Source organism: Rhineura floridana, chromosome 3 (genome assembly GCF_030035675.1).
Source record: "Rhineura floridana isolate rRhiFlo1 chromosome 3, rRhiFlo1.hap2, whole genome shotgun sequence".
In the NCBI taxonomy this organism is placed as follows: Eukaryota; Metazoa; Chordata; class Lepidosauria; order Squamata; family Rhineuridae; genus Rhineura; species Rhineura floridana.
In genome coordinates, this window is record NC_084482.1 from 194,262,762 (window position 1) to 194,404,099 (window position 141,338).

Below are 141,338 nucleotides of genomic sequence, written 5' to 3' on the forward strand. Positions count from 1 at the left end.
CCCCCATTTTCAAAAAAGAGAGGTGGAGATTCACTGAAACCAGCAGAACAGTAAGTGTGTTGCTACCCTTACTCTGTGCCTTGAATTGAAGAGTGCTGAAAGCCTTGTATAAGAGTGGGCTACAAGAACAGTTCTTTAATGTAATGAATAGGGACTGAAGAATCTCCCAATTTTGGTCCTCTCACTTTCTCATTTTTCCAATTTGCAATTCAGTTTACCCTATTTTATTTATTTACTTATTTATTTGCCTCAAATTTATTCAAGAGAAAGGGAGGGAAAGGGAAAAGGGAAAAATCAACACACATACAATACATCTGCTCATTTACAATAAAAGAAATATCAATACATCCCTCATAGTTTGCAAATATAGATTGATAGATGCCGTCGAAATGTCTGAATAGGTATCCAGGCAAAGTTGATATTTATGAAAAGTACGTTCAAATGTAGCAAGGGAGTTAAGATCTTCGGACCGTATTTTTCCTTCCAGGTTTGAAGTATAAGTGTCTCAGCAACCAGAAGGGCTCATAAAGTTCATTTTTGTTGCCCTGCCATTAATCCCCATAGCACAGGAATAATTTAAAAGTACATGAACATCCACAAATTTCAAGTTTACCCCATTCCTACATCAGTTTGCAAATTTGCAAAAAGAAATTATATGCTTTTTCATTTGCATTTCTCCTGTTGACCTGGACCAAAGTTGTTCAAGGCAACACAGGAACCTTGAACCTGGCCCGATGGCAAACAGGCAGCCAGTATAGATGTTTTAACAGGGGTGTCACATGCTGTCAGCTCTCTGCTCCCATTGGCAGTCTTGCCACAGCATTCTGCACTAGCTGGAGCTTTTGTAGCAGGCCCAATGGCAGCCCCACATACAGCACACTGCAGTAATCCAGTCTTGAGGTTACCAATGCATGGCCTACAGTGGCCAAGTGATCCCAGTCCAAGTAAGGTTGTAGGTGGTGTACTAGCTGATGCTGGTAAGAGACCCTTTTAGTTACAGAGGTCACTTGGGCCTCTAATGACAAAGTTATAGCCAGAAGCTACATAGCTGCTCCTTTAGAGGGAGTGCAATCCTGTCCAGAACAGACAACTAGCCTGTCTTCCAGATAAGGAAACTGCCTACTCATACAGTCTCCATCTTCCCAGGATTCAAACCTCATTTATTAGACCTCATCCAGTCCACCACTGCATTAAAGCAGCAGCACAGGGATTGCACTGCCTCTTCTGTTTCAAACGTTATGGAAAAACAGAGCTGTGTGTCATCAGTGTTCTGATGGCAACATGCTCCAAAGCTCTTAATGACCGCCCCCTCAGCAGCTTCACATAGATATTAAATGCTGTTGGGGACAAACTGGTGCCCTGAGGAACCCCACAGCACAAATTTCAGGGAGTCCAAGAGTACTCCCCCAAGGCTGCTAGCTGGACAAGACTTCACATGAAGGAATGGAAGCACTGTAATACAGTGCTTCCAGTATGCATCCCACTTAGTCGATCCAGGAGGGTACCATGGTCAATGGTACCAAAGGCTGCTGATAAACTAAGAGTAACAGGGCTGCATTCTCTCTGTCCTCTCCCAATACTGACCATCCATCAGGACAAACAGGACAGAGGGTCTGAGCCGCTAGTGCTTCAAAAGCAGCAAGAATGGTTTTCTGACTGCATTTTGAAGTGACACTGCCCTCTGCTGGCCAAAACTCCCTTCCCCACTGCTGCCTTCAGACCTTTCAGGACCACCCACAGAAAAGTGTTGGGCCAATCATTGTCTCTGCCTGAGCCTTCAGCAAAGCATTTCCATTGGCCACACCTTGAAGACACAGGGGTCGATCTACCAATCAGTTGCAAAACCTCCCTGAAACTGAATTTTAAAAAACTGCACTGAACCAATGAGGCTTTAAGAGTAAAAAGGGGCAGAGTTTGACTACTGTCATGTCCCCCCCCCCCGGTTTGAGAAAAGAGAGATAGAGACACACTGGAACAGCACAACGGTAAGTGTGTCTCTACCCTGATTCATTCCTAAAGCCAGGCCTAGTTCCACATTGAAGTACATGCAGATAATCAGTGTCATCCAGGAGCACTTGAAGGCATCTTATTCTGCTTTATCATTTCTTCCGTCATGCTTTCCCAATGCTACATTATTGCTGTCTGAAAGGACTATAGTGCAACAAAAGTGGGACAAAAAACCCCAGAATGTTTGTGATATGAAATATTACAAGATTTCAGCAGGTAGTATAGGACATGCACTGACTGGAAAGGAAGCAGTATGACTGCCCTGAAATTTTTGCAGGTGCAGTTAGTATTGAAAGCACCATCATGAAAGCACAATAAACAGGATGTTTGGAGAGGCCCATTTGATGGAGAAATTGTAATTATTCTCCTGTGGGATCTTTGCTTGGAGCAAAAAAGGTAGGCCTTTATTTAAAATAAATAAAACAAGCATATGCAAGGTCAGTCCCCCCAGAACACATCCAGGAAGTATCCAAGAGGGGCTGCAAAGAAATATAGTGTGCACAGATGTTTTATAGGATACCATTACAACATGTGAACATGATTTAACCAATCCTCCAAGTTGTTTGTAATAGTCAGAGCTTGGAAGTAACTAGTTACAAGTAACGAATTACTTGTAATTCATTACTTTTTTGAGTAACGAGTGGGTAATTCCTTTACATTTTGATTGTAATAGAACTAGGAGTAATTTTACTACTTTTGTGGAGTAATTGTAACGTTTCCAGAATTACTTTTGGGCATTACTTGGGGGGGGAGCAGGGGAAGTCTTCTACTCCTCTGATTTGTGGATGAAAATCATGTGCCTCAAACTGGGCTTCTGTGCAGCGTCGCTCTTTCCTCATGCTCTGTGGATGGGCAGGAGGTGACGAGGGAGGAGGCGGAGAGTGAGACGGGGTGGAGTGGAGAAAACAATTATTTTAAAAAATGGATGGTGGTGGTGAAGAATGGAGTGGAGGGAAAAAGGATCTCGAGGTCAAGAACATGGATAAAGGAGAAGAAGGCAGCAGCAGAATGGAGATAAAGAACTGTGGAGGTGAAAGATGACACGTGTGTGTGTGTGAGAGAGGGAGGGAGGGAATACTGTGTTTGCGCTTGGCACACAAAGTGGCCTCCACCACCCTTTCTGGCTACTGGGCTGCATTTGCAGTATTTTAATTTTTTTGCATCTCAGGGGAAAATGTTCGTTTGAGTGAGTGTCCCTTAGTTGGTGGCAGGGCAGGGTCTGGGAGGTGGTTAAGTGAGAGAAATTATGCTGGCTGGCTGAGTGGGGGGGTTGCACTTGGTTTGACGTGCAAAGATCTGAGTAATGGCCTCAGCCTCCCTCCCCACCACCCTTACCAGCGGAGAGACCACCATTGCTATCTTATGAATAAAAATAATTATTCTACTACCTCTGTATGTGTTTGTTTATTTTTAATGTTGTTTTAGGCTACTTAGATGTGCAGGAGCCAAGGCCAGCACCTTGTAGGCTTTTTTTAAAAAGTAACTGAAATGTAATTGTAGTGATTACTTTGGAGGAAAAGTAAAGTAATCAGTTACTTTCAGAGCAATTGTAATTGTAACGGTAATTACTACTTTTTTGGGCCATATAACTGTAACTTATTACTTTTTAAAAGTAATCTTCCAAGCTCTGGTAATAGTTCTTCCCTCTTGAAATATTTCCAACAAACCAGATAACTTTATTAAAATGAATACATGCATATTCATGCCTCCCATCTCCCATTGTGTTCATTGATGTCAACCTGTCCCTTTCACTGATTTACCACTATTCAACTGTTATACATTACTGATGATTCTGTACTGTTCTGAAACCTATGTGTACTATTACATTCCTTTCTATCATGGCTCCTGATCATTCAAGCTGGTCAAGGAACATTTCTTAGGACAAAACAGCATGTTCCTTGGGTGAAGTCATGACTACAAGCCAAATCTGGCTCTCCCTAGAGTGACTGGGAGTTCCATGTGAAAATTCCTCTTACTACCTTACTATAGAGAAAGATTAATGTTAACTCACCATAACCAAAAGCCACATAATATAAAGGATATAAGAAAAAGAATGATTAGGGAATACAGAAAAGGAAAAAGGGTAAATCTGAGCCAGCCACTTCTCCATAAAACACAGAGAAATGCAGAAAGGCAGCCCATCTCAAAATACCCCTTACCTCAAGAACACACTTAATGATTTTATGGAATACATCCTGCCATAATAAAATCAGTATCAAGCTAAAATGTCTATCTACTTAATTTCCCTTTATAAAGATTTCTTTTAACTGAAGTATTTTGCTTTTCAATAGGAGAGCTCAGAAACCTCCAAGATCAAATAGTAAAAATATATTAATCTTAACCAATACTAAATTAATGATGTTCCGTCACGCTTCTAGCCATTTCTTGGCTCGGAGTGATTGCTCAGGAATTTTGCAGAGAGGTGACGTTGACCTCTCTGCTTTTCCCTACCCACAGGCTTTGCTTTTAATACCTGCTGTAGGTGAATAAAGGGAAAGAAATCCATTTTTCCTTAATCAATTTTCAGGGGTCCTAATTGCTTGGGGGGCAGGACTTTAACCTGTTTTACCAAAGGCTCCACCAGCTCTTCGCTCTCCTGCAGAGGCTCCTCGTATAAGTATCAGGCTGGCTGCAGATCCAGTTTCTTTTTACCTGGCAGTCCGAGGACATGGCAAAACCAGTGTTCAGAAATGCACAGTCTCCACTTTTTCCCTTCACCTCCAACCTGCAACAAAAGAACCACAATAACAGCAGTATAAGGCCAGGCTGGCCATTCTGCCTTGCACAGAGAGGGAAAGGTATTCAAAACCCACAAACCTCAGAACAAGGGTGCATTGCATTTCCATCTGTGTTCGTAAGTGCCTTAAGATTGGCTATGGTGGCCCAATTCTTTGGTCTTGGTGGCAGGGCCTTCTTGGTGCTGGACAGTAGTTTAGGACATTTTTTCCCAGCCATCAATTATATACTGTCTGCCAGAATTTTAAAACAAGTTTCCAAAATCCATCTAAAAATGGGAAGGGCTAATCATTAGCAAGGCCCTTCCTCTTCCCACTGTAATGTTGATTTTTTATTTTTTTTTAATTAGCAGGCATTGCATGCTTGATATCTTCTGTTTAATAGGCAGGCTGTTTTGTTCTGTTAGTGCTTTTTAATGTTAGTATATTTTTATTTTGCGTATGTAAGCCAGTTTAATGAGTTGGTTTAAAAATGGGCTAAAATCATAAACAAATAAAGGCTCTTTCACCAGCTCTCTGAAAGATGGTGCCCTATGTTTGTTTCATATCTACAGAACAGGTTCTACATGATCGGTGCTAGTTTGATATTGCCAAGAAAGAAAACAGGAGCCTAACCTATAGCTCCATGCACAAGCCTGTTCCATCACTTGCTCCAGAAGAGTTCCCCTCCCATCCTTCCTTAATCCCATCTTCTTCCAGTACATTACTTTAAAAATTTGTTTCATCCTTACAGCAGATTGCACAAGCTCTCCCAGAGGGGTTTCCAAGCAGGATCACATACAAGAGTATCAGCCCTGTTCATGTCCCTACGAAATATTATACCCAGTGATATGTTTAGGTGTGGGAGAATGACAAAACTGTCTCTAAGGAACTGTCAAATGACTCCTACTTTGCGGTTTCCATCCCAGAGCCCAGAAACGTAAGCCAACGACTCACGTATTTTTGAATTCTTGCCCATCTGCCCATTTCCAGGTTTGGGTGGAGTCCTTTGAGAGGCCAATCCAGTGACCAGTTGTATCCATGATGTAACGCAGAATGAATGCCTTAAAAGTTACACAAAAGTCAGATTTAGAAGAGGTGTCTCCCGTCCTGGACTGGCTCGGGGTGGAGCTGTCCTCAGCACTGTCTCAAATGTAGCTCAGAATTGCTGGGTGAAGTCTGTTTCCTTAGGGCCCAGGTAGTCACCTTGTATCTGAGCAGCATTTACTCCATCCTAGACAGCAGCACCACCAGGTGTAACCTATACCTGATGTGTCTCATTTGGGCCAGTTTGTTCTCCTCACCAAAGATCTCAGTCTTCCTCTATCTAATTCATTTTACATCAAGATCACTTGCTGACCATAAGCAAATGGTTGTCTTTTTTACAGTTGAGTTGCTAGTAGCTAGCTACCTATATCTGGAATGGAAGCTGTCCTGACACCTTAAAGACCAACAAGCGTATTATGGCATAAGCCTTAATGAGCTAGAGTGTCATCAGTATATATATGACAGCCAGTGTGTAGTGGTTAGAGTATTGGACTAGGACCTGGGAGACTAGGGTTTCAACCACCAGTCAGCCATGAAGCTCACTGGATGAGCTTGGGCCAGCCACTGTCTCTCAGTCTAACCTACCTCTCAGGGTTGTTGTGGGGATTAAATGGGGGAGAACCATGTATGCCACCTTGAGCTTCACCTTGAGCTTAAGTTAGGAGATAAATAATTTATATATATATATATATATAAAAATTATTTATTTCTCTCAATAAATGAATAAAGTAAGTGTATGTTGAGGTAAATATGTGCCATGCCTATTATTTATACGTAGACAGCAACTGCAAGCTACACAGGAAGTGGATTGGACTGTGAAAGACCAACCCAAATTGGGTTTGCTTTTTGACAAATGTGTAGGGCAGTACAGTATCTCAGAGAGGAGGTCAGGTCTCCTGCTCCCCTGGTGCATTCACTATAGCTGCCCAACTTCCCTGCTTTTTAAAGTTTGATAGAAATATCTGTTGGCTATAGGGTACATTCTTAAACCGCAAGGTTTTTTGCCTATTAGTGAATAATTACATGGATCATGCCAGGATGTTTGTGTTAGCATCAACACTGCTTTGTAAACAGTCACTGTAATATTTTATATCCATTTATCTAGAAATGCATACATCAGAAGTGGCCAAAGGACATCCCAGCCTCTCAGCATCTCCAAAATCCTGTGTATCAAAATCCTCACTAAATTCTTTTGAAAACCTGACAGCCAAGATGAAGAATTTGTTCGCCTCAAGTTACAACAAGGCAAGAGCTATCAAGGATCATTTTTGTGCTTCTGTTAGGGCTGTACAGAACTTTCTTTACCATTGTGAGGAATAATTCTTTTACACACTTAAAAAGCTCCTCGGATGTTATCTGTTGGTCTCACCTTTTCCTGCTCACTCTCAATCACAGCCAGGGTGGAACCATAAAAAGCACAAAAACTCCGGCCAGAGGTCCAGTCTGTTTCTTCCTCAGAGAAAAAGTAGCATTTCCCCTCATAGTTGATCCAGAGACTTGGACATGCTTGGATAGGTGGCAGAGGGACATCCACAGCAGGGCATTGCTGAGTCACTGCAAATAAGTAAGAGAAGGAAAACTCTCCTCTGAACTTGCCTGTCACTTTCTTAAAGAGTAGCAATGTTCAAATATGAGCATACATATGGTAGATATATATGATAATGAATCTTTAAATATTTGATTTCACTTTTTTCTTACATTTATATCCCTCCATCTTCTGCCCCCCTCCCCATCAAGGAACCCAAGGTGGCATACATGTAGTCACCCATCCAGACACTGCCCAGACCCAGACCTGCTTAGCTTCAGCAAGGCGGTGGCCTCATGTGTCTTCAGACCATAATAGCGATGTGCTAGAATTCTGCCCAATTCAGATTTGGTACCAAATTTCCCATTAATTTGCTTATTCACTATCACTTCGGATCAGATTTTTATGTAGTGATTTTCCGCAGCTTTTGGAAATTGATTTTTTTTAAAAAAAATCAGTGTCTCAAGTATTGATATTATCAGTATTGATAATATCAATATTTGTATTGATTTTCCCTTTAATTTATCAATATTACTTTTAAAATATTGATATTTCTTTAAAAATATTAATATTAATATCAATATTTTTCTGAGGGGAAAAAATAGAACGGTAAAAGCAGCGACTTGCAGACAAAGAATGAACTCAAATTGATACCAGCCTGTTAGGTCGATGGAATGCTTTCAATCTAGCATCGGTCAACGGATCCCATCCCTAGACCCTACCCTGTATGGATCAGCACCCTGTTACTGTAAGGCAGGATCTCTCATATCCAAAGCACCCCCAAGAGATTGCCTGCCCAGTCACTTCAGGGAACAGGATTCTAAAGCATGTAAGACCACAAATATTACTGGCCTACAGAGATTACTACTAGGCCTAACTGCCCGTACTCAAAAATGATTAAACAGAAGAAGAAAATATCAGACCAGCTTTGCCTCCCTAGTTTTTGTGTTCTTGCTTTAAGGCCCTTGATTAGAATTGACCCTTTCCCCCTCTTGCCACTTTTCTGCTACAGCTCCTCACTTCTGCCTTGCCTTTGTAGGAATTGCAGCCAGGGTGTTGCAACATGCGTTGGCATGCACTGTGTGGCTTGGCCCAAAGATTAAGCAGAGAAAGAGAGCCTGTGACCTGACCAAAGTTAGAGAAGGAGTCGGTGGCAGGTACAATGAAGGGAACTGAGGAGCACCAATCCCTCAACTTGCCTTTATTAAGTACTTTATTTTTACATTTATATTCCACCTTTCCTCCAAAGAGCTGAAGGAGGTGTACATTTTATCCACACAACAACCATGTGAGGTAGATTAGGCTGAGACTATGACTGGTTCAAGTGTAGGGATTTGAACCCTGGTCCAACACCCTCAGACCTACTACACCACACTGGTTCTTTATGTTCATAGAATCATAGAATAGTAGAGTTGGAAGGGGCCTATAACACCATCGAATCCAACCCCCTGCTCAATGCAGGAATCCAAATCAAAGCATTCCCCACAGATGGCTGTCCAGCTGCCTCTTGAATGCCTCCAGTGTCGGAAAGCCCACTACCTCGCTAGGTAATTGGTTCCATTGTCGTATGGCTCTAACAGTTAGGAAGTTTTTCCTGATGTCCAGTCGAAATCTGGCTTCCTGCAACTTGAGCCCACTATTCCGTGTCCTGCACTCTGGGACGATCGAGAAGAGATCCCGGCCCTCCTCTATGTGACAACCTTTCGTATACTTGAAGAGTGCTATCATCTTCCCTCAGTCTTCTCTTCTCCAGGCTAAACATGCCCAGTTCTTTCAGTCTCTCCTCATAGGGCTTTGTTTCCAGTCCCCTGATCATCTTTGTTGCCCTCCTCTGAACCCGTTCCAGTTTGTTTGCATCCTTCTTGAAGTGTGGAGACCAGAACTGGATGCAGTATTCAAGATGAGGCCTAACCAGTGCTGAATAGAGGGGAACTAGTACTTCACGCGATTTGGAAACTATACTTCTGTTAATGCAGCCTAATATAGCATTTGCCTTTTTTGCAGCCATATCACACTGTTGGCTCATATTCCATTCACTCTAGAGGCTTGTCCATTAGGGTGAGCAGGCCACTGCCCCACCAACCTCAGTCTGGCCTCAGCCAACTTCACATGCCTTATCTTCTTACTCACAACCACTCCTCCTCCTTAGTTCCAGTGTTGCCCTTGGAGAACTCAGCAGGGAGGAGGAGGAAGATGCAACTAGAAAGTTTTGCCTTTGCCCGTCTTTGGCAACTGCATGGGTGAGAGAGATGCTGGCCATGTGGTTCCTTCCTTGCTTTCCATTCAATCGTTGCTCAAGAGGGATGGCAAAGAAACCAGGTGAAGCCCCGTCCGGTGTTGTTCATGGATCCAGATGGTTCTCAGTGAGAAGCTGCCACAGGGAAGCAGCTCTCACACAACCACCACTAAGTGCGAATTGAGCCTGAGAAGCCAAACTGCTGGAACCAGAGGGGCAAATAGGGGTCCCTCCAGACAACCAGCTCCTTGAGCAGTCATCCTGGTTTGCTTTCACAAAGCTTACATGAAGGTTATACGGTGTCCATTCTTTATGGAACTTTCTCCCCCACTTGGTTTGTGGGGAGACCGTAAGACAAGGAACATTCATTCCAATTTGTCTGCACAGCACTTACGCATTTCCCCATCAACTGATTGTTATCCCACACTTGTTAGTGCATTTCCCCGTCAGTTTCCTAGCTGTAAGAAGTTAGCTGTTGCTTTGTTAAGTGACTTTGTTGTGCCAGAGCACTTTAGTGGTGTTCAGTTTAATTATTGACTGTGGTTCTTACTAGTTTTATATTGTATTTTATTGTGTCAATGTACGTCGCCTAGAGTGGCCGTTAATTCGGCCAGATAGGCGACTCGTAAATAAAATATTATTATTATTATTATTATTATTATTATTATTATTATTTAATCCACTGTCACTGAACCTAAATCTCCAGTATGAATCTCAACTGAAAAATACTGGCAGTCTGGAGGCAACCTATGCGGCAACTGTATCACTGGGGCAGACGTACAACCAAGCACTCAAAATAATCAGAAAACTCACCTGCACACAAAACTAGAATGAGGATGAGGGTGAGGATGAAGATGAGGGTGACGGGATGATTCCCTGAAAGGAAATAGATTAATGATGCTGGTGGTGCCAATTCCTAGAATGAAGCAAGGAGTATATATTGTTATGGGTTAGGGGTTGAGATAGATAATTTCTATGAGTCCCCTTCCAGCCTCTGATTTGGAGACTTGTGTCTGGGGGTGAGAAACCCTCTCTGCTGGTCAGATGAGTTTCTTTAATGTAATAGAGTGGTCAGGTGGGTTAATGGGTCTATCAGGTGCCCATCATCTGGTGAATGGGCCAGGGAGATCCTTTTGTCATTGAAACTCTTCAGGAGGCTTGTGTTTTGAGTTGCGTCTGGGAAAGGCTGGGGACTGGAGGCAGGCAGAGAGACTGGCTCTCTGCACCATGGCTTTGGGATGCCTCCTGTAACCCCAATGGAAAAGCTGGATATTGGACTGCTGATGCCGTGAACCCCTCCATCCTAAGCTCAGGTTGGAATGTGTGTAAATAAATAAACCATATTTCATAAAGACACCACAGTCTCCCTTGACCTTCCGAAGGAAACCAAACCCTGGGTGAGTGCAGGGACCCCTGGAAATCTCACCGCTCAGAGATTGGGGGGTGCTCAACAATATTTATCTCAGCCGGAGCTAATCTTTCCCTGCTCTGGCCACATGAGCAAAATAGGAAAAGTTGTGCGGGGGAAACCAATTGCGGGAAAAGAAGAGGAGAAAGATGGATAGAAGTATGTTTGATTGAGCCCAACAGCATTGCTGGCCCCCCTGTTAGAGAGACTGATGCAGCTGATTTTGGATATCATGTAAAGGGGAGCAAGAAAAACAGCATCTTGCAGCACAGGTGCTGCTAGCAATTAGGGTGCACCTGATGCTGCTATGGCTATATAAGGGCTCCGTTTCAGTTTGTTCCTTGCTGGAACAGCTTCAGAGCTCTGCATTCCTAGACTCGAGCACAGCCTTAACTTACACTCAGTTTGGGACTTGCCTTGCTGTGCTGCAGTCAGAGCAGGACATTCTCACCTCCCTCACAAAAAACACCCTTACAAATCAAAGGGAGTGCAAGGGGGGCAGGCCCTTCCAACTCTAGCAACTGCTCTACACAGCCCTGCCATTTCCACAGCACATTCTACATGAGAATCGCCAACCTGATGCCAGATTTGCAATCCCCGTATTAAAGAATCAATATTGGATGCTAAAAAGTCAGGGATTTTTGAAAAATTGAAAAGTTCTGAGATATATTCTGGTTTCTTAGTTCTCTCCCCATCACGGGTAGAAAAATTGCATGTGATCAGGCATGTATGCATGGCATGCTTGTCCATCGAATTCATCATTATTTTAGCGCAATCCTAAGACTTGCTCCTCAGCCTCACCACATGCAGACTCCACAGGCAGGGGAACTGTGTACATTTCTCCTTAATTATGAAGTCTAGAACTTTGGGCAGCATGAGGGGAAGACACCGCCTTTGTAGATGTGAAAAGCATTTAGAATGAACATATGACAAATTCATGGAGGATAATGCTATAAATGGCTCAGGATGGCTATATCCAGACTATATAGAGTCATGATGGCTATGTATAACTTCCAGGATCAGGGGCAATGTGCCTCTGGATGCCAGTTCCTGGGGATCATGACAAGAAGGGTGTTCTAGTGCCAATGCCCAGGTTGTGATTTTGCATCTGACTGGTAACTGTGAGAATAGAATTCTGGACTAGATGGGCCTTTGGCCTCATTTATTTATTTTATTACTAGATTTTTATCCCGCCTTTCCTCACAGCAGGAGCCCAGGGTGGCAAACAAAACCACTAAAAACACTCTAAAACATCATAAAACAGACTTTAAAATATATTACCACAAAACATCCTTAAAAACATAATTAAAACAAAACTTCTTTAAAAACTTTTTTTAAAAAAAACATTTAAAACATTTTTAAAGAAAGCTTTAAAAACATTAAAAAGCAGGAATGTTCTTAACAGGTGTAAGTGAGAGGCAGAGACAGTCATCTCTACTTCCACTATATGCACCTTCACTTCAGGCACTGAAACAAATGCAAATGGTTCATCCCCCTTATAACATCTGAAAAAAGGCTACAATGACAAGAGGTTGACCGAAACTTGGATAAAAATTTAACTGTCCTTGGACCAGATTTTGTTTCCAAATGTCCCACAGCACTGAATGACAGCTCACCTCTGTTGGTGCCCTCATTTCCTTCATGTGCTGCTGCTACACAGGGATTGTTGCTCCTGAAATAGAAGAAAATAAGAGCCATGCCTGACCTAATCAAGGGCTCATATGATCTATTATTATATTATATATTAATTATTTTTCTGCCTTTCACTCCTTTGCTGCCTAGGGATCCCACTGAGTTGGCATTTCCTTTGAGTGAACCACTATGACTCCAACATTTGTTCCTGGATAGTCACAGTCAGACTATCACTGTAAATGTGAAGATGAGACTGTTCGTCCCAGCATGCATTTACTCATACTGAATGCCATCTGCCACTTTGTTAACCCGTCACTCAGATTAAAGAGTTCTTCACAGTCTACTGTGGTTCACCTTTGGAAGCTCTTCACAGTCTTTTGGGGTTTTTTTACCATAAAAAATGTTTTGGTGTCATCTTCAAATTTCTTCTGCTCCGACTCCATTCATTAACAAACAAATCAAACAGTCCCAATCCCCTGGGGCATCCCACTGTTTTTTCCTCTCAGTTGTGAGACATGTCAATTACCTGTTTGCTTTTTATTGTTTCCAAACAGTAACTAATCCAGAGGACACCCTCTGCTGTCCCATGAGTTCAAAGGAGGGTGGGTTTTTTTGTAAAAACAGACCAAAACTAAACTGTACTTTGTTAAAGCTTTCTGAAAGTCCAATAATAATAATAATAATAATAAAAAGCAATGCATAATGGATCAGCCTTATCTATATGTTTGATGACAAAGAATTCTAAAAAGGCAGGATTTTGGATTTTTTAAGAAGCTATATTCTTTCTCTTTCCAGTTGTTCTATTTGCTTAATAATTCTATTTAATAATGCCTCCCACAAATTTATGTGGGACAGACATTAAGCAAATGGGACTGATTTTCTGGTTCTGCCTGAGGACTGGAAAGTGGCAAATGTAACGCCAATATTCAAAAAGGGATCCAGAGGGGATCCCGGAAATTACAGGCCAGTTAGCTTAACTTCTGTCCCTGGAAAACTGGTAGAAAGTATTATTAAAGCTAGATTAACTAAGCAGATAGAAGAACAAGCTTTGCTGAAGAAGAGCCAGCATGGCTTCTGCAAGAGAAAGTCCTGTCTCAGTAACCTATTAGAATTCTTTGAGAGTGTCAACAAGCATATAGATAGAGGTGATCCAGTGGACATAGTGTACTTAGACTTTCAAAAAGCGTTTGACAAGGTACCTTACCAAAGACTTTTGAGGAAGCTTAGCAGTCATGGAATAAGAGGAGAGGTCCTCTTGTGGATAAGGAATTGGTTAAGAAGCAGAAAACAGAGAGTAGGAATAAACTGACAGTTCTCCCAATGGAGGGCTGTAGAAAGTGGAGTCTCTCAAGGATCGGTATTGGGACCTGTACTTTTCAACTTGTTCATTAATGACCTAGAATTAGGAGTGAGCAGTGAAGTGGCCAAGTTTGCTGATGACACTAAATTGTTCAGGGTTGTTAAAACAAAAAGGGATTGTGAAGAGCTCCAAAAAGACCTCTCCAAACTGAGTGAATGGGCGGGAAAATGGCAAATGCAATTCAATATAAACAAGTGTAAAATTATGCATATTGGAGCAAAAAAACTGAATTTCACATATACGCTCATGGGGTCTGAACTGGCGGTGACCAACCAGGAGAGAGACCTCAGGGTTGTAGTGGACAGCACGATGAAAATGTCGACCCAGTGTGCGGCAGCTGTGAAAAAGGCAAATTCCATGCTAGCGATAATTAGAAAAGGTATTGAAAATAAAACAGCCGATATCATAATGCAGTTGTATAAATCTATGGTGCGGCCGCATTTGGAATGCTGTGTACAGTTCTGGTCACCTCATCTCAAAAAGGATATTACAGAGTTGGAAAAGGTTCAGAAGAGGGCAACCAGAATGATCAAGGGGATGGAGCGACTCCCTTACGAGGAAAGGTTGCAGCATTTGGGGCTTTTTAGTTTAGAGAAAAGGCGGGTCAGAGGAGACATGATAGAAGTGTATAAAATTATGCATGGCATTGAGAAAGTGGATAGAGAAAAGTTCTTCTCCCTCTCTCATAATACTAGAACTCGTGGACATTCAAAGAAGCTGAATGTTGGAAGATTCAGGACAGACAAAAGGAAGTACTTCTTTACTCGGCGCATAGTTAAACTATGGAATTTGCTCCCACAAGATGCAGTAATGGCCACCAGCTTGGACGGCTTTAAAAGAAGATTAGACAACTTCATGGAGGACAGGGCTATCAATGGCTACTAGCCGTGATGGCTGTGCTCTGCCACCCTAGTCAGAGGCAGCATGCTTCTGAAAACCAGTTGCCGGAAGCCTCAGGAGGGGAGAGTGTTCTTGCACTCGGGTCCTGCTTGCGGGCTTCCCCCAGGCACCTGGTTGGCCACTGTGAGAACAGGATGCTGGACTAGATGGGCCAGTGGCCTGATCCAGCAGGCTCTTCTTATGTTCTTATCCCCGAATCTCTCTCATTGCCAATGTCTAGTCCTTTGATAAGCAGACTAATTTTAGAGACAACCTCCATATCTTGGATAGGAGACCGTCAACCTTTTGAGCTCCTTGAGATTTCTTAGCTATGTTATAGTTATTATTTATTAAATTTATATCCCGCCCCTCCTCCCAGTAGGATCCCAGGGCGGCTTGCAGATCAGATGCAGATGATTGCAGATCCCAGCCAATAATTTGTCAATTAGTTCTACAAAGTCATCTCATTCATTTATTTGACTTTTACCCCATATCTTGATCCCTTACATAAAATAATACATTGCAATAACGTTGGGATTGTTTTACCTCCTCAGCTCCATGTTGTTCTGAAGTAGCTGATTCTCCCTTTCCATCCTCAGGAGGGCTGCAGGTCTTTTCACTGTCCAAGGGCAGAGAAGGAGGAGCTGGGTGTGAATTGTGAACTGATGGCAGTTGGATCATGTGTTCTTATTTGATTCAGTCCTCTAGACTCCCTCCCTGAAAAGTGTGGTTCAGGCATGGGTTTCTGGTTGTGTGCCCTCATCCTTCCATGTTCTTTCTTCCCTTGTCCTCCCCCAGTCACCAAACGCCCCCTCCCATTTCTTTAAAATTTCTTCCTTCCATTTCTGAATTCGATTGCTCACTCTCTTTCCTAAGCAAGCCAAAAGGTATCGTAAACTTTGTTTCATTTCTGAGTGTTCTCTTCCTCCCATGGAAGTCCAGGGCAGCCTACAACATAAGTAAATACAATACTTATGTTTCGTGCAAATGGTTTCTACAATCAAGCAGTATATTTGTTGTTATATGCCTTCAAGTCAATTTTGACTTATGGCGACCCTATGAATCAGCAACTTCCAATAGCATCTGTTATAAACCACCCTGTTCAGATCTTGTAAATTCAGGTCTGTGGCTTCCTTTATGGAATCAATCCATCTCTTGTTTCGCCTTCCTCTTTTTCTACTCCCTTCTGTTGTCCCCAGCATTATTGTCTTTTCTAGTGAATCCTGTCTTCTCATGATGTGTCCAAAGTCTGATAACCTGTTTCATCATTTTAGCGTCTAGTGATAGTTCTGATCTAATCTGTTCTGACACCCAATTATTTGTCTTTTTCACAGTTCATGGTATGTGCAAAGCTCTCCTCAAACACCACATTTCAAATGAGTTGATTTTTCTCTTATCTGCTTTTTTCACTGTCCAGCTTTCACAATCTTACACAGAGATTGGGAATACTGTGGTCTGAATGATCCTGACTTTAGTGTTCAGTGATACATCTTTGCATCTGAGGACCTCTTCTAGTTCTCTCATAGCTGCCCTCCCCAGGCCTAGCCTTCTTCTGATTTCCTGACTATTGTCTCCATTTTGGTTAATGACTGTGCCGAGGTATTGACTTTGACAAGTTCAATGTCCTCATTGTCAACTTTAAAGTTACATAAATCTTCTGTTGTACTTTTTGTTAAATAAATGAATAAAAATTAAATACAGTTAACAATTACCAGAAATAAAAACAATAAAAACATCACATCAATAACAATCAGCTAAAGGCACTGTTTACATAATGTAGCTGATTAAAGTTCTAGACTATGCAATGACTGTCATCTTCCGCCAAAGAGTGAAAAAATATGTAATCTGTTGACATCAAAATGATAGGAAAGAAGGATCCTAGGGTTTATGGTCTGAAGGCACATGAGGCTACAGTAGGGCCCCGCTTCCCGGCGCTCTGCTTCCTGCCGTTCCGCTAATGCAGCGGCTTTCCTCCCCTCTTTAAAAGCCGCTTTTGCAGCATTTTGTGGCATTTTTGCGCGATGCACCCCATTAAAGTCAATGGAGTTCCGCCTTACGGCAATTTCCGCTTTACGGCGGGGGTCTGGAACGGAACCCGTCGTATAAGCGGAGTCCTACTGTACAACCTTGCTGAAGGTAAGCAGGTGTGGATCTGGTCAGTGCCTGAATGGGAGACCACCTGGAAACTATATGTATGCCACCTTGGGTTCCTTGATTGAAGAAATATGATATAAATGTAAGAATATAAATAAATAAGGGGACACACATACCTCCAAGGGGTGGGAGTTCCACATCTGGGGTGCTACCACAGAGAAGACCCTATCTTGTGATACCATGCAATGGGGCATGCAACACAATGGACCATGATTTTCCTCATCCACTTTTTATTTTTTAAAGATGCCCACCACATCTACTTGAATTTTTTCCCTACTTTTCCCAGCCAAATACACGCCTAACATAGTGGGGAAGTATCATCCAATGTTGCTCCACACAACCAATGTGCAGTCCAAAATAATATTCTCTTAAATGTCAAAAATTAACTGAACTTAGTGGGACCTGATTCTAAATGCATTATACAAACTATAAAGTTCCCAAGAGCTGAGCAAATACAAGGGTGAAAAAAGATTGCAAAAGAAGTAATCTGGGAGCCTATTCTAGTTAATAGCTTGCTGTGCATTGAACCCTCTTTGATATACTATTTATTTATTTATTATTTATTACATTTATAACCCGCCTTTCTTTTCATAATAGAAACCCAAGGGGCTTACATATGGTTCCCAGGCAGTCTCCTATCCAGACACTGACCACTCCTGACCCTGCTTAGGTTCAGAAGGGTGCTGGCCTCATGTGCCTTCAGACCATAGCCTGGGACCAGACTGCAGCAGCCTTTGCCAACCTGGTGTCCTCCAGATGTTTTGAGCCAGCCTGATGCCCTCTGTGCTGGCTAAGGCTGGTAAGAGTTATAGTCACAAACATCTGTTAGGGTACCAGATTGGGTAAGGCTAGACTACAAGGTTCAAGGCTGTTGATACAGCACATGGAGTGGTTCTTTAACCAATGCTGGACCATTCAGATTTGAGGACTCACCCACTGATCTCCCATCACCACTATTTCCCACATTCAGTGATCTCTTCTAGGAAGTAGTTTTTATGCACCACACTTTCATCTTTTTTGTACTGTATTGGGGTTTGGATCCTTTGGGGAACTTTTATCCCATGTCTGGGTTTCCCCATAAGGTTAGGTACCACCTGTACGTTTTGCCCTGCAGGACAAAAGCAGCCTGAGAGGTGGTAGTGGATTTTAATCAGAGAAATGGCACAGGGATGGGTTAAACCTTGTCCTCCCCCACTATAAACACTGCAGGAGTGCAGGTCCAACCTGAATCCAGCCCCCAGTGCTATTAATAACTTTCCCACTAACACCAGCACACACAGAGAAGCCAAGGGAGATCCTGATGATGAGCTGTTTCAATGACTTGACCCCTCTGAGAGTGCCAGAAAGTCCCCAGATGTAATCTTGCTTAAGCCAGGAATTCATTAAGGTGACTTAGGCAAATAATTATATCAACACCCTGACCCCCAATCTGCAATGTAAGGATTATAGAAGTGGCCTACTTTACAAGGTTGTTGCAAATATTACAATAATGTGTGTGAGGCACTTTGAACACGCAAAACTATATAAATGCTAACAATGATCATGAAGTCAACTGTGGCACAGAGGCTAGAGCCAAGTGGCATTATCCCAATGGAAAGCAGAAGTGGGTGGGGCCAGACCCGGAAGTAGATGATCATGTGGCCAGATCTACAGTCAAGTAGAGACACGTAATCACACACAGAAAGCTATTTTTCATGGGGGGGGGGGAAGGCTTATACTTAATTCTGAGCAACTCCAAGTTTCACTTTCCATTTTCTCCGTCAACATTTTTACAGTTTGCAAAATCAGGAAAAAGCAACACCCTTTAGTTGTCTTGACTATGCAAAAGGCACAAAAAACTCAGTAACCCCAGCTAGGGTTGCCAGGCTCAGTGCCTGAGACTGATCCTGTATCTTTAGGAGAAGAGAAAGTCAGCCAAGTGCAGGTGTTCTTGCAACTCTGTGATGAGAAAAACCACAAGGTGGAATTCTCCCTTCCCCCTGCACAACTTTTAAAGATACAGAAGACCTCTTGGTTGCCAGGCCCAGCCTCCAAGAGGTCTTCTGTATCTTTAAAAGTTGTGGAGGGCGAAGGGAGAATTCCACCTTGTGGTTTTTCCCATTACAGAGTTGCAAGAACACCTGCACTTGGCTGACCTTCTCTTCTAAAGATACAGGATCAGCCTCAGGCCAAGAACCTGGCAACCCTAATCCTAGCAGACAAACAATGTCAATAAACAGCTGAAGTACAAGCCCTACCTTAAAGCAATTCAAATTCTTAAACTTCAAAATGCAACTGCACCCCAAAAATGGAATGAATACAATTGCAAAATGCATGGATGGCTTCTTGCATTTCCCCTCAATGAATACAAGTCTACCTCTGTGGTGAGGTAAGAACATAAGAACATAAGAAGAGCCTGCTGGATCAGGCCAGTGGCCCATCTAGTCCAGCATCCTGTTCTCACAGTGGCCAACCAGGTGCCTGGGGGAAGCCTGCAAGCAGGACCCGAGTGCAAGAACACTCTCCCCTCCTGAGGCTTCCGGCAACTGGTTTTCAGAAGCATGCTGCCTCTGACTAGGGTGGCAGAGCACAGCCATCATGGCTAGTAGCCATTGATAGCCCTGTCCTCCATGAATTTGTCTAATCTTCTTTTAAAGCCATCCAAGCTGGTGGCCATTACTGCATCTTGTGGGAGCAAATTCCATAGTTTAACTATGCGCTGAGTAAAGAAGTACTTCCTTTTGTCTGTCCTGAATCTTCCAACATTCAGCTTCTTTGAATGTCCACGAGTTCTAGTATTATGAGAGAGGGAGAAGAACTTTTCTCTATCCACTTTCTCAATGCCATGCATAATTTTATACACTTCTATCATGTCTCCTCTGACCCGCCTTTTCTCTAAACTAAAAAGCCCCAAATGCTGCAACCTTTCCTCGTAAGGGAGTCGCTCCATCCCCTTGATCATTCTGGTTGCCCTCTTCTGAACCTTTTCCAACTCTAGAATATCCTTTTTGAGATGAGGCGACCAGAACTGTACACAGTATTCCAAATGCGGCCGCACCATAGATTTATACAACGGCATTATGATATCGGCTGTTTTATTTTCAATACCTTTCCTAATTATTGCTAGCATGGAATTTACCCTTCTGCTTTTTACCCTTCTGCTTTGATCTTGCAGAGAAAGGGACTGCAATTGCACACTTTGCACATCAAAGCCATTTTCCCTTTCAACTGCTGTCAGTTGAACATCCTGCTAAACCTCCCTCCTTCTAGTGGTCCTTATCCCACATGCCCATCATCGGGAGAAGCTGCAAAGCGCCGGGTGCTTTGCTCGCTTGCTCTCTGCTGCTTTATGTTAGGAGGATCTTTTGTTGCCACAGCTAAAGTTCTGCTTCTTCATGACAAAACCAGGGAAGGGTTTTATGCCACTTTGTAGTGACTTGTGGAAATCCACCCCAAAGAGAATAAGCCACTCATTTAAGGGGATGAAAGCAACGATTAATATAGCCAAGCCAGCAAGGAAGGCCCAGAGAGGCATTTAGAAGAGGCTATAGCATCAACCGGTATTACTCCCCATTGATACAAATCCACCCTTTCCCTGATAGTCTTTCTGCTTACCAGTTTAGAAGCTACACATTTGGCTCCAGCAGGCAAGTTCTCAGCTCTATGCAGAAGCTTCAGGAAGCAGCTGATGTCTGTTCTGTTCCTTGGTGACTTCTTTGGTGTCTGAGTCACAAACAAAGTTTTCTCAGCTGGTTGCTACAGGGAGGGGGGTGTTGAAGGAGGAAGCAACTATAGAGTTTTATACTGTAAGACAAGGTGTGCTTGCTGTTGCAAAGTGGCAATGCAGGGTGTGGTCTTCAAGTGATAACACCCATTCCCATATGAGCTTGCATTCCTTTATCATGCAGGCCTTTCTAGTCAAGCTGTCAAAGTCAGGTGACACAATTACTTTTACAGCTGCTCAAGACAAAGTCTACTGCTAGGATTTCCCACAGGAAACACACGGTTTATACGGGGAGGGGGAATCTGGGTGTCAGTCGAGTCAGGTTGAGACAGCCTGGATAGTCGCAGGTCAGGCTGGGCAGCCCAGAGCGATCTGGGGCTTTCAGGGGGAGATGTGTAGGAGGAGAAGGCAGGCATAGGTGAGGAGAAACCAGAAAAAGGAAGGACCTGCTGGGGGTCTGCATCTTCTTTGGAGAAGGTGGGTGGATCTCTTTTCTGCCCACTGTCTCCTTCTTCTCCTTTGTGCCTGGACTCTCCTTTTTCCTGCTGCCTCAAGGCGCAGCCTGCAGGACAGAATCATCCATTTACCAGCTAGGAAGTAGGAGGATTCTATCCTGTGCAATGCTGGTTGCTGCTCCTTACTTCCCTCCCTGTGTTATATCGATCAGGATGAGACTGAGGATAAAATAGAGCTTCTCACTAGGCCTCACCCAGCACACACAACACTGACTGACTAACTCTAGTAACTAAATCAGTCTAAACTTTATCGAGCGCTCACTGATTTGGAGCGATACTTCCCAAGTGTGGTTGGACCCAGAAAAAATTGTTCTTGACTTTTCTGCTGCTTCAGTTTCACTCACCATTCTAGTGCGGCACAGTAGCAAAATGACCTATCTTGGATGAGGGCCAATAAACAGTCTGAATCCTAGCAAGACAGAGGCACTGTGGGTTGGTGGATCCCGACTTCGGATAATTGGTCAGTTGCCTGCTTTGGATGGGGTCATACTCCCTCTGAAAGAGGAGGTCTGTGGTCTGGGGTGCTCCTGGATCCATCTTCGTCGCTAGAGGCCCAGGTGACCTCCGTGGCTTGGAGTGCCTTTTACCAGCTTTGGCTGGTAAGACAGCTGCAACTGTTTCTGGACCAGGATAGCCTGATCACTGTTGTCCACACACTGGTAACCTCCAGGCTGGATTACTGTAATGCGCTTTATGTAGGGCTGCCCTTGAGGTTGGTCTGGAAGTTGCAGCTGGTGCAAAATGCGGCGGCAAGACTGATCACTGGGGCAGGGTATCACCAACACGTCACCCTGCTGCTGAAAGAATTGCACTGGCTGCCCATTTGCTACCGGGCCAAGTTCAAGGTTCTAGTTTTGGTGTACAAAGGCCTATACAGCTTGGGACCAGGATACCTGAAAGACCGTCTTACCCCTTATATACCCAGTCAAACACTGCGCTCTGCAGGTGAGGACCTCCCTCAGATACCATCTTATCAGGAGATCCTTTCTGCACAACATAGGAAATTGACCTTTAGTGTGGCGGCACCTACCCTGTGGAATTCCCTCCCCTTAAATATTAGGCAGGCACCATCTCTGTTATCTTTTCGGTGCCTTTTGAAGACTTTCCCCTTTCAACAAGCTTTTTAAGTTGAGACCTATCCCAGTCTGTGTCTGTGTAGGAATTGCTTTTTAATATGTTTTTTTAAAACCTTTTTTAAAAAAATGTTTTTAACCCTTTTTAAAGATGACTTTAAAGCTTTTTTAAAAAAATGTTTTTAAAGTTGTTTTGTTTTAATGCATTTTAAGGTCTATTTTTATGATGTTTTAAAGTGGTTTTAGTGCTTTTGTTTGCCGCCCTGGGCTCCTGCTGGGAGGAACGGCAGGATATAAATCAAATAATAAAATCAAATAATAAATATCTTCTTACATTTGTAGCATTCTTCAGCCTTTGCAGGACAGACTGCTCTTGGTGTATGCCCTTTTCCACATCTTGTGCATCTAGGGGCTTTTATTTGAGCATTAGATGTTTAGCTGTATTTTTGTTTCTGGTATTTTGGAGCTTGGGGTTTCCATTTCTGCAGGGATGTCTTGGGTATTTCTTGCAGCCCTGTTAAATCACCCTGGTCTTGGACTGGCCTTTTATAAACTCTGACTTTCTTATCATCAGTTTTGTAGCAATGCAGTATCTGGAAAACCTCCGCATCCAATCTGGCCATGCTGCAGGCCTGGTGAAATCAAAGGTCTCTCTCTGGTGAGGAAAACTTTGCCATTGCTTTCCTTTTTGTCCCCCCCCCCCGCCCGTTATCCCAGGAGCTCTGCTACTCTGGAGACAGTATGAGGATTTCTTAACTTCTGACACCATATTATATTGATATGAGGATAAAATAGTTTCTTTATTTAATAATTTTTAAACAGTGAAACATCTGAGCTTGTTCTGTGCTAGGCCTCACCCAGCATACACAACACCGTATAACTCTAGTAACTAAATCAGTCTAGCTCCCCTCGAGTGTGTAATACCCTCTAGAGAAAGTTAACTCTTTTTTTGCTGTGCATCCAACCCAAAGACACATCTCACTACACCCTGTGTGCTGGGAAATTGCTTGCAAAGGAGCAGCACCATGTAGGATCAAACCTACCTACTCTTGGTTGGGGGTAAGTGGGGAGAGTTATATTTAAAATAGGGTTTAAAAAACCCTTAGGCCTGTTTCGCCAAACAGGGAAGAAAGATTCGGGATTTATGATTTCAGAAAGGCAATGGATCACACTTAATGGAAGAAGATTTATAGTTTTATTTTGGATAGAAATTCAACATTGAATTGCAGGCCCTAAAGCCATAAAACAGATAACAGCAGCTAATGAACATACCAACAGCCTCACCCCTTCCATTGCTGGGAGCTCCAGGGCAGCAACAAGTGAGATCTCTTTAATGCAGCTTTCCAGCTGATAATCCCACAGCATCTGCGTGCGCTGCAGATCAGTGCAGAGGCTCCCAGAGCAGGACTTGGGGACCTGAATTTATATCAAAAGGAAGCCCCCAGACCTGGGTGCAGTTTTGCACCTGGTGACTTTAGTTCTACTTGTGAGATGCTTATTTTCACTTGGATCTCACGCCTCTGCTTTTCTGTTCATTTCTTCTGTTGGGTCAGTGTTTCGAATCAGTCTAGCTGGGAGGCCGAGTTCCCATCCCTATGTCCTTGACACTCACTGTTTGTTTTGCTCATTAGAAGCCCTTCTTACCTCATCTGTGTTTTATTCTCAGTCTGTTGCCAGTGCTTTCTACTATGAGAAAGTCTGCAAAATAAGCCCACCTGGCTTAAATACAAGGGAGGGGTGTGAGACAGGAGCATGAGACATGCCGTCCTAAATCTCCTCGATACATCGAGGTGTCTTGCGGATTTGGCAATACAAGCACTGCCTCCTAAATTGCTTTGGGGACAGATTGGAGGTGGGTGGTCCCTGGGTCAGCACAGGGTGAGCTGGGCCAATCCATGGCTCACAGATCAGGGCTGTGGGGATGACAGGGGGAGCTGTGCACAGCCCTAATGTCTAGAACTGATTCTAGAGTCACATCTACACAGTGATTTAGTGTGTGTTCGGTGCTACTCACATCTCCTTTTAATTTGCATCATTCACACACAATTCCCCCCCCGTAAATCCATACTAACCCAATTCATTGATAATACAAAAAATGTATAACAATACCGCTCCACTCCACTCCACACATCTTTGAAGACAGTTTACTTCAATGCTTTCTAGTGGGTAGGTGAATTGTCACTTTCTGCTACTCCCCTTTCTCCGCCCACTAATTCTCCCATGAATTCCATTTTGTTTCCTGTATTTTATCCAGCAACTTCCAACTGCTCTGTCCTCCCCGCTTCACACTTTGCTGCAGCCAGTGGTGTGCTGGTAAATGTTTAACAACCGGCTCTCTGGGGGGGAAAAGTGTGCATATATATACGTACATATGTTTATTATAAATTTTACTGATATAAAGGATGTGTAGCACACAATTTAAAAATAATAATAATAAAATATACAATACTCTTTATTGTAAATTCCATATGGCCAATTGATTCTCACAGAATGCTTTCGTTGATTTTTGCTGGACTCTTGTATCCGTAGCCAACCTACGGTTGCAATTCAACCATGATTTGACAAATGGAGTTGCATCCCAATCCGCTAACTCTTTCCCCAATAAATTTATTGTCATTAAATCTGATATATGATCTACCATTAAACTATTTCTCACCCTCATACAAATTATATTCATTAAACTGAAACCTCTGTCAGCTTCAGCACTACTGATTGCAACAGTGTTATCTTTTTAGCTTTTTGTATAGTTGCAGGGATCCCCTCCCCCCCTTTGAGTGAGACAGAGATTGTGAATATTTGAGTGCAAGAAAGAGACTGCATGAGTGGAGAGTGTGTGTGGTGTATGCTGCGCAACTGCAGTGCGTGCACATGAGAGCAAATGCTCAGTGGAAACTTTGGCCATGACCACAACAGGCAGACAGCCTTCAGAAGGCTGGCCAACCTAGAACCTCAGACTCCGCTATTGCTTTAAATGAGCATAAGAAAAGCCCTGTTGGATGTCACCACAGGCAAATTTAGTCCAGCAATCTAGTCCAGTAGGGTAACCAGACGCCCTGGGAAGCCCATAAACAGAACATGAGCACACGTATCAGAATATACACATGCATACAACACCACACATAACTTCAGTTCCACCACATCTTTCGTTTGTATTTCAGATCCTATTACATAAGTGCTGCTCTTCAACTCAGTACATGCACACCCAATTTGACCTTATTGTTGACCATTGAACCGTACTGTCACTGAGTCTGTTTTCCATCAAGTCTGAAAACTGTAGTTAGGGGGAGTTATATCTTTGCCCAGCCTGGGAACGGACTGCCAAGGCCGTTGCTATGGTAACCATCGTGATAGACTGGGAAAAGTTCTAGCAGCTATCTGTGTTGAGCTGATTCTTCTGTGTTTTGCCTCTGAACTGTGAGGCTTGTCTTCTGTGTAATGTCTTTGAACTGAGAACTTCTCTCCTGAGGGGGGGATCCTAAAGCCTTAAGCCATAATGTCTTAATAAAAGACTCTTAACATGCTCTAATGCTCTGAAGTTTCTTGCTCAACTTAACTCCAACGTAATGTATGCTGTTTCACGCAACAATGCACACATGCCAACAGGGGTTATGGGCCCAGATCCACAGCGCATTACACCAGAGTAAGTTGCTGGTCTGAACGGCAGACGGAGTTCCAGAGAGGGCAGCTTGATTGTGCCAGACAGAGGTGAGCAGGATGGCTACCATAAACATGTCTGGAGGCTTGCCGATGGAACGACAATGAAAAGAATTATGGCAGCTGGAAGCCGAGGATGCGGGCTTTGCTGATAACAGAGGATTTATGGGACGTTGTTGATGGAAACCTCCCGGCGGTACCGACCGCGGCCTGGAAGCGTCGAGACCAGAGGGCGCAGGCGTTTATAATCTTGGCTCTATCGGATTCTCAACTGATGTGTGTGAGAGATGAGCCGTCGGCTAAACAGATGTGGGACGCGTTGCAGGATTTGTCCCAGGAATGGCAGCGGAGGCAGGAGGCGCAGAGAGCCCAGCCGGTGGAAGCTGTCAGAAGCAAGGAGGAGAAACGTGCCGAACCGGAGGAGGCAGCCGAAAGCAAACAGGATTACAAGCAGAAGCTGTTAAAGGCTTGTTTTGCCTGTGGGGCTCGTGGGCATCTCCGTAAAGACTGTGCAATCAAGCGAAACTCCAGGGACGGAGGCTTGAAGCAAGGAAGTGTGAACTTTGTAAACAGAAGTCTCAAGATTTAGGACCTATTAACTGGCTTCTTGACAGTGGGGCAAGCCATATATTAATTAAAGACAGAAGTTTGTTTTATGTTTCAGAAGAAGTGCAAGATTTTGTGCAACTTGCGGATGGGTCACAGAAATGGGTGGAAGCCCGAGGACTGGTGAGATTTAATAAACTTGGGATAATGTCAGAATGTTTGTTTGTTCCGGAATTGGCTCATAACATATTGTCAGTAAGAAAACTGGTGAGTTGTGATTTTTCAGTCTTGTTTCACAAAGACCAATGTTTTGTAATGAGGGGAGATCAAGTGTATTTGCAGGGAAGCCTTAATGATTCACAGTTTAAAATGTCCATGGGTGTGAAGTGTGCTGATGCCTTGAGTTTAATGGGGCGGAAAGGGAATGATGGTCAGGGCTGTAAACAGACAGCAGTAAAAGGCATGCCGTCGGTATTCACTGCCCAGATGGAGGAGGTTCACAGAGAACTAGAAGAGCCATCATCATTTCAAGCAATCAGGCTGATGCCTGAGGCAGAGCAACACAAATGGCAGCAGGCCATGCAGGAAGAATTACAAGCCATGCAAAAGAATGGCACGTGGACATTAGTAAAGTTACCTATGGGGAAAAAGGCCATAGGTTGCAGATGGGTGTTTAAGAAAAAGAAAGCAAGTTCCGGGGAAGTACAGAGGTACAGGGCACGTTTGGTTGCCAAGGGATTCACCCAGCAGCATGGGACAGATTATGATGCTGTTTTCGCCCCGGTTGTGAAACATGAGTCCATTCGTGTGCTGCTGAAGCTGGCAGCGATGCAGAACATGAGTGTAAATCACTACGATATAGGGACGTCATTTCTACATGGTGATTTAAGAGAGGAGATATATATGGAACTGCCTCCGGGTTCTGTGTCAAATGAAGGGTTCGTGTGTAAACTGCATAAATCAATATATGGACTGCGGCAAAGTGCACGCTGCTGGAATGAGAAATTGGACAGAGTGTTGCATGGAATGGGATTCCAAAGATGCAAGGCAGATCCATGTGTGTATATAAAGAGACAGGGGATGAAAACCACGTTCTGTGCAGTTTACGTTGATGACATCATGTATTTTTATCATGAGCAGCAAGAGGAATGAGAATTTAATGAGCAACTGGGCAGGCAGGTGGACACAAAGAATTTGGGGCCTGTCACACACTATTTAGGCACGGATATTGTGCGTGCAGAAGACGGAAGCATAACATTGAGTCAGGAAAGTAAAATAAATCAGATCATAGAAGAATGCAACATGACAGAATGCAATGTTGTGAAGACTCCAATGGTTGTGGCTTTCCAACAGAATGTGCAGGAGACGCCTTGTACAGAACCTGAGAAGTACAGGCGCATAATAGGGAAATTGCAATATTTGGTGAAGGTGTCTCGCCCAGAGATATGTAATGCAGTCAGCATTTTAAGCCGGAAAGTAGAGCATCCTTCAGAGGCTGACTGGCAGGGAATTAAAAGGGTAGTGCGTTATCTGAAAGGCACGAAGACAAAGAGTCTGGTTTTGTCAGGAGCAAAGACAGGAGGTCTTGAATGTTTTGTGGATGCAGATCATGCAGGGGAACTGAGCAGTCGTAAGTCAACCTCTGGCATAGTTGTGATGTGGCACTGGTCATGCATTGACTGGAGCAGCAAGAAACAAAATGTGGTTGCAACTTCAAGTGCAGAAGCAGAGTATGTGGCCCTATCACAGGCCTGTAATGAGCTACAATGGTTCGCAATGCTCATGCAGGAGATAGGCATTGATATGCAATTTCCGATTACTGTATATGAAGACAATCAGACCTGCATTAAGATAGCCACATCAGAAGCTCATACCAAAAGAACAAAACATATTAGTGTCAGATACTTTCACGTAAGGGATTGTGTGCAGCAGGGGTTCGTTAACCTGACATTTTGTGACACTAACAACATGGTGGCTGACATAATGACCAAGCCTTTGTGTGAGGAGAAATTTAGCAAACTGGTGACAAGGCTTGGAATGAGTTGAAAGTTTGATTGAATAAAGTTCTAGCTAAATGTACAGAGATGTTTTGAACTGTACTGAAATGTAAGCTGTATTGCAAGATGTATTGGAGAAATGTATTGTTGTTGTTATTGTTGTAATGAGTTACAGACATGATGGGAAAATGGGGGGATTGTTGACCATTGAACCGCACTGTCACTGAGTCTGTTTTCCATCAAGTCTGAAAACTGTAGTTAGGGGGAGTTATGTCTTTGCCCAGTCTGGGCACGGACTGCCAAGGCCGTTGCTATGGTAACCATCATGATAGACTGGGAAAAGTTCTAGCAGCTATCTGTGTTGAGCTGATTCTTCTGTGTTTTGCCTCTGAACTGTGAGGCTTGTCTTCTGTGTAATGTCTTTGAACTGAGAACTTCTCTCCTGAGGGGGGGATCCTAAAGCCTTAAGCCATAATGTCTTAATAAAAGACTCTTAACATGCTCTAATGCTCTGAAGAAGTTTCTTGCTCAACTTAACTCCAACGTAATGTATGCTGTTTCACGCAACAACGCACACACGCCAACACTTATGGCCTTTCTATCTATTTTAGTTTGCTTAAGTAAAAATAGCAAAGAGCCTTGTGGCACCTTGAAGATGGACAAATATGTCATTGCCTAAACTTTCATAAACTGCAGCCTATTTGATGACATGCATCAGAGGAAGTGGACTGTAGTCCACAAACACTTGTCTGGAATTGATTTACTTGATTTAAAAACTGGATGAACTATTTTGCTTGCTTTTAGTTATAGGATTATATTATGGCAACCCGTCCTGGGACCTTACAGAGGAGGCAGGTAAGCAACATGTTTCTTAGATACACCTGGTACTGTGGTGCACATAACCTGATACCATAACAAGTTAGTTCCATCTTTAAGGTGCTACAAACCTCTCAGTTTTGTTCGTCTTTAAGGTAGCACAACACAAAACCCTTTTATTTTATGGACTACTCATGGTTCCAGGAGCCCCCCCCGTTCTTTCACACAGATTCTTATCCCTGCCAGAAACTCAGCAGCAACAGAAAGCGACTGCTGGCTGCCGTGGCGGCACTCCCTATTGGCTAAGCGTGCCGCAGCTGCCACATAAAAAATCCCTTCCACTAGGACCAAGGATATATCTGTAAGCCTCTTATGGACAGGAACATATTTGACCTCTGGCACTGACTGTTAACTGTGGGCTCCTCTGCCTCTTTTCACAGTTAAACAGCTCTTATACAGTTTTGCTGTGCCAGTAAAGGCTGCAACCTTTCAGCTGATGGCCTTGTGGCAACTGGATCAATAAAGATTTGGTGCCTGAATGAGAGGGATGTGGATCTGTAGCATTGTAAAGATGGGATTCCCAAAGTGACTCTTGGGGATATTGAGCTAGGAATATGAAACAAAAGGGTATCACATGAAGAAGTGTGATCACAGCTTGAGACTGAAAGATCAAGTTTAGATTTTTGTTCAAAGATCTGAGGCACAAACCTGAGATCAAAATTCCGGGACATGGCTTAAAAAAAAAAGTAAAGGATTTGGGGATTGTAGCCCTAGAATTACTATTAGCAGAAACCAGTAATGATTTGAAACAAATGCTGATGAAAGTTGAAGAGGAAAGCACAAAAGCAGGGCTACAGCTGAAAGTAAAAAACACAAAAGTAATGACAACAGAAGATTTATGTAACTTTAAAGTTGACAATGAAGACATTGAACTTGTCAAGGATTATCAATACCTCGGCACAGTCATTAACCAACATGGAGACAATAGTCAAGAAATCAGAAGAAGGCTAGGCCTGGGGAAGGCAGCTATGAGAGAACTAGAAAAAGTCCTCAAATGCAAAGATGTATCAGTGAACACCAAAGTCAGGATCATTCAGACCATGGTATTCCCAATCTCTATGTATGGATGTGAAAGTTAAAGTAAAGGTGTCCCCGCACTTATAGTGTGAGTCGTTCCCGACTCTTAGGGTGACGTCTTGCGACGTTTACTAGGCAGACCACATATATATGGGGTGGGATTGCCAGTTCCTTCCCCGGCCTTTTCTTTACCCCCCAGCATATGCTGGGTACTCATTTTACCGACCACGGATGGATGGAAGGCTGAGTGAACCTCGACCCCTTTTACCGGAGATTCAACTTCCTCCTTCCGTTGGAATTGAACTCTGGCTGTGAGCAGAGCTTCGGCTGCGTTACTATTGCTTACCACTCTGCACCACGGAGGGCCTTTTGTGAAAGTTGGACAGTGAAAAAGGCGGATAAGAGAAAAATCACCTCCTTTGAAATGTAGTGTTGGAGGAGAGCTTTTCACATACCATGGACTGCGAAAAAGACAAATAATTGGATGTTAGAACAAATTAAACCAGAACTCTCACTAGAAGCTAAAATGATGAAACTGAGGTTATCCTACTTTGGACACATCATGAGAAGACATGATTCACTAGAAAAGACAATAATGCTGGGAAAAACAGAAGGGAGTAGAAAAAGAGGAAGGCCAAACAAGAGATGGATTGATTCCATAAAGGAAGCCACAGACCTGAACTTACAAGATCTGAACAGGGTGGTTCATGACAGATGCTCTTGGAGGTCACTGATTCATAGGGTCGCCATAACAAGTTGCTCCAATCTGTTGTAAAATTCCTACATTCAAGGCAAAATCCTATATTTTAGCTATATTTTACAATAAGCCAGAAACTGAAATCAATAGCTGTAAGAAGTTCAATAGAGAAAACTATGGGTGCCGGAAGAGTGAAAGGAAATCCATCAGACTGGGTGAGAAAGCAAGACTCTAATAAGGAAGAAGAAGCTGTGGAATTGCAGATGTGCATGGAGAATTGCTTATCAGCCCAATCAAGGATCTGCAATGATCTTTCAAGTCCCAGCTACATGACAAATGGCCTTTAAAGTTCCAGCTGCTCTCTCAGAGACACTGCTTGTGAGTTAAGTCCCACAATGAGAGGGAGGGGAGAAGCAGGGGCAGCATTCAAAGTCAATGGCACCCTTAAACAGTAATCCTGAAGGCACTTCATGTTAAGCCTCCCAGTTATGAGCTGTAAGAAACAGCTATCTTTACAAAATACCTTTCAAAGACAGAACCTTGGAATCAAGCAGTCTCAGCACAACATAGCAATGCTTGAAGCAAACTTTCCTGTGCTTTGTCAATATTAAAACTTATCAGTATTAGATAAATACGCATTTTTTTAAGGATGAAAGAAAAACATAGGGAGGGGGAAAGGAGGAAGAGGAGGCCAGAGTTGCAAAACTCATGACTACAACCCTGAAATTGCAGCCGTTAATCCCACACGTGGAGGAGCATCTGGGTTTCAGAGATGCAGGGAAGGCACGCTGCATTGTTAGGGCTGGATTCCGCTTGACAGCAGCGTCGACAGCAGAACCAGGGTTCCAGAGCTCTCCAGTCCCAAGCTTACGAGCTCAGAGACGCAAATAAATGGAGGTGGAAGTGCTGGGAGGGGAGAGGCAGTTACAAAGCAACACAATACAGGAGGGAAATTTGAACGAAGTCTTGGATTCTCTGACCTTTGCAGTTGCCTGGAGCCTGCGGGGCTCTTGTCTTGACAAGGATTCTCAAAGGTGCCGGCTGCACTCTGAACGGGGAAAAGATCCGTGTTCGCGTGGTGCGGGTTCAAGTGGTGACATGCCTGCTGGAACGGCAGTGCCTGCCGCCGGCCCTGAGTACCACCCACCTTGCCCTCCCCGTGCCTCTGTTCTTTTTTCCTCGGGTGGGGGGGAGGTGGCAGGAGCGAGGGGGGAAGTCACGATGGGGGGCACACACACACACCATCATCACTCTCCTCAGCTCTTCACCTCCATTCTGCTGCTGCCTTCCCCTCCAGCGCGGTCTGCCTCTCTACTTCCTCCCTTGTGCCTCCTAACACAGAGCACAAGGGAAGAGCTAAGCTGTGTAGAAGCCCAGTACAAGGCACATGTCTTTTGATCGGCTCTCGGCACAAGCCGGCTCCAGCACACCACTGGCTGCAGCCCTCCCTTCTTTCCTCCCACAAGGCAGACTATGCAGCAGCACTCCTTGGTGGAAGAAAGGTGCCTTTGTTTGTTTCCTTACCAGAAAGTGGAGTGGGAGAGAACATCCTTCACTTCTTGTAACTTACTAGTGATGGGCTTCATTTCCACAGTAATCTAATTGGAATTGCCTTCAGATTTTATCATTTGTTTCTCTTATTCTCTGTCATTGAAGAAATAATTTTGAAGTAACATCTCTTCATGCCTGGTTTGCGATTTCCCCCCCAATTCCTTTTTAAAAAGAAATTCTCTTTGAAATCATTGATAACGTGATCAATACTTTAATCAATGTATTTTCTATCATTACAGAGTTGAGAGTTAACATCAATACCAGTGGAGACATGAATAAATATCAATTATATCGATAATTCTCTGCAAAGCAAAAAATAATAATAATGGAGCAGATCAGAAAAATGATAAGATAGAGAAGGTGAAAAGAATCGGATCATTAATAACAACCGGGGGCCCACTTAAAAACTAAATTAAAAAAGAAGAGAATTACATCCCTATAACAGACCAGGAAGAAAAGATGGTGACTGGTGACCCCACTCCTCATCAACTCCCAAAATACATTTGCTCCTCCTAACAGACTAGTGTAAAGAGGGGAGGAAGGGCTACTTGTCCAACTGAAAGACCTGTGATGGTGAGCCGGGAAAAGGAAGAAGAGGAGGGGGCAGATGACCCCACTTCTTTTCAACCGCCAAACTTCAGGAAGCGGTAGGGGCAGGGGAGGGAGTGGAAATACTGCGCAGGTCAAAAATACTTGCACATGCCCAGTAACAGAGCAACTGGAGGAAGTAAAACTGTAAAATTAGAGGGCAGGTCCACAAGGAAACAGTGACACTAATCCTTCCCAGAGGAACGCCTACTTGTGTGAGTAGAAAACAACAGATTTGCAGGTACAGTACCATTGAGCATGAAATGTGGACAGTGCAAACCTATTATGACAGTAAAAGCAGTGTATTTGCTACAAAGAAATGCTCCCATGTGGATAAGCCCTAGAACTCTGGACTGCTTCTTACTGCAAATCCAATTCGGGGGGGATTTGGAGGCAATATGTTTTTAGCTCTGAATGTTGATAAAGTGGATCAAAATTATAAAGGTTTTGGGGGGATTTCACCCTTTGAATGTATATAACCCAAACCCACCTTTTTTTGGACTATTATATATCCATACCATCCCTCCATGGAAATTAAGGAGCAACCTTTTTTGGCAATACACTTAACCTGCAGTATTGCTTACTTTGGCTGCTTCCAGACTGTTGCTATTCTCAGGAGGGATTACATCCTATACCAGCAAATTCAATTTGTACAATTGGCCACCCTGGGCTCCTGCTGGGATATAAATAAAATAATAAATAAATAAATAAAAAGTCGGGGCTCTTGTACAACAAACCCGCTTCCTCAAAAGATCAGACTTTTTGCAATACAGAAAGTGTGGGATAGCATTTGCATGACAAAACCCCATCTAACCTCCTTGCAAACAAAGCCGAATGAATGCTCAATGAATAGAGGTTATGATTGTTGTGGTTCCAGGGGCCTTGATACACATGTTGTATACTTTCATTCCCCTCTCATGTAATCTAACAAGACAGAAAGGACCCTGCTAGATCAGACCAAAGGCCCGGGCTCTGAGATCCTCAGGAGAGGCCCTTCTTTCAATACCTTCATCCGCACAAGTACAACTAGTGAGGATACGAGATAGGGCCTTCTCGGTGGCTGCCCCTAGGCTTTGGAATTCCCTCCCTAAGGAGATAAGAATGGCCTCTTCCCTGCAGTCTTTTGTCGACAGGTAAAAACTTTCTTATTTCAGCAAGCCTTTGATTCCGAAGGCGGCTAAGGATAGGCCCAAAAGGAGGTTATATTGTTCTTGCTTGTTTATTTTTTAATTATTCTGATTTTATGAGTATAGTTTTTAATTATCAGAAACAGTTTAATGCTATTTTAAATTAGAGTTCATATTTTAATTATATCTGTCTATATTTATTTATCTATGTATTATATGCTTTTAACTTTGGTAGGTTTTAATTGTATTTGTTTTTTATCTGGAAGCCGCCGTGAGTTCCAATTTGGAAAAACGGCGGGGTATAAATAAAGTTAATAATAAAAATAATATCTAGTCCAGCATTCTGTTCTCACAGTGGTCAACCAGATGCCTATGCGAAGCCCATGAGCAAGACATGAGAACAATAGCCCTCTCCTACTTATGTTCCATAGCAACCATTAGACATTTCAAACAGCCTGAAAGAGAGCAGCAGAAGAGGGAAGTAATGACTGGATTTCCCAGAAGGCAAAGTCACCATGTGACAAAACTGACTGCTGTGAATAAAGCATTCTGCATTTGCTTTTCTAGAATATACGTTAATGAAATTCCTTTGGATCCTGCATGGAGAACCTTCAAAGGCACCACTTTCCTCTCTCTTTGCTTTGTGTTGCCTTCTGTAGTGCCAAATATTTCCGGAAGAATCTAGATGTAACAAGGAGGCTTAGCATGGCATGTCACATGGCCCCTGTCCCATAATTCATGTTTCATACCCCTGATTTATTGGGGTGCTTATTGCTTTTGCAAACTGCTTGCCTAGTACTGGAGTTTTGCTTTGAACAGATAGCTCTGGTGAAGGATCTAAGAAAACTTTCTGTAACGTTCTGTGTAGAACAGGGAGTTCAAAATTTGCAGGCTGCCTGAAGTTTCTCATTCTGCTTAGGACAGGAGAGTGATGGAGTTAGTCAAAGCAATTATCTCATCCAGGATCTGGGCATGAGCTTCACAGCTGTGTTCCCAACCAGCCTATTGTTACTTCAAGGACATTGTAGAATAAACAAAAGTCACATGAGTGGGAACCCAGCAACCTAGGTGCTGGGAAGATAATGATCTCACAGGTATAAGGTACCCCCTCCCAGAGGGTTCTTTGGGTATAATTAGAGGACCCCTACATTGGAGAGATTAAGCCTCAAGGGGTCTTGAAAGCCTTAAGGGGTCTCAAGAGCCCCAACATAGCACCAGAAAAGCAGAGAAGCAAGAATCCTTGCTGTTGCTGATTTGTGAGGCTTCCAGCCAGCAAGGCAAACTTAAGGGCAAAAGCAGGAAGGAAGGGACCCATTAGCCATTAGTTTTGTTTTAGTGTTTTATTGCCTGCAAACACCAGCAGCTGTACAACAGCTCAATGTAAGCAGCTTTGCTTCAATAACCCATTTAACTCTTTCACCACCAGTGTATTCATTGTCTTCTGAAATTTTGAACTAATTTGCTTGCTGCCTGCCCAGGCTAGGCATTTGGCAATACACTTTCCTGGTAAATATTTCTGCAGGTCAGCTGGGCTGCTCAGGCCGGGGTTGATGAAACATAAACAGTAATGACACACCTGTGGCACAGAGCTGATGGTGATGGTGAAGACAACACCAAGGAACATGAAATTCATGGTTCAAATTGCAGCACAATGCCTCTCAAGGCTCAGACTGAACTGTCCTTCATGCCCCACCTATAGCCATAACTAGCAATTGTGTTTCCAGCAAAAGGAGCCAAGGCTGCTCAGTTGATCTGCACAAGAAGGTATAATTCAAAAACCTTTGCTGTGTGTTTATACTCATTAGTATGAACTTGGGATGGGATCTGCTGGTTACTCCCGATTTGATTGCACTTTGTGAAACTGGCAGGCAGTTCCTTTTTTGGTTCAATGGCTTTCCGCTATTTCCAACTGTTACCATTTTGGGTTTTTTCCTTCCCCCCCAATAATATTTTTATCATTACTTCTAACAAAGGGGAGTGGCTTTCCCTTTGCTCAGTGTCCACCCACCAAATCTCCCCATGCCGCCGCCTCCTCCTTCCAAATCATATTAGATCCTATACACACACACCTGGAAGGTGATAGAAAGTGAGAGATCACCTGTCACTCAGTTTCACGTTAGCAGAGAAAAGATGCAGGCTGTTTTTCTGATTTTACAACCACCTTCCCTTCCGTCTCCTCTTCAGCCAAGAGCCAAGACTCCAGTCATCGTCAATGCTTTTTCTTTTGACTCTTAGGCATGTTTACCTTAGAAGGAGATTCACTAATAGGCAAAAGAAAACCTTGTGGTTTAAGAATGTACCTACAGCCACAGATATTTCTATAAAACTTTTAAAAGCAAACACTTACCACATGCTTAGAGACACACATTACCAAATTCTTCCAAGCTACACAGGAAGTGGATTGGATTATGAAAGGCCGACCCAAATTGTGTTTGCATTTTAACAAATTTGTAGGGCAGTACAATATCTCAGAGAGGAGGTCAGGTCTCCTGCTCCCCGAATGTAGTTTGTGAAGGGTGCTGAGAGTTGTTTAGGAGGCTGTTATTCCCTTCACAAGAGTTCCAATTGGAGCTCTGTCAGAAAAACAGGAGTTTCCTGATTAACAAGCCACACATAGTTCTTACTGAGCATGCCTGTGCCATTGACTCCAATGTTAATTTTCTTAATTAAAAATCTGTGAACAGTATGAGGCAAGGTCAGTAGGATTACAGGTACTCTGTGAACATGACCAATTTTAATTAATTTCTACAAATTATGAGACCATTGACAGAAAAAAGTCCAAAGGGGTCTGGATTTTTTCACCCTTGTTTTGGATTTTAAACCGATGATTCTCTGTGTGTTTTGTTTATCACCATGAAAACTTAGAGGGTGGTTAAGCAGGCATTTCTGAGTTCAGGACCACAAGTTTTGTAAGATTTTGTTTTGAATTGTGCTTATGGGAAGCAGCAGAATGGCATGGGGTATTTTCAATTTAATATGGTGGAATACAAAAAATCCATGCTGGCTATAGTATACAGCGACTCTTGTGGCTGTATAATTTGCTTGTTGTTGCTGCTTTAAGGGAGTGAGAGAAGCAGATCTCCCCTCCCTACAGATTCCTGGTTTTACAGGCGGGCCCCGCTTATACGGCAGGTTCTGTTCCAGACTGCTGCCGTAAAGTGGAAATCGCCTTAAAGCGGAACCCATTGACGATAATGGGGTGAGTCGCACGAAAATGACATCAAAATGGCGCGCGACAGAAAAAAACCGCCGTAAAAGCGGAACAAGCGCCTTAATGCAGGGACTTTCCCTAATTGAAAGCCACCGCATTAGCAAATTGCTGTAAAGCAAAGCGCTGTAAAGCAGGGCCCTACTGTACAACTCCCTACCCTTCTGTCTGCTCTTCAGTCAAGTTACTCTAGCTGTCAGCAGGTTTTATTTATTTTTTTATTTTTTTATTAGATTTGTTAGACGCCCATCTGGCAGAGATTAATCTGCCACTCTGGGCGACTTACAACCAAACACAGTACATTCCACATAAAACAATCAGAATCCTAAAAATTTTAAAAATTAAAATTAGAAATTTAAACCCCCCAAGAACTGCACTCTGCCAGCCTAGACCCCTTCCCACGCCTGGTTAAAAAGCCCGGTCTTCAAGGTCTGCCGAAAGCATAGCAGGGAGAGGGCCTCGCGAAGGTTGGTTGGCAAGGAGTTCCAAAGCGTGCGAGCCACGATAGAAAAGGCTCTAGACCTTGTCCTCACCAATCTCACTTCTTTTGTTGGGGGAATGAGAAGTGAGCCATTCAAGGAAAATCTCGTAAGCCGGCGCCCTTGGGGAGAGTGGAGGTAATCCTTTAAGTAAAGTGGGCCGGCCTCATGAAGAGCCTTATAAGTCAAAGCCAAGATCTTAAATTTGGCCCATGCCACCACCGGTAGCCAGTGCAATTCCTTAAGGACTGGGGTGATGTAAGCTGCAGCTTACGAACGGTATTCCAGGGAAGACCAACATATAAGGCATTACAATAATCCAGCCGGGATAAGACCAGTGCATGTACTACTTTAGGGAGCAAGTGACTTGGGAGGTAAGGGCGTATTCTGCGGACGAGGTGTAGTTGATAAAGTGCCGCCCAACTAATGGCCGCTACCTGTGCCTCCATAGATAGCTGGGAGTCAAGGATGACCCCCGAACTCCAGACTTGATCTCTTAGGGGCAGTTGTACCCCGTTGAGCATCAGATCAGTAACCCTCAATTTCTCTTTATCACCCACCAACGAAACCTCAGTTTTATCAGGATTCAGTCTGAACTTACTCCTGCTCATCCAATCCCTCACCGACTCCAGACACTTAGACAGCATTTCTATCACCGCCGGTGGAGAGGATTTAAATGAGAGGAAAATCTGGGTATCGTCTGCATATTGATGAAATTGCAGCCCAAATCTCCTAATGATATCTCCCAGTGGCCTGATATAGACATTGAATAACATCGGGGAGAGGATAGAGCCCTGTGGTACCCCACACGTGAGAGGCCAGGGCTCTGAAACCTCATCCCTCAATACCACTCTCTGGTATCTCCCAGAGAGGAAGGAGAGAAACCACCATAAAACGGTGCTTCCAATACCTAACCTCTCTAGGCGATCCAACAAGATACCGTGGTCAACGATGTCAAAGGCTGTGTCAGCTCTACACTGCATCAGCAGTGTCAGGGGGGGCTGGAAATTCCTGGCTCTTTGGCAGGGAAGGAAAGTCCTTAGCCAGCAGTCGGGTTGTAAATCTGCCAGGCCTATCCAAAGCGTACTTGCCGAGTCAGAAGTCCAGAAGCGAGGTCAGTGGAGGTCCGGGATCAATTGCCAAGGAGGTCAGTCAAAGAGATGCTGCAGGGAAACTAGGTCTGCACAAAGCCACGCCTGACGTTACAGTCAGCAACAAGCTGCAGCCAAGGTGTGCCTTATAAAGAGCAGGATGGACAGCAGGTGTGAGCCCTCAGCGTTTGGGCCTTAAGGAGACAGGCCTGCCTCTCTTCTGCCTGACCTTCTGCTGTCTACGTTCTGCAAGTGAGGGGGGAGTATTCTGTTCACTGTCTGTGTCTGGCTGCAGGGCCTCTGCTGTCCCTGGGGTGCTCTGCAGCTGAGGGGCAGAAGGAGCTGGATTCTCAGGAGGCTCCTCCGTGTCTCCTGCTGCTCCTGGGTCTGCTGCTGTTACTCCCGAGTCATCCTCATCTGAGGAGTCCTCTGACGGGGCCATGACAGGCTGCCGAGAGATCCAGGAGAACAAGGAGGGTATATTCCCCTCTGTCCAGTGCCCTCCTCATACCATCCAGCAGGGCTACCAGCGCTGTTTCCATCCCATGTCTGGGTCTGAACCCTGATTGAAATGGGTCAAAGTAGTTCATTTCCTCTAAGTATGCTTGTAGTTGGTTTGCCACTACCCGCTCGACCAATTTACCCAGGAATGGCAGATTTGAAACTGGGCGGAAGTTGTTTAAATCGAAGGGGTCTAAGGAGGCCTTTTTCAAGGTTGGAATTATTACTGCCTCCTTAAAGGCAGATGGCAGATGAACTTCATCAAGGAACGCATTAACCACTGCCTTGATCCCCTCGCCCAGTTTGTCTCTGCAGCTCATAATGAGCCACGCTGGACACGGGTCGAGTATGCAAGAAGTTGGTCTCAGCGCAGACAGAGTCTTGGCTACTTCCTCAGAGGAAGGGAGCTGGAAACTGTCCCAAGACCCTGAGGGTCCAATGATCAGCTCTGGTTCCCTTATTAAGGCTGTGGCAAGCGGAATAGAACTCTTGATGTAATCAATTTTGTCCGCAAAATGTTTTGCGAAGTCGTTGTGGCTCCTTGGCAAGTTTACCTCAGGAGATTTGTTGTTGCTCTTTTAAAGGAAAGTAGCGTTAGATAAGGGGAAGGGGGGAAGACATGTCCACATAACCAGACGTGACAGATCCTGTTATCACCTTTAAAGAAGCAAGGCTGGTGGGTGGAAGAAACTGAGGTAAAGGTAAAGGAAAGAGATACACAGCTTTTCCTGCCATTACTTTCATTCCCGCAGTTGCTGCTCCTCCTTTATTTATGCTCTCCTCCCTGTTGAGGCTTCTGTCTTTTTTTTTTAAGGACATCCCTTCCGAAGTTATACACCCTTCTCTACACACTCCCCTTATTCTTTCTTTCACACAGTACAAAAATATAACACACACACACGTGAGAGGTACGAAGGGGGGGAAGGGGGAAAAGTGCACCATGTTACCCAACTTTCTGGATGCTTTCTTGTTTTGTGCTTCTGGAAGAAGCTGTTGCAAGTTTTGGCAGAAGTTAATGGGAATACAGTGCTGTTTTCCCCCCAATGCTGTGGGAAACCGAAACAACTCGCAGTGGGCAGGATCAGTCTGCAAAGTTAGCAAATATGCAAATTAGCAAAAAGTCCAGTGCCAAGTTCAATTTTTGCAGAATTCTCGCCATCTCTAGTATGTTCAAACCCTTCTGAATTCAGAATCCAAGGTTTCCCTGTTCCCAAGAAGCAGTCAAGTTCAATCTAGCCATGTTCATTCATTTTCACAAAGCTAGTAGAAAATAATAGAACCCTCATTTGAAGAAGTCGATGATTGTGCCTTAATTCCAGGGGCAGCTGGAACTGAGTTAAGATCCAGCGCAAGTCCCCCTCTGCCCAGTCCTGCCCCCAGAACACCCTGTTTGGGGGACTTACACTGGCCTTCTGAGCCAACTTCAGCTCAGCTGGCGGAGCCCCAGATGAGCCAGGATGAGGGATTTACAATGATGTGCCTCTGGCTTGAGCTAGGATTGGGGATTTACACTAGCGAAGCCCCAGCTGTCCCAGAGACCCATCAGATCCTAATTTGCTCATCCTGGTGGATCTTGGGCTTGGATTGCTTTCTCAGTTACTAAACTGTATCAATCTCTTATTTTAATGGGTTTCCCCCAGCTTTTTCTTTCATGAGGTAACTTTGAAAATGAATCTATAACACCTTTTAAAAAAAATTGTAACGGAAAAGAAGAAAAACTAATCCACTATTAACCCCCTTCTCCATTTCCAGATACGATCACTTGAACAGTTTTCACACTTTGTTCCTTTAGGACAATGGGGGTGTATCTTGAAAGAGTACTCAAGCCTTTTCTTTTCACGACTTCTAAGGATTAGGATTATTTTAAATGGTGGCATGTAGATATTTTGGCTGTTTCTCAGATCTGTTCTAAATATGGTCAGTCACTTTGACAAGGGGATGTAAAGGCTTCAGGGTAGGAATGGGGGAGAAATGGGGGAGAAATTTGATACAGTTAGCATTATAGGTGAACCTAACTAATTCTAACTTTCCAAAACAATACACAAAGTGAAACACAGCCATTTGCAGGGCAGTTCTCCATGACGGAACAAAAAATGCCTTTGTGCATAAAAATGAAAATAGTGTACAAAAATTCATTATATAAGGGGAAATTGATTGCAAAAATGTGTGTATTAGGCAAAATTGCATACAAAGATGTGCACTCAAATGTTGATGAATTTTCATGAGGACTTTAAGAAAAAAAATTAAAATGAAAATTAAAAAAAATTGGCAATGGATGTGGAAATGTGAAGAACTAAACTGAAGAGTTGAAAAATGAGAAATGGAGAGAAACTGAAATTGTCATATTCACCCATCCCTAGGATGGGGTCCCTAAAAAAAATATGGTCGATGGATGTATCAACTTTCACAATTTAAGCCAGAATATTTAGCAGTGATTTCCCATATTGGTGCCAACTCTGATCTTGTGTCACTGTTCTGTCCAGTTTCACCTTCAATGCCATTTTCTAAACAATGTTCTTGCCTAGTAGATAGTCTAAGAATTAAGTTTGCTATATCAAACCATAGCATCCTACAACATTTGGTTTCTTTAGAAATTGGTTTAGCCTTTGTTGATTAGCTTGCAAAGATCCAAGTTAAAAGGTATAGTTATTCACTAATATGCAAAAAACCTTGCTGTTTAAGAATATACCTATAACCAACAGATATTTCTTTCAAACTTTAAAAAGCAGGGAAATGGGGCAGCTATAGTGAATGCACCAGGGGAGCAGGAGACCTGGCCTCCTCTCTGAGATATAGTACTGCCCTACAAATATGTCAAAATGCAAACCCAGTTTGGGTTGGTCTTTCACAGTCCAATCCACTTCCTGTGTAGCTTGGAAGAATTTGGTAACATGTGCCTCTGAGCATATGGTGAGTGGTGGCAACACCTGCCATCTCCAAAGATGGAGAATTAAATTTTTGTAGGTTTGTTGGTGTTCTTCCTACTTTACTTTTCTGTGCTACTACTGTTTCTACAGAGAATCTAACCTAGAAAATTATATTTCTCTCATTATTCATCCTAGAAATCTGTGTCAAATTTATTTTATTATTTCAAAGCCTTTTTATTGGTCGATGTCATATGATGGTGAAGATAGCTTTTTGCTTTTCAAACTGGAGGCTATGGTCTATTTCTATTTTGGGTGCATTAACAGTTGAATATGAAACTACAGTTTAATGTAAAATCAGATGGATTACAATATGTTGCTACTTCAGTAATGACTCTAGCTGTTGGAAAAAACAAACTGGGCCTGCCCAAGATGCATGTTTTCAGTCTGCTATGCTTAAACTACTCCACTTAAGAAAAGGTGGGCATGGTCAATTAAAAACATAGAGCACACCTAGAATTTGGTAGAATATATTTCACCTTCCACTGTTTTATCTTGTGCAAACCGAGACACTCCTCATGTCCATTGGAAACTATTCTGCAGAACAGTCAGTGCCATTCACAGAAACAGAAGCAAAAGAGAATGATTTACTATAGGAAACTTCACTAAAATTGCAAAGTAAATCAAACATATTTAAAGTGACTATCTGAACAATATCAACTGTTTTAATATAGTTGCTTCCTCCCTGCTAAAACAAGATCACCACAGCACATGTCTTGTTTCTGTTATTTGGGCTGATTGCAGGTGTTGCCACCACTCACCATATGCTCATAGGCACATTACCAAATTCTTCCAAGCTACACAGGAAGTGGATTGGGCTGTGAAAGACCAACCCAAAGTGGGTTTGCATTTTGACAAATTTGTAGATAAGTACAATATCTCAGAGAGGCAGTCAGATCTCCTGCTCCCCTGGTGCATTCACTATAGCTGCCCAATTTCCCTGCTTTTTAAAGTTTGATAAAAATTTCTGTTGGCTATAGATACGTTCTTAAACCACAAGGTTTTTTTGCCTATTAGTGAATTTCCCTGCATTTTAGTCCGGAGGTAAGAAATGGGATCCTGTGCAAGCTTTCTGAGAATGGATTGATGGGGTGAATGGAGGTGATGGGAAGGGGCAAAAGGGAGGTGATGGGAGGGAGGAGGAGGGGAGGGCAGGTTTGATCATTTGCATACTTATTGAATTCAATGGGATTTCAATGGGATTTACTCCAGTGCAATGCTTGAAAATGAAATGGACTGCCTTCAAGTCAATTCTGACTTATGGTGACCCTATGAATAGGGTTTTCATGGTAAACAATATTCAGAGGTGGTTTTACCATTGCCTTCTTCTGAGGCTGAGAGGCAGTGACTGGCCCAAGGTCACCCAGTGAACTTCATGGCTGTGTGGGGATTCGAACCCTCGTCTCCCAGGTCATAGTCCAACACCTTAACTACTATGGGAGAGGTTGTCCGGGGGTTTGGGGTTCGGTGCCATCAATATGCTGATGACACCCAACTCTATTTCTCCTTTCCACCTAATTCCAAGGAAGCTGTCTCGGTTTTAAACCAGTGTCTGGTGTCAGTGGTGGACTGGATGAGGGCGAACAAATTGAAGCTTAATCCACACAAGACAGAGGTGCTCCTGGTCAGTCATGAGGAGAATCAGGGAACAGAGATACAGCTGGTGCTGGATGGGGTTACACTCCCCCTGAAGACACAGGTTCGCAGTTTGGGTGTGCTCCTGGACTCAGTGTTAAATTTGGAACCCCAGGTTTCTGCGGTGGCCAGGTGTGCTTTTGCACAGTTAAGATTAGAGTGCCAACTGCGCCCGTTCCTTGAGCCATCTGATCTGGCCACAGTGACACATGCCTTAGTTACATCCCGTTTAGATTGCTGTAACGTGCTCTACGTGGGGCTGCCTCTGAAGACTGTTCGGAAACTTCAGTTGGTACAATGTGCTGCAGCCAGAATGTTAACTGGGGCAGGCTATAGGGACCAGACGACCCCCCTGTAAAAAGAGCTCCACTGGTTGCCAGTCCGTTTCCGAACACAATTCAAAGTGCTGGTGATGATCTATAAAGCCCTATACGGCTTAGGCCCAAACTATTTATCAGACCATATCTCCCTCTATGAACCTACCCCGGCCTTGAGATCCTCAGGAGAGGCCCTTTCAATACCCTCGTCCTCTCAAGTATGACTAGTGGGGACGCGTGATAGGGCCTTCTCGGTGGTCGCCCCTAGGCTTTGGAATTCCCTTCCTAGGGAGGTAAGAATGACCCCCACCTTGCAGTCCTTCCGTCATCAAGCAAAGGCCTTTTTATTCCAACAAGCCTTTGGAATTGAAGAATGCTAAGGATAAGGCTTGAAGGGTGCTGCATTGGTAATGCTTGTGTTATTTTTAAACTAGTTTTTGAACTTTTTAGCTATGTGTATATGGTTTTAATATTGGACATAGTTTAACTTTATTTTAATCTAGACTCTGTATGTTTTAACTATATGTGTTTTATCTGGAAGCCGCTGTGAGGTCCAGTTTTGGAAGGACAGTGGGGTATAAATACAACAACAACAACAACAACAACAACAATAATAATAATAATAAAAAGCTACTTTATTTATAGAAATATTTCTTTAATAGGAAAGGCAGTCTAGTTCTAACTAAGTATGAGTTGCAAACACCAGATTTGGTCATTGTGCTCATACTACAGGAGAAAGAGACAAGGGCAAGATGTCTCCTCTCCCTTTGGTGGTCAGAGAAGAAGCAGGAAGGAGAGGTGGGAGGAGCGGTCAGTTTCCATAACAGTATCAGTTTACACAGAAGGGAGACAGGTAGATGAGTATAGGTTAGATACAGCCTAGACAACTTGGAGGACTCTCTATCTCACCTCAGGATTCAAACCACCCAAACTGGAGTTGCAATTTTCCACACTTGCACCATTTTTGCAGTCATTAACTTTCATCATGTAATGAGCATGTGGCTTCTCTACGTTGAAGTGATACCCATGTACAAAATCATTGTATGTAACACTGGCCCTATCAGCGCTGTGAACCACACTGATTTATTAGTAACTAAACATACAGACATTTGAATGTGCAAAGTGTGAGACAGTCTATTTTTTACTGATCTCTTGTATGAATTATCGCTATTACTCCTATTTTAGTTGACTGTGCAGCCTCACACCAATAGGTGGCTGATTGTGCTGCCTGCTTCCTGACTACTGATGCTGGCTTAGGTAAGAAGAGGGCCTTTTATAGTCCCCATTCCTGTTTCTTAGTCAAAATCTCACACAATAACAATTCGCATACATTTCAGCTCCTACTTCAGGTAAAATAGGCCTAAAGTGTTATTTTTGCAAGGCAGACAATTTTTCCTCTCTTCCCACCCTTACTTGCAGCAACTTCCACCTCTGCAGTCATTAATCTAGTATGCAGTGGGAGGCTTTTTGTGAAAGCTGATAAATGAGAGGCTCCTATTTTCAGGTGTACATTTTTTAAACAAAAGGATCCCATAAGGAAGGGAAAGGAAAAGGCGGAAGGAATGAAAACGTTTTTATGTATTTAAGCCACATATTTATTTGAAGGCACTCAAGGCAGTGGTTTCCCCCTCCTCCCGCATTTTATCATCACAACAATCCTGTATTGCAGGCCCAAAATCATCACTTCACGGGTGAGTAGAGATTTGACACTGGCTTTCCCTACCTAGTCTGGCACTTTGAATACTACCACACTGGCTCTCATCCACAAGGGGAAACCCTATACCACAGGGATAACCAAGAAGATGCCCTCTGGGTGTTGCTGGATAGCAACTATCATCAATCCCACCCGGCATGGCCAGAGATGATAGAAGTTGTAGTCCAGCAATATATGGAGGGCATTCTCTTGGCTATTCATGCTATGTCTTCATATTTCATTGGGAGTTTTAAATGTGTCAAATTTACAGTTCTGGTTACCTCACCGCAAAAAGGATATTGTACAGTTGACAAAGGGTTCAGAAAAGGACAATCAAAATGATCAAGGGGGTGGAGCAACTCTATTTATTTTATTATAATTATTAGATTTATATCCCATCCTTTCTCCCAAAAGTAGCCCAGGGCAGCAAACAAGTAACACTGAAATAACACTAACATCTTATAATATCTTAAAAACAATATCTTTAAAAAATATTTTTTTAAAATCTTTGAAAACATCTTAAAACAATTCCAACACAGATGCAGACTATGAGGAAAGGCTGCAGCATTTGGGGCTTTTTAGTATAGGAAAAAGGTGAACAAGAGGAGACTTGATATATCAACCAATCAATAGTTTATTTCAGTCATAGACCAGATAAAAACATATAGAAACAATATGCCAACAAGAGGTAGATATTAAAATAAACGTCCACAGAGCCTTGACCTGAACTTTCCTGGAAGAAATAGAAGCCGCGACATATTTTGCAACTTTAAACGTAATCTGGGGGGAGTAATCTCCGAGCAGATAGTCAATATAGAAAAATTCTAGTCTGCCTGGAAAAGGGGCTAAAATAGGGGAAATTAACTGTTTCCTTAGTTCGTAATAAAAGGGACATCTCAATAAAACATGTACATTAGATTCGATTTCTCCATCGCCACAGGGGCATTTTCTCTCATTATAGGAAATTTTATTAAATTTGCCCTCCAAAAGGGCAGAAGGGAGAGAGTTCATCCTCACCAATGTAAAAGTCCTTCTATGTTTGGGAAGTGTTAAATCGGCTAAGTAAGGCATAGGAGAAAAATATCTAGGGTTGTATATATGTTTTCTTACTAGCATCAAATGATGTTGAACATCGTTATCCTTGATGCGTTGGAAGATGGCTGTTCAAGCTGAATTTAGTCCCATTTCAAAAATTATTGGTACAGAGAAGCCCAAGTTGGAAATTTTTTCTAAAATTTGCATTTCCCATATTGATTTAAAATCATCAACTAAAATGAGCGGGGAAAGACCATTTGGGTTAAAAATCAATTTTAACCATGTATTTATTTTGAGAGCCCAGATACGTGATTCTATAGATTGAAGTCCTGTTTCTAACCTCAAAATAAAACTGGGTATGTAGGTTGAAACGGCCAGAGTGGCTCTCATAAAAATGTTTTGGATAGTTTCTAAAATCGTAAATTTCTCCGAAACAGTAATTTGGGATCCATATGTAAGTTGAGGGATAATTTTCGCCAGAAATATTTTAAGAGCTGAGGGAAAAGATTGGCCACCTCGCTGATAAAAAAAAGTTAATAGAGCCTTCATTGATCTTTTTGCATTTAAGGCCGCTGCGTTAGTCTGTAATTTAAAAGATCCCAAAGTTTGAAAGGTTAGGCCCAAATATTTAAAATTCTTTACCTGCTCAATTATTTGGCCGTTAATACGTCAAATATGTTTTGGTCTCTTTTTTGAAAAAACAACAACCTTGGTTTTTGAATAATTTATAGTTAAAAATTCTGATGTACAAAAAGAGGCTAAGGCAGCTAATAGATGCTTTAAACCGATGGGTGTCCTTGACATTAGTGCTATAGACTTGATATAAGTGTATAAGATTATCCAGAGAATGGAGAAAGTGGATAGAGAAATGCTATTCACCCTCTCTTAACACTAGGATTCAGGACAGACAAAAGAAAATACTTCCTTTACACAGCACATAACTATTTTACGGATTTTGCTCCCACAAGAGGCAGTAATAGCCACCAACCCCTGAATACCAGTTGCTGGGAACTGCAGAAGGGGAGTACTCTTGTGCCCAGCTCCTGGTTATGAGCTTCCCACAGGCGTCTGGCTGGCCACTGAGAGAACAGGATGCTGGACTGGATGGGCCACCAGCGTGATCCAGCAGGCTTTTCTTAGGTTGTTGTGCATATGCAGAGAATCAGTGTTCTGAGCTCTGTGTGCCTGTGTGTGTATTTACCTGAAAAATCAGGCTTTTTATCCTATGTTTAAATCAGTGAGAAGCCTTTTTAAAAAATAAGAAAAGCTACTCTATTTACAGAAATACATAGAAGATAGGAAAGTGCTCTAGTTCTAACTAACTAAGTTGGAGGTGCAATGCCCATGTTGGGACACTGTTCTCTCTCTTAAAGCATAAGGGCAGAGACAAAGCTTCTTCTCTCTCCTCACAGTTAGAGATGAGGTAGACAGGAAGGAAGGTCAGAAGTGAGGTCAGCTTCCCTGAGAGTATCAGTTTACAGGGAAGGAAGACAGAGAAGAGCACAGGTAAAGACAGGCAAGCCTAACCAGCTGGAGGATTCTCTCTATCTCCCCTCAAGTATGCAAAGAGAACAAACAGGAGTTGCTGTTGCTACTCTTGCAACAGTTATTTTTGAAATTTGCTGCAGAACCATTGATGTGGTGAGCTGCACCTTGAGGCTCTCGGTTGGCTTTCCAATGCATCCCAAAAAGCACAGTTTCCTCCTTCTCCGAGGACTTTGAACCTGCAACACACACTAGAGTCAAGCAAGGGTCAAATGTTTCCCCAGTAACAAGAAATGGGTTTTGACATGCTGGGAGAATGCAGCTCTTTTTGTTCACAAACTGAAGCACATGTGAATAGTAAATTAGTCTGGTCTTTTATTATTTCTGAGCGGATTGAATCCTTGCACAGAACCCCAGATTCCCACCACGTCCTGCTCACTAATGCATCTTAAAAATATTTAAGGGATGAGTAAATGCCTACTTACATCAATTAAAATAGGAACTCACAACATACTTCAGCAGTTATATGTTGTGGAGTTTTCCCTAAACCTGTTGCTTATTGGCAAAACAGATGCTCTGCATGTAGAAAGTCCCTGATCCAATCCCCGGATTCTTAAGTTAAGAGGATCAAAATGAAGCAGGTAAAGTGAAAGATGACTGCTTGAAACCACAGAGCTACTGCCCATCACACTAAACAACATTGAGGTAGATGGGCAAATAGATGGCCATGCTGGCTGGAGATAATGGTAGTCCAAAATATGTGGAGGACATCATTTTGACAAAGATCCTAGATTAATCCATTTCCCCCCATATATTTGCTAATAATAATAATAATAAATTTTATTTCTAAGTCGCCTATCTGGCCGTATGAACAGCCACTCTAGGCGACGTACAAAGAATAAAATAACATATAAATACAAATGAACAACAACTCTACTAAGAAGTGGTGACCAAATCAGAAATGACCAGGCTGGACCAAAAATCTCACAGAACTGGTGTAGTAGAGCCAAAAGCAGAGATAAAAACCCCACCACACAAAATCCACCTATACTAACTGCAGGTATCCTATATATAATCATAAATTGTGATTTATGTAAACTCATTTACAGTGATCTGGTGCACTTCATATTCAGTATTTCAAATAAACTGCATCTTAGCTTCCAATGTCAGGTATGATTTTCTTCAAAATTATACTCCATAAGAGAAAAGCCCTCTTATAAATAATGATATACAGAGCAATGTATGGGATTTCATTTCTGAATATCGTTATTGATGGGAAGGATTAGGACTCACGTTGACTTATCTCCATTTAGCCATTTCCAGTCATGATCTCCTTGGAGGCCAATCCAATAGATACCCTTGCTAGCAACAGGTTTCAGAAAATCCTTTAAAGACCAGAAGATATTAGAGCCTTGAACAGTCATAATCATAGGCCATCAATACAAATGAAAATATGCACACACATATTTAAAATATTTATCAGATTTTTTTTAAAGAAAGAAGCAATTTGTTGAATAGAGTTCTCACAGTTCAGCCACTAACACAGAATATGAATGTGGTTTGTGAATTTTTAACAATTAATATTTATAACAAAAAAAATATTTTTGTGCCAAATGTTCACTGTGATGATCCTAAGATCATTTTTTGTATTTAAATCAGAAACACCTTCAGCTTCTTTATGCTATGTAATAGTTGAACTTGACCAATAAAACAACTGGATCTGGTTTGCACATAATGGTAAGCTATGGTTTATTGAACTATTGTGGATTAAACCATGGCTTAGCATTCTGTGGTATGTTTAATGCCAGCAAACCATGATCTGAAGCTATGTTTTGTTTTTTGCTTACAAATCTTTGATTGTTTTCACAATGGCTTAACATTACATGCGGAAATAGCATCCCTCCTTAACCACAGTTTGTTTGACCACCCCAGGCACTCCCCCAGCTACAAAAGCATGAGGCAAGAGCAGATGGAAAACAAACCAAAGCCATGGTCTGTTTGATTATCTGTAACTCATGGTTTGTTAAACAACCCATGGCTTAGGGTTATGTGTCAACCAGGCCAATCACTCAAGACAAATTTTTCCACCTCACCTCTTCATCAGCTTCAATTCGAGCAAGAGAAGCATTGTGGGATAAACAGAAGTTCTGGCTAGATGTCCAATTCCCTTCTTCCACCGAGAAGAAGTAACACTTGTTACGATACCCAATCCAGTTACGTGGGCACAATTCAGAAGAAACAGAGTCAGAGCCTGATTGATTTGCTCTATTTCTTTGTTGAATAAGAATAGAATAAGCTGCAGACAATTAGATAATGTCAGGTTATTCACCCAATTGCCCCTGAGAAGCATGGAGAGAAACTGGGATCATCAGGGTGAATCAGAGTAAGGCCTGTCCGTCCATGCGTCCGTGCGTCCATCCGTCCATCCATCCATCCATCCATCCATCCATCCATCTATCCATCCATCTATCTATCTATCAGGGCCCCTTCAAACATAACTGTTTTGCATTCTATTGAGGTTCCTAAGGACAAAACCATGTGTCATATGTATCAGTTTGAACTGCATAACTATCATTCATCTCTTTACAATACAAGTGTCTGGGATCACACTATTATTGCTCATGTGGAGCCGACCCAGATGCTTTTTCCCCAGTCATCTTGTAAGATTAGGTGAAAGAAACAAAACACCCATAGAAAGGCAGGACTACACATGTGGTCCCTTTAAAGAACCACAAACTCCTTCAGAGCCACAGATGAATGACAGGGCCAGCTGCAGTCCCATTGCCAAGGCAGCATGGCAGAGATGCAGCCCTGCCTATACGAAGCCTCACAAGAAGCCAGGAAACCCAGATCAGCCCAAGTGTAGAGCCTAGCCCTGACTTGCTGCCAGAGACTGAGTCCTCAGAGGACGAACCAGGCACCCCAGAGGTTGAGGACCTTGAGGAGCAGGCATGGTCTCCTGGAACCAGTGCTGAGGATCCCCTTGAGGAGCCCTCTGGGTTGAGGCCTGCTGGAGAACCCATGGAACTGCCAGAGGAGGAGGTGGAGCCACCCCCCTGTCCTCAAGAATGCTGGCACCAAAAGGTTTGGGTCCAAAGTGAAGGACGACATCATAGTGTTATATGCATGCACAGACCCATGGCCATCATGTTACTCATAGGCTATCCCTGAAACTCCTTTATCAGCAGCTGTGGTCCAGGAAGCCAGAATAATATAAGATCTCCCTCTTGATCCTGGAAACAACGCAGGTCTCTGGCTCTTGTTCTTGCTGTATTGCACTTTGATGGACTCCCTGTACTGTTGACCTTAGACTGTTTCCTGGAGTTGCTTCTGGATTATGTTTGGACCTTGGCTGAGTCCCTGTTGATCCTGGTTTGTTTGGACTGTGCTGCACCCAAAACCCTGCCTGTGTTGGTGAGTACTTTGATGAGGCTTATACCTCCTGGGACTGGGCCTTCCAGCCCCTGACAGCACCCACTGGAGTGTGGCACCAAATCTTTTGCTGTCTAAAGTGTAGGGCAAGATGGCATTCCCTCCCATTTCCATGTTCAAAATCCAGCCGGGCTGACAGTTGAATCTTACTTGAACAGTGGCTACAGGACAATGTTCCCCTGCATCTGAGGGCAGGAGGCTACCTTAGGGGGCACAGGGCAGGCCATGTGTGGCATGGAGTGCTCTGCCACCGCCACTTTCTTCCCCCAGCATCTACTAGCAGATTTGGGGAGGTCCTGTTATGCACAAACATAAATTATTGTGCTAATGAAATGAGCGTGTTGGATTCTGCTGTAGGTACTTGGGGGCTATGTATGAGCACAAACAAGTCACACTTGAATTGGCCATCAGCAAACAGAGAGAAACCACAGAATGGATAAGACAGACAGTGCTTTAGCTGGCTGATGGCTAGACTAGATGTGGTGGCAGCAGTTCATGTCTTGAAAGGTAGATTTGCCCCAGTCACACAGAAAGAAAGGGGCAGGAGAATTATTTTAAAAGATGATGGGGTCATAATTCTTCCCCTGTCCATCATGGTTTATCTTCTTGCAGCCCCATTAGCCTACCTGATCACACTTGCAGCATCTGAGCTCATCTGAGGGAAGAAAAATCCCCCTCTAACTAGATAGAAGCTGTAAGGAGCTCTGCACTTCTCACTTGCACACCCCTTTTACTATTAAAATTGGACAACCCTGTGATGTTCCTGCTTATATTGTAAATATGGTAAGTGCTGTTTAAATAGAAGACATATGGTAAATGAAGTGAAAGAGGAGGGGGGAGTACATGAGCAGTAGAATGCTGGATGATTGGCTGAGCGTTTGAATGGCTGGGAGTATAAATGGAAGAATGACAGTTGAATCTGGGAGGTGGTGAATTGAGAGGTTGAGGTGGTGTTTAGAAGGTGTTTGGAGGTGTTGTTGTTGAGAGTGAGTTGGAGTTCTGAGGCAATTGGTAAGAAGTCAAGTACCTAACAGAATATAGATGAAACCATACGCTTGTGAAACATTCCTTCAGTAATCTTGTTATTTCTAATATTAAATAAATACTTACTTGGTTTACCAAAGGCCTGATCCTTGGCTGGGGAATATACAGACCAGAAGGGAGGACAAGGTAATTACCAAGGCTGAACAGAAACTGTATCTAATGGTGGCAGTGGTGAAGGGAGAGATTGTAACAAGTCAAGTATCCAGAGCAACCCACAGTTGTATGCTTTAAAGATACAAGGGGGTTGGGAACAGCATAGGCACACAGTCACAAAGTAACAAGCTATAGAGAGACTTAAGCAAAGTCTCTGGGAGTTTGGGTTACAGGAAGTGACTGTTGGTGCTGCCTAGCAGTGGGATTTGTTGAAATCTGTGCTAGAGCTGTAAAGGGTAAGAAGAAAACCTGACGTTCCTGTCTGCTGGTAGCCACAAGTGAGAGCTTCACAGGTGGTGCCGGGGAAGGACGTCACAAACCCCCCTCCCACACACCCATTTTCTACACAACTTAAACAACTCTGGGTATATAAATGCAAGGAACTTCCACCACCTAACTAGGCTCTTAATAGTTAGGTTCATAATAACTTGCCTTCCAGTCCATTGGTTAATACAAAACAGGTGCCTTAAAGGAGTTATTTATTTGATTGATATTCCGCCCTTCCTCCCAGTAAGAGCCCAGGTGGCAAGTAGGGTTATGAGGAAGCTGTGGTCCTCTGCTGGTCTACAACTCCCATCATCCATTACTATTGGCCATGCTGGCTAGGGCATGATGGGAATGGAAGTCCAGCAACATCGGGGGGCATATATCTGCCCTAAAGGAAGGCAAATTTCTATCCATTCGATTATTTTAGATTGGCACATATTGTGGTGGAAAATCATCTCTTTGTGACATGAAGATACATATTTCCTGCCAGGCCAACAACCTTCTCAAGTCTCTTCCACCACTTCATTGCATGCACATGACCTTTTCCCCCTCTTGTATTACGAGAATTTGCTCCATTGGCTACAACCTTCACCAGGGCTCTCATAATCTCATGTCTTCTGAACCACCCCTGACTACATTCTCGATGATGTTCTCAATGAACTCCACAAGGTAGTGAGACAAGACTTCTCTTTGCAGAAGTTATGCTGATTCACTCTTCAAGTACTTGAAAGGTTGCCACACAGAGGAGGCCCAGGATCTCTTCTCGATCATCCCAGAGTGCAGGAGACGGAATAATGGGCTCAAGTTGCAGGAAGCCAGATTTCGGCTGAACAGCAGGGAAAGCTTCCTAACTGTTAGAGCAGTACAATAATGAGACCTGGGCTCTCCAGCACTGGAGGCATTCAAGAGGCAGCTGGATAGCAACCTGTAAATCGGATTCCTGCATTGAGCAGGGGGTTGGACTCAGTGACCTTATAGGCCCCTTCCAACTTCCCTCAGCTCCATTTGTTCTTCTACACTGGGGAATGGGGAGCCGTTTTCAGCCTGAGGGCTCCATTCCCACATGGGCAACCCTTCCAGGGGCTGCATGCAGTGGTGGACATGGCCACATTCCTGCCACACAAAAGTCAGAAGTTTCTAGATGTATATGTCTGGGCCAGCAAGAGGCATGATCACAATTCAAGGATACATTCTAGTCAGGTAAAAGCACTCATGGAGAGTGAGGAGCAGAGCAGTGAGGGGTGCACCCAGCATAGAGGAGGTGGGATATAGAGAGAGCCCCAAGGGCCATACCAAGAGGACTGGAGTGTTGCATTTGGCTCCTGGGCCAGAGTTTCCCCACCCTTGTTCTATATAATTGATCATGTTATCTTAAAATGAACACACAAGTAGGGATGGGGGAGAAATTCAATTCAGTTCGCATTTAAAGGTGAATCTACCAAATCTGCACTTTCTGAAACACATGACACCTTAGCAGAAAAAAAGACACCTTCGCAGAAATATTTGATCAGACATAGTATGAAGAATATGAACCCTATTTAGAAGATGACAGTCTTCCAGAATGTAACAACAGGGAGTCTTCTCAAGAGGAAGAGGAAGAAAATAAGGAAATGTCAACAGTAAAGAAAAACCTACGGAGACATGGAGACAAACAAGATAAAATCAAACAGAAGGCTTTTGTGGAACCATATTTTAAAAGTGATGAAAAAGATACATAACAATATGTTTGTAAAATTATATTTCATGCAATCAGGCTCCTGTGGTATGAAAAAAATTACTCACTTTTTCCTATTCGAGTGATGACATGGCATAATTGGGAGGTGAAAGTTTGGGGGGGGAAATCAACTTTGGAAAGATTTATAACGAATGTAAATTGAGTGTAAAAATCCAGAGCACATGGATGGAATATTTTAAAGATGTTTTTAAATTTGTTTTTGAAAGAAGTTTTGTTTTAATATGTTTTTAAAGATGTTTTGTTTTAATACATTTTAAACTCTTTTGTTTTTAAAATATTTTAGAATGCTTTTAGTGTTTTTGTTTGCTGCCCTGGGCTCCTTCTGGGAGGATATAAATTAAATAAATAAATAAATAAGAGAACCGAAACACAGCCAGCCTTCAAAAATTGCACTTATCCGAATTTTGCAATGCTGTTCTCCAACCAAACATTGCTTTGGCAAGATTCTCTGATATGAAAGGATCTAAAATCTAGGCAACAACCAAACCTTTGGTTTTTGACCTGGCTGAGGGTTTCATATAGCTATATTAGCTCCAATGCGGAAGAGAAGCTTTAAGGAAAGCAGCGTCAAAGTTTGGGCAACTTACCTACTAGAAGGGCAATGATGGCGATGATGAGGACAGCTATGAGACACCATAGAAATTCTTTTCTGTGGATGATCGGCCATGCTAGATCACAAGGAAAAACAATAAATCCATAAGAACTCATAAGACTGATCCAATGAAGCTTTGGAGAACTCCATGTTTTTAACATCTTCATGGGTTGCTACAACTCCAATAAAAGGCAGTTCTGTATGACAGCTTCAAATGGTCTAATATTACACAGGTCAGACCTGCAACTAAAGGTTGCAGTATAATATCCTCATCACATAGTGGGAGTACACTTCCAGAATACTATAAGGTGTAAGGAACTCAAAGAGGCCAATTCACTACCACACTATGGGTTTTTCCCCTATCCCTGAATTCTGTGGCTCCTAGAGGCCACTAAGGATGCTCACTTAGTCCTTACTGGGTGTTTTAAAGGTTTTTGTTGTTGTTGCCTCTCTTAGTTTTCTTTTCCTTAAATGTTTTGTACTTCTACATATCATGGGCTCCCCCAAGCTTATTCATTACCATATATGGAGACAAAGATATTAATAAGGAGGGGTTTCCAGTGCATGTCACGTCCGAATGTCATGTACACATTTTCATGACTCAAGTTAACTCCAGTTTTAAAATGTACCTTTCAGATTTAAAACCTTTCTCTTAACCACAACTTCTGCTTTCTCCTAGCTAGGTGGCACAGTGTACTATTTCCCAATTTCCTCTGTTCTTTCAGTGTACTATTTACCTATATGCTCTGTTCTTTTGCTACTGCAGCTTTAATATGTGAATATAAAGAAAGCCATTTAGCTTCATAAACATACTGATGATTGATTAAGGTATTCCCATGTGATCCCTGAGGGAAGGCCAAATTTTTCCTTCCTCATGCTCAGTCCTCATTAGGGTGTTTTTAAAAGATACATATACACACACACTTCTGCAAATCTCAGAGTTATCCTGAGCATGTTGAGACTTCCTGCTTGTTTCTCAGTGGCCTTGTTTGGGCTACAGGCCTGCCAGCACTCACTGTCTGAGCTTCTTATTACAGAGAGTGATTATGGCTTGGAGCCAGAGGTTGGGAACCTCAGGCCCAACCCAGATATGGCCCTCCAGGGTCTAGCCCTTGGGTCTCTGCTCAGGTAACACCTTTCACTGGCCCTACTCCTTGCCCTCCCCAAGTGCTTTTGCCTGGCTGGAATGTGTTCTTGAGCTGTGATAATGCCTTTTGCATGCCTGGAAGTAGCCTACTAGACAAAAGTGAGAATCGTACCCATTGCTCTGCCCATTTTTGTCTCTGGCCACATCCACCGATGGCATGTGACCTCTGGAACCTTGTCAACAGTGCTGAAAAAAGGGTCCCACCCTGGTTTAGAGTCTAGACTCACCTGCAGGGGAGCACAAATTTTTGAAGCACTGGTCTCGGCGGCGGCGGCAGCACCTATTGGTCACTGTCATTGTTTTCACATCTCCAGGTTGGTCTTCAAATACATGAAAAGAAAAGCAGTAATTTCAATATAATCAACAGATTTCTAATCTATAATGTCTGTGGAATGCCTTGCTGTCAGATTGTCTTTCACTGGCTGGCAAATACATTTTTATTCCAGCAGGCTTTTGCCTGCTAAGATTTTTTTTAACTTGTGGTCACTACCATCATTGCTTTTAAGTGGATTTTTAATTGCAAGCCATACTGATGGTGTGCATGGGGCAAGAAAGTTGGGGTAGATTATTTTCTTTAAATATATAGAAAAAGGTTACTGTCGTGGTAATAATTTCTTTGGGATTTTATTTTTATTGAACGATTCACAAATCTCTCACAACAGGCTACTGAGTGGTCCGTTGTTGATGATACCACACTGGTCTGAACCAGCCAGCTTAACACTCTAACAAGCTCTGGTGGGTAACTCCCTGAGGATGCAATAGAGGCCGAGATATATTCTCTCTTCACCGCCACCACTGCCATGTGGTAGGAATGGTTATGTATTTGTATGTCTCTTCAATCAGATTCACACGGGGACTTGAACCACCTCTGCTCTAGCCGACATCGAGCCTGCCTCATCACCTGAAGCTCCTCAGTAAATCAAGGAGCCTCTCAGACTCCCTGTGTGCCTGTCGATGGCCCTTTCCATCTCACTGTTCCACAGTGAAACTAGGGCCTCAACAGGAGCACCAGCCATGCTACCTGGAAAATCTCTCAGATTTCATTGTCTCCTGGTCCTGGGGTGGTTAGTCACAGTCAATCCATACCTCACCAGGGTGTGATCCATCCATGACAATGGGGTAATAGTCACCCCCCCAATAACTGGATCCTTCCATATATCCCCTAGCAAAAACCTGATCTAGGGTATGACCTGCAGTATGGGTTGGGTCGATGTATTGCGAGTGCCCCATGGATGTCATGGCAGCCATGAAGTCCTGAATGGGCCCAGACAAGACACCATTGATATGGATACTGAAGGGCCCCAGGACTAGTGTTCTGGGATTCTCCACACCACACCTGAGACTGCCTCTGCCAGTTTAGTTAGAGAGGCTGCTTTACATGCAGAAGCTTTTATTTATTTAACAAATTTATATACCCTTTTAAAGAAAAAAAATCTTTCCAAAGCAATTCACAAGTTATACAATAAAATAAAATCATTTAAAACCATAAAAAATCCAAATCATGTCAAACATTAATATATCTAAACATTACTTAAACCCAGTTTAAAAAAAGCATAACAATCAGCAAAAGAGCCAGCAACAAACACAATGGCACAGTAACAAACAATGAAAACCAGACCACAATGCCAATTCTGCAGCTCAGATCAAAATTAGCCTCTAAAGGCCACAGTAAAAAAGATGAGTCTTAAGGGCCTATTTAAATAGATCTACAGATTGGGCTTGATGTCATGTAGGATTGAATTCCACAGTTGTTGGGGCATTGCCAAAAAAAGCCTTGGCCTATGTGCCTGTCAGCCTAACTTAGCACAGCAGGACTTCAGAAGCAGATCTTAAAGAGGCAGATAAAGAGTCCCAATAAGCACCTTCCTTAAATAAACTTCCTTAAATAATCACCTTGTGTAAAAAGGTTAGATTTATGGAAAAGTCTATCCGACCATATGACAGTCATGCATTCTAGAAAATTAATTTAGTTCAATGCCTTGAAATAAATAACTGGTATATTTTCATAGGAGTATTATTAGCATCTACCAAGCTGGTGGGCACGATAATATCATGGTTGCAGCCTGAGCTCCTTGGCCTGAGAAGACTTAGCCCCTAGACCAGTGATTGCCAACCCTGCGGACCGTGACCCCCAGGGGGGCCGCAAAGTAATCCAGAGGGGCCATGAATAGTAAAGAAATGAATTGTTGTTGTTGTTATTTAAAAAGTCTTCACTCCCTGGATGCTGTCTGATGACACCTCCCCCTTGCTCCAAACAAGAGGGGGGGACTTTTGCTGAAGCACCAGAGCATCTTTCAGGTCCACCGAGGACAGGCATCTGCCTATACAACACGTGGCAGACGCTGAAGGAGGCTGAGGGTGGAGCTACCAGGAAGAAGAGTGGATTACTATTGCCAACTCCCATCTCCTCGCAGAACGAGAGGGGAGGGCTTTTCGTGAAGCAAAAAGAAGCACGGCTGCAAGGAAAGGCTGCTTTCCCCCTTCCTTCCTGGCAGCCAGCCTGCCTGCCTTTCTTGGCTCCTGCTTCAATGCTACCTCCTTTAAAAATTATTCTTATTTGCAAGGCCTTCCAGATGGAGCCAAGGAGAAGTGAGGAAGCTCAGGACTTGCGCGCCCCCCATCTCTGAGGGGAAGTGTATGTGCCAGCGTCCCCCCTTTCTTCCACCTACCCTCTGCCCCCCATCTCTCTTTCCAAGATGCTGCAGCAGTTGAGGGCTTCCCTTCTCCCACATGCCCAAATGCATACACTCCTGCAGATGCTTGCAGGAGTTGTGGGTGTGTTTGTGTGCGTGCATGAGCTGATCTGTCTTCTGCTCCACTCTCATTCCCCAAGTGCATGCTAATCAAGTTATCAGTTCTGATGATCATCCTAAAAGCACTAACCCACCTCCTCAACCTATCCACCCTTTTGTCTTCACAATCTAGCATCCCCACCATTACCATACTGCTGCTTCTTGATGATGATTTTTAAAAAGCTCAGCAGGTTGACTGAGGCTGGGGTATACATACTGCAGCTGAAATGTATTTATTTATTTAATTATTACTGCATTTATATCCCACCTTTCCTCCAAGTTGCTCAAGGTGGTGCACATGGCTTCCCCTCCCCTTTCCATTTTATCCTTACACCAACTCTGTGAGATAGGTCAGGCTGAGAGACTGTCTGGTCCAAGGTCACCCAGTGGACTTCATGGCTGGGTGGGGATTTGAACCTGGATCTTAGTCCAACACTGTAACCTAGAGGTGTTGGGAGACAGGACTGTACATGTTCAGACTATGCGTGTGTGTGTGGGGGGGAGGGGATACCAATTTGATTGGACTTTCACATTAAGAAAAGAAAGCAACACCTCCCTGTCTGCAGGGAGCTTTACATAGAAAGGGATATTTGGAGATGTGATTTTGCCATGCAACATTTTTTCAGTTAACAGAGACTAAAATTACAATTAGAGTGGTGGGGGTGTCACAAAATTTTTGAGCTTACAAAGGGGGTCCCCTACTCATAATGGTTGGGAATCACTGCCCTAGACTGCACAAGGCCAAAGAGACCATGACATCTGCCAGTTACCTCATTTAAGTTCCTTGTCTTGCTTCCTAATAGGGAAAGGCTGTAGCTAAATTGTAGAACATCTGCTTTGCATGCAGAAAGGCCCAGATTCAATCCTCAGCTTTTCCAGATAGGGGTGGTAATGCCTCCCCCATCTAAAGGCCAGTCAAAGTAGGCAAGACTAAACTAGATGGACTGATGGTCTGACGCAGGATAAGAAGCTTCCTATATTCCTATAGGAGCTAAAGGGATGTGTTTTTTCCCCCATGACCACTTAAGCATAATATATATGGGCATTGGCACTGATGGGAGCTGTAATCCAAAACAGCTGGAGAGCACCAGGTTGGTGAAGGCTGAAAGATTAATATGAAGATAGATGTTGCCCAGGTTCCTGTCCTTGGCATCAGCATTGCAACAATTCCACATTATTTGCTCATGGAACCAGTAGGGGAGAAAGGACTGGAGCATATCCATTATTCACTCTGGTTAGTTGGTATCATTTGGAGACTTCACCAGATTAAATTTGGGTTTGTGGACCAAAGATCACTGAAAACTAAACCTAAGACTGATATAGGGCTGCCTCCAAAAATGATCCTGAATACCAATTGCTGCAGAACATGAAGTGGGAGAATGCTATCCCCCTCATTTCCTGCTTATGGGCTTTCCAGAGGCATCTGGTGGCCAGTATGGATGCTGGACCAGATAGCTTTTTGATATAATCCAGCTGGGATTCCCTTATGATCTTATAGTGATGAATTTTGTTAATTTCAGTTTGTTGCTACCTGCAATCAATTTGTGCCTCTCACCCTACTTATACACTTCTGGCATCTGCTAGAAACCACTGTGCAATCCTTTCCCCATCTTGGATGGTTTTCCAGATCAGGGATCCACTTTCAGATGCTCAGTTCTACTTTGGTGTTCTCTGCAAATGGCAGACACCATATGTGGAACATTGCCCTTGGTAAGCTTGCTTGAAGAGGGCAGGCAAAGCATGCTTGGTTATTTTTTTTTAATCCACTCAAAAATGCTTGGGATTGCCATTTGAAATGGAAAACTAACGGCTAGGCTGTGTACACACTAGGGATGGAATCCTCTCCTTTTTTACATTTCATTTTTAAGTGTGGCCCTCTGGTGGTTGTTAACAATCTGATTCCTTTTTCCCCTGATATCTTTTCATTTTTCCTATCTCCTCCGATTTATTTGTTTATTTATTTGCTTTGCAGAGAATTATAGATATTATAACAGCTATTTATTCACAAGTCTCCACTGGTATCAATCTTTATTTTGAATTCTGTAATGATTGCCTACTTTCATTCCTTTTCAAGTGCACTGCAGACAGATTAAGTCAGATAGACAAGTCAGTGTCTTCCCCCCTGCTGCTTACAATCAACACCTCATTCTCCCCTGCTGATTTCTGTCTGTCAATTACAATCAACATTTCATTGACATCAGTGAAAGGGAATACATGTTTGAAGAGCTCACATAGTAAGTAGATCGATAAAAGTATCACTCACGTTATCTATGATTTCAAAGCGAATTTTTAAAAAATGAACCAGAAAACAATGAATGGGAAACCAGGTACAGAGAGTTGCTACTTCAAAATTCTCTCCGGAAAGATAGAGAATATCAGAAATAATAATTAATCCAATGGCAAATCCGATTATTGCAGAAACGGAGCCCATCGCTAGTGCACACTATAGCTATCGCACTATAGCTAGCACTATAGCACCCTCCAAAGTATCCTGGGAACTGTAGTTTGCTAAGAGTGCTAGGAATTCTAGCTCTATGAGGGCATAAAAACAATTTATTTATTTATTTGACCCACCCTTCACCCTGAGGCCCCAGGCAGGTTACAACGATGTAAAGTAATCCTTAAAAACAATTTAACTATAGTTCCGGGGATGTGGTTTGAATGTGCTTTAAAGATGTGTATGCAGACTATGTCTGGTCAATTTCATGCAAAGCTTTGAAACCAAGGTGCTTCCTTCTTAGTAAATGCAGCAGGGACTGGCTGCAAATGGATAGTTTTGCTCTAGTGGGCGATCCATCAACATACCCTCTGGCTCACATGTCTGCAGACAAGGTTCCTCCGCCTCAGGGTCTCCATCAGGGTGTGAATTCTGGCTCATTTGATATTCCTCAGCAGTTCTTTTGCCTCCCATTTCAATGTGGGGCTATCAGAACGGGCTCTTTCACAGTTGCTTTATCTTGCTTCAGAGCTGGCTCTGGTCACATGCTGAGCTCCCATCCTTAGCTCATCTGGTATAGAAATAAAACAATCAGGTAACCACAAAAGGGTCAGATGAAGTACAGTGGCTCAGAGCGTTGGGTGCTCAAGTCAAGTCAGAAAAGCTTTCTGGGAAACTATTACTAGAGGTTGGCATCAATTGCCTATTAATACCTATGCACAAAACACCATGCACCATCAATGCCTCCAGACTGTCATTTTTTTTGCCAGAGGGATTCAAGTGCATACCTGGAATTTAGATTTGCAAAAAAAACCTGGATTAAAACCAGGGCTGATTTGATTTAAATCGCTTCTCTGAGGGAATCAATTTTAATGATTTAAAACACAATTTAAGGATGCAATCCAATTAATATTTCTGCCAGGCTGAGGGGAGTTAGATGCAATGGACGCTGGCTTAGCTGGCAGGCTCCCAGCACCGCCAGGAGCTGCCAGGCTCTGCCAGCAGAAGGCTCCCATTGTGGTTGAGCTATGATGCCATCAGGGATCCGCTAGGGACAGCCGACCCGGCAGACGGAGAACCAGCTGAAGCCCAGAAAATGGGGTGTTCTGGGGGCATGGTGGGGGAAGAGCTGCCAGGGAGGACTTACGCAGCATCCAAGTCCCCCTCAGAGCACTCCCTCAGGTCCTGATCTCCTGCTGGCAAATAGGCTGGCTCAGTAGAAAAAATATAATGGTGGCCTATGGGGATCACTTCATCCCCGGTAGGCCTGATCGCGGGAGCCGGCTGTTCTCATCTGACTCCTGATGGAGCTGACAAACAGGGAGTGGATGCGATGGAGCTTTCAGCTGGCTCCTCTCTGCCAGCCCCCCCCCCCGCCAGTTCCCCGGGTTTTGGATTGCACTGCCCATCACTAGCGAGGAAGATACTATTAATTATCATTGTTTAGTAGAAGTACCTTATTGTTTAATATAACCTTAATACATATTTAGAGATACAGGTTTCATTAGAAGGTAGGTACACACTAAGCAATTATTCTGAATTGTTTTCAGATTAATTTCCATCAAAAAATGATAATTTGGTCATTTTAGTACTAAAGCAGAATGAACTTGTGAACTCATCCAGGAGATGAACCAGCTCCAATCTTTCAATTAATCATGGTATTTTTGGCATGACGTGCAAGAATCACCACCACCACCAAACAGGCTTTTCAATTGTACTAAAAAGATTGTTTATTCTTCTGCTTAGTTTTCTTCTTCAACAAACAACAAGATAAACAAAACACACACATGGATTTTTCAATGGTTTATTGTTTCAGTTTTTAGATAAATGTAAAGTTCTTTAAAAAATAAAATTTAGGCAATTTCAACCGAGTTAACATGAGAAGATATTGGGTGGTACAGTTAACTCAGTCTTCTTCTTCACCTTTGTCATCCTTGTTCATTATCTGGAAAGCAGAAACACTTTTTCAGTTCCCAACTTATTTCTCAATTTAGAATGAATTAGTTTTAAGCAAGAAGAGGCTACTGCTGTTAAGAGCTAGATTACCACTTCAGTGGTCTCCTCCTTGTTCAGATCTACTCCATCTCCCCAAATTCTCTATTCATTGACCTTCTCTATCTTTGCACTTAGAGGCAAGGCCTTGAGAAAGAGAGAGAAAGAGAGAGAGAGAGCACTTCATGTATACCACCTGCAGAATAGGACTAATCCCATCTCCATAAACCGCTGTTAACACCTTCATGGAATATATTTAGAAGTTGTGTAATTAGTATTCATGATGGTATTTTTGACCTAGGCTCTATTTTTACTAATTGTTTTAAGAAAAATTTTAAATCAGATTTAAAATTTTAAAATCTGAATCGTTTATTTATTTAAAAAATCATTGATTTTTTATCAAACCTGATTAAAACACTCTGTCATCTTGGCACTTAAAAATAGATTTTTTCATGGTTAGGAAAGGAACAGGAAATGCAGTGAAAATCTGGGATAAATGAATGATTAATGGGAAGATGTATAACCACCACACAAGCAAATCAGGATGAATGTGATTGTTGTATAACCTTCCAGGAAACAAATCAAAATGAATGATCAGTAAAAACCAGTTATAATCTAACCTCCACGTAAGTTTTGCATAAGCAAATTAGGATGAATGCTCAATAAACGGGGCATCGGGAGCTGCAATGTGGGACAATTGCCTCTCCCCTGTACAATCTGAATCCCCATCCTCACACTTTCCTCTCTCCCTCCTAATCACCATTTCCCAGGAAATTATGCTCATTGATCTGACAATGGCCCCGATCTCTTCACGTACTTCCAGACTGTTGCTATTTTCAAGTGGGATTCAATCACATTCTGGCAAATTCAGGTTGCGTAGTTAGAGTTGTTCGGAAAGTATTATACAACAAGCCCGCTTCCCCAAAAGATGGGTTTTTTGCAATAAGGAGAGTGACAAGATAATGCACTCAAAAGTGTGGTATAACACTTGTTTTGATTCAGCGTCATCTAACCTCCTCGCAAACAAATCAGAATTAAAGCTCATTAAATAGCCAACGTCATCTAATCTCCCTGAAAACAAATCAGGATTGAATGCTCAATAAATGAGCCATCTGGAAGCACCAGATTTGACAAGAATAAATCCTGCCAGACTAATCTTAACTCATGTTTTGATCAGGTAACATCTCTGGTATACTGTGGGAATGCTGTGGACATAATATATCTTGACTTCGCAAAGCTTTTGACAAAGTGCCCCATGATATTCTGATTAGTAAGCTAGCTAAATGTGGGCTGGATGAAACAGCTATCAGGTGGATCCACAGTTGGCTACAGGCTGAGGGGAATTGTATTCAAAAAGTGCTGTTCAAAGGTTCCCTCTCAAACTGGAGGGAGGTAACAAGTGGGGTATTGCGATCCTGGGCCCAGTGCTCTTCAACATTTTATTAAATACTTGGATGAGGAAGTGTAGGAGATGGTTATCAGATTTGCAGATGGTACAAAATTTGGAGGAATAGCTAATACCCTGGAGGACAGAAACAAAATTCAAAGTGATCTTGAGAGGTTGGAGCATTGGGCTAAAACCACCAAAATGAAATATAACAGGAGTAAGTGCAAAGTTTTACACTTAGGAAAAAGTAACCAAATGCAGAGTTATAAGATAGGGTAGACTTGGCTCAGCAATACTGCATTCAAGAAGGATCTTGGAATTGTTGATCACAAGCTAAATATGAGCCAACAGTGTGATGTAGCTGCAAAAAAGGCAAATGCTGTTTTGGGCTGCATTAACAGAAGTATAGTTTACAAATTGTGTAAAGTACTAGTTCTCCTCTATTCAGCACCTGTTAGGCCTCAACTGCATCCCGTTCTGGACACCACACTTTAAGAAGGATACAGACAGGTTCAGAGGAGGGCAACGAGGATGATCAGGGGACTGGAAACAAAGCCCTATGAGGACAGACAGAAAGAACTGGGCATGTTTAGCCTTGAGAAGAGAAGACTGAGAGGAGATATAATAGCACTCTTCAAGTACTTGAAAGGTTACCACACAGAGGAAGGCCAGGATCTCTTCTCAATCATCCTAGAGTGCAGGACATGGAATAATGGGCTCAAGTTACAGGAAGCCAGATTTCGGCTGAACATCATGAACACATTCCTAACTGTTAGAGCCATACAACAATGGAATCAATTACCAATGGAGGTGTTGAGCTCTCTAACAATGGATGCATTCAAGAAGCAGCTGGACAGCCACCTGTCAGATATATTTTAACTTGGATTCCTGCATTGAGCAGGGGGTTGGACTCGATGGTCTTAAAGGCCCCTTCCAATTCTACTGTTCTATGACCCTAAGTCTCTCTTCTTTGTCTGATGCATATCTAGTCGAGACTCAACAACCAGTTTTAAAAGTTCAGAGGTTATCCTCCCCCCTTCTTCTAATTTTCGGGGTCACGTGTGCATGCACACACTTCCCAAACCCAGGAATCCAATTTGTAACTGGGCAAATGCATCTCTAGTTGTACACCTGAGATACAACAAATACATTTATTCAAATAAATCAAAAGGAACAACAAATAATATGAAGAACTGTTTGCTTTGCTATATCTAAACAGCAAAACCCCACAAGTCCAAGAAAACTTTTCCTGTTGGGGACCGAGACAGAAAAACCAATGGGGTCAAATCTAGTTGGAGACCAGTGTTGTAGTGGCAGGCAGGCAGGCAGGCAGGCAGTGACTGCCGAGTGCAGCAGCAGGCAAGACTCAAAAGTCAGACCCTGCAGTCTTGAGCGTAGCTTAAGGGAGTGGGGAGGGAGTAAACAATGATTCAAATTTGTTGTGCGTGCCTGCTGCCGGCAAACTCATTTCCTGGAACTAAAATCTGCAACTGACTTTTGCTTTCCAGCTTCAGTAGAAGCTGTTTGTTTGTGGCAGTAAAATGTTGCACTCTTCTTGGAAAGTGGGGGCCATGAAGGCAGCGATGGTGCGGCACTGTGGGGCAGGGAACTTCCCCACATTAATGTGAAGAAAACAGTCAGTACCTTGACTGCAGATGTTATTGTTTCCCCACTCCCCCCAACAAAGTACAACTCACATCCCAGGAAAGATCGAATACACCGCATTTTGTCTTGGCAATCAATCAATCCAAAGATTTGCTTGCATCTGCCAGAACACACCGCATTTTGTCTTAGCCATAAACAACAAACAAACGAATTCCAATATTTGCTTTCATTTGCCATATAAAGTATATTAAATTCTCATCAATCTTAATCCTTCTGTTACAACCTTTCCACTCCCCACCCTCAGTCCCCTCTACTTTTTCAGCAAACCTGCATTTTACCAATTAAGAGGTAGCCGTTATATTGAAATGGTGGTGGGAGGAGGCTCTTCAGAGGAAGAAAAGAACTCAATATCACATAAGAACATAAGAAGAGCCTGCTGGATCAGGCCAGTGGCCCATCTGGTCCAACATCTTGTTCTCACAGAGCAAGAGCGCTCTCCTCTCCTGCAGCTACCGGCAGCTGGTTTTCAGATGCATACTGGCTCTGAGTATGGTGGCAGAACACACCTATTTACTTACCCCCCCCCCAAAAAAGTTTCAAGAAATATATCAGATGTCTTCAAAACTTTCTGTTTTAGCTTCTTTTACAAAAAATGTGTAAGGCAATGAAACACCTAAAGCTCAGGCTTAGATGAGGTCCTCATTTATTGTTATGTACCTTCAAGTCAATTTCGACTGATGGCGACCCTATGAATCAGTGACCTCCAAGAGCATCTGTCATGAACCACCCTGTTCAGATCTTGTAAGTTCAGGTCTGTGGCTTCCTTTACGGAATCAATCCATCTCTTGTTTGGCCTTCCTCTTTATCTACTCCCTTCTGTTTTTCCCAACATCATTGTCTTTTCTAGTGAATCATGTCTTCTCGTTATGTGTCCAAAGTATAATAACCTCAGTTTCATCATTTTAGCTTCTAGTGATAGGTCTGGTTTAATTTGTTGTAACACTCAGTTATTTCTCTTTTTTGCAGTCTTTGGTATGCACAAAACTCTCCGCCAACACCACATTTCAATTGAATTGATTTTTCTCTTACCCATTTTTTTCACATCCATACATAGAGATCGGGAATACCATGGTCTGAATGATCCTGACTTTAGTATTCTGTGACACATCTTTGCATTTGAGGACCTTTTCTAGTTCTCTCATAGCTGCCCTCCCTAGTCCTAGCCTTCTTCTGATTTTTTGACTATTGTCTCCATTTTGGTTAATGACTGTGCCAAGGTATTGATAATCCTTGACAAGTTCAATGTCCTCGTGGTCAACTTTAAAGTTACATAAATCTTCTGTTGTCATTACTTTATTTATTTATTTATTTAAACAATTTATATCCTGCCCTAGTTCATAGAATTCAGAGCGGCGAACACGCAAACAGTATCCAATACAATCCAGCATAAAACCACGAGAAATAAAACAATTAAAAATTTTAAACTTTAAAAGCTTGATGAAACAAAAGTAATTTTAACTGATGGTGAAAATCCATAAGTGAAGGGGAACGTCGTATCTCTGGCGGCAGATTATTCCATAAAATGGGAGCTATAGTCGAAAAAGCTTTGTTCCTAGTATTGGAACGACAAATTAAAAAGGTAGAAGGAATGATGAGAGAGTGTTCAAAAAATACTCTTGTCGGTCGCTGAGATTTATATTCCAAAATACAGTTTGATAAATATAGCTCAGAAAATCTAACAAACAAACAAAACCAAAGCACAGAAGAGCTGCACAATCTCCACAGGTGTAGACACCCAAACGGGGCAGCATGGTGTAGTGCATCCTTTCCCAGCTTTGAGTCCCTAGATGTTGCTGGACTACAATTCCCATCATTCCTGACCATTGGCCGTGCTGGCTGGGAATGATGCGAGTTGTAGTCCAACAACATCTGGGGACCCAACGGTTGGGGAAGGCTGTGTGTCTAGGGGTTAGAGTGTTGGATGTCTAGGACCTAGGATACCTGGGTTCAAATCCCCATTGAGCCATGAAACTCACTGGGTGATCTTGGGCCAGTCGCTGCCTCTCAGCCTAATATACAATCTCACAGGGTTGTTGTGAGGATAAAATGGGGAGGAGAGAACCATGTACGCCACCTTGAGCTCCTTGGAAGAAAGGTGGGAGGTAAAAGTAACACACAAACACACCTTAGCAGTACTCTCATCCCCTAGAGGTGCGGTTTTGAAGTGTGCACCAACTTACCAAGTTGGTGAACTCTTCACTGCTTGGCACACCTCTTTCCCTATTGGTTGCTCTATCCCAGATGTTGGACTTGCCAACTGCCACCAGCCTCAGCCAGCATGGCCAATGGTCAGGGATGATGGGAGTTGCAGCCCAACAATGTCTAGAGTGTTATCACCCCTGCTTTAGAGAGTTAGGAATGAAGTTAACCATCTCCTCACACTTAAAATATGTCTGGGCTGCTGCTGCTGCTGCCACCCAGGTTTTTGCATGTTGTTCAAGGAGGATAGGCAGAGGCAGAGCTTCCTCTGCAGGCAAAGAAAACAAATGCCTTGGCTGGAAGGAGTGTCAGGCAATTAGTCAGAATTGCTACCAGCAGGTAGCTCAGGTTGTGCAAACATTCTGATGGGAAGGGTAAAGAGGGCTCTAGAAAAAGAGAACAGGAAGCTCGAGTTTTTTTAAAAATGCAAAAAGTAAAAACCAACACCACGCAATTCATGTTGCTCCTGAATCTCCTTTCCTCTTCCTGCAGCGCTGTCATGCGCGTGCCATTAGTGTGCCCAGCATGGTGTTTGCACATAGAAAAAGCTCACTACCCCCGGCACTGGAGAACATCATTTTCCAAGGTCTGTCCTACCCTTAAGGCAGCGGAATGACAGGTGGGGAGCAGGAAGGTGGTGCAGGAGGATAGAGTTGTGCTTGTCACAAAGCTTGCTGCCAAAGCACAAAGCTGGCTAACTCGCTGCCTTTAGATGCAGTGCAGGATGCAATCCTGTTGCCAGCGTTCAAGTTAAGAGTCAACTGCCAGTTCAGGGGGCCTTTTTTGGGGGGGGGACATAGAAGTGGGGGAGTGACATTCTGTCCTTCGCGTCAGACAGCCTAATGTCAAGCTAGTCTAGTCAATTTCAATTGCGCATTTAGTCCAGGGCAGAAGAGCAATGAAAGTGAGCGAAGGAGCTGCGGATCTGAAACCATTACACACAGAGTGAGAGTCAGAAAGAGAGAGAGAAAGGTACCAAAAAAGGCTTGGGGAGGTCAGCAGCATCCACAGCGTGTACATGTCTAGAAAGAAGGGAAAATGGATGGTCCTGAGTTCCCTCGTCCAAGTTCTTCCAGCATGACGCTTGCACGTGCCACTTCGGAGAAATCTTAAATGAGGTTCCTCTGAAGGGGCACCGAGCCTAGGAATGGGGCAAGATTATAGCTCAGTGGCAGAACAGCTGCTTTCCATGCAGAAGATTCCAGTCCGGCATTTCCAGGTACGGCTAGGAATATGGCGTCTGAAACCCGGAGAGCTGCTACCAGTCAGTGTAGGCAACACTGAACTACACGGACCAACGATCAGACTCTGTATAAGGCAGCTTCCTGCATTCCTACTCAGACGTCCCAAGAGTTTTGACACGCCCCCCCTCCCCCGCAAGCATGCATAGAAGAACCGCAGCCGGGCTTCCTCGGGGATAAACCCCGTTGAAACCAGCTGAGAAGTTTTGCTTGCTGTTGCTTTTTTTTTTTTTAAGTTCTGCCGGAGAAAGCCTGGACAGAGTCGGGCTTTGCCCCCGGCGTCGATCCTGCATCGTCTGCCCCATCACCGAGTGCAGTCAAGTCCAGTCAGCCTCCCTACTGCAGTGCACAGATTTCGGTCACCAGAAAAAGGGAGTCGAATTACGCACCCGGTTAGACAGCCGTCTTCTTTTCCTCAGGTATCGGCCGCGGATGCTGCGAGGAGGAAAGGCTTGCGGGAGGAGAAAGAAAGACGCAGGACGTAGAAGAGAGAGGAGGGGAAACAACCGGCTCACCGCCTCGCTCAGCTCAGCCTGACGGTTATCAGAGTGACCGATGCTAAAAAGGAAGGCCGCCTCTTTTGTGGGCGTGACCTCTGGAATCCGCCTGGCTATAGGCAGAGAGCAACATGTGGGTATGCCGGCCCGGAACCGAGCGAGACAATCCTTCGGGGCATTTTTAGCCGATCTGCAAGGGTAGGAGCCGCCCAAGACAGATTGTGGCCAGGGAGCCAAAACGGCAAATGGCACTTCCTCCGCCCTGTCCTCATTACAGCGCTCAGGCCTGGCCAAGTTATTTTGTCATTTGAAGCAGACAATCTTATAGAATCATAGAATCATAGAGTTGGAAGGGCCAGTGGCATCACTAGGGTTGGTGTCACCTGGTGCGGTAACTCATGGTGTCACCCCCATGGACCTCCTCCCATACCAGACCATACAGAATCCTTAGTAATGTTTTTTGTACTAATGTTACTGGTAAATCACAATTCCCGTATATCACTGAATGTAATGGCAATAGTAGTGACATGAACAACTAGCAAAATTAAAATTACACCTTTAAATTACAATATCATACGCACAGCCTAAATGTATTTACATTTATACATAGTTTCATGTGGTTAAAGTGAAAATTTGGTAAGAAAACAATAGAATTCGAAGTGACTGACCAAACACAGTGCAGAAACACAAAACTAAGCATGCACAAAGACTACAATAACACATAAGGGTAGAATATTAACGTGCAAATTAATGTATACAGTGGGTCTGAATGGTTCTAATTGTAGCCATGATTTTACTATCATGCAGTGAAGAGTGACTAGCCATTAAGGTCTACATCCTGCATCAGCAACCAGTCCACAATGCCACCATATCTCTACAATGATGGAACAGCATTAAATGTTGTGACACTGTGGTAGCTGCTAGCAAATCAACTACTATACTCCATCCCAAGTATTACTCTGCAGATGCACTCAGTCCTCAGATAAGACCATCAGCAATTTTTGAAATATTGTTATTTGCTCTTTATGGAGACAGTTCAATTCCAATAAAGTATGAATTACAGATTCCTGTTGCTAGAAGCAGAACTTCCAATATCATTTTTATATAACTTATCAAGAGTTGACGTGCATTATATAACCTGTATCCATGGCATTTCCATGAAAAATAATGGCTACTCTGGGCTAGAAAAATTATTTGTAGGTGTAGGTGGAGTTGGAATTCAAAGAGCTCTTTAGGCATGCACCAGGAATTTGTACTAACCCAGTGCAAGTTTTGACTCCCTCCTTTAAATAGCCAACTCTGTTGCCATATCATTAAATGCTTTTGAAACTCTTGCTCGGTGTGCCATTCAGCCTGAAGGCTGCTAATTCAGGAATATAAGCATAAAGCCTTTTTGGGCTCACAGAACTAGCTTTATGGTTCAATGAACAGGTGCCCAAGAGTTTCTCAAATGTATTGATCCTTATTATCAGAGAATGCCCCTTAGCCATAGCACTATGAAGAATAGGAGTGCTCCAAAATTTAGCGTGGCAACTGAACAGTGCAGAGTAAAACACATTTATCTGGAACTAATGCTGCAATCCCATACGTGTTTACTTGAAGTAAGTCTTTTTCATTACAGTGGGACTAACTTCCAAGTACACGTGCAAAGAATTGCACTGCAAGTCTCCTTAATTTCCGTAAAAGTTCCTTTTGAGTACGTGGATAGAATATAATTTTAGTTGATTTTAAAGAGCAGACCACCATGCCATATAACAAACTGGTTTTTGAAACTCCTCTTGTGAAGCTGCTGTGAAAGAAAAACAAGCCCAGAGTCTTTTGGGACAAACAGGTGGCTGACTCACTTCCTTTCACTCTGATTGGCTCCAATCAGCAGGAAAAAATTAAGCACGTTAGAAGACTCTTCTCAGTGGCTAACACACTCCCCTTTCATGCTGATTGGCTTATAGCCTGCTGGAGATATAGGGACTCTGCTGCGACCCTGCTGCGACCCTGCTGCTAAAAAGTAAAGGGTTTAAGACCCCCCCAAGCCACCAGATGACTACACCCCTGGTCCTGCCCAGATATTATTTATGAGCACGCTCAAAGAATAATAAGGCTGTTGGAATGCACAGGATAATGTTGAAGCACTGGAAACATGGTAACTCTGTTGCTTCAGTGAGTTTCTAATCAGTGAGGTGCCTGCTCTGGTTTGCAGACTGTCAGCGCTAGGAAACCCAATTTGGCAATAAATCCATGTTACATTTGTGGGTGGGTGGGGTCTTGAGGGTGAAGTGAACGAAATAATAAAGCTTCAAGAAATTGTTTATTAGGACAGAGAGAATGATCCAGGAAGCTGCCATAAATTACAGCACAAACAGCCCATACTTTAATTTATGCTTGAGGCTTGGCATCTGCACACTTGGACACAGCAGATTATGCCTACTGAGGAATGACTGAGGCTGTAATCCTACTGAACTCAACAGAAGTTACTTATGACTAGACATGCCTAGAATGCACTATACTTGATATAGCCTATATGCAATGACATGATGAAAATAAGTGGGAATTGTGTGTATGAACTGCCCCTTGTTAGTTTTACTGCAAAACATCAGAATTTCCCAAACCTATATAGTATAGGAGTGACTGAAAATCAGTATATGAGACAATATTAATATTAATTTTCATGTGGTGTTTTGGTTGATTTTAATTTAGGTATGTCTTTGATGAAGAAAACTAGGATGTTAAAATAAATAAAATGGATTTAAATAAAATATCACGCCAAATTATTAATGTATTGATTGAAATTACTGATTTGTTAGTTGTCTAACACAGGGCAGTCTCTAGACATCTTACAACCAAGTTTTAAAACATACAAAATTGTTAAAGACACAATCAAAATGTAACAAATCAATATGTAAAACATAAAACACCAGCCTCCACAGAGAAAAACAAAACAAAAGATATAACAGCACCTAGAGTGGCACTAACATAAAGCCTTGACACACCTGGCATGAGGGGGACTCCCACCAATTCCCACACCCAGAAGCTTCCTCCCGTCCTCATCAGCTTACCCCTAGGGGAGCCTGTGCCCGTTTCCTAAGCCAATTATCTTGATCAGCCCCAACTCAAAGCTGACCCCTTGCACTCTCTCACCCCAGAAATAATCCCATCAGCTGCGTGTTTCTTGCAGGAGAGACCAAAACGCAGCGTCTCGCCTCCCCCTTTCCTGTTAGCTGTGCCGCCCAGGAATGAGCGGGGGAGACCTCTAGGAGAGGTGATCTTACATTTTCTTCAGTTTCACTTTGCAATTGACAAGACCGTGCGTTTTGTTCAAGATTCGACTACTGCGATGGAGAAATGCACTCCCTCTTTTGTTAGCCTGCCTGCGCATGCTGCACAGACAGCGCAGCTCACCGCTGTCTGCCTGCCCCGCTTCCTGGTGCCTAGGGGGGGCGGGGCGGTTCTGGGTGACACCCCTGTCTCGTGGTGTCACCCAGTGTGGCCCGCACCAGCCACACTGCCCTAGTGACGCCCCTGGGAAGGGGACTTGTAGGCCATCGAGTCCAACCCCCTGCTCACAGCAGGAAATCCACAGCTAGAGCATCTCCCGCAGATAGCTGTCCAGCCTCTGCTTGAAGACATCCAGCGAAGGGGATTCCACCACCTCCCTAGGCAGTCGGTTCCATTGCCGAACTGCCCTTACTGTCAAGAAGTTCCTTCTAATGTCCAATCTGAATCTACGCTCCTGCAACTTAAAACCATTAGACCTAGTCCTACCCTCTGGGGCAGCAGAGAACAAATCTGTACCCTCCTCTATGTGACAGCCCTTCAGGTACTTAAAGAGTGCAATCATGTCACCCCTCAGCCTTCTCTTCATCAAACTGAACATGCCAAGTTCCTTCAACCTTTCCTCATAAGACGTGTTCTCCATACCGGCTATCATCCTTGTCACCCTCTTCTGAACCTGCTCTAACTTGTCTATATCTTTCTTAAAATGAGGCACCCAGAACTGAACACAGTATTCCAGATGAGGCCTGACTAATGCAGAATATAGTGGGACTATTACTTCCCTCAACCTGGAAACTATAGCTCTGTTTATGCAGCCCAAAACCGCATTTGCCTTTTTTGTCACAGCATCACACTGCTGGGTCATGTTCAACTTGCGATCCACTACAATTCCAAGGTCCTTCTCACACGCACTACTGCTAAGCCGGGTATTTCCCATCCTGTACCCGTGCATTTTGTTTTTGTGGCCTAAATGCAGAATCTTGCATTTGTCTTTATTGAATTTCATTTTATTAATTTCAGCCCAATTTACTAGTCTATCCAGGTCCCTTTGGATTTTATTCCTGTCTTCCATTGTGTTAGCTATCCCTCCCAGTTTCGTATCATCCACAAACTTCATAAGGCTTCCCTCCACCCCGTCATCTAAGTCATTGATAAAAATGTTGAAGAGTATCAGCCCCAGGACAGAACCCTGTGGCACTCCACTTGAAACCTCCTTCCAGTCTGAAGCAGAGCCACCGACGACCACTCTTTGAGTACGGTTTAGTTGTGAATCCACCTGACAGTATTTCCATCTAGTCTGCGTTTGAATGCCTGCACCGCCTTAAAAATGAAATAAATCAAATGACCAATCAAATAACAGCTTTCTGCTCTTTCCCGAGTTCCGATACCCCAAATCAGCTGTCTCAGGTGGCTGGCCGGCCGCTTGCTCTCCCCTCCTCTCCCCTCCCCTCCCCTCCCCTCCCCAGAAGAGTAGCCAGCGTGGTCCATTATGTGAATAGGGGGAGAGTCGCATTCATGAAGATCTCAGAGGTGGCTTCCAGGCCTGGCTTAATATTGCAAAATGGTTCTGACGTGAGCTCAGGGTTAAAAACTGATCTGATTTTAATAGGGAAAAGAAAATCCAGATTAATTAGGGAAGGGGTGGGTCAGCCACATTTTGATGCCAATGGTGGCATGCTAATGCAGCCTAAAATAGCTTGTAATAACTAAAATAGCTAGTAAGCATGAGGAGCACTCATGGCCACAATAAACCCATCTAGAAGCACCAAGAGCAGTGGTTCTTCACTCTTACTGGGCCATGGACCCCTTTGAGTATCTGATGAAAGTTCTAAACCCCATAAATAAATACAATTAATTGTATTGCCTTGGAAATTGATTTTTTTTGGTGCCCAGACCCACCACAAGTTAAAGCCCACCACAGGTTAAAAAACCCTGACTTGGAGTCACACATACTGTACATCTCTAAAGAGTCACGGCTTCTCAGCGTGGCAGCTTCATCCCAGGCTACTATTACTGCTACTTCACCAGGCTATATGCTATGGAAAGTGAGGGGAGGGGGATAGAGACAGAAAAACTGGCTGGGTATTGAAGGCCATGGTCAAAAATAGAAGAGCATCTTTGTTGTATAGCCTTAGGGGCTGCTAAGAAGAGCAAGGCTGCCAAGTACTGACTAATCCATCACTAACACCTGCTGCCATTTTTGGAGGGGAGTTAGCAGGTATGCTATCACTTTGATCTGCTGTTTTTTCTTCAGAGATAAGGCTCTTTGCCATGGATGGCGCCAATCGTCTACTCTGTTTCTCTCTTGCTCACCTCAAGTTTTATTCTTTAAAATCAGCTGAATGAGGAGGGGGACACTGAGAATTTCTTACAGCAATAACTTCCAGCCACTCCTTACAGAAAGTCTGCTTCCAAGAACTGTGACATCATTCACTTCACTGCAGTCAGGAGACTGCCACGGGCAAACTTGGCAACACCTGTTCACAATGCACCTGCAAATGGCTTTCTTACAAAGCAAGAGCCTGTTGGCAAGAAGCTGGAACAGCCCATCAAATCCCTTGCCTGCGGAGAGGGTGGGGATGCTTTCAGGGTGGCAGGCTGATTGGTGGCCTCAAAGAGAAGAATCCGTTTTCCAGGAAGACAAACAGAGCAGAAGGTTTCTTAAGCCCCAAGGGCCCATGATGAACAATCCCAATAACTTTTAAATCAAAACAGGGAGGAAGAAAAAAAAAAGCATTGTTGTAAGTTAGGGGAAGTTAGTCTAGTTGTCTTTTGAGGGATCCCTCACAGCTCTTGTGATTCTGGGTTGTAGGACTGAGGTTTGGTCAGGAGAGGGTTAATGGAACCAGTAGGGTCGCTGGATATTATTTTGATGACTGTGGCAGCCTGGGCAATGACCTTGCTTTTCTTAAGGAGATGTCCCTGAATGGATGGGCTATACCAGAGCAGGGGAACCTGGGACCCACCAAATGTTGCTAGATCCCAGACCACTGGCAATTTGCATCCCCCCAAAGGGAGTTGGGCTCTACTGACCCCAGTGCTGTGTCTCCTTTAAAAAATAAATAAATCTATGTCTGGTGCTACCAAAATCAGTGGTTTCTTCAGGGGGCAGAAACTTTCCTTTAGTGGTCAGGTTAGATTCCTGAATGGGGACGGGGACTAGATACTTCTCCAGAACAAACTACTTGTTTAAACTAAATGCCACAGGGATTTATGTTAATGGAAATCTGCTTTTGTCATGAACTGAACAAGATCAAGCTGTTAAGAATGTAAGAAGAGCCTGCTGGATCAGGCCAGTGGCTCATAGCCAACCAGATGCCTGTGAAAAACCCACAAGCAAGACTGAGTGCAAACAGCACTCTCCCTTTCCAGCAACTGCTTCCATCTATGGAGGCAGAGCATAGCAATCATGGCTAGTAACCATTGATTGTCTAATCCTCTTTTAAAGCCATCCAAGTTGGTGGCCATCACTGTTCAACCCTATTCCCTTGCCTCAGGGGATTTGGGTGAGAGTTGCTGCCTGGTATGCAGCAGGGTAGTGGCAAATGCAACTCTCCTGACTTACTCCAACTGACTGATAACTCCCAACTGACTGGAACCTCCAGCCAATCAGAAGCAATTTCCCTGATCCAAGCCCCATCTTAAATTCTCAAAGCGATCCTGCCTCTCTCCTCTCAGAACCTGTCACCATGCAGCCACTGCTATGCAGGATCGTAACAAGCAAACAATACAACGGCCTCATGACTTTAGTCTGAATCAGACCCCCCATGTGTAGCGATGGATCAGACAAGTGACTTGATTGTAGGTGTACAAATAAGTGTTTACTAGAAGTAAAGTACATTTGGCTGTTGTCAACATGAGGGTGGAAGGAAGAGGAGGAAGTAGAGCAGAGAGGTATGGCTAGAGAGATAGGAAGAAACAGAAGTGGTTTCCCCAGTGTCCCCTCTCATCTCAACAAGGCATAGATTAACTCTTTGAGTTCAGGTTCTCAGTAACTCATGGATGGTGTCCTTCAACAATGACAGTCACAGAAGTCATAGAATATATTTCTCCTTCAAACATAAATACATGTGGTAGTAAATAATAATAATGAAAATAATACTATAAAACTCTACTGTGTTCCCAGTCCAGCTCTCGACCCCCATGACTGTCATTTGCTTTAGGAAGAAAGCTCCTGTTGGCAGCAATAGGAGCTTTCCTCCTCATGCAAATAGCAGTCCCCAACCCCAAATCTGAATCAAGACCACATGGAGATATAGATTGTCTCCATCCTTGTGCTTGCTACTTATTCTTTTTTTCTAACCACCCCCCTAACACACACAATTGGTAATTGTGAAAAATGATGTTACATAATACATTGATTCTTACTAGCATGGACTAGAGTTCACAGAACCTGTTTTCAGCAGCCCGCCTTAACTCTGGAACACAGAAGTAAGTCACTAATAGGTAAAAAAAAACCTTGTGGTTTAAGAATGTACCCACCACCAACAGATATTTCTATGAAACTTTAAAAAGCAGGGAAATTGGGCAGCTATAGTTAACGCACCTGGGGAGCAGGAGACCTGGCCTCCTCTCTGAGATATTGTACTGCCCTACAAATTTGTAAAAATGCAAACACAATTTGGGTTGGTCTTTCACAGTCCACTCCACTTCCTGTGTAGCTTGGAAGAATTTGGTAACATGTGCCTCTGAAAACCCTGCCTGTTTTACAGTAGAATCCTCTTGAAAAGTCCACAAAGCATGTCAGGTCAGCTGCTACCTGTCCCTCATTCATAGTAATCTCAACAAAACTTATCTAACTGGCTTCTTGACACAGCTCCATTACCTCCCCCACTCTATCATTATAATTACACTTTTGACATTAAAATACCTTTACATAGCTGTCAAGTTTGAAAAACTAGTACCATGAGCATATGGAACATAAATGAGAGGAATATACTGGGTTTTCTGTGTGTAGGTGGAATTGGTTGCAAAAGGCAAATCATATGTTTAAGGGGTGGGAAAGGGCTAAAAAGTCATGTATTCAAAGCATTCTACAGATACTATCTGATATCTACCCTTAAAACTTGTCACCTTCTCCTCCTTCATCCTATGTTTTGCCTCTTTTTCTCCTGAAACCTAATCATGCATCTGATCCCATGCATATTTACTCAGAAGTAAGCCTCATCAAGATCAGTGGTAGATGTGCATAGGACTGTAGCCTTAGAAGCTTGATCCCATGCACTCAGAAGGAAGCCTGTGTTCTATAGGGCACTTACTTTCAAGTAAGCGTCATGGCTTGCAGCTTGAACATTTTTAGTGGCTTTACTCCTCCTTTCCTGGTGTCTCAGTGTGTCCAGGCTGATGAGGAGGAAAGGAGACATGTGCTTCAAAGGAGGGACATTAGTGCTACCAAATGGGGGGGGGAGGCATTGGAGGGAAAGGACCATGGAGAGTGTAAGAGGGGAAGGACAGCAGTTGCAATAAGAAACTGAGATCACTGATTGTCAAGCTCTCACTTCTTTGACTGATTCTGTGCTTGGACAGACCCTTGCATGCAAAAGAAGAAAAGCGCAGGAACAATCCCGGCAAGCACTACTGCTGTTAGGGCAGGGTAAAAGAGGGGAAAAGGACAATGCGTCTCCTCCCCCCAACCCATTGGAGATAGGGGATGGCTCTTGACAAGCAGCATCCCATGGAATGGAAGCCTCCCCTGTATTTGGTGGGGGGGGGAGAAGGAGAGTCTCTGAAGACAACACACTGGGACTTCTCTCTGTCCCTCCCCACTAATCAAGGTCAAAACACGGATTAAACATACAATCAGAAAGGGGGTGGGAGAAGGAGAAGCTGTCATTCCTCTTCCCCAATACTACCTTGTGACCCCGTTTAACATGCATGCATTGGCAAGGGGCGGAGAAACAGAGGCTTCCATTCATCTCTCTCTCCCCCTCCAGCAATCACTTGTTTAATTAGGTTTTAAATCCCTGATTAACCATACAATTGGAAGGAGAAAAGAAAAGCTGCTGTGGAAGTGGCTTGCAAAAGAGCATCAACCTTCCTGTTCAAGCCCCACCCTCAGACAGGGCTGTGACCTGGGACTGTCAATCAACAGTTCGAAGTGGAGGTTGAGATAATGAAGAGCAAGACAAGCTATGGACCACCAGCTTGAAGCTTGCAGTTCACAGTTTGGGAACCTCTGGTTTCTAAGAAATATTTGATCTTCCAATATATCTGTCACTAAAGTCCAATAGAGAATAACATCTCACAAGTTCTATCTGTTCGGTATTGTAAAAAAAAAAACAGAATTACTTGGTGCAGCCCCTCATGTGTTGACAGAACATACGAGGCATTCTTCTGAATAGAGCTTTTGGATGCTGCATAAGTAGTATCAAATCAAATTTTATTATGCGGTCATAGACCCGATATACAATTGATTTAACAAAGGGTAAAAAAAAGAAAAGGAACATAACCAAGAGGTTTTCTGTATCTTTAAAAGTTGTGCAGGGGGAAGGGAGAATTCCACCTTGTGGTTTTCCCATTACATTGTTGCAAGAACACCTGCACTTGGCTGACTTTCTCTTCTCCTAAAGATACAGGATCAGTCTCAGGCCCTGAGCCGCCTGGCAACCCTAATATACATATATACATCAAAGTATAAATGTGCATAAAGCTCAACAATAAAGCTAAAGCAAAAATATTGAAAACTAACCCACAAGCTGATATAAAAATCTCTCCTATCCCCCTGTCCCTTATGGCTCAACCCAAAGGAAAGAAGCTGTGTTTGAAGGTTCCCAGGGCTGGAGGGCAAGGCAAGGCAGGTGGAAATAGTCCTCCCCTGACGACAAACAGTGACTCTTCCCTGGACTAGAGGAAGGTAGGGAACCTTTTTCATCCTGAAAGCCACATTCCTTCATTGGCAACCTTCCAGGGCCAGATATCAGTGGTGGGTGTGGTCAAAGTGGGTGTGGCCCCCACTCTCTTTCCTCCATCCAGGGAAACAAGAGATATTATCACAGTCCAAGGACACCTTTCAGCCATGTAAAATCACTAGGGGAGGGTGCAGAGCAGGGGCAGTGAGGAATGTGACTGGGTAAATCCCAAGGGCTGGGTTGAGAGGCCTGGTGGTCCACCTTTGACCCTGGATTTGAGATGTCCCACCTCAGGATTAGAGGCTTACAGCACAATCCTAACAATGTCTACTCACAAATAACTATTGAATTCAGTGGGGCTTATTTCCCGGTAAATGGGGTTTGGGTTGCAACCTAAGAGGAATTCTTAAGTGTTTAATGTAACAGCACTAATAAAAAATTATTTAGGTACACAGCACCGTCAGTGCTTCTCAGGGGTAGAGAATTTGTGGCCCTCTAGATACTGCTGGACTACAACTCCCATCTTCCTTGACCATGGGCCATGCTGGGTAGGGCTGATGGAAATTAGGAGTCCAACATCTGGAGGACGACAAGTTCCCCAACTAGGCTCCTATTGGGAGGAAGGGCAGGATATAAATCAAATAATAAATAAATAAATAATAAACATGACATATATAGCACAGGTGTGGAGAACAGATAAACTAAAACTCCCATCAGCATGGCCAATGGCCAAAGATGATGGGAGTCGTAGTTCATCAACATCTGGCGGGCTAAAGGTTTCCCATACTTCATATAGCACTTCACAAAGTAGCATAGTCTAAAGAGAGGTTCCAAAGATCTTACAATCTGAAGTTAGTTGAGAGAGAAAAGCAAGGAATAGGAGATAGAAGGGATGAACATGAGCCATGATTACCAGTTGTGAGGTTTGTTTATTCTGAACTTGAAATGGAAACTGTTTATGTATTACTTTTTTAAAAATAAAGTATGTTGGCAAACAGTAATGGAATTGATATTAGCAGAGGTGTTGAAGGCTGGTCGCGTTTTCAGAGACCCCATTTCCTGTGAGATCTACTTTCTTGCCTCTGTGAAGTTGTTAAAAGCTGCTTTTCCCACAGACTTGAGTCTGATGCTCAGAGACCTTCTCTATCTCACCAGTTTCGATCATCATGAATAGGGGATCACATCCAGTTCAAGTACCTCGCCATATAGAAGATGCACCTTGCTACTTTAACTTTCGGCCAATAGAAAAGCAAGGAAGACTGAAGCCTCAATCACAAAGACAAGGTAAATGACGGCTTATTATTTACAGATTGGAGGTTTCGACATTGTCACCATTGTTTGGTGGTTCAGTGATGCGCAGCAACTGTGGGGATCTCAGGATGTCACATACATCATGGGGAGAATTCAAGTTACTAACTTACCATGCGGTAAGGCTTTCTACGACATGGTTTTTTGGTTATCTGTATTAATGCAAATATGGTGCGACTTTATTTTTTCTGCCATGCATTCAAAGGTGGGATAAATGTTGGGTGCCCTCTTCTTTCTCTCCGAGAGGCAAGCCTTTTCCTAGGGATGGACAAATCTGTCAATGTTTGTTTCTCTCAGTTTCTTGTTTTTCAAATCTTAAATTCAGTTCTCCACATTTCCGCATCAGTCTGCTTTTGTTTTTTTAAGTCCTCACGAAAACTCACTGACATTTCCCACCGCACTAAATGGCCATCTGGGTTAGTGATCTGTGGCTGCTGTGATGTTGAGGTGGCAGCATTCGCTTGAGCTACAGAGTTCTGTGCCTAGAGTTGTCTTTGTAAGGAACGGCTTCCTTGTTTCCCCACCACCTCTCCATGGTTTTCAGATGTCACAATGCAAAATATTGTTTAATTCTGGAAGATTTAAAGACTTGCTTTATTGTGAGGGTTTTAAAAATAAAATTATGTTCGGTTGTGTTTAAGGAAGTATCTTTTTCATGACCGAGAAATCATTCTGTGATATATTGGAAATCATGTTGGTTTGTGTGATGGCAGATACTGCACTGGATGGAGTATGTGTATAATTAATAGGTAAATAGGAACTAGGAAGTTGCCTTATCCCGAGTCAGACCATTGATCCATCTAGCTCAGTGCTGTCTGCACTGACTGGCAGTGGCTGTCCAGGGTTCAGGCAGGCTTCTCTCCCAGCCTTACCTGGAAATGCTGGGGACTGAACCTGGGACCTTCTGCATACAAGGCAGATGCTCTGCCACTAAGCTATGGCCCTTCCTGGATTTCAGGATTTTAATGTATGAAATCAAATTTGGGGCATGGTTCCCTAAATGACTTAGAAGAAAAAAAGGAGCCAAAGAGACATAGCATAAAAACATACAACATTACAATACAATCATTACAAAACCTATAAAACCAACTCAGCAATAGCAGGAACCGTCAGCAGCAGAAAACATTTCATCAGTCACAACAGAACCTTTAACATAATTCATCAAATGCCTGGGAGAAGAGAGAAGTTTTGACTTGGTGCTGAAAAGATACTAATGATGTTTAGAGGGGTAGTTGCCGAAAATGGCCTTTCTTTGTTTCCCCATCCATTATGTGCAGTTTAACTTACCTGTAATGTGATGTTATCACTGCAAGCATTCCCCAGACCTTGTCCTGCCAGCAGCTACCATCAGCAACCAAGAATGTGAGGAGGGCCAGGGAAAGACACACTGTGACAGCAAGCATTCATGCCTCATCACAGCTAGGGATGGGGGGAGAAATTCAATTCAGTTTGCATTTAAAGCCAAATCTCTCAAATGTGCACTTTCCAAAACAATATATGAAGCGAAACAGCTATCCCTTTAAATACGCACTTATCCAAATTTTGCAATGCAGTTCTCCGACTGCTTTAAAAAGGCACATATTAAGGGAAAATGCGCATCAAAATGAATATATTACTGAAAGTAACATACAAAAAGGATTATATTCAGTGAAATTGCCTGCAAAAATGTGTACATTAGTCAAAACTGCCTAGAAAAACGTGTTGATAAGGAGAAAATTACACTAAAACACTGGAAAATTTTCACAAGGATTATTTCTTAAATATAGTAAAGCATTGCAGAAATGTGGAGAATTAAATATAAGATTGGAAAAATGACAAATTGAGAGAATTAAAATGGATGGATCCTTCCATCCCTACTCACAGCTAAGATAAAGAATGTAGTCAGAGGCAGTTTTAGAAGAGACCATTAATTGTAGTTTGGGCCTTAAAGCAGGGAGACTTGGTTCAAATCCTTGCCAGCCATGCAGCTCACTGGGTGATCTTGTCATTCTCTCTCTCAACCTAACCCAGAGGTGGGGAACCTGTGACCTGCCAGTTGTTGGTGGACTTCTCCATCACCACGTCCATTGCCCATGCAAGCTGGGGCTCACAAAAGTTGGAGCCCAACAGCATCCAGAGTGAAACTAGTTCTCCACCCCTCACCTAACTTTTCTCAAAGATTTATTGCAAGATTTAAAACTGGGGAAAACCTATAGTTATGTGCACCCAAATCTCCTAGCAGTGAGCGATTTCAGTGGTCCCAGCTTGTGCCTTGAGTTTGGTTTTCTTGCAATGAAGTCATTGAAAACTATGGTATATCTATGATATAAAATATGCAAGAGGTAGAAGACCTCCCAGCATTAATGCTCCAAAAGATATATGGCAACACTTTGGCTCAAGTGTATATAACAAGGCAGGTGTTTAACAGACCTGGCTTGGGCCATTTACTAAACAAAGAAACTGGTTTGACCATTTTGGCAGTCCCCTTCTCTGAAGAAAGCTCATCTTATGCACAAAGCTCTTGGGGACCCCCAAATCTCATTTAGTCCGACTGCATTACACTATATTTGTTATTCTGAGCTCTTTGGAATAAAGGTGAGATACTAATTTCGACGGAAGAATATTGCTTACATGATTGACTGTTAAACACTTATGAATACTTCAGTTGCCAACACCTCCTTATTTCCTTTTAGAAGACTGTGGTTTTAATGCACACCCACAATATAACTGATTGTCACATATGAGAAAAGAATTTGCACCCTAATGAAACTCACTAGCAACTCTGAGGGTTTTTTGTGATTTCCTGTGGAATCTGGATTAGTTTTGATGTTTGCATATTTGTTTTAAAAGATGTATGTGAATGTCCAAAGTTTGGTGATGGTCAACATCACAAATGTGTGCTAACAGTTACAGATACTTTACATTTTCTGAATGTTCAAAAAAAAAAAAAGGTAACAAGTTCCCCACTTTCAGGTATAAACCAGTAAAAATGCTTCTAGTCATATTTAGATGTTTTGTCAACATTCTCTGATGTACCTTAGGGTTTTTAGACATTCAACAAATTTGTCTGGGATTTCATATGTGAAACATGACCTATAGCACTTCCCTTGAAAAATCAGGTTGTATATGGGGATACTCCTGGATCCAATGTTGCATGTGGATGTCCAGATGGCAACCATGGCCAGGGATGCCTTTCCCCAGTTTAGGCTGGTGCAGCAGCTGCACCTGGTCCTGAGAAGTTCTGGCCTGGCCTCTGTGATACATGCCTTGGTTACATGCAGGTTGGATTACTGAACCACATTCTGCATGGCACTACTCTTGAAGAGTTCCTTGGCAGCTAGGATACTAGTGGGTGCTGGTCCATAGGAGCATGTTGCATCAAGCTTGAAAGAGTTGAACTGGTTGTCAGTTCATTTCCTGGCACAATCTGAAGCGTCATTACCCTTATCATTACCCTTAATGTCCTAAATGGCTTAGGTCCAGGAAAATGAAAAAGGTAGATTGGGATCTACTGGCAGATCTCTGGGTGATTTGCAATAGATCAGCAAAGATTTCTGATTCCTAGTTGTTGATGCTAACACAATTGTCCTCAGCAAAATGGCTTTTCCAATGAAATTATGCTGTTGAAATTAAGAAAACTGGGGGGGGGGGAGGTAACGATGAGTGTACATGTGGGAAGGGATTGTGAACTCAGTTCAGGTTTTGTACTGAATACAAATTCCTAAGCCCAGAGCACTCAGTTCTTTAATTCTAACAGAACGTTTTATTGTATCTGGCTCTGTATAGCAGATTTTGGGGCTCTACTATAAAATAAAAAACAGATCTGACAAACCGGAAGTCTGGTCACCCCTGAACAAAGGGGTTGTTTCCTCTAGGGATGACAGAGACTTCTGTTGGAAACAAAAACAGGTAAAGGAATTGCCACAATTTGCATGTACACCCAAGGTCAGGAATGGAAATCACGCGAACTAACACTAGAAGAATTTGCTACCTTTTTTTAGTCTGTAAACATTACATAAATAATTACATTATATTCTACATTGCTTTTGATGTTTCCCTTCTATTGAAATGCATTAGTTTCTGCCATAGTGGACAATGAGATGTAGATTTTAGCAGAAGTTGTCAGGGGCACGTCTGCAGGAAGGGAGCTCCACAACTTACGGGCTGCCAGAGAGAATGCCTGCTCCTGAGCCACACACTCCCCCTGAGCTTGGGAGGGTGGAAGAAATACCAAGAAGGTCCCTCCGCTGATCTTAACATCCAAGAGGATCTGTAGGGAAGGAGGCAGTCTTTCAGGTATTTGGGACCTAGGTCATTTGTGGCTTTAAATGCTAACATGAGCACCTTAAATTGGGCCTGGAAATGAACTGGCAACCAATGCAGCTGTTTTAAAACGGGTAATATGAGTCACCTAAAATACTCCCAGCCAGTAATCAGGCCACTGCATTTTGACCTGTTGACATTTCTAAGCCATCTTCAAGGGCAGCCCCTTGAAGTCATGATGGCAGCATGTTACCTCCAGGATCAGAGTGGTATCATCTTTCTCAATATCAGCCACTGGGGAACTGGAGCAGGGTGAGGGCTGTTGACCTCAAGTCCTGGTTGTGGGCTTCCCCAAGGCTACTTCTTGGCCACTGTGGGAAACAGGATGAGTAGGTCTTTGATCTGATCCACAAGGGCTCTTCTTATGTCCTTATGTTAACTTCTTTCCCCAATCATTGACTCTTGTAGAGAGCCTGCTCAGGCAACTCCGACGGTATCGATTCATTCTTGGGTTTGGATGTGCTATGATCCTCATTCTAATGGGAGCCGTGATAGCCCTAGGCATTTGGGGTAAGTACTTTGAGGCCGAACATTACACATGAAGTGTTCTTAATGAAGCATCATCAATGCTTTTTATAACTATAATGACCCTCCATGGCCACTTAAAGCAGTGCTGAGGAACCACCAGCCCACAAATCTAATTAAACTCATCAGGCCATTTTTGGCAAACCACCCTGGCCTGTCCTGGGCCCAGCATCACATATGATGGGAAAGTTTAAGCCTCAGCTTAAAACTCCAAGCTATGTCTAGAAGGAACAGTGCACTCCCTATTTGCATCAAAAAGCCACCAGTCTTTAAGTTTACCACCTTTTGTCACTCACCCTGCATCGCAACAGAAGAAGCTGTCAGATTTCAACCTGAATCCAGGTTGCACTCCCTATCCCTGAATCCAGGTTGTGGGTTGCTCTCAGACTACCTGTTTGTTGGTATTCATCCTGATTTGTTTGCAGAGAGATTATACGAAGTTGGCTACTTAAAAAGCATCCACTCCCATTTATTTACCTGAAGGCAATATGATGTTGCATTCCCATGCATTTTTCCATGCATTTTCCTTATCACAAAAAGTCCAGTCTTTTGGAGATGTGGGTTGTGCAAGATCTCCCAATCACCTATAATTGCACAACCAGAATTTGCCACTATGAATCCCACATAGGGATGGAAAGTTCTGTCAATTTTAGTTCTCTCAGCTTCTCATTTTTCCAATCTTAAACTCAGTTCCCCACATTTTTACAGCAATTTGTGGGTTTTTAAAAAAAAGATCCTCATGAAAATTATCCAGCATTTTAATGCTGCATTATCCTACATTTTTGTAGGCAGTTTTGACTAATATACACATTTTTGCAAGCAGTTTCCCACCATATCATGTATTTTTGTATGTTATTTTAAGGCATATATTCAATTCAAAATTCAAATAAGTGATAATTTCGAAGGATGGCTGTGTTTCAGTTCTCATATTGCTTTGGGAAGTGTGGATTTGATAAAATGGATTCAAATGTGAACTGAATCTAATTTATCGCCTTCCCTAATCCCTCCTGAAAATGGAGACAGTCTGGAAGTGCCTATGAATGCAAAGGAACAATTTTTCCTTTGCACTGATGGCTTGAATTCAAGCTGAGCTGCAAGGAAGGGTGCTTCCATATGACAGTTTGTTGTGAACTTGGTACTGCTCATACTCCGAGGTCTTTTACAGCATGCACATGATAATTGTTGTCATCAAAATGCCAGCCCAAACTCCCCCCCATGTTGGAAGTACAAAGCAGGGATCATTCAGTTAGTAACCTAAGGGTTAACTTATTTACAGTCAGAGTGGTGTGATCCTTGCTGAGGTAACTCGTACACTGGCTGTGCAGTTCTGAAGGAGTTTTCCTCTGTATGTTTATTATTATTCACCCTTAGGTACCAGGGTGGGTTACAGCAGTTTAAAATATATCCTTAAAAACAATTTAAAATAAATTACAATAAGAAAATCACAAGAATCCTAAAACTGCTACCAGGCCAAGTTCAAGGTTCTAGTTTTGGTGTACAAAGCCCTATACAGCTTGGGACCAGGATACCTGAAAGACCGTCTTACTCCTTATATAACCAGTCGATCACTGTGCTCTGCAGGTAAGGGCCTGCTGCAGATACCATCTTATCAGGAGGTCCATTCTGCACAACATAGGAAACGGACCTTTAGTGTGGCAGCACCAGCACTGTGAAATTCCCTCCCCTTAAATATTAGACAGGCACCATCTCTTATCTTTTCTGTGCCTATTGAAGACCATTCTCATTCAACAAGACTTTTAAGTTGAGACCTATCCCAGTCTGTGTTGGAATTGCTTTTTAATATGTTCTTAAACTTTTTTTAAAAAAATGTTCTTAATCTTAGACAATGTTTTTAAAGCTTTTTTAAAGAAACGTTTTTAAAGATGTTTTGTTTTAATATGTTTTAACGTTTTTAGTGCTTTTGTTTGCCGCCCTGGAGTCCTGCTGGGAGGAAGGGTGGGATATATATCAAATAATAAATAAATAAATAAAAATATGTATCTCAGGTGTCAAAGGCCAGGGTAAAGAAGTGCATCTTCATAATTTGCTAAAAAACTGTATAGGAAACTGCAAGGGGCACATATGTGGGGAGGGAGGGAAAATGCCTCCCCCAGGCCACCCCCAGAGCTTCAAAGGGTGGTGGAACTACCAAGAGATCCCCCTCTGCTGATCTTAACACCCAGAGGGTCTTTAGGGAAGGAGGTGGTATTTCAGATTATTTGGAGCCTAAATTGTTTGTGGCTTGAAACACTAATGTGAGCATCTTGAATTGTGCCCAGAAATGAACAGGCAACCATTTGGCATTCAACGAGTTGTTGAATATCTTCCTGCCTTGTAGCCGGACTAAGGTTGCCAGGTCAGAAGCATCCCAAAACCTGAGATTTTAGGGGCAGGCCTGAGTGATGTCACGGGGCGGGCCCGAGTGATGTCATTAAGCATGATACATTAAGCATCAATCACAGTTGCTTGGAGCATACAATTAAAAAAAAATCTGACTGGAAATTAAGCTAGACATCTTAGCTAAAAGATGGAGCCTGGGTAGGGAACATTTCATCTAGCCTACTTGCTTTCGGCAAGAAGGGTTTAAGTGCCTTCAGGCCAGGCCAGTTACCAGAAGGTCGCTGTAGGAAGAAAGGAGCCCAGTGTTGTGGAGATGTTAGATGGGAGCATTTGGGAGTAAAGATGGATGCCCCCGAAGGCTGCAATTCTAAACACACGTACTAAGGGACTAAGCCCCCATAGAACTGAACAGGACTTACTTCTGAGTAGATATAGTTTGGATTGTGCTGTTGGTAAAGCTTGACTAGGGATCCTCTGCAAAGACATCCATATCCAAGCAGGATTGGCAACCCCCTGCCTGGAATGCCCTGCCCTTATCTTTTAATGTGGCTGCTCCAAACCTCTTTACAGATTTGTCCCTTCACTTCAGAAAGAGGTCTGAGAAATGAGTAAGAGTAAGAAGATTTTCTACCCTTTCTGTCTGCATAGATGCCCTCATCCTTCCCCTGTGCCCAGCAGAAGCTCTGGGCCAGGTGGGACGCAGTGGCATCTCATAGAGGACACCCTCCCCTTTCATGGGGTATATGATTTGTCCTGGCCCAGAGCAAATGTTGGGGTGGACACCCCCAGTGGCGGACTGGGTCTAAAAATATTGGTTGCCAGGAGACAAAGGGGGCCCACCCACAACTATAAGGCTATCATTTAATTTTTATAAGAAATAAATAAAATTTTCAAAAAATACATAAGTGGAAAAAAGCACAATTAAATTTTTTGCTAAATAAATGTATATTTTTTAGTAATTACAGTGTACATATATTGTACATATTACTGGCAGTATACAGTAGATACTAAATGTAAATACAGTTTGTTATATTTGAATTTTTATTTTTTTTAAATTTTAAATAAATGGTGGATATTTTTAAATAGTTTGCTTGTACTGAACATTTTACACATTAACAGGTAGTTCAAAAGCATATTTCATGCAGTCCACTATATTAAGAGCAATCATTTGAATTCACTAGATGATTGTGCGAATCTGTCAATAATTGCTTCTGCATCCAATTCATCTAACAATTCCTTTTCACTGGATAGAACATGTATGATTCCAAGTTCTCCTCAGACAGTGAATTTCTTAGCCTTGTCTTTATTATCTTTAGCTTTGAAAATGTCCTCTCACATTGGACTTGAGTAACTGATAGTGTGCAGATGACTTTATAAAGTTCATAAAGGTTATCATATGCCTTGTCATGAAGTCTGTTGGATGCCAGAATTTTTAGTACACACGATGGGCAAGTGCTACAAATTTTACACTTGTTGCAACTGGAATCCATATTCTCACCATCATTAAGCAATAGCTTTAATACACCAAAGTTCGAAGCAAAAGAAAACAATTCCAATATTACTTGATCTTTGCTGATTTGTGGAGACAGCTTAATCATACCTTCCAATGCTTTGTCTTCAAGGCCCTTCTCTGCAATAGTTTTAAACTTTGCTGGGTCCAAGCAGGATAAATCTTTATACAACTGTTTGTGTTGTACAAAGCGTGAATCTAGTGACTGGACAATGCGGTCCATTATTAGGTTAAACACATTTACTCGAAAATCAGCTAGAGAATCTGAGGAATTTCCTTCATCATCTATAAGCTCATCTGCCATTCTTTTCTTCTTCCTCTGCCTCTTAACTGGCAATGCTGTTTCCAAAGAGTCTCTACATTCAAAACAGCTCTTTCCTGTTCTTGTTACTCACAAGTCATTGCATCATCACCATGGGTATTGTTTCTTGCTTCTTGATTATTTGTTGCGGAACTGTACATTGATGTAGATGGTGGTTGTGGTATTATAAAATCTGTAATAGACCTGCATCGCTTGGCTGATTCCTGCCTTTCTGCTTCTTGTCGCTCTTTGCGTTTCAGTGATCCAGATTTATTATGCTTTTTCTTTTCCATGCTGGTAGGGGTAATATTCCTGAAATTAAAATTTAATTAAAAATACTCCACGTTGGGAAAAATGAACATCTACAATTAAATGTTGAATCCAACATTTGCCATAAGTTGGCTATTTGTACGTTTGCATTTGATAATAAGTTGTTTTTATTATTGTGTTGCTGTATTCTGCATTTTGTTTGTAAACTGTTGTAGCGTATTGTAGAAAATTTCATAATGGAACTCGCCGCAAGAACACATCAATGGAAACATGTTTTATAGATGCATCTATTATTAACAACAATTTTAACAATCACAGTAAGGTATCATTATTTATTGAACTTGCATTATGCATATATATTATTATTTGAGACTGCAGCTTAAATATATTTACTACCTAGTATTTTTATACTAATTTTATACAATGAAAGAAAATACATTATATTTAAATTAAAGGGCATAGGGCCACAGTTTATAAAAAATATTAATTAAATACATACCTTTTATAAAACACATAAAACACAGCAAGCACGAGGTGAAGAGCTGACGAAGCACACTCAAATTGAGGCCGACGCAATGAAAAATATTTGCTGTCTTTGCAATGTATGCAATAGCTTGATACAAAGTTGACTCCGGCTGCACGTCACGATCCCAGGCTGGGATTCCCAGCTAAGCTTCATTGCGCAGTCGCAATAGTAAAGATCCGAGCCTATATAACGTATGTGTCAGCCTCACATAACCCGAATCAGAATTATTTTTTCAGAGTTATTTATTATATTCTTAAATATAAAGTATCCTTGAAACATGATTTTATTAAAAAAATTTTTATTAAAATAGTAATACAACATAAATTTTAGTTGCATACAGTAATAATATTGGAACTTCTATTATATTTTCAAGCTACTAAAAGGTCATTAACATTTTTCACATATTGTCTAATGTTTAAGGGGGCCCACTTCATCAGGGGCCCACTGTCGGGAGGCAGAGCTGGGGTCCCGGGGAGCTGGGAGAAGAGGATTCAGATGGATGGCAGAGGGGAGGGGGAGTAACTTCGCTCGAGGAGAGGGAAAACGAAGCAGAGGAAATGCCAGTGATAGGGTCGCCTAGCAACGGGGAGCCTGAGAGCTTTAGAGTTTCAGAATCCTCCCTGAACATTCCCACGCCTCCCCTTCTCCAAAGCTCAGAACAGGAGGGAGAAGAGGGAGGGCTGCTCACGGCAGAAAAGCGGCGAGGCAGTTTACCATCAGCCCCTCCCCTATCCCCCATACTGGAATCGGAAACTTCAGAAGAGGAGGGGCCGATGCTTCCCCCTTCACCGCGCACGAGAAGACAGCTGAAAAGACAGGAGAGAAGGGGGGAAGGCGGGCAGTACCTGAGGGGCAGTTAAGGAGGAGCGAAAGGTTGCGCGCCCGTTTTGCCCCTTCTTAAAGAACAGGTGGGAAGTAGCCCCTTGCTCTGTCAACTTTCTCCCAATGCCGCAGGACCTGTATCTCTGTGTTGCTTCATGAGAAGACGCAGTCTTTGTTTGGACATTACCCTAATAAAACATGAATTACTTACAACCCCTGGTCTGGTTTCTGAGTCTCATCCTGGGCCTGACAGCTTGACAGAGCCACCTAAATCACCCTCAACGCTCTCTTCACTTGACCGGGACAAGATGTCAAAGGGAACAGCGGGGGGGACGAACCCCACTTCTGAGACGGAAGAAGTGAATCTCTTGAGGACTAAGGTAGCTGATTTGCAGACGGATGTTCAAGCCCTGCTAGCCGCGGTCAAGGCGCTGAAAACGGATAATCAAGCCTTGAAGACCACGATAGACCAGATGTGAACAGCCCCTCCAGTTGCCGCAGTAAAGGTTCCCATTGGACTGCCCCCAAAATACGCGGGACAGACCGATCAGTTGGCAACTTTCATGGCTCAATGTGAGTTATATCTGGATGTCAGGCACACAGAATTTCCAGACGATGGGGCTAAAGTAGCCTTCGTGATTAGCCTCCTGGAGGGAGAAGCTGCAAAATGGGTGACTCCATATCTTGTGAGAAAGGATACTGTCTTAAGAAGGTACAGAGGATTTATACAGGAGATGACCAAGATGTTTCAAGACCCGCAAAGAGCTGAAACAGTAGCGCGGCAGCTAGGCACTCTGAAGCAAGCTAAAGGGACTGTTTCCGAGTACACTAACGCTTTTAAAATTTTGTCCCAGGAAACTGGTTATGACGCCGCTGCCCTGATGTTTATGTACCGGAGTGGATTAAATGCTGAAATCCTGGACGAGCTGGCCAGGACCTCCCCCCCCACTGACCTGCCAGGGCTCATCCGGCTATGCCTACAGATAGATCACCGGATGGAAGGAAGGCGCCTGAAAAAGAAGCAGGAGGTCCCGAGATACTCAGCCTCGGCATCCCGCAACAAGACCCTTCCCACTGCAGGGATGGCAGGTAATGCAACTGAGGGACAGGGAGGGGCTAGGCCAAGACTGTCGGAAGAAGAAAAGGAAAGACGACGCCGAGAACGTTTATGCTTTTATTGTTCAAAGCCGGGCCATGTGGCCAGAGACTGTGGACTGAAAGGGGGGAAAGCCGAGCCATCGGGAAACTAGAACACCCAGTCCACGTGCAGGCCGGTGGACTGGGGGCAGAGTTGTATAAAGGCCCCCCAACGATCCAACCTCCCTCAAAAGGGGTGTTGGTCTTACCTATTCGGATTACAACTTCCAGAGGAGTGGTGTTTAATTCCACTGCCTTAATTGACAGTGGAGCCTCCACAAATTTTATTGATGCAAAGCTAGTCAAGCGTCATGGAATTTCCCGGTGGAAACTGGACACTCCCCTAGCTGTGGAGACCATCGATGGGAGACCCCTGAAGTCAGGAGGGGTGACTGTGACGCCCTTCCCTGGCTCTCCCTGTCAGGTTCCTACCTGCGCGTGGCTAATGCCTGTCACTAGGCACCACCAGGGACTCCACCAGTCCGGACTGTCCTTTATATGGTTTCTCTCCCCGCTCTAGCACAGATCTCAACAGATCCCCCTGCTAGGCAACCACCAGTAACGTCCCAATACTAGTATTCCCAGAGACTCTGAATACTGGTATTGTTATTCTCTTCACCGCTGCCACCATTTGTTCCCCTTCAGCCTTGGTCATTACCTTACCCTCCCTTCTGGTCTGTGAAACCCCAGTCAAGGATCAGGCCTTTGGTAAACCAAATTAAGTATTTATTAAAGATAACAAAGCTAACAAGATTAACAAGATTTCTTCTTAAAGCACATAAGCATATGGTTTTTTCTCAATACTAATCCGAACTCCACCTCCCTCCTTCTCCACTCTCTCCTGTCAAACAACTCTCTAAACCCCACCAAGCAACCCACTCAGTTCTCTTCTCCTCCTAGATTCCACTCACACTCTTCCTTTTATACGTTCAGCCATTTTAAACATTCAGCCAATCATCTAGCATTCTACTGCCCATTCACTCCCCCTCTTCTTTCACTACTTACCATGTATCTTCTAAACAACCAACACTTACCATATATACATTAATATAGGAACATCACAGTGACACAAGCCACGGAGGAAGTGAAACTTCAAATCCCTGGGCATGAAGAGTTCATTTCGCTATACGTGTCAGATCTCTCGAACTTTGAGGTGATTCTGGGAATGCCCTGGCTAGCCAAGCACGAACCCAAAATAAGCTGGAAGGAGGCGGTGGTGTGGTTCACCTCACAGTATTGTCAGGAGAACTGCCAACCTGAAGGAATCAAGAACACCTTAGCAGGGGCAGTGCAAGAGATCGAGCAAGGGACCCTGCCGCCGAAGTATGAAGAATTCAAAGATGTGTTTGATGAAAAAGAGGCAGAGACTTTACCCCCCCACCGCCCTTACGACTGTGCGATTGATCTCGTGCCAGGAGCCAGCATCCCATCGGGGAGAATCTACTCTCTCACAGAGATTGAGAGGGAGGCCCTGAAGGAATTCCTGGATAAAAACCTGAGGCGAGGATTCATACGCCCCTCACAGTCCCCTGCTGGAGCGCCACTATTGTTTGTGAAAAAGAAGGGGGGGGACTCAGACCCTGTAATTGTTGGTCAGTGAAGCAGGCTGTGAGACTCACAGACAGGGTTTTTAGCAAAGAGAGTGAAACCTGAAGCAGAAGGGTTAAGCTGTGAGAACAGAGCGCCAGGTTTGCCAAGGTCAGCAGCTGGCTGGGAAGCCTGATAAGGTGGGATGCTTGGAAAAGCTCAGTGTGGGGGAAAAGCTGTCTGTGAAGAGAACTGTGTCTAATGTCTTTGCCTAGTAAAGACTCTTACAAGAAACTTGCCTGGCCTGGCTTATTCCTGTTCTATGCGACTCTTGGATTCCATCCTTGTATGATCTATACACGCACACGCCAACAGGGGTTATGGGCCCAGCTTATCATACAAGGTAGCGGGTTCGAGAGCAGTTGACGTGACGTTGGTGCATAGAGAAACAAAGTGCAAGAAAGAGGCAAGTAAGAGTGGGCAACATGGCTGTAAACCTGTCATCCGGGATGCCAATGGAGAGACTGAATGCTGTAAACTACTCCAGCTGGAAATGGAGAATGAGAGCAGTTCTGATTAAAGAAGATTTGAATGATGTTGTAGAAAAAACCCCTCCGGCAGCTCCTTCAGCAGCGTGGTTGAAGAAAGACGAGAAAGCGAAGGCTTTTATTACTCTGGGGCTGTCTGATTCTCAACTGTTGCTGGTGAGTAATGAGCCGACAGCTAATCAGATGTGGGAGAAGCTAAGAGCCGCTCATGTGCAGCAAACTGCTGGGAGCAGGCTGTGTTTAGCACGGAAACTTTATCAGATGCGTTTTACAGAAGAAGTGACTATGACAGAGCATCTGGCTGAATTCCGTAGATTAAATGCTGAGCTGCAAGATAGAGGAGTGCATCATAGTGACATTCAGATGGTCTATATACTGTTATCTTCATTTGATCAAAAATGGGATGTCATGGTCTCTAGTCTGGAAACTTTACCCGACGGACATCTGAATTTGGACTTTGTAGAACAGAAACTTCAACAAGAGTGGAATAGAAGACAAGAGAATAAGAAAACTGAGTTAAAAGAGACTGTGGCTGTACAACAACAAAATCAAAGAAGCAGGCAAGAGGATAAAATATGTTACTTTTGTGGGTCCCGTGGACATATACAGAGACATTGTTTAAAGAAGAGAAATAACAGGGACTTTGGAAGTCAGAGAACAAGCGTGAACTTTGTTACTAAGGAGGACAATAAACTCATTAACTCTAAGTGGCTTCTCGACAGTGGAGCGTCTAATTGCCTAATCACAGACTCTAGTTTATTTTACACTTCAAAGCCGGCGCAGGAGAAGATTTATCTGGCTGACGGATCGACTCAGGACGCGATTGCAAAAGGCACGCTCAGGTTGAGTAATTTGGGAACTATATTAACAGATGTGTTATTGGTTTCTGGTTTAAAATATAACATTCTATCAGTAAGAAAATTGGCTCAAATAGGTTGTAAAGTTACATTTGAAGGGGATAGATGTTTTGTGAGAAAGGATGGTGAAATATGCATGCAAGGGAAATTACAGAACCAAATGTTTATGGTTGAGTGCAATCTTGATAAACCCACGTGTGCTTGGATAGGAGTTAATAAAGATAAACACGATAATTGTTTACATGAATGGCACAGAAAATTAGCACACGCACATTTCGAAAAGGTACAAAACACCCCAAAGCATAGTCAAGATTTGAAATTAACACATTGTGAGCATGTGGATGAGTGTGAAGTATGCTATAAAACAAAAATGACTGTGACTCCGGTAAATAAGAGCTGTGAAAGCACGACCACTGAACCCTATCAGCTCATACATGTGGATTTGGCTGGACCTTTCCAGTGCTCAAAAGGTGGAGCAAGGTTTTATTTAGTGATTGTGGATGACTTCTCCAGATTTACACATGTGTTCTTATTGAAAAAGAAAAGTGAAGCAGAAGAGAAATTAAAGGCATTTATACAGAGGACAGAGACACAATATGGGGTTGTTATCAAAAATATCAAATCAGATCAAGGTGGGGAATTTACCAGTAATTCATTTAAAACATATTTGGAAAAGAAGGGAATAATACAGAGTCTCACTGCTCCCTTCAGCCCATCCTCCAACGGAACTGCAGAGAGGAGGAACTGGTCATTGCAGGATTCAATGAGAGCCATGCTAGCAGATGCTGATATGAATAACACTTATTGGGGTGAATGCATTCTGTACACTGTTTATATTCAGAACCGTCTCATGCACAGAACAATAGGCATGTCTCCCTATGAGAAACTGACTGGAAGAAAGCCCAGGGTGAAACACATAGAACGTTTTGGGGCAAAATGCTGGGTACATGTTGCAAAACAGAAAAGGCATGGTAAATTAGGCTCAAGAGCTCAGGCAGGACGCATTTTGGGATTTCAGAATTCATATTATAGAGTTTGGTTGCCTGAGAAACAACAAGTAGTGTTAAACAGAAGCATAAAGGTGATAGATAAACCTTGGAGAGACAGTCAAACAGTTATCCTAGATAGTGCAAGCAAGCAGGAAGCAGCAGATGTTCCTTTTGGGCAGCAAATTCCATTAAGAACTGCATTGACTGATCTAATACACGGTGGCAAACGTACTGTAAAAAGACTGAGAGGTGAAGACATGGCAATGCAAGATACAGAAATGCCAAGTACAAGTGCAGACACAGGTGCAGGTCCAAGTAAAATAGAGAGTGAGGAAGAAATGGAAATAGATAATGTTAGAAGATCAGAAAGAAAAACGAAAGGTCAACCACCTCAGAGATTCACATTTAATGTTACACAACAGAATAATGAAACAGATAAATATCCAGTAGAATGGGAAAAAGAAGGACCAATAGATAAAGAAACAATGGATCTCATGTGGAAGTTTTGTGTTGAGGAATGAAATATAAATGTATTATCAAATAAAAGTGAACAAAATGACTCTGTGAAACTTGTGTGAATAAAGAAATAAAGAAACAAGAACTGAACTGAAAATGTAAATAGAAACTGTAAGAAAACAAACCATGTACTGATATGTATTGTAATGAAAAGTTAATATTGTAGAAATGTAATAATGAACAATGAAGTTTTGTAATCTGTGAGTCTCAGGTGGGGGCTGTTGGTCAGTGAAGCAGGCTGTGAGACTCACAGACAGGGTTTTTAGCAAAGAGAGTGAAACCTGAAGCAGAAGGGTTAAGCTGTGAGAACAGAGCGCCAGGTTTGCCAAGGTCAGCAGCTGGCTGGGAAGCCTGATAAGATGGGATGCTTGGAAAAGCTCAGTGTGGGGGAAAAGCTATCTGTGAAGAGAACTGTGTCTAATGTCTTTGCCTAGTAAAGACTCTTACAAGAAACTTGCCTGGCCTGGCTTATTCCTGTTCTATGCGACTCTTGGATTCCATCCTTGTATGATCTATACACGCACACGCCAACAGTAATGACTATCGCGCATTGAACCAGATCACCATCCCAACAGCTACCCGGTGCCCCTGATCTCAGAGCTGCTAGATCGGCTGCGCTCCGCAAAAATCTTCACGAAGCTGGATTTGAGAGGAGCGTACAATCTGATCAGAATGAAGGAGGGAGATGAATGGAAAACAGGATTCTTGACCGCTTATGGTCAGTTTGAGTACCTGGTCATGCCGTTCGGGCTTTGCGGGAGTCCAGGCGTGTTTCAAAAGTTCATGAACGATGTGTTTAGAGACTTGTTGGACACGTATGTAATCTGTTACTTAGATGATATCCTGGTGTTCTCAAAGAATCAGGAAGACCACGACCAGCATGTGAAAACGGTGTTGAAGAGACTGAGAGAAAATCACCTGTATGCTAAGTTAGAGAAATGTGGATTTGACCTCAAGTCTTTGGACTTCCTTGGGTATCGAATCTCAGCGGAAGGCGTGGAGATGGACCCAGGGAAAGTAAGCTGTATATTGGACTGGGGCCAACCTGTCACCAAAAAGGATGTACAACGGTTTTTAGGGTTTGCCAACTATTGCCAACTATTACAGAAAGTTCATTCCAGGGTTTTCCAAATTAACAGCTCCCCTGACTGACTGTTTAACGGGAAAGAAGAAGTTTCAATGGACAGAGAACGCCACCAAGGCCTTTGAGGAGCTGAAGAGAAGGTTTGCTACCGAGCCCATTCTGCGCTTTGCTGATCCGAACCGTCCTTTCGTCGTGGAAGCAGATGCTTCAGATTTTGCCATCGGGGGGGTCCTTCTGCAATTAGACCAAGAGGGGAAGGAGCTGCACCCCTGCGCGTACTTCTCTAGGAAGTTAAAGCCTGCAGAGAAGAACTATACAGTATGGGAGAAGGAACTGCTGGCCATCAAGGATTCTTTTGAAAACTGGAGACAATACCTAGAGGGAGCCACTCATCAGATTGAAGTGCGCTCCGACCACAAGAATCTTGAAAGCCTCCAAACAGCCAGAAAGCTGAACCAGAGACAGATAAGATGGTCCCAGTTCTTCACTAGGTTTAACTTCAAGATTACTTATCATGCCCAAGCCAAAAACCAGAGAGCGGATGCCTTATCCAGACAGCCACAATTCAAAGAAAGTGAATCCGAGGACCAGCCTCAGTACGTGATCCCGCCAGAGAAATTAACGTTGGGATCATGCCAGCCTTCATGGGAAGAGGAACTCAAAAAGGCACAACAAGAAGATGCAGACATGCTAAAATATCGGCAGGAGACGGGACAAGGTCAAGACTCAGAAGTAACTTTCCACTGGAGAAATGGGCTGTTATGGTTCAAAACAGCCAGATATGTGCCAGAAGGGGAATTAAGGCTCAGAATCCTACGCCAGTGCCATGATTCCATCACAGCGGGACACTTTGGGATTTACAAGACCATTCAGAACGTGGCCAAGGACTTTTGGTGGCCTAAAATGCGTCAGGATATTGAGAGCTATGCGAAGTCCTGCTCTGTCTGTCTGCGGACAAAAATACAAACAGGAAAACCAGCAGGACTGTTACAACCGTTACCTGTCCCACACGAACCCTGGAAGGACCTCTCCATGGATTTTATAACGGATCTACCCAAGTCCCAAGGAATGACAGCCATCTTAGTAGTGGTAGATCTACTTACCAAAATGGCGCATTTTCTCCCTTGTGCAGGGGCCTTAGAGGCTAAAGAAATGGCCAAGTTATTCATAAAAGAAGTCTACCGGCTGCATGGACTGCCAAACAGCGTAGTCTCAGACCGAGGAACCCAGTTCACAGCCAAATTTTGGAGAGCAATGTGGAAACAGTTGCAGACGGAATTAAAACTCTCCTCCACCCATCACCCCCAGACAGATGGTCAGACGGAACGCTTGAATGCCGTTCTGGAAAGATATTTACGTAGTTATGTGTCTTATCAACAGACTGACTGGGTATCATATTTGCATTTTGCAGAGTTTGCCTACAACAATTCCCTGCACTCCAGCACTCAGCAAACCCCGTTCTTCGCTAATTATGGATTCCATCCTAAAGTCTTTCCAAGCAGCTCAGAAGGAATGCTGGTACCGGCAGCAGAGTACTTTCTTAAGGAATTGCAAGTGGCGCAACAGACACTGAAACAGCAGTTAAATGAAGCCAAGACGGAGTACAAGCGAGTTGCTGACCTGCACAGGAAGGAGGGCCCCCCCTTCAACCAGGAGACCAGGTATGGCTGTCCACCCGCTTCCTCCAGATGCCGGGCAAATGTAGAAAATTACAAGACAAGAGGGTGGGTCCTTTTGAAATAGAAACTCAAATTAATCCCGTGGCATACCGACTGAAGTTACCTGACACGTTTAAAATACATCCTGTGTTTCATTGATCCCTCTTAACGAAAGCCGCCCCTCCCAGTGAGTTGCGGCCGGATGAGCCTCCCGGAGCTCCGCTCCTGGTAAATGAGCAGCTTGAATACGAAGTTGAAGAAATCTTAGACTCCAGGATAAGACGTCGCAAGCTGCAGTACTTGATTCACTGGAAAGGCTATGGAGTGGCTGACAGATCATGGGAAGATGCAGCTGATGTGCATGCTCCAGATTTGGTAAAACTTTTCCATCAGCGTTTTCCCCACCGCCCCAAGCCAGACAGGGGGAGGGGGGCACAGCTTGGGAGGGGGGATGGTGTCGGGAGGCAGAGCTGGGGTCCCGGGGAGCTGGGAGAAGAGGATTCAGATGGATGGCAAAGGGGAGGGGGAGTAACTTCGCTCGAGGAGAGCGAAAACGAAGCAGAGGAAATGCCAGTGATAGGGTCGCCTAGCAACGGGGAGCCTGAGAGCTTTAGAGTTTCAGAATCCTCCCTGGACATCCCCACGCCTCCCCTTCTCCGAAGCTCAGAACAAGAGGGAGAAGAGGGAGGGCTGCTCACGGCAGAAAAGCGGCGAGGCAGTTTACCATCAGCCCCTCCCCTATCCCCCATACTGGAATCGGAAACTTCAGAAGAGGAGGGGCCGATGCTTCCCCCTTCACCGCGCACGAGAAGACAGCTGAAAAGACAGGAGAGAAGGGGGGGAAGGCGGGCAGTACCTGAGGGGCAGTTAAGGAGGAGCGAAAGGTTGCACGCCCGTTTGGCCCCTTCTTAAACAACAGGTGGGAAGTAGCTCCTTGCTCTGTCAACTTTCTCCCAATGCCACAGGACCTGTATCTCTGTGTTGCTTCATGAGAAGACACAGTCTTTGTTTGGACATTACCCTAATAAAACACGAATTACTTACAACCCCTGGTCTGGTTTCTGAGTCTCATCCTGGGCCTGACACCCACAGGGCCCACTTGCCATTGGGCAAGCTGACATCCTGGCCAGTCTGCCACTGGGCACCCCCAATTACTTATTTTTCCTATATGTCTTTTTCTGCTTTTTGTATAGATGCCCTCTTCTGTGCCCTGCACCCAGCAGAAGCTCTGGGCCAGGCGGGATGCAGTGGCATCTCATAGAGGACACCCTCCCCTTTCCTGGGGTATATGATTTGTCCTGGCCCAGAATAGAGTTTGTGGTGGGTACCCCCAGTTACTTATTTTTTTTGATGTGTTTTTGTCCATTTTGATTTTGCATTGATGCACCCGTGCGTGCCCAGTGCCCAGCAGAAGCTCTGGGCCGGATGGGATGCACTGGCATCTTGTAGAGGACACCCTCCTCTTTCCTGGGGTATATGATTTGTCCTGGCCCAGAGCAGATTTTGGGGTGGGCACCCCCAGTTACTTATTTTTTATGATTTCCAGACATCATTATGTATTTATGATAATATGAGAAGCCTGATGATTTTGATTGCATAAATGTATTGTTATTCTTGACAGGGAGAGTCCCCCGATCACTGTGATATATCATACAGGGTACACCAACATATATTTTGGGGTTCAGAGACATGTTAAGTTTGGTTTGAAGTTGCTGTAGTTGTCAACTCTTTTTTTTTAGTGTTTTGAACTTTCAAGCAAATAAGGAACTGGGAACTAGGAACCAACTTCAGTGTCGTATCAGTTAAACAGATTAAACAGTTGCAGGGGCGGCTGATGTTTTGGTGTATATCTCGGGAACCAGACCACCTAGAAACTTAATTATTTTTTTAAATTGAAGCTGAGAGTCCGGAGATTAAGGGCTGCTAGCCCGAAAGCTGGATGGAACCCCCAAAAACTGGAGACTCCGGCCAAAAACCGGAGACCTGGTAACTCTAAGCCGGACTGACCTAAGAAATAATCTGTGTTTCCCCTTAATATGGAAATTCCTGTATGTAAAAACAAACAAACCCCGTTATACATCTATAGTCACTGCTGGTGTGGTTAGCACATTCTTTTTAGTAGGCTATTTGTCCTGTGGATTGTGGCCTCTATTGCCATACTCCTACTTCCATTTGCTGCTCACATGAGCAGATTTGCAAGGGACCCGTAAGAATAAACATAAATCCTTGGAGCTGCTTAGTGTTCTGAATGGAGGGGGCTATTTGTGTGCCAATCTTTCAGTAAATTAAGATAATTCCTCTCTGCCCCAGGCTTCTCCTGCCGATGTTCAACTTCAGCTTAAAGCACCTCAGAAGAAATCTGATTGTATCGCTGAGAAGAGGAGGGGAATGAAATCAGTCCAGAGCTTCTTCTTGCTGGTTTTGCATATTTCTCCAACATTCGCTCTTGCTGCAGGAGGCCCCTTTGCACAGAGCTATGAGGGGATTTTTTTTTAAGCAGCAGGAAGAGATAAATGTCTCCATACAGCAGGAAATTCCCTTGTCAACCACATCTTGCTTCCATCCCCCCAGGGGTGTAGCGAGACAATTTTCATTTGGGGGCGGCAGAGACCACTGGGGGGGGCAGAAGGGTTGGGGCATTGGTCACTATACAAGGTTTCTAGGGGGAAGTTTTCATAGGTAATAACATCCCCCAATTTATGCATTTTAAATAGGAACTATGCTTGTCAAGTTTACAAAAAAGCAAATCAATTTAAATACAATATTTTCCACATGCAAAATAGTCGTGTAAACTAAATAACAGTGACAAGGAAGTAAATGTATATCGCACAAGTCATCCTACCATAATGTTTTGAATAAAATCTAATAGCCGTGATTTCTCTGCAAACTTGCAGAGGAACTGTTCACTTGAAATTCCTTCAAATATGTTACTTTCAAAAGCCAAGATTACTAAATTTGTTTTTCTGTGATGAATCATTGATCACCTGTATGGTGTGAAGACATGTGTTAAAGCTGAGAATGAATTTTCACACACAGCTGTAGATGCACCAGTGGGGAATCCTGCAGCATACAAAGTGTACATGTGTGGAGAGGTTTCCTTCTACAGGTACAATATTTTAGTAAGCTAATGAACTGTGAGTTCAGTTCTCCTGAGCCAGCAGCTTCCCAGAATTAACTACCTTGGTCTTTGCCTTGCCAGGAAAGCAATTAAGAGAAGTTTCACTTTAAAAATTTAAATTAATACCTATAAACATCACTTTTCGTAAGGAAATGCTTGACAGCATGTCAGAGAGGAACTATATCTCTCCAAACTATAGGTGCAAGAATTAACTGTATAAGCACACAATCTCTGTTCTACAGAAAAGCTCTGGGCCAGCCAGCAAATACTGCTTCAGACGGCTCTGCCACCAAATGTCACTCACCCTAATTTGGTAGTACGCATAAGAAAAGTTAAATAAGGTAAATTATTTATAATGATCATATGCACAGTTAGGTGGAGGTCTAAAACTGTTGCAGCTAAGGGTCTAGCCACATTATACTCTTCAAAACCATTCTGAAATAGAACCGGGTTGAAAGGTTAAACTAGGGAAGAAATGGCCACCACACACTCACACACACAGTATATATTTCTTAAATATTTCTTAAACTTATATACCGCCCGACTAGCAATAGCTCTCTGGGCGGTTAACATATATATCAGCTCCCCATTGCCTGGGCTAAGTTAGTAAGGTCTCATTAGGTTTCCCGGGCCTTTAAGGGTTAAACTGCCCTCAGGCCAGGCCAGTCACCAGAAGGCCACTGTAGGAAGAAAGGAGCCTAGTGTTATGGAGATGTTATTATTATTATTATCTTTATTTATACCCCGCCCTTTTTCCAAACTGGAACTCAAGGCGGCTTCCAGATAAAAATAAGTACATATCATTAAGAACCTATAAACATATAAAACATATAAAACATATAAACATATAAAATCAGCATTAAAACAGTATTAAACTATTGAGATGTTAAAACATCTATTAAGATGTTAGATGGGAGCACTCAGGACTAAAGATGGATGCCCCTGAAGGCTACAATTCTAAACACACTTACAAAGGGACTAAGCCCCATAGAACTCAATAGGACTTATTTCTGAGTAGATATGGTTCGGAGTGTGCTGTTGGTAAGGCTTGACTAGGGATCCTATGAAAAGATATCGATATCAAAGCAGGGGTGGCAACCCCCTGCCTGGAATCCCCTGCCTGCCTTTTAACGTGGCTGCTCCAAACCTCTTTACAGACTTGACCCTTCACTGCAGGTAGAGGTTTGGGAAATGAGTAAGGGTTAAGAAGATTCTCTACCTTTCCTCCCTATCCTGTGGGCTGCTATAAACTCACTTGGACAGCCAACCCAATTCCAGTGAGTAATAATTGACAGAGAGAAAACATAAATGGTTTGGTCTACCTTCACAGGCAGTAGGTTGGGAACAGCAGCAATTGAAGCCACACTTCCCAGTATGTGAATTATATTTTACCACTATTGGGCAAAAACCAAACCATCATGCAAACAACAAGGTGCATCATCAGTGGGTTTAAGGGGCTTATCAGCTGATGTAAGGGAGTGAGGTCAGAGGTAAATGAAATGCAAATAGAAAAGAAAAACAAAAGACAGTGATGATTCCCCAAATGCAATACCATGTCAACAACAACAAGATTCCTATGAATAAGGCAGAAAACTCAGCATCCCGCAACCAGTCAGGGTTCATAACCAAAAACCAAAACTAAAAAAATCCTGGCAGCCAGTCAGCCAAGGACAAAGAAATCCCCACACAGCACAACCTGACTTGGGGGCTGCAGTTAGTGCAGAATACTGCAGCACAATTGCTGACATAAGTGAGACCCTGTCAGTACATAATATCTCTGCTCTGAAATCTTCACTGGTTGTCAATTTGCTACCAGGCCAAGTTCAACGTGTGCTTTCCATGTTATGGGTACCACATAGTACTTGTTTTGTTCTTACAAGAAATCAATCCTTTAGTGCGGCAGCACCTACACTTTGGAACTCTCTGCCTATTGACATTAGGCAGGTTCCTTTGTTGTACTCTTTTCAACACCTGCTAAAAACATTTTTTGTTTAGGCAAGCCTATCCATGCTTGTAGAAGCTATTATGTTTTTTATCTGTTTTAACTCATTTTTGGTTTTATTATTTTGAATGTTTTTAAATACCTGCTTTTAACTGTTTTTGCCAATAATGTTGTTTTAATTCCTTCTGTAAACCACTTTGAGTTTTTTTTTACAATAAAGTGGTATAGAAATGTTGTAAGTAAAATACATAAATTTTAGAATGACTGCAGCCCTTGGGTTTCTTTCCTATTTTAGGAACAAAGGAATCTGCCTTATACCGACTTAGGCCATTTAATACTATCTAGCTCAGTAACTGATGACATGGACTAGCATTGGCTCTTCAGGATGCCAGGCAATGGTCTTTTCCAGAAATTGGATTTTGGACCTTTCCATGCCAAGCATGTGCCCTACCAGTGAGCTTTAGCCCTTCCCATTTAAAAATTATCTTTTAAAATTGCTCTTTTCAATTCACTAATGAATGCACAACATACTTAGGACAGATCCACACCATGCATTTAAAGCACATTCAACATACATTTGAAGCACATGAATCCCACCACAGAATCATGGGAACTGTAGTTTGTTGAATGTTGTGGGAACTATAACTGTGAGAGGGAAACTACTCTTCCCAGGATTCATGTGCTTTAAATTCAAGTTGAGTGTACTTTAAATGTATTGTGTGGATCATAAACTTTGCCTGCATATAAATCCCTTTAATTATTTTTTAAAATGTAAATCAGCTACAAAGTTTACTTGAAAGCCATTGGCTACTCACCATCTCTCATTGAAAACAATGAAGGGGGACCATGCCCACCCCAAGCAAGAAGGGCAAACTTAAATGTAGAGGAAATAACAATGTACAACCATAGTGTGAAATCAGATGCATATTGAGACATAGTATGAAGAAATACTATTTCTTCCTCTCCTGCCAGGAGGAATAAATCAAATAATAAATAAATAAATATTTATATAAGCATGCATGTCAAAGATATTTGTTTTTTACACAACCTGTAAATATATTTATAGTGCAATCCTATGCATATTTATTCAGAAACAAGTCCCAATGTATTTAATATATTCCAACAGGGAAGCATGCACAGGACTGCAAACTCAAATGATAAGGAACTTCATTCACCCAACCCAAAATTCAGGCTCATGCCACTTTAAGTTGCTTTGCAACTTTTTTATGGTTATTGGATTTTAAATGTATTTATTTCTTGTTGTAAGCTGACTTGGTTTCCAACCCTACCTTACAGGATTGTTGGAGAGATTCCATACACACACACACTGGAGATGTAAAAATACATACACCCTATATAATAGTTTGTTGTCAAAACCAGTTGGTCATTGCAGAACATTTTTTTAAAAAACAACAGTATTAGTTTCCTACCAAATAAAAGCATTGACTTTTGGGTGAAGGGCAAGTAATAAATTCTAATAATTCTATGTAAGCCCTGCCTAGTTGCTTTAAAAAAATAGAATTGGAGTGGGAGAGAAACAACACAGTCCTTTGCTATGTTTACTCAAAAGTCCCATTGATTTACAGCACAATCCTAACCATGTCTACTCAAAAGTAAGCTCTACTGAATTCAATGGGGTTTATTCCCAGGCATGTGGGATTAGCACTGCAGTTTTATTCCCAGAAAAGTGGGTAATGGATTAAAATTTCATATTGGGAAGGTTTTCAAAACAGGATATGAATTAGACAAACTACCCTCATCAACAGCCCAATAAAATTTAAACTTGTTTGACTCCTTATAATTCAAAAAGTATAACATATACACACACTCAACTTCCGATGTGCAGACAAACTGGAAAAGCAAACTGTTTTCAAGATTTGTAATGGGTTCTAGCTATTGCCTGGAGGTCAGCAAATCTCTTGTCAGTCACAACCCTGATTTCACTTATTGGCTAAAACCTGAAAATGCAGGGTTTAGAGCAGCTGACTTCTGTTATGTTGCAGAAAGGGGGTGGTGGCTGAGGTTTTGGTGTATATCTCGTGAACCAGACCACCTAAAAATTTAACTAAAAAAAAGAAAGAAAGCTAAGAGTCCAGAGATTAAGGTGACTCACCTGGAGATCCAGAGAGGACCCCCCAAAACCGGAGTCTCTGGTTGAAAATGAGAAACTTGACAACCCTATCTCTGCTTCTTCTCAGATCCTGCCCTATACTATGCTTGGCTGCTGCACTATCTAGGCCCAAAAGCCTAGGCACACCCACAAGTTGGTTAATAGAATTTAAAAGAACTAGCAACCATTGGTGTGCTGTATTTAAGTTTGGATCTGCAGCTATAGATATGTGTGTGTGTGTTAGATCTGAGAGAAGTATGGAGGTTTTACATTTCTGGGTTTTTTTAGGTTTAAAAAATACTGTGTTGTCGGTTACTCTGAGAACAGGATGATGGATTACATGGGCCTTTTCCTGATCTAGCAGGCTCTTCCTGTGATGATTATAAGATGTACTTATACAAAGGACATGTACTGTAGAGTCACCTTATTAAATGCAAACAGAGATTCCTCATTGGTGAGGCAAGTGCACTCTGTGCATGCTCAGGCCATTTATTTCTGAGGTTTGTGGTTCCTAATCATCATGTCTCCTTTGGTGGTGCTTAGGCTGCATCACACTTTGATTGGGTAGAATATTGCCTGCACATTTTCCTCAGTCAGCTAATTGTCTTTATACATTTAAAAAACAAGTACACCAGAGGATCTGGAGACGTGACTTAAAAATCCTTCTCTCTGTCACTGGCTCATTGTGTTGTGGTGGGTAAATTACTCTGGTATCCTTTCAATCAAAGGGGTAGCCAACTAGTCATGGTTTACACCAGAAATGGAACAATAGTTAAGTAGCACCTTAGAGACTGTACACGAATAGAAATGCAAAAATACAAGAAAATATCCAAAAGTATATATATATATATATTTAAAAGGCTAGATTGTGGCTAGAGAGTTTCATGAAATACATGGGTGGGTGGGTGGGTGGGTGGGTGAATTAAATTGAAGTATTTGTAAAAACTGCCCGATTCTGACAATAAAACGTTTGACATCCACTAATTTTCCACTTGCCACTAGACAGGAAAATCTGCCACCAGAAATGCACCTAAAAACACTAGATTTGAGTGGGGAAAATCACTAAATTGGCAGCAATAGGGGAGGGGAAGCTCTGCAATGAGCAACAATACGAACCTTCCTGCCTTGCCTTCTTTCAATTGCAAACTTTTAGGTTTTCCAACACCCTCCCCCATCCATCAAGATTTGTGTTCACTTCATTCACACTCTCATATTTGCTGTATTTGGTATCTACCCACTTTTATCCATGGAACAAAGATACTGTGGATTCTTGAGGAGAACTTGATCACATGCAGTCCCATTCTGGGCCTAATCCCTCCTGCCCCCTTTCCCTGTCCTCCCAGCTCCTCCCCTCAACTACTGGGCTCTGTTCAAGACAAATGTCTTAAACTCAAGCTTATTATTAACAGAATATAATACTGTGTTGGCATTCCCTTAGTAACTTTGCCCTGCTCCTCTCTTTGGATGCCTAAACCGTTTTTCTAAAAGCTGAACTAAAGTTTTAAGTTACAGCAGTGCTAGAAATGTGGGAACTGAAGGAAAATTTCATTTGGGGGGCAGAATTATCATTTGGGTGGGCAATGTCCTCATGTGCCCACCTGTCTCTATAGATGGTTCTGTATCTTTAAAAGTTGTGCAGGGGGAAGAGAGAATTCCACCTTGTGGTTTTTCTCATTACAATGTTGCAAGAACACCTGCACTTGGCTGACTTTCTCTTCTCCTAAAGATGCAGCATCAGGCCCAGGCCCTGTTGCAACCCTAAGAGAGAGAGAGAGAGAGAGAGAGAGAGAGAGAGAGAGAGAGATTTTCTGCCAAGCTCTGGCCAACGGTGTAGATGGCAAACAGCAGTGAATGTGGTGGATACAAAAATGGAAGTATGTGAATCCTCATGTGCCAATCCTGAACATAGGAAAATTAGATCTGAACCACCCACTTGTGGGATAATGCCCCTGTATGGACAAGCTGAGTCTAGCTTCTGATCCAGCACCAGGAGAGTTGAAAACTAACAGTACTATCCTAACTGCCCTGGGCTCCTACTGGGAGGAAGGGTGGGATATATCTACTCAGAAGTAAGTCCTATTTAATTCATTGGGGCTTACTCCCAGGTAAGTGGCATTGCCCATTTACCTGGAAGTAAGCCGCATTGAATTCAATGGCACTTACTTCTGAGCAGACATTTATAGGATTGCAGTGTAACTGCATCAGTGGAATAAAACGGAAAGAAAGGAGCCTATTTTCCTCTATATTTCCCTGTCCCCCAACCTCTTTCACTTTCCCTAATCCTGTTGTGAAAATTAGTTTTAGTTAGAGATGGCAAGCAGCCAGTTTCATTCATGAAGGAAACGGGGGGGGGGGAGTTCTCAAATGGCTCAAAAAGAAAGATTTGCATTTCCTTTTATACAACAAACATGCCTTTTAAAATCAGAAAACACAGTGTTAAAACTCATCTGGGCAGAATGGGGAGAGAATGCATATTACACTGTGTGTGATCATCATTAGCTTATAAGTCCCACAACAGTCACACCAGAAGAATGTGCAGATATCTCATGGAGCAGTGATGGTTGGCTATGCTTGGTTACAAAACCAACAGGAGCTAAGTAATTCAGGCAGCCTTGTCCTCTCAAGACAAACAGTCAGTCTTTTTCACAGTTGTTCAGATATAGCATCTTTATAAAGAGATATGTTGAGAATTTCCATTCTCTTATAAATTTGCTGTTCTGCAAGCTATAGAATTAGCAGGCAACCAGTAACCAAGTCTTCACATGTAAGAATTTAATCACTGCTTTTTTTCCTGTTCAAAAATGAACACTTAAGACTAAATAGGAAAAGTTGCATCATCAGTGAGTCATAGCTGTAGTGCTCTGTGACAGGGCAGGGATTGGTTCCATCCACACGACAGCCCTGTAGTGCTGCTGACATATTGCTATTCTGGAATCAGCTGGAATTAAAAGAGAGGTTCTACATGGCACTTAATATAGCACTATACAGTACTGTCCAGTAATGCCCTTCCTCATGGCCAGGATCCTTCTATCATGTTAACCCAAAAGTTATTCCCATTCAGAAAAGGTCCTCTGCAATGATACTTAACATTTTCATTTTTGTAGCTTCTGCCCCTTTAGTTGCTTCCTGTTCAGCATGGTTGGTGAACCATGGTTTAGTGATTAATTGTTCCTCCATTAGTCATTTTGTGTGTGTGTGTGCATTACTGATTTTCTTTTGCTGTTTTTTACATTTCTTCCATTTATAGTGAAATACTGCTATTTTATTATTAATAGAGTGGGGAATGAAAAGGAACTAACAGTTAATTATCAAATTGAATTGCTATTAATTTACTTTGAATTTGATCAGGATATTGAACTGTGGTATTGTTTTGCTATGAATCAGGTATGATTATTGAATTATTTTCTATTTTTTACTACATTAGCTATTTGCCACATACTGTTGTATTGATTTTTTTTCTGTTGGCCACTTTTAGTTTCCTTCAGGAAAGAAAGTGGGTTCTAAACATTAAGTGAAATTACACAATAAAAAAATAAAGCCCACTAAAACACTTGGGAGCAGTATGACTAATGAAGGGGAAATACAACACGAATCATCCAGCTGCACTGGACAAGAGTAGTGACAAACTGCAAGGAGGAAGCTTTCAGTTAAAAGTACAGCAACCCTGAAATGTTTCAATAGCACTTTGCCTGTCTGCCAGGCTGGCTCCAGGTTTGAGTGGTTACTTGACATGAGGCCCTCTGGTCCCCTTCCCTAGTTGGTGACTGATGGCTGTGCCACCTTCCTCCTATGCACTACAGGAAGAAGATGGCAGCTGTGGTGGTAGCAGCCCTCCTCTGTAAGCATCAGTCAGTCATAATTGTGATTGATCACAGTGCACCTGAGGATGTAACATCACTGTGGGGTATGATGGGCAATTACAATGGTGGTTGCCCAGTGTTTATCAAAGGAGCATCAGAGAAAGTTGCCCAGGGCAGCAGCAGGCCCAGTTGTGGCTACTGATACTGGACTTGCTTGTCCACAATGGAGAGGCTGGAATTTATTGTGTTTTATTGTACACAGACTCAAGATGCTAGAAATCAAGCATAAAAACATGAGAGAACAACATGGAAATAGCCCAGATAGAACGATATGGCAAAAAGTCTTCCTTCAGAAAATGGAAGTCTTGTCCAAATGAAGAAAATAAAAAAGAACACAAACTCTGGCAAAAGAAATGCAAGAAGACAATAAGGGATGCTAAAAAAGAATTTGAGGAGCACATTGCTAAGAACATAAAAACCAACAACTAAAAATTCTATAAATACATTGAAAGCAGGAGACCATCTAGGGAGACAATTGGACCCTTGGATGATAAGGGAGTCAAAGGTGTACTAAAGAACGATAAGGAGATTGCAGAGAAGCTAAATGAATTCTTTGCATCTGTCTTCACAGTGGAAGATATAGGGCAGATCCCTGAACCTGAACTAACATTTGCAGGAAGGGATTCTGAGGAACTGAGACAAATAGTGGTAATGAGAGAGGAAGTTCTAAGCTTAATGGACAATATAAAAACTGACAAATCACCGGGCCCGGATGGCATCCACCCGAGAGTTCTCAAAGAACTCAAATGTGAAATTGCTGATCTGCTAGCTAAAATATGTAACTTGTCCCTTGGGTCCTCCTCCGTTCCTGAGGACTGGAAAGTGGCAAATGTAACGCCAATCTTCAAAAAGGGATCCAGAGGGGATCCCGGAAATTACAGGCCAGTTAGCTTAACTTCTGTCCCTGGAAAACTGGTAGAAAGTATGATTAAAGCTAGATTAACTAAGCACATAGAAGAACAAGCCTTGCTGAAGCAGAGCCAGCATGGCTTCTGCAAGGGAAAGTCCTGTCTCAGTAACCTATTAAAATTCTTTGAGAGTGTCAACAAGCATATAGATAGAGGTGATCCAGTGGACATAGTGTACTTAGACTTTCAAAAAGCGTTTGACAAGGTACCTCACCAAAGGCTTCTGAGGAAGCTTAGCAGTCATGGAATAAGAGGAGAGGTCCTCTTGTGGATAAGGAATTGGTTAAGAAGCAGAAAGCAGAGAGTAGGAATAAACGGACAGTTCTCCCAATGGAGGGCTGTAGAAAGTGGAGTCCCTCAAGGATCGGTATTGGGACCTGTACTTTTCAACTTGTTCATTAATGACCTAGAATTAGGAGTGAGCAGTGAAGTGGCCAAGTTTGCTGACGACACTAAATTGTTCAGAGTTGTTAAAACAAAAAGGGATTGCGAAGAGCTCCAAAAAGACCTCTCCAAACTGAGTGAATGGGCTGAAAAATGGCAAATGCAATTCAGTATAAACAAGTGTAAAATTATGCATATTGGAGCAAAAAATCTGAATTTCACATATACGCTCATGGGGTCTGAACTGGCGGTGACCGACCAGGAGAGAGACCTCGGGGTTGTAGTGGACAGCACGATGAAAATGTCGACCCAGTGTGCGGCAGCTGTGAAAAAGGCAAATTCCATGCTAGCGATAATTAGGAAAGGTATTGAAAATAAAACAGCTGATATCATAATGCCGTTGTATAAATCTATGGTGCGGCCGCATTTGGAATACTGTGTACAGTTCTGGTCGCCTCATCTCAAAAAGGATATTATAGAATTGGAAAAGGTTCAGAAGAGGGCAACCAGAATGATCAAGGGGATGGAGCGACTCCCTTACGAGGAAAGGTTGCAGCATTTGGGGCTTTTTAGTTTAGAGAAAAGGCGGGTCAGAGGAGACATGATAGAAGTGTATAAAATTATGCATGGCATTGAGAAAGTGGATAGAGAAAAGTTCTTCTCCCTCTCTCATAATACTAGAACTCATGGACATTCAAAGAAGCTGAATGTTGGAAGATTCAGGACAGACAAAAGGAAGTACTTCTTTACTCAGCGCATAGTTAAACTATGGAATTTGCTCCCACAAGATGCAGTAATGGCCACCAGCTTGGATGGCTTTAAAAGAAGATTAGACAAATTCATGGAGGACAGGGCTATCAATGGCTACTAGCCATGATGGCTGTGCTCTGCCACCCTAGTCAGAGGCAGCATGCTTCTGAAAACCAGTTGCTGGAAGCCTCAGGAGGGTAGAGTGTTCTTGCACTTGGGTCCTGCTTGCAGGCTTCCCCCAGGCACCTGTTTGGCCACTGTGAGAACAGGATGCTGGACTAGATGGGCCACTGGCCTGATCCAGCAGGCTCTTCTTATGTTCTTATGTTCTTAATATGTGTGCCTGGATTCTTCATAAAAAGAGACTGGATGACAGGTGGCAATTCCAGAGAAAAGGGCTAGTGTGACAGCAACTTTTCTGTGTTTCCATCAGCGCTGGAATGCATATTTTTAAAAAAATCTGGTGCATATCATTATCCTCCATTTGCTGAGCACCTAAATAGTAATATCATTTATAGTTTTGCAGACCAAACAAGCTCTGGTGGAGGCCCAAACCTGCCAAGGGTCCAGCAACGAAACACCACAGACGACCACCCTGGATCATTGTCAGTCTTTGCAACGGTTCCTGTGCAAACCACATGACAATCACTTAACAGGTAAGCCCTGTGCTTTCAGTGGCCTCTGTTCACAACAACACAGGCAGAATGATAGTCCAGCTAAAGTGAAGTACTCTTGCAATCTACGCATTAGCAAGCATTGGTCACCAACACTTTCAGGGAACATAGCCAAGGAAAACCTAGGGTTAAGTCCCAGGTTCAGTGGGACTTAAAAATAAACCCCATATGCTTCACATAGGAACATAATGAACGTAGCTCAGTATATCATCGACTACACTGAGTGACAGTGGTTCTCTGGGGTTTCAGGCATGTGGGTGTCTCCTAGCCCTATCTGGAGATGCTGAGGATTGAACCTAGGGCCTCTTTCTGCATGCAGAGCTGATGCTCGGCCACTGAGCTGCCTACAGTCCTTCCTGTGAACTTTTTACTTTCCCAGGGAAATCAATAGAGCTTTAAAAAGTGCTTCTTTTTGTCTGGGTTGTGGCCCAGTGTAGTGTTTGGTTTCTGAGTCTGGGATAGGCTGAGATTGCTTGCACAACTACTTCAGCTTGATGGGGCTGGACTATATATAAATTAAGCAATTTAAAAAAATATAGTCTTCAATATTATTTTTTTCTGAATTCTTAAAAGCAATTCTCCAGGTTTTCCTTGGATATATCTCATTAAAGTGGTGGGTGACTCATACTTGCTATTTCTTAGATTGCAAGAGTCTAGCTTTTTTCAGAAAGCTACACCGATAGCTCAAAGGTGTTTTGCGTGTTTACTTAGAAGTAAGTCTCACTGGATTAAACTCTCCTAAGTGAGCATGTTTAGAAAGTTCAACTTAAGAACAATAACAACCATGACTATTTTCATGACTTGGCTTATTAGTACTTTATTACCAGTACTTATTGATACACAATAAGCCATTGTGGCAGGAAAATGAGCAATATTTAGAACTGGTCCAAGTCAGTCAATATGAGCTTCAGCTGTGTCCAAGTGAATGAGAGAGAGTTGTTAGTTCTTTAAAGACTCAGGACACAGGCCCATGGCACAAATTTGCATAAAGTTTCCTGGTGGTAATTTATATGTATACTATAGATGCAAATTGAAGTCTGGTTTCATACAGGAAGACACTCTGTAACCAAAGTTTTTTTAAAAAGTTTTTAAAGTTGTTTTGTTTCAATGTATTTTAAAGTCTCTCTTTGTGATGTTTTAAAGTGTTTTTAGTGCTTCTTTTTGCCACCCTGGGTTCCTGCTGGGAGGAAGGGCGGGATATAAATCGAATAATAAATAAAAATAAATAAATAAATAAAAAGGGAGGAAGGGCAGGAGTTTTGGGGCCAAAGAGCCAAAGCTTAGGCCACCCTCTAACAATCCTCCTAGTTTCTTGGCTTTTCCCTTTATATTCCAGAGAATTCGAGTTGCAAACTCTGCCCAGAGAACTGGCAGCATCACAAAAACAAGTGCTACTGGATCTCCAGAGAGAAACAAACCTGGAACAAGAGTCAGAATGACTGCACAGCAAAAGGCTCACAGCTTGCAGTGATACAAGAACAGGATCAATAGGTAAGTGCTGTTCGCAATAGGGTTGCCAGGTTCATGGCCTGCGTCTGATCCTGTATCTTTAGGAGAAGAGAAAGTCAGCCAAGTGCACATGTTCTTGCAACCCTGTAATGGGAAAAACCACAAGGTGGAATTCTCCCTTCCCCCTGCACAACTTTTAAAGATACAGAAGACCTCTTGGAGGCCAGCCTGGCAACCAAGAGGTCCTCTGTATCTTTAAAAGTTGTGCAAGGGGAAGGGAGAATTCCACCTTGTGGTTTTTCCCATTACAGTGTTGCAAGAACATGTGCACTTGGCTGACTTTCTCTTCTCCTAAAGATACAGGATCAGACGCAGGCCATGAACCTGGCAACCCTAACATAGACACACACACACACCTACAGTTAGGCTTGAAAAAGGGAAAACCAAATGAATTCAGTTTTCGTCAGCCCAAAAGCTGGATTGCTCAGATATGGATTTGAAGTTTTTCCACTGCAAAAAACTCCTACCCTTCATTAACTTTCAAGTAAGGTTCGGTAAATATTTCCATTTCTCTGTTTCTCAATTTTCCAGTGTTCAGTTCTCCATGTTTCCACATCACTTTGCTATTTATTTATTTATTTTAAATTCTCATGAAAACCACCCTGCTGGGCTCCTGCTGGAAGGAAGGGCAGGGTATAAATCAAATAATAAATAAATAAAAATAAAATGAAAACGTGTCAGTATTTTTGTGGTGATTTCTCCTACTATACACATTTTATATGCAATTTCCCCTAATATAGTGTACACATTTTTGCAAACCAATTTTCCCTACTGTAATGCAGTTTATTTCAGATGCTCTGTGTATAGGGTTTTCATAGAAGACATGATTCACTAGAAAAGACAATAATGCTGGGAAAAACAGAAGGGAATAGAAAAAGAGGAAGGCCAAACAAGAGATGGATTGATTCCATAAAGGAAGCCACAGACCTGAACTTACAGATGCTACTGTAGGTCACCAATTCATAGGGTCACCATAAGTCATAATCAACTTGAAGGCATATAACAAGAAGAATGCAGTTTATATATTTTCACGAACATATGAATTTATATGGACCCTTTAGTATATGCCTGTTTGTACCCATTACTTGGCTGGAGAACTGCATTGCAAAATGCAGACAAGTGTGAATTTTGAAGGATGGCTCTGTTTCAGTTCACATATTGTTTCGGAAAGTCCGAGTTAGGTAAGTTCACCTTTCAATGATAACTGAATCAAATTTCTCCCCTACCCTTACTTTTGAGCTTAATAGCAAACCATCTGTTTGAAAGGTCAATCTATGAATACATATATTCGAGAATCTGTAGACTTATTTATATATCATTAACAGGACTTCATATATCATAAAAGTGAAGGGGCACAACTTCTGTGGATTGGAATGATAGCCATACCCTCTACAAGCAAATTGGCTTGGGTAGACGGTTCCCCATTAAACAACACATTGTGAGTATTTTCTCCCACCATTCACCCAAGTTTTGGCTAGGCGTTGTTTCAGTTTTTCCATTTCCTGACATTCCTGTGGTCTTCTGTGCCTCATCTACAACTCTCTTCAGCTTTATGTATAACTATCTGTCCTTCAGGTTCATTATATCATCTGGGGATGATATTATAAGCATCTGGGGAAAGAGTCCTAGCAGAATCTCAAATTATAAAGCAGTCCTCACAAGATTTCAAACATCAATAATTAACACTCCAAAATCAAAACCTATTCCAAGTTCCAGACCCTGGGCTGGGTCACTAATAATACTAAAGGTGCCTCCGAACGATCAGTACTTTGTGGAAGGGACTCAAGTGCACACTAAGAAATCTAGGTTTGCGCAATCAAAATGGATTAAAGCACCGTGTCAGATGGGCAACAAACCCATTTTTAAAAAACAAATGGACCTTAATTTGCTGTTAGAAAAATGATGGGGGAATGCACTGAAAAGTGTGGGATGAATGAATGATAACATATAATGATGATGAAGGGAAGATATATAAACACTGCACAAGCAAATCAGGACGAATGCAGGATAAATGCTCACTGTCATATACTGTAACTTTACTGCAAAGAAATCCGAATGAATGCTCAATAAAGACTAGCTATAATCTAACTTTCACAGAAGCTTTGTGCAAGCAAATTGGTAAATGCTCAATAAATTGGCTGCTTAGAACAGCCTTAAGCCATGGTATGTTTAACAAATGTCCCACAGACGTTCAGAAGAAACCATGAGTTGTTTCTCCAGAGTTTTCCAGTTTATCTAACCTTTGTAGTTTGGTGAGCATCTGGAATAACGTGGTCAAACAAGTCATGGTTAAGAAAGAGTGCTGTGTTCACACATAACACTTGTCATAGTTAAAACAAATCAAGTTTCAAAACCCAATAACTGCATGGAATGGCATGATAATCCTACTTAGAGCAGACTTGTTGAAGTTAATAGACATGACTAGCTTAGGTTTGTTCATTTCAGTGGGTCTTCTCTGAGTAAGACTTAGCAGAATTCAACCCATAGCTTCAGAACATAGTTTGTTGGTGGTAAACAAACTATAGTTAAGCTGCTGGGCAGGGTTCACACATAAAATTATGCCATGGTTTAGCATTAGATACAAACCAAACTAAAAATATTTAGCTCCAAATTCAAGTTCTGAAATTTCATATATTGGAATACGGCGTAGCTGTGGGTGGTATCCAGTGAAGTAATTTGATTAGCGCAAGGACTTATGGCTATGCAACTGAACTTGCTCGCCCTCTACTCTCCCTATGCACCCTCTAAATCTGTTCTAGGAGCTCCCCCAACCCTCTGGAGCAGATTTGGGAAGGATACGGGTGGTGAGAGGAGAGGGAGGGAAAATTCCATTGCGCAAATGGAAATCCTTGTGCTAACAGAACTGTCTTGCCATTGGATCCATTATATTAGGGCTACGTAAAGGACCTGGTCTTATCTGAGGACAGAGAAATGATAATACACTTACTAATAGCAGCTCATATGGCAATCAGAAGTCGTTGTAAAGTAGTCAGTGCACCAGTACTAGTAGATTGGATAGTTAATAATATAGGAAGTGGTTCAAATAATAAAACTGACAAATGTAATGAAGGTAAGATAATGAAAGCTACTTAATAATCAATTTTTTGAAAAATGGAGCAATTTTATTATGTACTGGTGCAAAAAAAAGATAATGTTGAATCATATGTTTTAATGGGAACTTCATGATTTCGTATTGGAATTGTTCACTGGGTGCAAATCACTTATTGTTTCTTGATCAGGTAACATTAATGTAATAGACCATGCATATAACATCACCATTGAAATTCTGGACATATTTTTCAAATCCACAATAATAAAAAGCATATCATATCAGCAACAAGAAATAGATGCTAGAAAACTCCACCCGTTACAAGTATCTGGGAGACCAGATTGCTACTTACCTATGAAGGTTCATGGGGTGGCCTTGGGCCAATCATCACCTCAACCAAACCTACTCTACAGGGTTGTTGTGAGGATAAAAATGGAGAGGGGGAAGAACCATGTTTGCCACCTTGAGCTTCTTGGAGGGAAAGGTGGGGAATAAGTGTAGTAAAAATAAAATAAAATTTTGGGAAATGGTCCTCGTTTCAGAAGCACTGGTCATGTAAGCTAAAAACTGGAGAGTACATGCTTGGAAACTTACTGTGGGGCAAATATAAAGGAAATAAGAGATTACATCCCTATCAAGGTGAGAAAGTGACTTTGGCCATCCTTTGACAGATGTTCTTGGTTTGGTTTTCTCCTTTATTCTGCAGGTTGCAAGTCACAGACCTTGCTCAAGCTAACAGTTGTGGGATGCTGAAGGGGAAGAGAGTGATTTCAGAAGCCTGCGGTGTTGTAGCCAAGTGGATCTGTGAGGCAGAAGCTCTTGTAGTGTAAATATTAAAATATATCTATTAAAAAACGTGTGGGGCCATACAGTAACCATGGGAAAATTCTGTTATGGTTATGTAAACTGTTATACAGCTGAACCAATTGCTTTGAAATGTTTTCTCCTGCTGAAAATTGCTTTGAGTTTTGTTCCTGCTGAAAAGCTAGCATCCTCTGTTTAATTATTTTAGTGGCAAAAATATTTGAGGTGCTCCTCCCCCCGCAGCGCCCATCCAGAGTGAACAAACAGTTTGTTTCAATATCAACATATTGAAATCAATGGACAATGGGCATCTCAGTTTTGATGAACTGCATCTATTGGATGTTTTCCTTTCAAGAACTGCCAGACACAGTGCTAACTCCAGGATTTGGGGAACCTTTGGCCACAGCATCCCATCCACAGTGCCCCCCTAATCTGGAAGAGGTGGAGCATGCAAACTAAGACTGCTCATAGTCTAACTACATCTGATTCTTCTTGGGCACTCTGTGCAAAGCGGAGATGGTAGTACTGTTAGGGTAGCAGTCTCTTGCTGGGGGCCTTAGCAAATGCTCAAACTTGACACTTTCTGGAGCTGGACAGAACAAATTCCACCTTTAACTCCACCCTCTCTGTTGTGACTTATATCTGAGGTAGCCTCTGCCCCACATGCTTCTGGAAAGAGACAGGACAGGCTTGAACATAAGAGCCTGCTGGATCAGGCCATAAAATCATAGAATAGTAGATTTGGAAGGAAGCCATCGAGTCCAACCTCCTGTTCAATGGAGGAATCCAACTTAAAGCTGTCAAAGACCCCCCAGGTCCATGACCCCTGGTCTTTGCTTCCAAGGCCAATCCCCAACCCCCTGGGCATTTGTTCCCGGGCAGACACTCCCCAGGTCTCTCCTTACCAAGGTTAGGTTACAATCAACATCAACCCTGTATGGTAGATAGACTGCTACCACCCCTTAACCTGGCCTTCCACTCTGAGCAAGGGGAACTCAGAGCACCCACTAGAATCACAATTTCCCCAAGACCAAGAAGTATTGTTATACTCCTTGCCTGGGAACGTTATACCTGGAGTAATAATCTTTTCTTTAATCTTTAAGATTCTTGTTCCTTACTGAACCTTGATTGTCTGTTTCATGTCTGTCCTCTTACTCCTCTTCTGATCGCTTGCTGGATCTGTGTCCTCCTGATTTGACTGTGGGCTCTGCTACACCAGGACTGGATATTAATGAGGTGACAAAATGCCCTGGTTGAGTTGTTTACTGGGATGGGGGTGATGCTACAACTTTTTTTTAATTGTTTTATGATGTTTATAATATTGAAAAGTTGTTTTGGCTTGCTGTTATACTTGTTGTTATGTTACTGTTTTATTATTTTTTGTTATTAGGAAATCATTTTGCAATTGTTTTTGAGATGTTTTTCTGTTCACCTTGTTGTAAGCCGCCTTGAGCACAATTTGTTGTGGAAAGGCGGCATACAAATAAAATGATGAACCAACGAACGAACGAACGAATGAATAATCAGTAGTCAGTAGCATCGTGGTCAAGGACTGGATTTAGAGCCAAAGCCCCAAAGTAACACACACCAAGTAATAAGAGGTAGTCTATTAAAGCTGTAATAATGCATATAAAAAGAGCAGCATACAAATTCCTTTAAGCCCAAACACCCCCAACAGGGTTAGGCATAAGGGGTATTCACATGTTACTCTGTACCCAGGTAGAAGCCCCCTGTACCTGGGTACAGCTGCTCGTAAGAAAGAGTGTACACTTGGTGACTTCAAAAATCACCATGTGTACAGGTACCTTGAAAAAAGCCGTCTTCTGCTCACGTGGTGATTTTCCCTGCATGCTGTCCCCGTGGAGATGAACGTGAGCAATCAGTTTTTCTCCCCGGGGGACAGCCTGAGCCTTGTACCAACAGCAGCAGCAGCAGCAACAGCCAATCAGAAAAGGACTGAAGAAAAACGTCAGTTGCTGGAGCCACGGAGAGGGAAAGAAGAATAAAGATAAAATGGAGCAAGTGCAAAGAAGAGGAAAGGGAGACTAGCCTGAAGCAACGAAAGAGCTTGAGGGAAGGAAAGAGGCAAAAAACAGGGGGGGGAGGCAAAAAACAGGGGGGGGGAAACGGGGGGGGACTTTGAAGGACTCGCTGCAATTTTTAAAAAGTCTACTCAGAAGTAAGTCCCATTGAGTGCAGTGCTTCTGTGTGCTGGCAATGAGTGAGTTTGAGGAAAGGACAGAGGAAAAAAATGGAGAGGAGAGAGCTTTGGAGAATTCACATTTGAATTTTAAAAAGGCCTACTCAGAAGTAAATCCCACTGAGTTCAGTGGGGCTTACTCCCAGGTAAGTGGAGTGGAGCTTGTTTGTGCTAGCAGTGTGCTTGAGGGAAGGAAGGAGGGAAAATGTCTACTCAAAAGTAAATCCCACTGAGTTCAATGGGGCTTACTCCCAGGTAAGTGGAGTGGAGCTTGTTTGTGCTAGCAATGTGCTTGAAGGAAGGAAGGAGGGAAAATGTCTACTCAGAAGTAAATCCCACTGAGTTCAATGGGGCTTACTCACAGGTAAGTGGAGTTAGGATTGCCTAAAAAAAAGCAAGTATTCTGCCAGAGAAGCTAGAGCTAGGCAAGGACTGTTTACATTGTTAAAGTACAATCCTAACCCCATGCCTACTCTAAAGTAAATTCCATTCAGTTTGGTGAGACTTACTCTCAGGTAAGAAGCATTAGGATTCCAGCCTCTTAAAATAAACAGTTGGGGGGGCAGAGAAAGGGAGGGGAGTTTGCCTCTGTGTCTGCTCACAGTCCAGTACAGTCCTAGCCATGTTTACTCAGAAGTAAGTTCCACTGAGTTTAATGGGGCTTACTCCTGAAGTGAAAGTGAACATAGAATTACAGCCTTTAACTTCTAAATCAATCCTTTCCTTTAAATACTAGGTGATTTATCAATAATTATAAAATTTATAATGTCTGTTAAATGTTCAGTGTGTCATCACATGACTCTTATTGTTGCTTGTCACGAGTAGTACACCTATTATTCAGGACAGTGCCACAAATAGATTCCAAAACTTGCTCCAACCCCCCTGTGCAGGTAATGAATAATAGCTGCTATCACAACTGCAATAATAAAACACTTTAATGGCTAGGTAACACATTGCTCAGAAATGATAGTAATAAATAATAGAAATTTTGGGTAATAGCTATCCCTTGTATCTTAACAGCATAATCCCAAGCAGGTTTATCGAAAGTAACTTTCACAGTTCAATGGAGCTTACTCTCAAGTAATTGTGCAAAGGATTGTAGCCTTAATCTTATTTAATGCCTTATTTCCTTTACATCTCAACTTTCTTGCAAAGAGCTCAGTGTGGAATACGTAGTTCTGCACCTCTCAAATATATCCTCAGAACAGCCCTATGAGTTAGTTTAGACTGAGAAGGTGATTAGCCCAGAAGTCACCCAGTGAGTTTCATGGCTGAATTAGGGTTTGAATCCAGGTCTCCCAGGCCCTAGCCCAGTACTCTTATCACTATACCACACTGGCTTTTGCAGAACTTGTACACTACAGTACCTCTATAAATCCAATATAAATTACCCACTATACTTCTCTTCCTTGGTCTTTTAAAACCTATTGAAATCAATGGTAAGGTAAATTCTGTTGTGTGCTTTCTATTTCCTCTTAAAGGTCAAGAAGAGAAATTTAGCCAAGACTCTTCCAATAATTTGATGACATAGGTCAGCAGTGATACATTCGGGGGGGGGGGAGAATGGCAGTGGCACAAAGATGGCAAGGTTGGGGGTACTTTGGTGGAATGCAGCACAAGCTTGCAGGTGTGTGCCCACGTGCTGCAGGATGGTGGTGCCACCAGCCCTGAACTTGCAGGCACCTTGTCTCATTCAGTGAGTGGCAATGTTGCCATTACTGAGAGAGCACTGCTATTGCAGAGTCAGGGATCCACCCTGCGTTTTACTAGAATCTCAAGAACCACCAACTGCAGCCAGCTGCAAAAGACATACATCTAGTATGAAAGAACATGGTGTCTGAGAAGCTGCTGAGCACAGGGTTATCAGAACTGAGATGAGCTCACAGTCTTTCCACACAAAAATCCACTCAGATGATCCCCCACTTTCTTCATTTCAGCAGTATAATGGTGGGGTGGTCATTTTCTTGTTTTCATTGTGAAACAGGGGTCTGAAATCCTCACTGATCTTCTGTGAGTCATCCTGAGATACACCAATACATTTTGATCTACATTCTGCCCACCCTGCATTTAAAGTGCTATCCAAAAGCTAAATATTATGACATAGATCAGTGGTTCCCAACCTAGGTGTGTGTGAAGTAATCTGGAAGGGGCTGCGAACAGTAAATAAATTTATTATTATTATTTTTAAAAAGTCTTCACTCCTTGGACACTGTCTGCTCCCCATTGCCGCTGCAGATGACACCTCCTCCTTGCTCCAAATGAGAAGGGAGGACTTTTGCTGAAGTGCTAGAGCATCTTTCAGGTGCACCAAAGGCAGGCATCTGCCTCTAAAATACATGGCAGACACCGAAGGAGGCTGAGGTGGAGCTACCAGAAAGAAGAGGGAATTACTACCACTGACTGCCGTCTCCTCATACTACCACTACTGATGCCGTCCTTGCTCAGAACGAGAGGGCTTTTGTGAAGCAAAAAGAAGCAAGGCTGCAAGGAAAGGCCGCTTTCCCCGTTCCTTCCTGGCAGCCAAGCTGCCTTCGTGGAGGGAGGAGGTCACAGGGGACAGAGTATGTTACAGTGGGAGCAGTAGGCTGGAAAGCCCAAGTGATAAATAATTTTCCCCACATTTATATTTTGAGTGTAGTTTTGTGTATTAAAACGCATGATATCCTCAAGAAAGAATCAGGTGTACCATGTTGGAAGAATAGTTTCAGTTCATAATCTTTTGAGCAGCTTGTTTTTGTTACAGCCCCCTCAAAATATTTTCATATATAAATATTCAATATATTTAGGTCTGCACTTTCACACATTTATCTATGAGTAAGTCCTATGGATCTCCATAGGACTGTATAGACATGTATAGGATTGTTCCATGAAAGTCTACATCAAAACCCATACATACTCTAATAACAGGCAATGAAAAATGCAATATTTTAATAACTATAATTATGATCGTTACAGGTAAGTATTTTCTTTTTAAAAGTTGGTGTTTTGATTTTAAAAACTTAAGAATCTGCAGGAAAAATGAAAAGAGTAAAACTACATTCCTGTTTCTGCCAACACTCTTTCTATTGAATGCAGCCCTTGACAAGAAACAGTTTCAGGAAGTATAACAGACCCAGCATGCCTTGCCTTGTTGCCAGTAAAAGGGAATTGCTTCAATGGCGCATTTAATAAGTGTCATTGAAGCCATTTTCTTTCCCTGGCAGTAAATGTGTATATAACAGACTGTACACTCATTGACTATTACATGTGAATAACTGTTCGAGTGTACAGCCCAACTACTTGTGTACCCAGGTACACAGACTGTACACTCATTGACTATTACATGTGAATAACTGTACGAGTGTACAGCCTGACTACTTCTGTACCCAGGTACACAGACTGTACACTTGTTGACTGTAACGTGTGAACAGGGCCACAGTCAACACTTACATAAAACACAGTGAGAGATTCAAACACACGTGAACACAACAAAGCTTACTAGCCTAGCTAATACTCACTTCAGCAAGGATAAGAGCCTGGTTCCCTATGGCTCCATTTACCATACAACATCCATAGGCAAGTCAAGGTGGAATAGGAACAACTAACTGAACTATCACTCTTCTTTTTATGGGGTTTGTCTGGCAACAGCAAGAAGGCAAATTAGCCAATCCAGGCACCCCTTTGCCTAGAAATTTCACACAGGCCAGACTCTGATTTATGACACTCAGACCCTCCTGACTTTGATATCAGGAAATAGGTAAAACTCAGCTGTCTTAACTCATAGAGACTTGCTACAGCTGCATAGGATCACACACTGCAGATCCATTAAGCAGCTGGCAAGGGGCTCAAAGCATAGCCCATCCTTCCCCAATCAATAGTCAAAACATGTGGAGGGTATGAGGTAGGAAAAGTTGGCATAGTCCACAAGACAAGGGAGCTAATCCAGTGAACCCAATGGCTAGCTTCCAATCCTGTTTAACGAGATGGATACAAGTGCTTTTACTGTACTTAGGACTTCCTCAGGGCAGTGCAAAGACAGCTTCTCTCAGCAATGTCAAACACTGTATCCTTGTCTGCTCTGACTGATTCACATGCTGCAGTCTCCAGATGTATCTCTATCTGCTCTCAAGCCCCACCTCTTGTGGCAAGATCCTCTTGATGTGGGTCACTGTGGTGCAAATCAGTGTTCTTGAACTCTGCTGTCAGACTAGATCATCTTCATTGTCTAAAAACTTCACTTTTTGGCAAAGTGGCTTATAGATGCATAAAAGGCAATAAAAGCAACTCAAATTACTAAAATCAGTTCCCCAAGTTACAATCAAGAGCAGGGGATGGGCACAATTCAGCACTAAAAAGCAAGAAAGCAGAACTTGGCAGAACCTCAGTGCGGCAGTGATGCAATGGCAAATTCTGAAGGGCAGGAGCTCATCACTACAGCTTAGGAAACACAGGAAACAGCCTTACACTGAGTCAGACTTTTCACTCAGTATTGTCTACACTGACTGACAGCAGTTCCCCAATATTTCAAACCAGCATCTCTTCCAGGAGCTGTAGGACTAAACACGATAGTACTCAGCAGTGGTTACTTCTCACTCGCATCACTGGAACTTGTAAAACACACTGAGCTTTAAAGAAACAAACCAAAAGCCTTCAGCCAGCTGCAATACAACATTTATCTTTTAAATCAAAATGCAAACCATCTCAGAACAGGGGCTTCCTTTTAAATAGAAATCTTTTAAAACCTTTTAAACATCAAGTAGAAGGACCCATACTAGAAAAGGAAAGTATCTGGCCTCTTGATTTAATTTTTTTTCATTATCTGACCTGATCTGTCACAAAAAAATTGTAAAACTTGAAAGCCTTGTTGTCACATCATTCATTTACCAGAGCAAGGAACTTCCATCAGTTTCCCTGGCGATCTGACATTGTTTTTCCTCTGACAAGAGTTTGGGGATGGCACCCTTTCCCCACATTCCTACTCTACTACACCTTTGGTGAGTGCAGGAGAATGTTTTCACATGTAGGAATGGGGAAGAAATTTGATTCAGTTTTCATTTAAAGCTGAATGTATCAAATTTGCACTTTCCAAAACAATATGAGAACTAAAACACAGTAATCCTTCAAAATTCAGACTTCTGAGCTTTGAGAAGCAGTTCTCCAACCAACCAATGTTAGCAAAAATGTATTTATTAGGAGGAAATGTGCATAATGACACGCAGCTCTATTTCTGTGGATGTGCTGAATCATTGCCTGACCGCGATAATGGACTGGATGAGAGCTAATAAACTGAGACTCAATCCAGACAAGACTGAGACACTGTTGGTGAGTGCCTCCCCTGCCCAGATGGTGGATGTTCACCCTGTTCTGGATGGGGTCACACTCCCCTTGAAGGAACAGGTTCGTAGTCTGGGAGTTTTTTTCGATCCTTCCTTGTCTCTTGAGGCGCAAGTGGCCTCGGTGGCAAGGAATGCGTTCTACCACCTTCGGTTGGTAGCCCAGCTACGCCCCTATCTGGACAGGGATGACCTCGCCTCAGTTGTTCACGCTCTGGTAACTTCTAGGCTGGATTACTGTAATGCGCTCTACGTAGGGCTGCCCTTGAAGACAGTTCGGAAGCTTCAGCTAGTGCAAAACACAGCAGCCAGACTGCTGACGAGGACCAGCCGGTCAGCACATATAACACCTGTTCTGGCCCGATTGGACTGGCTACCTATTTGTTTCCGAGCCAGATTCAAGGTGCTGGTTTTGACCTATAAAGCCTTACACGGCGTGGGACCGCAATATCTTGTGGAACGCCTCTCCCGCTATGAACCTACCCGGTCATTTCGCTCAGCATCTAAGGCCCTCCTCCGGGTACCAACCCATCGAGAAGCCCGGAGGACAGTTACTCGATCTAGGGCCTTTTCTGTAGTGGCCCCCGCACTGTGGAACAGCCTCCCCGAAGAAGTACACCTGGCGCCTACGCTTCTATCTTTTCGGCGCCAGGTTAAGACCTGGGTATGCTCCCAGGCATTTTAAGCGTTTATGTTATAATTTAATTTTTTTATTTTTTATTTTTTTCTTTTGTTGCTGCTTGTGTTTATTGTTTGTTGTCTGATTTTATTGTTGATATTTTGTATTTTAACCTTTTTGTACACCACCCAGAGAGCCACTCACTATGGGCGGTCTATAAATGAAACAAATAAATAAATAAAAAAAAATGAATATATTCATGAAAACATACAAAATGCATTGTATTAGGAGAAAATGCTTGCAAAAATGTGTACATTAGCCAAAACTGCATACAAAAAATGTATTTGGTAGGAGAAATTTACACTAAAGTTGAAGAATTTTTGTGAGGATTTTTTTAAATAAAATGGCAAATTACTGCAAAAGTGAATGTAAGATTGGAAACATGAGAAACTGATAGACCTGAAACTAACAGAACTTTCCATCCCTATCCAGGTGTGAGAAACATGAACAGAGTTCAAGTGCCCACTAGCTACTGTATCCGTATCTTCCTTCTCTCCCAATGTGGGGAAATGCGAACAGTTGTTCCAGATGCAAGGGAATTTGCTGCTCCCTCTTACAGTTTGGAGTGAATACAGATGTCAGATACCCATAGTTTTACATTACAGAGTTGGAGGGGGGAAAGCCAGAAAATGATTAGCTAAGATATTTCCTTCCTCTTTACTGCAGATGAGTCATCGCGCAAGCATGCAATTTGCCACTTACAACACTTGTCCTATGGTAGCGTAGCTGCTGAATTTGTATTGCGTGGAAATTTGCCAAGCAATCAAAGGTTTGCAGAAGTTACTGTATTTAAGTATATTTCAAGAGAGTGTATGCATATGTAAACTGAAAGAGTGCTCTAGGCAGGGAGGATAAGGGCAAGGTTGACTCAATCTCTATCCAGAGAAGGGAGCATTCACTTCACAAACAAAGACACTCTGCACATGATCAGAGGTATTTTGCCCCAGAAGCCTTTTAAAAAGATAGAAAAGCTCTGCTCTCCAGGGAGGAGGCTTGTGCATATTTGCAGAGGCACTCAAGCTCAGGGGCCAGAAACTCTGAAATCAAGAAACCACCTTTGTTTTTATGTTCCATAATAATCGGAAATGGTAGAGGAACAATCGCACGGGGTGTGAGCCACAGTTCAGTGGCAGAGGGCATGCATGACATGCAACCAGTCCAGATTCAATTCCTGGCGGAAAGACTCTGATCTGAACCCCTGGAGAGGCACTGTCAGCCAGTGCCTACAATACTGATTTAGATGGGACAGTGGCCTGGATCAGTGCAAGTAAGGCAGCTTCCTAGGACTCAGGAGGGCAAAGGGACGGGGATCGTTGCAAATAGCTCCCCCTGGCATCTGTGGCAAGAATCCGCAGTGTCTGAGGTGGGAGCGATTGTCTGCAGCTTCCAGAACCACTTCCTCTTTAAATCCCTTGTTCCAAATTCCTTTGACCCCTTTTCTTCAGTTTTAAGTTTAGAACCCTATTCTTTGCATCAACTTGGTAGCAAAAACCCACTGATCTCATCGGAGTTGCTTCAAAGAAAACTTACCTGAGGACAGCGCAGGGCTGTACTCCGACTGAAGCTAAGACCAAATTTTCTTCCCTCGGGGAGCGCCCTTCGTTACGTTCTCGGTCCAGCTCCTTAACATTAAGAAAACAATACTTTCCTGTCATATTGCGCTCTCCCTTTGCTCGTCTGCCTATTGCCCAATCAGCGAGCAGCATCCTGCTTAGGGCTCGCTTTTGTTTCCTTTTTGTTTCTCCTTTGCCTAAGTGGCGCGCTTTTGTTTCCTTTGAAGTGTCAGCTATGGATCCTATATGCAAGAAACGTGTGCTTTCTGTAGTAGTAGGATTACATGCGGGGGGGGGGGGAGGAGGGGTGCAGAAAGGCTCGCTATGTGGATTTCAGAGGAGTCCTGTTCAAGACCCCGCACAAAGGTAAGAAAAAGGTTTAGTTTATCCATGGTTTCCCTGCATAAATCACAGTTTGTGCCTTTGCATGTTTACTCGGAAGTAAGTCCCACAGTCTGGGCCTCTGCATGTATTTCTGAGTAGTGCTGGCTTTGCTTCTGAGTGGCCCCACTGAGTTTAATGGGGCAGACGGCATCGCTAAAATCTGAAACATGCTTCCTAGGAAGTGAGTCCCAATGAGCAAAGCGGGGAAGCCCTTCTACTGTAATAATAATAATTATTATTATTATTTAGGGTCAGGCTGCCTGATAGAGACTGATTGTCATATGTTTCTTTCCCTCTACCTGTGACTTACCGTGTACCATGAATTGGCAGTAGTTTTCACGGGGTGTGTTTTTGGATGGGAGGTGCTATACCGGGCTGGGTGGGGTGGAGAATATAAATGTATTATGCGGTCAGGGTGAATGTGAGAGGTTGCAAAGGTCAATAGCTTTCTATCGCTACTCCTCCCCTAAACTCCCCGGTCTAATGTTTCCTTATCTCTATTGTTGTCATACTCAAGCGGTAAGTTTTGGAAGCAAAGAAAGGCGCTCCTCATGACAGCTTCCATAGCCGCGTGTTCAGGGCCAGTCCTAAAATGTAGGGATCTGTGGGTTGATCCACTGTTACACACACACACACACACACAAAGTAGCACAGTGGCAAATTCAGAACTGTTGGGTCCCTTCGTGATAGTCACAGCCACACCCGGCCCTTCCTCCCTTTTTTGATGCTGGGTTGAGAATTAGGTCCTTGTAAATGCCTTCTTCCACAACAGACACCCCTAGAAACCAATAAGCATGAAAGGGGGAGAGTGTTAACTACTGAGAAGAGTCTTCTTAGCAGCTGACTCGCCTCCTTTTGCTATGGCGCCTGGTGCCATCACTGTTATCTTTTCGGTGCCAGGTCAAGACTTTCCTCCCAGGCATTTTAGCATGTGTTTTTAAATTGTTTTAATTTTTTAAATTGTGTTTTAATTTTTTTTAAAAAGATGTGTTTTAAATTTGTATATTTGTTTTTAATGTTTTTAGTTACTGTAAACCTCCCAGAGAGCTTCGGCTATGGGATGGTATATAAATACAACAAATAAACAAATAAATCAGCAAAAAAGGACAAGGAAGCATGTTAGAAGACTCTCCTCAGTGGCTAACACACTCCCTTTCAAGCTGATTCGCTCATAGGATGCTGGAGACATAGTGATCCTACTTTCAAAAAGGTAAGGGGTCTAAGACCCCCTGAGACCGTGGAGAACTGCACCCCTGCATGCGCGCATGCACACACACCAAATAGCAACAGTTCATACCAATGCTGAGTTTATTAGAGGCAACAAAACTGCAATCCTAGGCATAGTTCCTTCGGAGCTGTCTCACTCTCCATGGAACTCTGCAGTGGTGCCACAGGGCAAAATAAACAGGGAAAAATAGAACAGGAAAATTGCATCCAGTTTTCCCTCAAACTAAATAGCCCCTCACCGTAACATTCATTCACATGTTCATAGTATCATAGAATAGTAGAGTTGGAAGGGGCCTACAAGGCCATTGAGTCCAACCCCCTGCTCAATGCAGGAATCCAAATCAAAGCATTCCTGACAGATGGCTGTCCAGCTGCTTCTTGAATGCCTCCAGTGTCAGAGAGCCCACTACCTCTCTAGGTAATTGGTTCCATTGTCGTATGGCTCTAACAGTTAGGAAGTTTTTCCTGAGGTTCAGTAAAAATCTGGCTTCCTGCAACTTGAGCCCATTATTCTGTGTCCTGCACTCTGGGACGATCATCGAGAAGAGATCCTGGCCCTCCTCTATGTGACAACCTTTCATGTACTTGAAGAGTGCTATCATATCTCCCCTCAGTCTTCTCTTCTCCAGGCTAAACATGCACAGTTCTTTCAGTCTCTCCTCATAGTGCTTTGTTTCCAGTCCCCTGATCATCCTTGTTGCCCTCCTCTGAACCCGTTCCAGTTTGTCTGCATCCTTCTTGAAGTGTGGAGACCAGAACTGGACACAGTATTCAAGATGAGGCCTAACCAGTGCTGAATAGAGGGGAACTAGTACTTCATCTGCCCTCCTCTGAACCTGTTCCAGTTTGTTGCTACACCACTGTCCGTGTGACTTCCTGCATGGCAGGTGTCCATTTGTCTGAGGTCCACCTTGATCCGCATCTCAGAGCAAGTCACCAGCTAATTACAACCTGGAGTCATTTTTGATTTGCTTTTCAACCAGCTTACATTTTAAAAGCTTCAGCGAAAAAGAATAGTGTCTATGCCAGTGCTTCCCAAACTTTATGAGTATGGGCCCCCTTTGTAAGCTCAAAAAAATTCATGACCCCCCCATGCTAATTGTAGTTTTAGTCCGTTAATTGGAAAAAATGGTGCGTGGCAAAATCACATCTCCAAATATCCCTTTCCAGATAGGGAGGTGTTGCTTTCTTTCCTAATGTAAAGGTCCAGTTATGTTGGTATCCCCCTCCCACCCCCTACTCACCCCCTGTCTGAAGATGTACAGTCGTGTCTCCCAACACCAGTGGGTTACAGTGTTGGACTAAGAGCCAGGTTCAAATCCCCACTCAGCCATGAAGCCCACTGGGTGACCTTGGACCAGACACAGTCTCTCAGCCTGATCTATCTCACAGGGTCTATGTAAGGATAAAATGGGGGGGGGACCATGTGCACCACCTTGAGCAACTTGGAGGGAAGGTGGGGTATAAATGCAGTAATAATTAAATAAATACATTTCAGCTGCAGTATGTGGACCCCAGCTTCAGCCCATCTGCTGAGCTTTTAAAAGATGATAATAATCAAGGATCAGCAATATGGTCGTGGTGGGGATGCTACGTTGTGAAGACAAAAGGGTGGATAGATTGAGGAGGGGGGCAGTGCTTTTAGACCTTGGGATGACCATCAGACTGATTACTTGGTTAGCATGCATTTGGGGAATGAGAGCAGAGCAGAAGACAGATCAGCGCATGTGCACACATAAACACACCTACCCTCTCCTGCAAGCATCTGCAGGCGTGCATGCATTCAGGCACATGGGAGAGGGGGGAAGCCCTCAATTGCCTCAGCATCTTGGAGAGACAGATTGGGGGAGTGGAATGTAGGTGGGAAAAAGGGGGGACGCTGGCACACACACACTTAGCCTCAGACATGGTGGGCGAGCAAGTCCTGAGTGTCCTCACTGCTTCTTGGCTCCATCTGGGCCAAAGGAGAGATCTGGGCAGTCTCGCAAATAAGAATAATTTCTAAAACGAGGTGGCAGTGAAGCAGAAGCCAAAAAGCCTTTCCTTGCAGCCTTGCTTCTTCTGAGCAAGGGCAGCAGCAGTTGCGAGGAGACGGGAGTAGGAGGAGATGGGAGTCAGTGATAGTAATCCCCTCTTTTTCCTGGTAGCTCCATCCTCAGCCTCCTTTGGTGTCTGCCACATGTTTTATAGGCAGAAGCCTGCCCTTGGCGTGCCTGAAAGAGGCTTTGCTACTTCAGCAAAAGTCCTCCCATCTTATTTGGAGCAAGGGGGAGGTGTAGTCTGCAGCAACAGTGGGGAACATCCAGCATCCAGGGAACGAAGACTTTAAAAAAAAAATTCTTTACTGATCACGCCCCCCCTGGATTACTTCATGGCCCCCAGGTTGGGAATCACTGCTCTGTGCTGTGGTAGGCATAGCTTATCTTCCCGTAATTCATTTGTGACACCTTCCAAGTTCTTTTTCTGAATGGGAAAGTCTATGAGTCATTCAACAATCTAGCCTCATAATCCCCAAACAAATCACATTCAGGGTTGTTATGAAAGATAACACTCCATTTCCTTTAGTGTGGTGTTTCTCTGTCCAGCTGCCCACATAGACATGGGGGAGTGGGAATGTGTGGCTGTGGGTACTGTCTTCCAAATGTACTTCCAATGACTTCCAAATGTACTTTTCCCTCCGTCACTGTCTGTTGCTGCTCTGTATTCTGCTGAATGCCCTGCAATCTCTGCTCATGCAGTTTCCTTACAGAATCCTTTGCATCAGAGATGGGGAACCTCAAACCTGGCCCCGGGGTCAAATGTGGCCCTTTAGGCCTCTCTATCTGGCCCTCGGGATTCTCCCTAGACCACACAGCCTCCTGAGACTCACCCCTCACCTTGTTTGCAACCTCCTTCAGTGTTTTTTGTCTGGCTAGAATGTGTCTTTGAACTCTGATAATGGAACATACATAGGAACAAATTGGTCCATCTAGGTCAATATTGTCAACATGGGCTGGCAGCGGTTCTTCAGGGTTTCAAGCAGGAGTCTCCCCCAGCCCTACTGGAGATGCCAGAGATTTGTTGCTGTGTAAATTTGTATATTTGTTAGCAGAGAATAGCAATGGTGTGAAATGCATGTGTGCCAATGTGTGCGTTTACCTAAGAAAGCAGGCTTTTACCCTGTATTGAGATCATTGAGACTTCAGACTTAGTAAAATAAGAAAAGCTACTTTATTTATAGAAATACATAGTAGATAGAAAGGCATACCTAGTTCTAACTAACTAACTGAGTTGGAGGCGCAACGTCCAGGCTTGGCTCAGGAGAGAGAGAGCAGAGACAAAGGTGTCTCCTCTCTCTCGGACAGTCAGAGAAGAGAAGAGAGGAAAGGGCGGAAGGAGGAGGGGCAGATAAACTTCCCTAAGATGTATCAGTCTAGCGACAGAAGGAAGTCAGTCAGAGCATCACAGGTAAAGATAGTCAAGCCTAGCCATCTGGAGGACCCTAGCTCTATCTCCCTTCTGGAGCACAAACAAAAGAACAAAACAGGAGTTGCTCTTGCCCCACTTCCAACAAAATCGAAGCTGGGACTTTCTGCATGCTTCCAAGTGGATGCTCTGTCACTGAGCTAGGGCCCTTCCCACTGCGTCTCACTTGCCCTGATTAAGGACAGAGAGGGATGTGCAAGCGTGAAGAAACCAGGCTGCTGTACATTCACATTCCGGGCTTTGCCCACTTTTGCCTTTGGCCCTGCCCACCACTGGCAAGTAGCCCTCCTCGGGAAGGTTGCCCAAAAGGGCATGTGGCCCTCAGGCTAATAAAGGTTCCTTGCCCGCTGCCTTGTATGACGAACCTGGGAGCTCGCGCGCTGCCCTTCCCGCGGAAGTCAACCTGCCTCTTTCCTGGCCTCATCTGCTCGTCCCTTCCGCGCATTCCCGCGAAGTTTACAGGCGAAGCTCTTTGCAAGGCGAGGGCCATGAAGGCGACTCTGCTGCAGGGGGCTGGCTGGGAGGGAAATGAAGGCGAAACGGTCGTGGGAGTATTTGGAGCCCAGTTGCTCGCCGCTTCTGTCCCGCGCGTTAGCGTGTGCTGATGTTATAGGGTGGTGATCAGTTTAATGGCTCTTGAAATGATCGCTGAGACCCAAATCTGACCTGAGGGCTTGTCGGAGCGAGAGCCCGAATCGGAAGGGGCTGTGGCGAGGCTGGTGCGGGTGGGCTTTAAAGCCGTGCCCCCATCAGAGTCCAAATCGGAAACTTTCCACCCGTGGGCTCGCGCTGGGGGAGGACGGCCGTTCTGATCGGTAAAATAGCTGTGCGCAAATCGGTTTTCAAAGAACTGCTTTGGGCGAGATTTGTAATCTGAGCCCCCCGCCCAATTTCTTACGCGTCTGCTATGTCGCTCCCACCCCCTCGCAAGTTAGGAAGGAGTGTGTGTGCTTCAAAGGAACCAGCGCTGCGCTGTGAAAGTGGCTGTCAGCCCGTGTGGCGCAGGCGAAATTTTGGTGTGGGGTAATGGTTAAGGTGTTGGACTACGACCTGGGAGACCAGGGTTCGAATCCCCACATAGCCATGAAGCTCTCTGGCTGACCTGGGGCCAGTCACTGCCTCTCAGCCTCATGAAAACCCTATTCATAGGGTCGCCATAAGTCGGAATCGACTTGAAGGCTGTACATTTACATTTTAGAGCTGGGCGAGAAGCTGCAGAGCTATGGAGGGAAGGGCAGAATCAGAATCCTTTGTATGCTACACCCGAGACCTCTGTTTTTCCTGCTAAAGCCAACTTGGCTGTCCAATAAATGTGCAAACAGGTTTTATAGGAACTGTCTTTGGTAAGGTTTGTACTTGGAGACTCCCTTCCCCCAGCTCCGAGTCACTTTGGGATTTGCTGTGACTCCCTTGGCAAATTGTGAACAAGTGCACGCGCCGGGGGGGGGCGTCACCTATGTGTGTAAAAAACAATCGGTGCTGGGCTGACCAAGAGGCTGGTGTTACAAGGCAGCTCCGTCGTGCAGGGTTAGGGAATTTTTGTGGAGAGTAACAGATGGATAAGCAACTACGGAGGACTATGGAGGGCAGGGAAAATCCCATTAACGTTGGCCGCTGCTTTCATCACAAGACAGAGGAATGAATGCTTATAGAAGCCTATGTGGAAGTGCTCTGAAACACAGGACATGTGGCCACTTCCACAAGTTAGCATGGATGTAGCCCAGGGAAATCTGGGTTCATATCCCAGCTAAGCCATAGGGTTGTTTGGCTGCGTTGGGCTTAATGTGCTTTTCAAATATTCTCTGAACTTAACACTAGCAATGGTCAGAATTAAGAGTCATAAAGGTAAAGGTGTCCCTGCACTTATAGTGCGAGTCGTTTCCAACTCTTAGGGTGACGTCTTGCAACATATATATGGGGTGGAATTGCCAGTTCCTTCCCTGACCTTTCTTTACCCCCCAGCATATGCCGGGTACTCATTTTATCGACCATGGATGGATAGAAGGCTGAGTGGACCTCAACCCCTTTTACCGGAGATTCGACTTCCTCCTTCCGTTGGAATTGAACTCCGTCCGTGAGCAGTCATAGAGGATAAAAATCCAGAAAACAATCACCTATTTTTGTTCTCCGTGTGGATGAATATAGTATGCAAGACTGAGTGGTAAGCGTCTAAACCTCATAGGAAAGTGCAAAAACAATACCCTAAGTGCTACAGGACATATGCTAATATAAGCAAACAATACCAAGCTAGACAGATCAAATGGTCTGACTCAGGAACAATAGAAAGCTGCTGTATGCTGCGAGTCAGATCATTCATGTCTTGCTCAGTATTGTCTACCATGAATGACAGCAGCTCTGCAAACATTGCCCATCCTAGCTGGAGATGCCAGGGATTGAACCTGGGGCCTTCTGCATGCAAAGCAGATGTTCTGCCTCTGAGCAACAGTTCTTCCACACTTCCTACAGTCAGGGATGTGAACCCAGGTCACTCCAGCCAAAGTTCATGGATCAACACAAGCATAAATATTGTTGAGATCCCCCAGATTTCAACATTCATGCCGAGACCACTTTGTCTGGTGCGGCTCAGGACTTCATGGCTTCCATGACAGCCATGGGGCGGTCTCAATATGTTAGTGGTCCAACACATGTATCGGGGCACACTCTAGACCTTGTTTTTGCTACTGAGCATGGGGAAAGTGATCTGGATGTGGGGAGTTTTACAACACTCCCTTTGTCATGGACAGACCACTGCTTGCTGAAGTTTAGACTTTCAGTAACCTCTTCCCTCTGCAAGGGTGGGGGACCTATTAAAATGGTCTGCCCCCGGAGATTAATGGATCCTGAAGGTTTTCAAAGGGCTCTGGGGGATTTTCCGGCTGATAGGACTGGCACTCCTGCTGAAGCCCTGGTCGCTCTGTGGAATACGGAGATGACCCGGGCTGTAAACACAATCGCTCCTGCACGCCCTCTCCTGTGTAGAGCTCATACAGCTCCATGGTATACTCCGGAGCTGAGAGCAATGAAGCAAGATAGGAGGCGGCTTGAGCGGAATGGAGACGAACTCCCGACGGATACAATTATGCGCTGGTTAGTGCTTCGACTAAGCTCTATGTAGGAGCAGTGAAGGCAGCTAAAAAACATCATTTTGCTGCCACTATTAAATCATCTCTTTGCCGCCCAGCGGAGCTCGTTCGAGTTGTCCGGGGGCTTCTCCATTCAAACCCTCCAGACACGGTGGAATCATCGGAGGCCTGCTGTAATCAGTTTGCCGATCACTTCCAGAATAAGATCTCATGTATCCACCAGGACCTAGACTCTCAAGTTATAGCAGTAGATCCTAGTGAGATGTCCGGAGCACAGTCTTGTCCTGTTTTGTTGGATGAGCTTCAGTTGGTTCAACTCGAGGACGTGGACAAGGTGCTTGGACAGGTACGTGCAACCACTTCAGTACTGGATCCTTGGAAGCTTTAAATATTGGGCAGGCACCATCTCTGTTATCTTTTTGGCACCTACTGAGGATCTTCCTCTTTCAACAAGCATTTTAAGTAGAGACCTTAGCCCAATCTGCATCTGTGTTGGAATTGCTTTTTAAGATGTTTTTAAAGCTGTTTATTTTTTAAAAGATGTTTTGTTTTAATATATTTTAAAGTCTTTTGTTTTTAAGTGTTTTTAGTGTTTTTGTTTGCTGCCCTGGGCCCCTTGTGGCTGGAAGAGTGGGATACAAATTTAATAATAAATAAATAATATATATATGGGGCTGTTCTTGTTGGAATATGTGGTTCAACTTGAACTGGTGGGTTGGGACTGCATGGGGTTAAAAGGATAGAGAGAAAACCTCCTGATTGCTAGGCAGCTGATACCTATCCTTTGATCCCCTGCTGACTCTTCCTGTTAGATTGATATTTGCAGGCTGTTAACCTGAGAGGGAGAGCAGACATATTCTCTCTGTCTCTCCCTGTCCTCCCCAGCATGAGTGCAAACACTAGGCTTAGTGTTTGCGTCTCCAACTTAGCTAGTTAGCTAGATTTTATTTATTTACTTATTATTCAATTTATATACCGCCCTTAGCAAAATAGCTCTCAGGGCGGTGAACAAACAAAATAAAATACAATATATCATAATAAAAATACAAAAACATATACAAACAAACAACGAAAAGCACAGCAAAAACAAAATAAATACTACAAAAATTAAAATACAGATTAAAAGATTTAAAAAGTTAAGAAGATTAAAATGCCTGGGAGTATAAAAAGGTCTTTACCTGGCGCCGAAAAGATGGAAGTGTAGGCACCAGGCGTACCTCTTCGGGGAGGCTGTTCCACAACTCAGGGGCCACCACAGAAAAGGCCCTAGATCTCGTAACCACCCTCCGGGCTTCCCGATGGGTTGGTAACCGGAGGAGGGCCTTAGATTCTGAATGAAGTGAACGGGTAGGTTCATAGCGAGAGAGGCGTTCCACAAGGTATTGAGGTCCCACGCCGTGTAAGGCTTTATAGGTCAAAACCAGCACCTTGAATCTCGCCCAGAAGCAAATAGGAAGCCAGTGCAGACGCGCCAGGACAGGTGTTATATGCGAAGACCGACTGGTCCTCGTCAATAATCTGGCAGCTGCGTTCTGCACCAGCTGAAGCTTCTGAACTGTCTTCAAGGGCAGCCCTACGTAGAGCGCATTACAGTAATCCAATCTTGAAGTTACCAGAGCGTGGACAACGGAGGCGAGGTCGTCCCTGTCCAGATAGGGGCGTAGTTGGGCTACCAGACGAAGATGGTAAAACGCATTCCGTGCCACCGAGGCCACTTGGGCCTCGAGAGACAAGGAAGAGTCGAGAAGAACCCCCAAACTACGTACCTGTTCTTTCAGGGGGAGTGTAACCCCATCCAGAACAGGGTAAGCATCCACCATCTGAGCAGGGAAGGCGTTCACCAACAATGTCTCGGTCTTGTCTGGATTGAGTCTCAGTTTATTAGCTCTCATCCAGTCCATTATCGCGGTCAGGCAACAGTTCAGCACATCAACAGACTCACCTGAGGAAGATGAAAAGGAGAAATAGAGCTGCGTGTCATCAGCGTACTGATGGCAACGCACTCCAAAACTCCTGATGACCGCACCCAGCGGCTGCATGTAGATGTTGAAAAGCATGGGGGACAAGACCGATCCCTGGGGGACTCCACAATGGAGAGTCCATGGTGTCGAGTGATGTTCCCCAAGCACTACCTTCTGGTGACGATCCGCGAAGTAGGAGCGGAACCACTGCCAAGCAGTGCCCCCGACACCCAACTCCGCGAGTCTCCCCAGAAGGATACCATGGTCGATGGTATCAAACGCCGCTGAGAGATCAAGGAGAATCAACAGAGTCACACTCCCCCTGTCCCTCTCCCGACAAAGGTCATCATACAGGGCGACCAAGGCTGTTTCGGTGCCAAAACCGGGCCTGAAACCGGATTGAAACAGATCTAGATAATCAGTTTCATCCAAGAGCTCCTGGAGTTGGCTGGCAACCACCTGCTCCAAAACCTTGCCCAAAAAAGGGACATTCGCCACCGGTCTATAGTTATTCAGATTATCTGGGTCCAAGGAGGGTTTCTTTAAAAGAGGTCTCACTACTGCCTCCTTGAGGCTACCAGGGACTACTCCCTCCCTCAAGGAGGCGTTAACCACTTCCTTGGCCCAACCGGTGGTTCCAGCCCTGCTAGCTTTCACTAGCCAAGATGGGCAAGGATCCAGAACAGACGTGGTTGCCCGAACCATTCCAAGCACCTTGTCCACTTCCTCGAGCTGCACCAACTGAAACTCATCCAATAAAGAAGGACAAGGCCG

At 43.3% G+C, this 141,338-nt stretch overlaps 2 protein-coding genes across 2 annotated transcripts; one reads left to right on the plus strand and one right to left on the minus strand.

Annotated features, from left to right (window-relative positions):
• Nucleotides 1-275: 275 nt before the first annotated feature.
• LOC133378838 (uncharacterized) lies at nucleotides 276-71,280 on the minus strand. The gene is made up of 14 exons (XM_061613452.1): nucleotides 71,147-71,280; nucleotides 62,642-62,844; nucleotides 57,272-57,364; nucleotides 55,893-55,973; nucleotides 50,768-50,970; nucleotides 49,968-50,059; nucleotides 48,813-48,913; nucleotides 20,955-21,227; nucleotides 15,355-15,427; nucleotides 12,554-12,609; nucleotides 10,343-10,405; nucleotides 7,138-7,322; nucleotides 5,679-5,785; nucleotides 276-4,732 (listed from the first exon to the last, which is right to left on the minus strand). Exons 2-14 carry the CDS (start codon nucleotides 62,745-62,747, stop codon nucleotides 4,573-4,575), a joined length of 1,593 nt encoding a protein of 530 aa, XP_061469436.1. The 5' UTR covers nucleotides 62,748-62,844; nucleotides 71,147-71,280; the 3' UTR covers nucleotides 276-4,572.
• A 40,004-nt stretch (nucleotides 71,281-111,284) lies between these two features.
• LOC133380943 (killer cell lectin-like receptor subfamily B member 1B allele B) lies at nucleotides 111,285-122,111 on the plus strand. The gene is given in 5 exon segments (XM_061619201.1): nucleotides 111,285-111,359; nucleotides 115,183-115,320; nucleotides 116,675-116,829; nucleotides 118,173-118,285; nucleotides 120,603-122,111. Coding segments are annotated over 5 exon segments (570 nt in total). The 5' UTR covers nucleotides 111,285-111,319; the 3' UTR covers nucleotides 120,727-122,111.
• Nucleotides 122,112-141,338: the final 19,227 nt, after the last annotated feature.

Excerpts from the sequence above, each read along its gene's own strand:
- LOC133378838 (XM_061613452.1), bottom strand. The coding sequence starts at position 62,747 with ATGGGAGGCAAAAGAACTGCTGAGGAATATCAAATGAGCCAGAATTCA. Across the intron at positions 55,974-57,271 it reads AAATTTGTGCTCCCCTGCAG|CATGGCCGATCATCCACAGA; the intron begins GTGAGTCTAGAC and ends CTTGTGATCTAG. Across the intron at positions 12,610-15,354 it reads AACAACATGGAGCTGAGGAG|GAGCAACAATCCCTGTGTAG; the intron begins GTAAAACAATCC and ends CTTCTATTTCAG.